Here is a 144,179-nt window from a genome sequence, read left to right as displayed (position 1 = left end):
GTAGCAAAATTAGGGGGGTCGGCTTATATACGGGTCGGCTTATACATGAGTAAGTCGAAAGTAAGTACGGTAAGTAGAAAAATTGACTTTCCGCCCCAGTCAGCTCACTGACAACCTCAGGTGCTTGGAACTCCATCTTGACAGGACGTGTAGTTTTCAAAGGAAAAGATAGAAAAAGCATTCCAGCTCCTTAAAATATAAAGTCTTTATTGATCCATTAAAACAGTTGTTTCGGCATATCCTCAGAAGTGAATATAAACTAAGGGCACACAGAGGTACAGTGACGCGTTTCAATCACAAGGATCTTTGTCACAGCTGATCAACCTCTAATCAATAGCTAGTCTTGTAGATTCTATAGACCAATGAAAAAATTTAGCTCAATCATGTGATTAAATAGCCAGATCCTTAAAGAATCGGACTAAAGAAACAAATACCGTATATACTCTGGTATAAGCCGAGATTTTCAGCCCATGTTTTTAGGCTTAAAGGGCCCCTCTCGGTTTATACTCGAGTCATTGTCCCAGGGGGTAGGCGGGGAGGGGGAGCGCAGGAGTCGGCGGCTGTCAGATCATACCCCCTCCTGGCGTGGTCTCTGCACTTCCCTGCTTCTCAGATAGTCTCCGGCACCGCAGCTCTTCCTGTGTTCAGCGGTCACCTGGTACCGCTTGTTACGTGTTACAGAACCACTCAGCACCCAGAAAATGTTGTGCAGTTATATGTATGTATAATAGGTTCCATGTGAGATGCATGTCCCTAATGCATCAGTTCATAGGCTGCGCCCCTGAGCAGAGGGCACACGATATTCTCCTTTTGTCCGCCCTCCCCCCACCTTTGTAATTCCCACAGTAAACATCGGCAGGCTCCGGCCACCTGCGGCTTTTGTAATGTATGTCTGGCCTGCCGCTTTTCTATTGGCCGGTCCTCTGTATCTGTGTGATATATTCTGTGTCCTGTGAGTAAAGTGTTGTCAGACTGGAAATACATGGAGAAGCAGTGATCTTTTATATGCGCCGATGTAACCAAGGAATTCCAGCCAGCGTCATTCATTCAGACTCCAGCCAACGCAGAGCGGACCTCCCAAAACACGGGATGGTACTGAAAGAGGTACCCCAGCTTGGTAGACCTCATTACACCGCCTATCTAGGGGGCCCAAACTCCGTCCGAGTGTTGCCTAGCTAGGGGGCCAAACTCCGTCCAAGTGTCACCTAGCTAGGGGGTCCACACTCCGTCTAAGTGTCACCTAGCAAGGGGGCCCACACTCCATCTGAGTGTCACCTAGCTAGGGGGCCCACACTCCGTCCGAGTGTGCGCCCCCTTTAGTTCTCCGGCTGTGATCGAGGGGTATAGGGCATCGTAGGAACCCCCCACGGCTACTGCTAGTTGTTGTTGATAGGTTCAGGGGTCTGCAATCCGATAGCTGCCAACTTCTCTGGTTTTCTGGACTTAGCTAGCATTTCTGTTTTTGCCTCCTACGGTGACTCATTCATAACAGAATCACCAGCCATACCGCAGATCCTAGGGTACTCAATAGCAGGAAAGAATTGTAAAAAAAAAAAAAAAAGTGTGTATATTTTTTCCTCTATATTTCTGAGGCCGTAGGGGGAATTTTTTTTTTCTCTCAATGGAGATAAAGCAATTGTCTGATCGTGTGGAGCAGCTGGCTGCGGAAGTGCGGGGAATTTCCACCTACCTTGATCATTCACATGCTGCTGAACCAAAGATCCCTACTCCTGATGTGCTTTTTGGGGATCGGTGTAAATTTTTGAATTGCAAAAATAAATGTAAATTATTTTTTGCCTTGTGCTCTGGGGCAGTTTAGATTTCCCTTTCTGTCTTTAGGCTATTTAGTTCTCCGGCTGTGATGGAGGGGTCTAGGGCATCGTAGGAACCCCCCACGGCTACTGCTAGTTGTTGATAGGTTCAGAGGTCTGCAATCCGATAGCTGCCAACTTCTCTGGTTTTCTGGACTTAGCTAGTATTTCTGTTTTTGCCTCCTACGGTGACTCATTCATAACAGGGCCCACACTCCGTCCGAGTGTCGCCTAGCTAGGGGGCCTACACTCCGTCCGAGTGTCGCCTAGCTAGGAGGCCCACACTCCGTCCGAGTGTCGCCTGGCTAGAGGGCCCACACTCCGTCTGAGTGTCGCCTAGGTAGTGGGCCCACACTCGGTCTGAGTCTCGCTAGGGGGCCCACACTCTGAGTGTCGCCTAGCTAGGGGGCCCACACTCCTTCTGAGTGTCGCCTAGCTAGGGGGCCCACACTCCGTCCAAGTGTCACCTAGCTAGGGGGCCCACACTCCGTCCGAGTGTCACCTAGATAGGGGAGACACACTCCGTCCGAGTGTACCCTAGCCACACTCCGTCCGAGTGTCGCCTAGCTAGGGGGCCCACACTCCGTCCGAGTGTCGCATGGCTAGGGGGCCCACACTCCGTCCGAGTGTCGCTAGGGGGCACACACTCCGTCCGAGTGTCGCCTAGCTAAAGGGCCCACACTCTGTCCGATTGTCGCTAGGGGGCCCACACTCCCTCCGAGTGTCGCTAGGGGGCCCACACTCCGTCCGAGTGTCGCCTAGCTAGGGGGCCCATACTCCGAGTATCGCTAGGGGGCCCACACTCCGTCTGAGTGTCTGCTAGCTAGTGGGCCCACACTCCGTCTGAGGTTCGCCTAGCTAGGGGGCCCACACTCCGTCCGAGTGTCGCCTAGCTAGGGGGCTCACACTCCGTCCGAGTGTCGCCTAGCTAGGGGGCTCACACTCCGTTCGAGTGTCGCCTAGCTTGGGGACCCACACTCCGTCCGAGTGTCGCCTAGGAAGGGGCCACACACTCCCTTCGAGTGTCCTCTAGCCACACTCCGTCCGAGTGTCACCTATTTAGGGGACCCACACTCCGTCTGAGTGTCGCCAAGCTAGAGAGACGACACTCCATCTGAGTGTTGCTTAGCTAGGGGGACCACACTCCGTCCGAGTGTCGCCTAGCTAGGGGGCCCACACTCCGTCCGAGTGTCGCCTAGCTAGGTGGCCACACTCCGTCCAAGTGTCGCCTGGCCAGGGGGCCCAGACGCCATCCGAGTGTTGCTAGCAAGGGGGCCCACACTCCGAGTGACCCCTAGCCAGGGCGCCCACACTCCGTCAGAGTGTCGCCTAGCTAGGAGGCACACACTCAATCCTAGTGTCGCCTAGCTAGGGGGCCCACACTCCATTGAAGTGCCACCTGGCTAGGGGCCCACACTCCATCCGAGTGTCGCCTAGCTAGGGGGCCCACACTCCGTCCGACTGTCGCCTAGCAAGGAGGCCCACACTCCGTCCGAGAGTCGCCTAGCTAGGGGGCCCACACTCCGTCAGAGTGTCGCCTAGCAAGGGGGCCCACACTCCGTCAGAGTGTCGCCTAGCTAGGGGGCCCACACTCCGTCAGAGTGTCGCCTAGCTAGGGGGCCCACACTCCGTCCGAGTGTCGCCTAGCTAAGGGGCCCACACTCCGTCCGAGTGTCGCCTAGCTATGGGGCCCACACTCCGTCCGAGTGGCGCCTAGCTAAAGGGCCCACACTCCGTCCGAGTGTCGCCTAGCTAGGGGACCCACACTCCGTCTGAGTGTCGCCTAGCTAGGGGGCCCACACTCAGTCCGAGTGTCGCCTAGCTAGGGGCCCCACACTCAGTCCGAGTGTCGCCTAGCAAGGGGGCCCACACTCCGTCCGAGTGTCACCTAGTTAGAGGGCCCACACTCCGTCCGAGTGTCGCCTAGCTAGGGGGCCCACAGTCAGTTCGAGTGTCACCTAGTTAGGGGGCCCACACTCCGTCCGAGTGTCGCCTAGCTAGGGGGCCCACACTCCGTCAGAGTGTCGCCTAGCCACGAGGCACACACTCCGTCCGAGTGTCGCCTAGCTAAAGGGCCCACACTCCATCCGATTGTCGCTAGGGGGCCCTCACTCCGTCCGAGTGTCGCTAGGGGGCCCACACTCCGTCCGAGTGTTGCCTAGCTAGGGGGCCCACACTCCGTCCGAGTGTCGCCTAGCTAGGGGGCCCACACTGCGTCCGAGTGTCGCCTAGCTAGGGGGCCCACACTCCGTCCGAGTGTCGCCTAGCTAGGGGGCCCATACTCCGTCCGAGTGTCGCTAGGGGGCCCACACTCAGTCCGAGTGTCGCCTAGCTAGGGGGCCCACATTCCGTCCGAGTGACACCTAGCTAGGGGGCCCACACTCCGTCCGAGTGTCGCTAGGGGGCCCACACTCCGTTCGAGTGTCGTCTAGATAGGGGGCCCACACTGCGTCCGAGTGTCGCCTAGCTAGGGGGCCCACACTCCGTCCGAGTGTTGCCTAGCTAGGGGGCACACACTCCGCCCGAGTGTCGCCTAGCAAGGGGGCCCACACTCCGTCCGAGTGTCGCCTAGCAATGGGGTCCACACTCCGTCCGAGTGTCGCCTAGCAAGGGGACCCACACTCCGTCACAGTGTCGCTTAGCTAGGGGGCCCACACTCCGTCCGAGTGTCGCCTAGCTAGGGGGCCCACACTCCGTCCGAGTGTCGCCTAGCTAGAGAGCCGACATGCCGTCCGAGTGTCGCCTAGCGAGGGGGACCACACTCCGTCCGAATGTTGCCTAGCTAGGGGGCCCACACTTCGTCCAAGTGTCGCCTAGTTAGGGGGCCCAAACTCCGTCCGAATGTCGCCTAGCTAGGGGGCGCACACTCCGTCCGAGTGTCGCCTAGCTAGGGGGCCCACACTCCTTCCGAGTGTCGCCTAGCTAGAGGGCCCACAATCCGTCCGAATGTCGCCTAGCTAGGGGGCCCACAATCCGTCCGAGTGTCGCCTAGCTAGGGGGACCACACTCCGTCCGAGTGTCGCCTAGCTAGGGCGCCCACACTCTGTCCGAGTGTCGCCTAGCTAGGGGGCCACACTCCGTCTGAGTGTCGCCTAGCTAGGGGGCCCACACTCCGCCCGAGTGTCGCCTAGCTAGGGGGCCCACACTCCGTCAGAGTGTTGCCTAGCTAGGGGGCCCACACTCCCTCCGAGTGTCGCCTAGCTAGGGGGCCCACACTCCGTCCGAGTGTCGCTTAGCTAGGGGGCCCACACTCCGTCCGAGTGTGGCCTAGCTAGGGGGCCCACACTTCGTCCGAGTGTCGCCTAGCTAGGGGGCCCACACTCCGTCCGAGTGTCACCTAGCAATGGGGTCCACACTCAGTCTGAGTGTCGCCTAGCAATGGGGCCCACACTCCGTCCGAGTGTCGCCTAGCAATGGGGTCCACACTCAGTCCGAGTGTCGCCTAGCAAGGGGACCCACACTCCGTCAGAGTGTCGCTTAGCTAGGGGGCCCACACTCCCTCCGAGTGTCGCTAGGGGGCCCACACTCTGTCCGAGTGTCGCCTAGCTAGGGGGCCCACACTCCGCCCGAGTGTCGCCTAGCTAGGGGGCCACACTCCGTCCGAGTGTCGCCTAGCTAGGGGGACCACACTCCGTCAGAGTGTCGCCTAGTTAGGGGGCCCACACTCCCTCCGAGTGTCGCTAGGGGGCCCACACTCCGTCCGAGTGTCGCCTAGCTAGGGGGCCCACACTCCGCCCGAGTGTCGCCTAGCTAGGGGGCCACACTCCGTCCGAGTGTCGCCTAGCTAGGGGGACCACACTCTGTCAGAGTGTCGCCTAACTAGGGGGCCCACACTCCCTCCGAGTGTCGCATAGCTAGGGGGCCACACTCCGTCAGAGTGTCGCCGAGCTTGGGGACCCACACTCCATCCGAGTGTCGCCTAGCTAGGGGGCCCACACTCCGTCCGAGTGTCTCCTAGGTAGGAGGCCCACACACCGTCCGAGTATCGCCTAGCTAGGGGATCCACACTCCGAGTGTCACCTAGCTAGGGGGACCACACTCCGTCACAGTGTCGCCTAGCTAGGGGGCCCACACTCCCTCCGAGTGTCGCCTAGCTAGGGGGCCACACTCCATCAGAGTGTCGCCTAGCTTGGGGACCCACACTCCATCCGAGTGTCGCCTAGCTAGGGGGCCCACACTCCGTCCGAGTGTCTCCTAGGTAGGAGGCCCACACACCGTCCGAGTATCGCCTAGCTAGGGGATCCACACTCCGAGTCCCGCCTATCTAGGGGGCCCACACTCCGTCCGAGTGTCGCCTAGCTAGGGGGCCCACACTCCGTCCGAGTGTCGCCTAGCTAGGGGGCCCACACTCCGTCCGAGTGTCGACTAGCAATGGGGTCCACACTCAGTCCGAGTGTCGCCTAGCAAGGGGACCCACACTCCGTCAAAGTGTCGCTTAGCTAGGGGGCCCACACTCCGTCCGAGTGTCGCTAGGGGGCCCACACTCCGTCCTAGTGTCGCCTAGCTAGGGGGCCCACACTCCGCCCGAGTGTCGCCTAGCTAGGGGGCCACACTCCGTCCGAGTGTCGCCTAGCTAGGGCGCCCACGCTCCGTCCGAGTGTCGCCTAGCTAGAGAGCCGACACTCCATCCGAGTGTCGCCTAGCGAGGGGACCCACACTCCGTCCGACTGTCGCCTGGCTTGGGGGCCCACACTCCGTCAGAGTGCCGTCTAGCAAGGGGGCCCACACTCCCTAAGAGTGTCGCCTAGCTAGGGGGCCCACACTCCGTCCGAGTGTCGCTTAGCTAGGGGGCCCACACTCCCTCAGAGTGTCGCCTAGCTAGGGGGCCCACACTCCGTCAGAGTGTCGCCTAGCTAGGGGGCCCACACTCCGTCCGAATGTCGCTAGGGGTCCACACTCCGTCCGACTGTCGCCTAGCTAGGGGACCCACACTCCGTCAGAGTGTCGCCAAGCTAGGGGTCCCACACTCCGTCCGAGTGTCGCTAGGGGGCCCACACTCCATCTGAGTGTCGCCTAGCTAGGAGGCCCACACTCTGTACGATTGTCACCTAGCTAGGGGGCCCACACTCCGTCCGAGTGTCGCCTAGCTAGGGGGCCCACACTCCGTCAGAGTGTCGCCTAGCTAGGGGGCCCACACTACGTCCGAATGTCGCTAGGGGGCCCACACTCAGTCCGACTGTCGCCTAGCTAGGGGACCCACACTCCGTCAGAGTGTCGCCAAGCTAGGGGTCCCACACTCCGTCCGAGTGTCGCTAGGGGGGCCACACTCCGTCTGAGTGTCGCCTAGCTAGGGGGCCCACACTCCGTCCGAGTGTAGCCTTGCTAGGGGGCCCACACTCCGTCCGAGTGTCGCCGAGCTAGGGGGCCCACACTCCGTCCGAGTGTCGCCTAGCTAGGGGGCCCACACTCCGTCCGAGTGTCGCCTAGCTAGGGGGCCCACACTCCGTCCGAGTGTCGCCTAGCTATGGGGCCCACACTCCGTCCGAGTGTCGCCTAGCTATGGGGCCCACACTCAGTCCGAGTGTCGCATAGCTAGGGGGCCCACACTCCGTCCAAGTGTCGCCGAGCTAGGGGGCCCACACTCTGTCTCAGTGTCGCCTAGCTAGGGGGCCCACACTCCGTCCGAGTGTCGCCTAGCTAGGGGGCCCACACTCCGTCCGAGTGTCGCCTAGCTATAGGGCCCACACTCAGTCCGAGTGTCGCATAGCTAGGGGGCCCACATTCCGTCCGAGTGTCGCCTAGCTAGGGGGCCCACACTCCGTCCGAGTGTCGACTAGCTAGGGGGGCCACACTATGTCCGAGTGTCGCCTAGCTAGGGGGCCCACACTCCGTACGAGTGTCGCATAGCTAGGGTGCCCACATTCCGTCCGAGTCTCGCCTAGCTAGGGGGCCTACACTCCGTCAGAGTGTCGCCTAGCTAGGGGGCCCACACTCCGAGTGTCGCTATGGGGCCCACACTCCGTCCGAGTGTCGCCTAGCTAGGGGGCCCACACTCCGTCCGAGTGTCGCCTAGCTAGGGGGCCCACACTCCGTCCGAGTGTCGCCTAGCTAGGGGGCCCACACTCCGTCCGGGTGTCGCCTAGCTAGGGGGCCCACACTCCGTCCAAGTGTCGCCTAGCTATGGGGCCCACACTCCGTCCGAGTGTCGCTAGGGGGCCCACACTCCATCTGAGTGTCGCCTAGCTAGGAGGCCCACACTCTGTACGATTGTCACCTAGCTAGGGGGCCCACACTCCGTCCGAGTGTCGCCTAGCTAGGGGGCCCACACTCCGTCAGAGTGTCGCCTAGCTAGGGGGCCCACACTACGTCCGAATGTCGCTAGGGGGCCCACACTCAGTCCGACTGTCGCCTAGCTAGGGGACCCACACTCCGTCAGAGTGTCGCCAAGCTAGGGGTCCCACACTCCGTCCGAGTGTCGCTAGGGGGGCCACACTCCGTCTGAGTGTCGCCTAGCTAGGGGGCCCACACTCCGTCCGAGTGTAGCCTTGCTAGGGGGCCCACACTCCGTCCGAGTGTCGCCGAGCTAGGGGGCCCACACTCCGTCCGAGTGTCGCCTAGCTAGGGGGCCCACACTCCGTCCGAGTGTCGCCTAGCTATGGGGCCCACACTCCGTCCGAGTGTCGCCTAGCTATGGGGCCCACACTCAGTCCGAGTGTCGCATAGCTAGGGGGCCCACACTCCGTCCAAGTGTCGCCGAGCTAGGGGGCCCACACTCTGTCTCAGTGTCGCCTAGCTAGGGGGCCCACACTCCGTCCGAGTGTCGCCTAGCTAGGGGGCCCACACTCCGTCCGAGTGTCGCCTAGCTATAGGGCCCACACTCAGTCCGAGTGTCGCATAGCTAGGGGGCCCACATTCCGTCCGAGTGTCGCCTAGCTAGGGGGCCCACACTCCGTCCGAGTGTCGACTAGCTAGGGGGGCCACACTATGTCCGAGTGTCGCCTAGCTAGGGGGCCCACACTCCGTACGAGTGTCGCATAGCTAGGGTGCCCACATTCCGTCCGAGTCTCGCCTAGCTAGGGGGCCTACACTCCGTCAGAGTGTCGCCTAGCTAGGGGGCCCACACTCCGAGTGTCGCTATGGGGCCCACACTCCGTCCGAGTGTCGCCTAGCTAGGGGGCCCACACTCCGTCCGAGTGTCGCCTAGCTAGGGGGCCCACACTCCGTCCGAGTGTCGCCTAGCTAGGGGGCCCACACTCCGTCCGGGTGTCGCCTAGCTAGGGGGCCCACACTCCGTCCAAGTGTCGCCTAGCTATGGGGCCCACACTCAGTCCGAGTGTCGCATAGCTAGGGGGCCCACATTCCGTCCGAGTGTCGCCTAGTTAGGGGGCCCACACTCTGTCTGAGTGTCGCCTAGCTAGGGGGACCACACTCCGTCCGAGTGTCGACTAGCTAAGGGGCCCACACTCAGTCCGAGTGTCGCATAGCTAGGGGGCCCACATTCTGTCCGAGTGTCGCCTAGCTAGGGGGTCCACATTCCGTCTGAGTGTCGCCTAGCTAGGGGGCCCACACTCAGATCAAGTGTCGCCGAGCTAGGGGGCCCACACTCCGTCTGAGTGTCGCCTAGCTAGGGGGCCCACACTCCGGCCGAGTGTCGCCTAGCTATAGGGCCCACACTCAGTCCGAGTGTCGCATAGCTAGGGGGCCCACATTCCGTCCGAGTGTCGCCTAGCTAGGGGGCCCACACTCCGTCAGAGTTTCGCCTAGCTAGGGGGCCCACACTCCGTTCGAGTGTCGTCTAGTTAGGGGGCCCACACTCCGTCCGAGTGTCTCCTAGCTAGAAGGCCCAAACTCCGTCTGAGTGTCTACTAGAAAGGGGGCCCACACTCCGTCCGAGTGTCGCCTAGCAAGGGGGCCCACACTCCGTCAGAGTGTGGCCTACCTAGGGGGCCCACACTCCGTCCGAGTGTCGCCTAGTTGGGGGCCCACACTCCGTCCGAGTGTCGCCTATCAAGGAGGCCCACATTCCGTCCGAGTGTCGCCTAGCTAGGGGGCCCACACTCCGTCCGAGTGTCACCTAGTAAGGAGGCCCACACTCCGTCCGAGTGTCGCCTAGCAAGGGGGCCCACACTCCGTCAGAGTGGCGCCTAGCTAGGGGGCCCACACTCCTTCCGATTGTCGCCTAGCTAGGGGGCCCACACTCCGTCCGAGTGTCGCCTAGCTAGGGAGCCCACACTCCGTCCGAGTGTCGCCTAGCTTTGGGGCCCACACTCCGTCCGAGTGTCGCCTAGCTAGGGGGCCCACACTCCGTCAGAGTGTCACCTAGCTACGGGGCCCACACTCCGTCCGAGTGTCGCTAGGGGGCAAACACTCCGTCAGAGTGTCACCTAGCTACGGGGCCCACACTCCGTCCGAGTGTCGCTAGGGGGCAAACACTCCGTCCGAGTGTCGCCTAGCTAGGGGGCCCACACTAAGTCCGAGTGTCGCCTAGCTAGGGGTCCCACACTCCGTCCGAGTGTCGCCGAGCTAGGGGGCCCACACTCCGTCTGAGTGTCGCCGAGCTAGGGGGCCCACACTCCGTCTGAGTGTCGCCTAGCTAGGGGGCCCACACTCCGTCCGAGTGTCGCCTAGCTAGGGGGCCCACACTCCGTCCGAGTGTCGCCTAGCTATGGGGCCCACACTCCGTCCGAGTGTCGCCTAGCTATGGGGCCCACACTCAGTCCGAGTGTCGCATAGCTAGGGGGCCCACACTCCGTCCAAGTGTCGCCGAGCTAGGGGGCCCACACTCTGTCTCAGTGTCGCCTAGCTAGGGGGCCCACACTCCGTCCGAGTGTCGCCTAGCTAGGGGGCCCACACTCCGTCCGAGTGTCGCCTAGCTATAGGGCCCACACTCAGTCCGAGTGTCGCATAGCTAGGGGGCCCACATTCCGTCCGAGTGTCGCCTAGCTAGGGGGCCCACACTCCGTCCGAGTGTCGACTAGCTAGGGGGCCCACACTATGTCCGAGTGTCGCCTAGCTAGGGTGCCCACACTCCCTACGAGTGTCGCATAGCTAGGGTGCCCACATTCCGTCCGAGTCTCGCCTAGCGAGGGGGCCTACACTCCGTCAGAGTGTCGCCTAGCTAGGGGGCCCACACTCCGAGTGTCGCTATGGGTCCCACACTCCGTCCGAGTGTCGCCTAGCTAGGGGGCCCACACTCCGTCCGAGTGTCGCCTAGCTAGGGGGGCCACACTCCGTCCGAGTGTCGCCTAGCTAGGGGGCCCACACTCCGTCCGAGTGTCGCCTAGCTAGGGGGCCCACACTCCGTCCGAGTGTCGCCTAGCTATGGGGCCCACACTCAGTCCGAGTGTCGCATAGCTAGGGGGCCCACATTCCGTCCGAGTGTCGCCTAGCTAGGGGGCCCACACTCTGTCTGAGTGTCGCCTAGCTAGGGGGCCCACACTCCGTCCGAGTGTCGACTAGCTAAGGGGCCCACACTCAGTCCGAGTGTCGCCTAGCTAGGGGGCCCACACTCCGTATGAGTGTCGCCTAGCTAGGGGGCCCACATTCCGTCCGAGTGTCGCCTAGCGAGGGGGCCAACACTCCGTCAGAGTGTCGCCTAGCTAGGGGGCCCACACTCCGAGTGTCGCTATGGGGCCCACACTCCGTCCGAGTGTCGCCTAGCTAGGGGGCCCACACTCCGTCCGAGTGTCGCCTAGCTAGGGGGCCCACACTCCGTCCGAGTGTCGCATAGCTAGGGGGCCCACATTCCGTCCGAGTGTCGCCTAGCTAGGGGGCCCACACTCCGTCAGAGTTTAGCCTAGCTAGGGGGCCCACACTCCGTTCGAGTGTCGTCTAGTTAGGGGGCCCACACTCCGTCCGAGTGTCTCCTAGCTAGAAGGCCCAAACTCCGTCTGAGTGTCTACTAGAAAGGGGGCCCACACTCCGTCCGAGTGTCGCCTAGCAAGGGGGCCCACACTCCGTCAGAGTGTGGCCTCCCTAGGGGGCCCACACTCCGTCCGAGTGTCGCCTAGTTGGGGGCCCACACTCCGTCCGAGTGTCGCCTAGCAAGGAGGCCCACATTCCGTCCGAGTGTCGCCTAGCTAGGGGGCCCACACTCCGTCCGAGTGTCACCTAGTAAGGAGGCCCACACTCCGTCCGAGTGTCGCCTAGCAAGGGGGCCCACACTCCGTCAGAGTGTCGCCTAGCTAGGGGGCCCACACTCCATCCGAGTGTCGCCTAGCTAGGGGGCCCACACTCCGTCCGAGTGTCGCCTAGCTAGGGGGCCCACACTCCGTCCGAGTGTCGCCTAGCTTTGGGGCCCACACTCCGTCCGAGTGTCGCCTAGCTAGGGGGCCCACACTCCGTCAGAGTGTCACCTAGCTACGGGGCCCACACTCCGTCCGAGTGTCGCTAGGGGGCAAACACTCCGTCAGAGTGTCACCTAGCTACGGGGCCCACACTCCGTCCGAGTGTCGCTAGGGGGCAAACACTCCGTCCGAGTGTCGCCTAGCTAGGGGGCCCACACTCCGTCCGAGTGTCGCCTAGCTAGGGGTCCCACACTCCGTCCGAGTGTCGCCGAGCTAGGGGGTCCACACTCCGTCTGAGTGTCGCCGAGCTAGGGGGCCCACACTCCGTCTGAGTGTCGCCTAGCTAGGGGGCCCACACTCCGTCCGAGTGTCGCCTAGCTAGGGGGCCCACACTCCGTCCGAGTGTCGCCTAGCTATGGGGCCCACACTCCGTCCGAGTGTCGCCTAGCTATGGGGCCCACACTCCGTCCGAGTGTCGCTAGGGGGCCCACACTCCGTCCGAGTGTCGCTAGGTGGCCCACACTCCGTCCGAGTGTCGATTAGCTAGGGGGCCCACACTCCGTCCGAATGTCGCCTAGCAAGGGGGCCCACTCTCCGTCCGAGTGTCGCCTAGCAAGGGGGCCCACACTCCGTCAGAGTGTCGCCTTGCTAGGGGGCCCACACTCCGTCCGAGTGTCGCCTAGCTAGGGGGCCCACACTCCGTCCGAGTGTCCCTAGCAAGGGAGCCCACACTCCGTCAGAGTGTCACCTAGCTACGGGGCCCACACTCCGTCCGAGTGTCGCTAGGGGGCCCACACTCCGTCCGAGTGTCGCCTAGCTAGGGGGCCCACACTCCGTCCGAGTGTCGCCTAGCTAGGGGGCCCACACTGCGTCCGAGTGTCGCCTAGCTAGGGGGCCCACACTCCGTCCGAGTTTCGCTAGGGGGCCCACACTCCATTCGAGTGTCGTCTAGCTAGGGGGCCCACACTCCGTCCGAGTGTCGCCTAGCTAGGGGGCCCACACTCCGTCCGAGTGTCGCCTTGCTAGGGGGCCCACACTCCGTCCGAGTTTCGCCTAGCTAGGGGGCCCACACTCCGTGCGAATGTCGCCTAGCTAGGAGGCCCACACTGCGTCTGAGTGTTGCCTAGCTAGGGGGCCCACACTCCGTCCGAGTGTCGACTAGCTATGGGGCCCACACTCCTTCAGATTGTCGCCTAGCTATAGAGGGCCACACTCCGTCCGAGTGTCGCCTAGCTAGGGGGCCCACACTCCGTCCGAGTGTAGCCTAGCTAGGGGGCCCACACTCCGTCCGAGTGTCGCCTAGCTAGGGGGCCCACATTCCGTCCGAGTGTCACCTAGCTAGGGGGCCCACACTCCGTCCGAGTTTCGCTAGGGGGCCCACACTCCATTCGAGTGTCGTCTAGCTAGGGGGCCCACACTCCGTCCGAGTGTTGCCTAGCTAGGGGGCACACACTCCGTCCGAGTGTCTCCTAGCTAGATGGCCCACACTCCGCCCGAGTGTCGCCTAGCAAGGGGGCCCACACTCCGTCCGAGTGTCGCCTAGCAATGGGGTCCACACTCAGTCCGAGTGTCGCTTAGCAAGGGGACCCACACTCCGTCATTGTCGCTTAGCTAGGGGGCCCACACTCCGTCCGAGTGTCGCTAGGGGGCCCACACTCCGTCCGAGTGTCGCCTAACTAGGGGGCCCACACTCCGCCCGAGTGTCGCCTAGCTAGGGGGCCCACACTCCGTCCAAGTGTCGCCTAGCAAGGGGGCCCACACTTCGTCAGAGTGTCGCCTAGCTAGGGGGCCACACTCCGTCCGAGTGTCGCTAGGGGGCCCACACTCCGTCCGACTGTCGCCTAGCTAGGGGGCCCACACTCCGTCCGAGAGTCGCCTAGCTAGGGGGCCATATTCCGTCAGAGTGTCGCCTAGCGAGGGGGCCCACACTCCGTCCGAGTGTCGCTAGGGGGCCCACACTCCGTCTGAGTTTCGCGTAGATAGGGGGCCCACACTCTGTCCGAGTGTCGCCTAGCTAGGGGGCCCACACTCCGTCCGAGTGTCGCCTAGCTAGGGGGCCCACACTCCGTCCGAGTGTCGCCTAGCTAGAGAGCCGACATGCCGTCCGAGTGTCGCCTAGCGAGGGGGACCACACTCCGTCCGAATGTCGCCTAGCTAGGGGGCCCACACTTCGTCCAAGTGTCGCCTAGCTAGGGGGCCCAAACTCCGTCCGAATGTCGCCTAGCTAGGGGGCGCACACTCCGTCCGAGTGTCGCCTAGCTAGGGGACCCACACTCCTTCCGAGTGTCGCCTAGCTAGAGGGCCCACAATCCGTCCGAATGTCGCCTAACTAGGGGGCCCACAATCCGTCCGAGTGTCGCCTAGCTAGGGGGACCACACTCCGTCCGAGTGTCGCCTAGCTAGGGCGCCCACACTCTGTCCGAGTGTCGCCTAGCTAGGGGGCCACACTCCGTCCGAGTGTCGCCTAGCTGGGGGGCCCACACTCCGCCCGAGTGTCGCCTAGCTAGGGGGCCCACACTCCGTGCGAGTGTCGCCTAGCTAGGGGGCCCACAATGCGTCCGAGTGTTGCCTAGCTAGGGGGCCCACACTCTGTCAGAGTGTCGCCTAGCTAGAGGGCCCACACTCCGTCCAAGTGTCGCCTAGCTAGGGGGCCCACAGTCCGTCCGAGTGTCAATAGGGGGCCCACACTCCGTCCGAGTGTCGCCTAGCTAGGGGGCCCACACTCCGTCCGAGTGTCGCCTTGCTAGGGGGCCCACACTCCGTCCGAGTTTCGCCTAGCTAGGGGGCCCACACTCCGTGCGAATGTCGCCTAGCTAGGAGGCCCACACTGCGTCTGAGTGTTGCCTAGCTAGGGGGCCCACACTCCGTCCGAGTGTCGACTAGCTATGGGGCCCACACTCCTTCAGATTGTCGCCTAGCTATAGAGGGCCACACTCCGTCCGAGTGTCGCCTAGCTAGGGGGCCCACACTCCGTCCGAGTGTAGCCTAGCTAGGGGGCCCACACTCCGTCCGAGTGTCGCCTAGCTATAGGGCCCACACTCAGTCCGAGTGTCGCCTAGCTAGGGGGCCCATATTCCGTCCGAGTGTCGCCTAGCTAGGGGGCCCACACTCCTTCCAAGTGTCGCCTAGCTAGGGGGCCCACACTCCGTTCGAGTGTCGCCTAGCTAGGGGGCCCACACTTCGTCCGAGTGTCGCCTAGCAAGGAGGCCCACACTCCGTCCGAGTGTCACCTAGCTAGGGAGCCCACACTCCGTCCGAGTGTCGCCTAGCTAGGGGGCCCACACTCTGTCAGAGTGTCGCCTAGCTAGGGGGCCCACACTCCGTCCGAGTGTCGCCTAGTTATGGGGCCCACACACAGTCCGAGTGTCGCCTAGCTAGGGGGCCCACACTCCGTTCGAGTGTCGCCTAGCTAGGGGGCCCACACTTCGTCCGAGTGTCGCCTAGCAAGGAGGCCCACACTCCGTCCGAGTGTCGCCTAGCAAGGGGGCCCACACTCCGTCCGAGTGTCGCCTAGCTAGGGGGACCACACTCCGTCCGAATGTCGGCTAGCTAGGGGGCCCACACTCCATCGGAGTGTCGCCTAGCTAGGGGACCCACACTCCGTCAGAGTGTCGCCTAGCTAGGGGACCCACACTGCCTCCGAGTGTCGCCTAGCTAGGGGGCCCACACTTCGTCCGAGTGTCGCCTAGCAAGGAGGCCCACACTCCGTCCGAGTGTCACCTAGCTAGGGAGCCCACACTCCGTCCGAGTGTCGCCTAGCTAGGGGGCCCACACTCTGTCAGAGTGTCGCCTAGCTAGGGGGCCCACACTCCGTCCGAGTGTCGCCTAGTTATGGGGCCCACACACAGTCCGAGTGTCGCCTAGCTAGGGGGCCCACACTCCGTTCGAGTGTCGCCTAGCTAGGGGGCCCACACTTCGTCCGAGTGTCGCCTAGCAAGGAGGCCCACACTCCGTCCGAGTGTCGCCTAGCAAGGGGGCCCACACTCCGTCCGAGTGTCGCCTAGCTAGGGGGACCACACTCCGTCCGAATGTCGGCTAGCTAGGGGGCCCACACTCCATCGGAGTGTCGCCTAGCTAGGGGACCCACACTCCGTCAGAGTGTCGCCTAGCTAGGGGACCCACACTGCCTCCGAGTGTCGCCTAGCTAGGGGGCCCACACTCCGTCCGAGTGTCGCCTAGCAATGGGGTCCACACTCAGTCCGAGTGTCGCCTAGCAAGGGGACCCACACTCCGTCAGAGTGTCGCTTATCTAGGGGGCCCACACTTCGTCCGAGTGTCGCGAGGGGGCCCACACTCCGTCCGAATGTTGCCTAGCTAGGGGGCCCACACTCCGTCCGAATGTTGCCTAGCTAGGGGGCCCAAACTCCGCCCGAGTGTCGCCCAGCTAGGGGGCTCACACTCCGTCCGAGTGTCGCCTAGCTAGGGGGCACACACTCCGTCCGAGTGCGGCATAGCTAGGGGGCCCACACTCCGTCCGAGTGTCGCCTAGCTAGGGGGCCCACACTCCGTCCGAGTTTCGCCTAGCTAGGGGGCCCACACTCCGTGCGAATGTCGCCTAGCTAGGAGGCCCACACTGCGTCTGAGTGTTGCCTAGCTAGGGGGCCCACACTCCGTCCGAGTGTCGACTAGCTATGGGGCCCACACTCCTTCAGATTGTCGCCTAGCTATAGAGGGCCACACTCCGTCCGAGTGTCGCCTAGCTAGGGGGCCCACACTCCGTCCGAGTGTAGCCTAGCTAGGGGGCCCACACTCCGTCCGAGTGTCGCCTAGCTATAGGGCCCACACTCAGTCCGAGTGTCGCCTAGCTAGGGGGCCCATATTCCGTCCGAGTGTCACCTAGCTAGGGGGCCCACACTCCGTCCGAGTGTCGCCTAGCTATAGGGCCCACAGTCAGTCCGAGTGTCGCCTAGCTAGGGGGCCCACATTCCGTACGAGTGTCGCCTAGCTAGGGGGCCCACACTCCGTCCGAGTGTCGCCTAGCTAGGGGGCCCACACTCAGTCCGAGTGTCGCCTAGCTAGGGGGCCCACACTCCGTCCGAGTGTCGCCTAGTTAGGGAGCCCACATTCCGTCCGAGTGTCGCCTAGCTAGGGGACCCACACTCCGTCAGAGTGTCGCCTAGCTAGGGGGCCCACACTCCGTCCGAGTGTCGACAGGGGCCCCACACTCCGTCAGAGTGTCGCCTAGCTAGGGGGCCCACACTCCGTCAGAGTGTCGCCTAGCTAGGGGACCCACACTCCGTCCGAGTGTCGCCTAGCTAGGGGGCCCACACTCCGTCCGAGTGTCGCCTAGCTAGGGGGTCCACACTCCGTCTGAGTGTCGCCTAGCTAGGGGGCCCACACTCCGTCCGAGTGTCGCCTAGCTAGGGGGTCCACACTCCGTCTGAGTGTCGCCTAGCTAGGGGGCCCACACTCCGTCCGAGTGTCGCCTAGCTAGGGGGCCCACTTTCCATCCGAGTGTCGCCTAGCTAGGGGGCCCACACTCCGTCAGAGTGTCGCCTAGCTAGGGGGCGCACACTCCGTCCTAGTGTAGCTAGGGGGCCCAAACTCCGTCCGAGTGTCGCCTAGCTAGGGAACCCACATTCCGTCCGAGTGTCGCCTAGCTGAGGGGCCCACATTCCGTCCGAGTGCCGCCTAGCTAGGGGTCCCACACTCCGTCCGAGTGTCGCCTAGCTAGGGGGCCCACACTCCGTCCAAGTGTCGCCAAGCAAGGAGGCCCACACTCCGTCAGAGTGTCGCCTAGCAAGGGGTCCCACACTCTGTCAGAGTGTCGCCTAGCTAGGGGGCCCACACTCCGTCCGAGTGTCGCCTAGTTATGGGGCCCACACACAGTCCGAGTGTCGCCTAGCTAGGGGGCCCACACTCCGTCCGAGTGTCGCCTAGCCATGGGGCCCACACTCAGTCCGAGTGTCGCATAGCTAGTGGGTCCACATTCCGTCCGAGTGTCGCCTAGCTAGGGGGCCCACACTCTGTCTGAGTGTCGCCTAGCTAGGGGGCCCACACTCTGTCTGAGTGTCGCCTAGCTAGGGGGCGCACACTCCGTCCGAGTGTCGCCTAGCTAGGGAGTCCACACTCCATCCGAGTGTCACCTAGCTAGGGGGTCCACACTCCGTCCGAGTGTCGCCTAGCTAGGGGGCCCACACTCCGTCCGAGTGTCGCCTAGCTAGGGGGTCCACACTCCGTCTGAGTGTCGCCTAGCAAGGGGACCCACACTCCGTCAGAGTGTCGCTTAGCTAGGGGGCCCACACTCCGTCCGAGTGTCGCTTAGCTAGGGGGCCCACACTCCGTCCGAGTGTCACCTAGCAAGGGGGCCTACACTCCGTCCGAGTATCGCCTAGCAAAAGGGCCGACACTCCGTCAGAGTGTCGCCTTGCTAGGGGGCCCACGATCCGTCCGAGTGTCGCCTCGCTATGGGGCCCACACTCCATCCGAGTGTCGCTTAGCTAGGGGGCCCACACTCCGTCCGAGTGTCGCCTAGCTAGGGGGCCCACACTCCGTCCGAGTGTCGCCTAGCTAGGGGGCCCACACTCCGTCCGAGTGTCACCTAGCTAGGGAGCCCACACTCCGTCCGAGTGTCGCCTAGCTAGGGGGCCCACACTCTGTCTGAGTGTCGCCTAGCTAGGGGGCCCACACTCCGTCCGAGTGTCGCCTAGCTAGGGGGCCCACACTCCTTCCAAGTGTCGCCAAGCAAGGAGGCCCACACTCCGTCCGAGTGTCGCCTAGCTAGGGGGCCCACACTCCGTCAGAGTGTCGCCTAGCTAGGGGGCCCACACTCCGTCCGAGTGTCGCCTAGCTAGGGGGCCCACACTCCGTCCGAGTGTCGCTAGGGGGCCCACAGTCCGTTCGACTGTCGCCTAGCTAGGGGGCGCACACTCCGTCCGAGTGTCGCCTAGCTAGGGAGTCCACACTCCATCCGAGTGTCACCTAGCTAGGGGGTCCACACTCCGTCCGAGTGTCGCCTAGCTAGGGGGCCCACACTCCGTCCGAGTGTCGCCTAGCTAGGGGGTCCACACTCCGTCTGAGTGTCGCCTAGCAATGGGGTCCACACTCAGTCCGAGCGTCGCCTAGCAAGGGGACCCACACTCCGTCAGAGTGTCGCTTAGCTAGGGGGCCCACACTCCGTCCGAGTGTCGCTTAGCTAGGGGGCCCACACTCCGTCCGAGTGTCACCTAGCAAGGGGGCCTACACTCCGTCCGAGTATCGCCTAGCAAAAGGGCCGACACTCCGTCAGAGTGTCGCCTTGCTAGGGGGCCCACGATCCGTCCGAGTGTCGCCTCGCTATGGGGCCCACACTCCATCCGAGTGTCGCTTAGCTAGGGGGCCCACACTCCGTCCGAGTGTCGCCTAGCTAGGGGGCCCACACTCCGTCCGAGTGTCGCCTAGCTAGGGGGCCCACACTCCGTCCGAGTGTCACCTAGCTAGGGAGCCCACACTCCGTCTGAGTGTCGCCTAGCTAGGGGGCCCACACTCTGTCTGAGTGTCGCCTAGCTAGGGGGCCCACACTCCGTCCGAGTGTCGCCTAGCTAGGGGGCCCACACTCCTTCCAAGTGTCGCCTAGCTAGGGGGCCCACACTCCGTTCGAGTGTCGCCTAGCTAGGGGGCCCACACTTCGTCCGAGTGTCGCCTAGCAAGGAGGCCCACACTCCGTCCGAGTGTCACCTAGCTAGGGAGCCCACACTCCGTCCGAGTGTCGCCTAGCTAGGGGGCCCACACTCTGTCAGAGTGTCGCCTAGCTAGGGGGCCCACACTCCGTCCGAGTGTCGCCTAGTTATGGGTCCCACACACAGTCCGAGTGTCGCCTAGCTAGGGGGCCCACACTCCGTTCGAGTGTCGCCTAGCTAGGGGGCCCACACTTCGTCCGAGTGTCGCCTAGCAAGGAGGCCCACACTCCGTCCGAGTGTCGCCTAGCAAGGGGGCCCACACTCCGTCCGAGTGTCGCCTAGCTAGGGGGACCACACTCCGTCCGAATGTCGGCTAGCTAGGGGGCCCACACTCCATCGGAGTGTCGCCTAGCTAGGGGACCCACACTCCGTCAGAGTGTCGCCTAGCTAGGGGACCCACACTGCCTCCGAGTGTCGCCTAGCTAGGGGGCCCACACTCCGTCCGAGTGTCGCCTAGCAATGGGGTCCACACTCAGTCCGAGTGTCGCCTAGCAAGGGGACCCACACTCCGTCAGAGTGTCGCTTATCTAGGGGGCCCACACTTCGTCCGAGTGTCGCGAGGGGGCCCACACTCCGTCCGAATGTTGCCTAGCTAGGGGGCCCACACTCCGTCCGAATGTTGCCTAGCTAGGGGGCCCAAACTCCGCCCGAGTGTCGCCCAGCTAGGGGGCTCACACTCCGTCCGAGTGTCGCCTAGCTAGGGGGCACACACTCCGTCCGAGTGCGGCATAGCTAGGGGGCCCACACTCTGTCCGAGTGTCGCCTAGTTAGGGGGCCCACACTTCGTCTGAGTGTCGCCTAGCTAGGGGGCTCACACTCCGTCCGAGTGTCGCCTAGCTAGGGGGCTCACACTCCGCCCAAGTATCGCCTAGCTAGGGGGCCCACACTCCATCCGAGTGTCGCCTAGCTAGGGGGCCCACACTCCGTCCGAGTGTCGCATAGCTAGTGGCCCACACTCAGTCCGAGTGTCGCCTAGCTAGAGGGCTCACACTCCGTCTGAGTGTCGCCCAGCTAGGGAGCCCACACTCCGTCCGAGTGTCGCCTAGCTAGGGGGCCCACACTCCGTCCGAGTGTCGCCTAGCTATGGGGCCCACACTCAGTCCGAGTGTCGCATAGCTAGGGGGCCCACATTCCGTCCGAGTGTCCACACTTCGTCTGAGTGTCGCCTAGCTAGGGGGCCCACACTCCGTCCGAGTGTCGACTAGCTAGGGGGCCCACACTCATTCCGAGTGTCACCTAGCTAGGGGGCCCACACTCCGTACGAGTGTCGCCTAGCTAGGGGGCCCACATTCCGTCCGAGTGTCGCCTAGCGAGGGGGCCTACACTTCGTCACAGCGTCGCCTCGCTAGGGGGCCCACACTCCGAGTGTCGCTATGGGGCCCACACTCCGTCTGAGTGTCGCCTAGCTAGGGGGCCCACACTCCGTCCGAGTGTCGCCTAGCTAGGGGGCCCACACTCCGTCCGAGTGTCGCCTAGCTATGGGGCCCACACTCCGTCCGAGTGTCGCCTAGCTATGGGGCCCACACTCAGTCCGAGTGTCGCATAGCTAGGGGGCCCACATTCCGTCCGAGTGTCGCCTAGCTAGGGGGCCCACACTCCGTCCGAGTGTCGCCTAGCTAGGGGGCCCACACTCCGTCCGAGTGTCGCCTAGCTAGGGGGCCCACACTCCGTCTGAGTGTCGCCAAGCAAGGAGGCCCACACTCCGTCCGAGTGTGGCATAGCTAGGGGGCCCACACTCTGTCCGAGTGTCGCCTAGTTAGGGGGCCCACACTACGTCTGAGTGTCGCCTAGCTAGGGGGCTCACACTCCGCCCGAGTGTCGCCTAGCTAGGGGGCCCACACTCCATCCGAGTGTCGCCTAGCTAGGGGGCCCACACTCCGTCCGAGTGTCGCATAGCTAGGGGCCCACACTCCGTCCGAGTGTCACCTAGCTAGAGGGCTCACACTCCGTCTGAGTGTCGCCTAGCTAGGGGGCCCACACTCCGTCCGAGTGTTGCCTAGCTAGTGGGCCAACACTCCGTCCGAGTGTCACCTAGCTATGGGGCCCACACTCAGTCCGAGTGTCGCATTGCTAGGGGGCCCACACTCCGCCCGAGTGTCGCCTAGCTAGGGGGCCCACACTCCGCCCAAGTGTCGCCTAGCTAGGGGGCCCACACTCCATCCGAGTGTCGCCTAGCTAGGGGGCCCACACTCCGTCCGAGTGTCGCATAGCTAGGGGCCCACACTCCGTCCGAGTGTCACCTAGCTAGAGGGCTCACACTCCGTCTGAGTGTCGCCTAGCTATTGGGCCCACACTCCGTCCGAGTGTCGCCTAGCTAGGGGGCCCACACTCCGTCCGAGTGTCGCCTAGCCATGGGGCCCACACTCAGTCCGAGTGTCGCATAGCTAGGGGGCCCACATTCCGTCCGAGTGTCGCCTAGCTAGGGGGCCCACACTTCGTCTGAGTGTCGCCTAGCTAGAGGGCACACACTCCGTCCGAGTGTCGACTAGCTAGGGGGCCCACACTCATTCCGAGTGTCGCCTAGCTAGGGGGCCCACACTCCGTACGAGTGTCGCCTAGCTAGGGGGCCCACATTCTGTCCGAGTGTCGCCTAGCGAGGGGGCCTACACTCCGTCACAGTGTCGCCTAGCTATGGGGCCCACACTCCGAGTGTCGCTATGGGGCCCACACTCCGTCTAAGTGTCGCCTAGCTAGGGGGCCCACACTCCGTCCGAGTGTCGCCTAGCTAGGGGGCCCACACTCAGTCCGAGTGTCGCCTAGCTATGGGGCCCACACTCAGTCCGAGTGTCGCATAGCTAGGGGGCCCACATTCCGTCCGAGTGTCGCCTAGCTAGGGGGCCCACACTCCGTCTGAGTGTCGCCTAGCTAGGGGGCCCACACTCCGTCCGAGTGTCGCCAAGCTAGGGGGCCCACACTCCGTCTGAGTGTCGCCAAGCAAGGAGGCCCACACTCCGTCAGAGTGTCGCCTATCAAGGGGGCCCACACTCGTCCGAGTGTCGCTTAGCTAGGGGGACCACACTCCGTCCGATTGTCGCCTAGCTAGGGGGCCTACACTCCATCCGAGTGTCGCCTAGCTAGGGGGCCCCACTCCGTCCGAGTGTCGCCTAGCAATGGGGTCCACACTCAGTCCGAGTGTCGCTTAGCAAGGGGACCCACACTCCATCAGAGTGTCGCTTAGCTAGGGGGCCCACACTCCGTCCGAGTGTCGCGAGGGGGCCCACACTCCGTCCGAGTGTTGCCTAGCTAGGGGGCCCAAACTCCGCCCGAGTGTCGCCCAGCTAGGGGGCCCACACTCCGTCCGAGTGTCACCTAGCTAGGGGGCCCACACTCCGTCAGAGTGTCGCCTAGCTAGGGGTACCACACTCCGTCCGAGTGTCGCTAGGGGGCCCACAGTCCGTTCGACTGTCGCCTAGCTAGGGGGCGCACACTCCGTCCGAGTGTCGCCTAGCTAGGGAGTCCACACTCCATCCGAGTGTCACCTAGCTAGTGGGCCCACACTCCGTCCGAGTGTCGCCTAGCTAGGGGGCCCACACTCCGTCCGAGTGTCGCCTAGCTAGGGGGCCCACACTCCGTCTGAGAGTCGCCTAGCTAGGGGGCCCACACTCCGTCCGAGTGTCGCCTAGCTAGGGGCCCACACTCCGTCAGAGTGTCGCCTAGCTATGGGGCCCACACTCCGTCAGAGTGTCGCCTAGCTATGGGGCCCACACTCAGTCTGAGTGTCGCCTAGCTAGGGGGCCCACACTCCATCCGAGTGTCGCCTAGCTATGGGGCCCACACTCTGTCCGAGTGTCGCCTAGCTAGGGGGCCCACACTCCGTCCGAGTGTCGCTAGGGGGCCCACACTCCGTCCTAGTGTCACCTAGCTAGGGGGCCCACACTCCGTCCGAGTGTCGCCTAGCTAGGGGAACCACACTCTGTCCGAGTGTCGCTAGGGGGCCCACACTCCGTCCGAGTGTCGCCTAGCTAGGGGGCCCACACTCCGTCCAAGTGTCGCTTAGCTAGGGGGCCCACACTCCGTCCGAGTGTCGCCAAGCAAGGAGGCCCACACTCCGTCAGAGTGTCGCCTAGCAAGGGGGCCCACACTCCGTCAGAGTGTCGCCTAGCTATGGGGCCCACACTCAGTCCGAGTGTCGCCTAGCTAGGGGGCCCACACTCCGACTGAGTGTCGCCTAGCTAGGGGGCCCACACTCCGTCCGAGTGTCGCCTAGCAAGGGGGCCCACACTCCGTCCGAGTGTCGCCTAGCTAGGGGGCCCACACTCCGTCCGAATGTCGCCTAGCTAGTGGGCCCACACTCCGTCCGAGTGTCGCCTATCTAGGGGACCCACACTCCGTCTGAGTGTCGCCTAGCTAGGGGGCCCACACTCCGTCCGAGTGCCGCCTAGCTAGGGGGCCCACACTCCGCCCGAGTGTCGCCTAGCTAGGGGGCCCACACTCCGTCCGAGTGTCGCCTAGCTAGGGGGCCCACACTCCGTCCGAGTGTCGCCTAGCAAGGAGGCCCACACTCCGTCCGAGTGTCGCCTAGCAAGGGGGCCCACACTCCGTCCGAGTGTCGCCTATCTAGGGGACCCACACTCTGTCCGAATGTCGCCTAGCTAGGGGGCCCACACTCCGTCTGAGTGTCGCCTAGCTAGGGGGCCCACACTCCGTCCGAGTGTCGCCCAGCTAGGGGGCCCACACTCCGTCCGAGTGTCACCTAGCTAGGGGGCCCACACTCCGTCCGAGTGTCGCCTAGCTAGGGGGCCCACACTCCGTCCGAGTGTCGCCTAGCTAGGGGGCCCACACTCCGTCCGAGTGTCGCTAGGGGGCCCACAGTCCGTTCGACTGTCGCCTAGCTAGGGGGCGCACACTCCGTCCGAGTGTCGCCTAGCTAGGGAGTCCACACTCCATCCGAGTGTCACCTAGCTAGGGGGTCCACACTCCGTCCGAGTGTCGCCTAGCTAGGGGGCCCACACTCCGTCCGAGTGTCGCCTAGCTAGGGGGTCCACACTCCGTCTGAGTGTCGCCTAGCAATGGGGTCCACACTCAGTCCGAGCGTCGCCTAGCAAGGGGACCCACACTCCGTCAGAGTGTCGTTTAGCTAGGGGGCCCACACTCCGTCCGAGTGTCGCTTAGCTAGGGGGCCCACACTCCGTCCGAGTGTCACCTAGCAAGGGGGCCTACACTCCGTCCGAGAATCGCCTAGCAAAAGGGCCGACACTCCGTCAGAGTGTCGCCTTGCTAGGGGGCCCACGATCCGTCCGAGTGTCGCCTCGCTATGGGGCCCACACTCCATCCGAGTGTCGCTTAGCTAGGGGGCCCACACTCCGTCCGAGTGTCGCCTAGCTAGGGGGCCCACACTCCGTCCGAGTGTCGCCTAGCTAGGGGGCCCACACTCCGTCCGAGTGTCACCTAGCTAGGGAGCCCACACTCCGTCCGAGTGTCGCCTAGCTAGGGGGCCCACACTCTGTCTGAGTGTCGCCTAGCTAGGGGGCCCACACTCCGTCTGAGTGTCGCCTAGCTAGGGGGCCCACACTCCTTCCAAGTGTCGCCTAGCTAGGGGGCCCACACTCCGTTCGAGTGTCGCCTAGCTAGGGGGCCCACACTTCGTCCGAGTGTCGCCTAGCAAGGAGGCCCACACTCCGTCCGAGTGTCACCTAGCTAGGGAGCCCACACTCCGTCCGAGTGTCGCCTAGCTAGGGGGCCCACACTCTGTCAGAGTGTCGCCTAGCTAGGGGGCCCACACTCCGTCCGAGTGTCGCCTAGTTATGGGGCCCACACACAGTCCGAGTGTCGCCTAGCTAGGGGGCCCACACTCCGTTCGAGTGTCGCCTAGCTAGGGGGCCCACACTTCGTCCGAGTGTCGCCTAGCAAGGAGGCCCACACTCCGTCCGAGTGTCGCCTAGCAAGGGGGCCCACACTCCGTCCGAGTGTCGCCTAGCTAGGGGGACCACACTCCGTCCGAATGTCGGCTAGCTAGGGGGCCCACACTCCATCGGAGTGTCGCCTAGCTAGGGGACCCACACTGCGTCCGAGTGTCGCCTAGCTAGGGGGCCCACACTCCGTCCGAGTGTCGCCTAGCAATGGGGTCCACACTCAGTCCGAGTGTCGCCTAGCAAGGGGACCCACACTCCGTCAGAGTGTCGCTTATCTAGGGGGCCCACACTTCGTCCGAGTGTCGCGAGGGGGCCCACACTCCGTCCGAATGTTGCCTAGCTAGGGGGCCCACACTCCGTCCGAATGTTGCCTAGCTAGGGGGCCCAAACTCCGCCCGAGTTTCGCCCAGCTAGGGGGCTCACACTCCGTCCGAGTGTCGCCTAGCTAGGGGGCACACACTCCGTCCGAGTGCGGCATAGCTAGGGGGCCCACACTCTCTCCGAGTGTCGCCTAGTTAGGGGGCCCACACTTCGTCTGAGTGTCGCCTAGCTAGGGGGCTCACACTCCGTCCGAGTGTCGCCTAGCTAGGGGGCTCACACTCCGCCCAAGTATCGCCTAGCTAGGGGGCCCACACTCCATCCGAGTGTCGCCTAGCTAGGGGGCCCACACTCCGTCCGAGTGTCGCATAGCTAGTGGCCCACACTCAGTCCGAGTGTCGCCTAGCTAGAGGGCTCACACTCCGTCTGAGTGTCGCCCAGCTAGGGAGCCCACACTCCGTCCGAGTGTCGCCTAGCTAGGGGGCCCACACTCCGTCCGAGTGTCGCCTAGCTATGGGGCCCACACTCCGTCCGAGTGTCGCATAGCTAGGGGGCCCACATTCCGTCCGAGTGTCCACACTTCGTCTGAGTGTCGCCTAGCTAGGGGGCCCACACTCCGTCCGAGTGTCGACTAGCTAGGGGGCCCACACTCATTCCGAGTGTCACCTAGCTAGGGGGCCCACACTCCGTACGAGTGTCGCCTAGCTAGGGGGCCCACATTCCGTCCGAGTGTCGCCTAGCGAGGGGGCCTACACTTCGTCACAGCGTCGCCTCGCTAGGGGGCCCACACTCCGAGTGTCGCTATGGGGCCCACACTCCGTCTGAGTGTCGCCTAGCTAGGGGGCCCACACTCCGTCCGAGTGTCGCCTAGCTAGGGGGCCCACACTCCGTCCGAGTGTCGCCTAGCTATGGGGCCCACACTCCGTCCGAGTGTCGCCTAGCTATGGGGCCCACACTCAGTCCGAGTGTCGCATAGCTAGGGGGCCCACATTCCGTCCGAGTGTCGCCTAGCTAGGGGGCCCACACTCCGTCCGAGTGTCGCCTAGCTAGGGGGCCCACACTCCGTCCGAGTGTCGCCTAGCTAGGGGGCCCACACTCCGTCTGAGTGTCGCCAAGCAAGGAGGCCCACACTCCGTCTGAGTGTCGCCAAGCAAGGAGGCCCACACTCCGTCCGAGTGTGGCATAGCTAGGGGGCCCACACTCTGTCCGAGTGTCGCCTAGTTAGGGGGCCCACACTACGTCTGAGTGTCGCCTAGCTAGGGGGCTCACACTCCGCCCGAGTGTCGCCTAGCTAGGGGGCCCACACTCCATCCGAGTGTCGCCTAGCTAGGGGGACCACACTCCATCCGAGTGTCGCATAGCTAGGGGCCCACACTCCGTCCGAGTGTCACCTAGCTAGAGGGCTCACACTCCGTCTGAGTGTCGCCTAGCTAGGGGGCCCACACTCCGTCCGAGTGTTGCCTAGCTAGTGGGCCAACACTCCGTCCGAGTGTCACCTAGCTATGGGGCCCACACTCAGTCCGAGTGTCGCATAGCTAGGGGGCCCACACTCCGTCCGAGTGTCGCCTAGCTAGGGGGCCCACACTCCGCCCAAGTGTCGCCTAGCTAGGGGGCCCACACTCCATCCGAGTGTCGCCTAGCTAGGGGGCCCACACTCCGTCCGAGTGTCGCATAGCTAGGGGCCCACACTCCGTCCGAGTGTCACCTAGCTAGAGGGCTCACACTCCGTCTGAGTGTCGCCTAGCTATTGGGCCCACACTCCGTCCGAGTGTCGCCTAGCTAGGGGGCCCACACTCCGTCCGAGTGTCGCCTAGCCATGGGGCCCACACTCAGTCCGAGTGTCGCATAGCTAGGGGGCCCACATTCCGTCCGAGTGTCGCCTAGCTAGGGGGCCCACACTTCGTCTGAGTGTCGCCTAGCTAGAGGGACCACACTCCGTCCGATTGTCGCCTAGCTAGGGGGCCTACACTCCGTCCGAGTGTCGCCTAGCTAGGGGGCCCCACTCCGTCCGAGTGTCGCCTAGCAATGGGGTCCACACTCAGTCCGAGTGTCGCTTAGCAAGGGGACCCACACTCCATCAGAGTGTCGCTTAGCTAGGGGGCCCACACTCCGTCCGAGTGTCGCGAGGGGGCCCACACTCCGTCCGAGTGTTGCCTAGCTAGGGGGCCCAAACTCCGCCCGAGTGTCGCTCAGCTAGGGGGCCCACACTCCGTCCGAGTGTCACCTAGCTAGGGGGCCCACACTCCGTCAGAGTGTCGCCTAGCTAGGGGTACCACACTCCGTCCGAGTGTCGCTAGGGGGCCCACAGTCCGTTCGACTGTCGCCTAGCTAGGGGGCGCACACTCCGTCCGAGTGTCGCCTAGCTAGGGAGTCCACACTCCATCCGAGTGTCACCTAGCTAGGGGGCCCACACTCCGTCCGAGTGTCGCCTAGCTAGGGGGCCCACACTCCGTCCGAGTGTCGCCTAGCTAGGGGGCCCACACTCCGTCTGAGAGTCGCCTAGCTAGGGGGCCCACACTCCGTCCGAGTGTCGCCTAGCTAGGGGCCCACACTCCGTCAGAGTGTCGCCTAGCTATGGGGCCCACACTCCGTCAGAGTGTCGCCTAGCTATGGGGCCCACACTCAGTCTGAGTGTCGCCTAGCTAGGGGGCCCACACTCCATCCGAGTGTCGCCTAGCTAGGGGGCCCACACTCTGTCCGAGTGTCGCCTAGCTAGGGGGCCCACACTCCGTCCGAGTGTCGCTAGGGGGCCCACACTCCGTCCTAGTGTCACCTAGCTAGGGGGCCCACACTCCGTCCGAGTGTCGCCTAGCTAGGGGGACCACACTCTGTCCGAGTGTCGCTAGGGGGCCCACACTCCGTCCGAGTGTCGCCTAGCTAGGGGGCCCACACTCCGTCCAAGTGTCGCTTAGCTAGGGGGCCCACACTCCGTCCGAGTGTCGCCAAGCAAGGAGGCCCACACTCCGTCAGAGTGTTGCCTAGCAAGGGGGCCCACACTCCGTCAGAGTGTCGCCTAGCTATGGGGCCCACACTCAGTCCGAGTGTCGCCTAGCTAGGGGGCCCACACTCCGACTGAGTGTCGCCTAGCTAGGGGGCCCACACTCCGTCCGAGTGTCGCCTAGCAAGGGGGCCCACACTCCGTCCGAGTGTCGCCTAGCTAGGGGGCCCACACTCCGTCCGAATGTCGCCTAGCTAGTGGGCCCACACTCCGTCCGAGTGTCGCCTATCTAGGGGACCCACACTCCGTCTGAGTGTCGCCTAGCTAGGGGGCCCACACTCCGTCCGAGTGCCGCCTAGCTAGGGGGCCCACACTCTGCCCGAGTGTCGCCTAGCTAGGGGGCCCACACTCCGTCCGAGTGTCGCCTAGCTAGGGGGCCCACACTCCGTCCGAGTGTCGCCTAGCAAGGAGGCCCACACTCCGTCCGAGTGTCGCCTAGCAAGGGGGCCCACACTCCGTCCGAGTGTCGCCTATCTAGGGGACCCACACTCTGTCCGAATGTCGCCTAGCTAGGGGGCCCACACTCCGTCTGAGTGTCGCCTAGCTAGGGGGCCCACACTCCGTCCGAGTGTCGCCCAGCTAGGGGGCCCACACTCCGTCCGAGTGTCACCTAGCTAGGGGGCCCACACTCCGTCCGAGTGTCGCCTAGCTAGGGGGCCCACACTCCGTCCGAGTGTCGCCTAGCTAGGGGGTCCACACTCCGTCTGAGTGTCGCCTAGCTAGGGGGCCCACACTCCGTCAGAGTGTCGCCTAGCTAGGGGGCCCACACTCCGTCAGAGTGTCGCCTAGCTAGGGGGCCCACACTCCGTCCAAGTGTCGCTTAGCTAGGGGGCCCACACTCCGTCCAAGTGTCGCTTAGCTAGGGGGCCCACACTCCGTCCAAGTGTCGCCAAGCAAGGAGGCCCACACTCCGTCAGAGTGTCGCCTAGCAAGGGGGCCCACACTCCGTCAGAATGTCGCCTAGCTAGGGGGCCCACACTCCGTCCGAGTGTCGCCCAGCTAGGGGGCCCACACTCAGTCTGAGTGTGGCCTAGCTTGGGGGCCCACACTCCGTCCAAGTGTCGCCTAGCTAGGGGGCCCACACTCCGTCCGAGTGTCGCCTAGCTCGTGGGCCCACACTCCGTCCGAGTGTCGCCTAGCAAGGGGGCCCACACTCCGAGTGTCGCCTAGCCAGGGGGCCCACGCTCCGTCAGAGTGTCGCCTATCTAGGTGGCACATACTCCATCCGAGTGTCGCCTAGCTAGGTGGCACATACTCCATCCGAGTGTCACCTAGCTAGGAGGCCCACACTCCGTCCGAGTGTCGCCTTACTAGGGGGCCCACACTCCGTCCGAGTGTCGCTAGGGGGCCCACACTCCGTCCGAGTGTTGCTAGGGGGCCCACACTCCGTCCAAGTGTCGCCCAGCTAGGGTGCCCATACTCCGTCCGAGTGTCACCTGGTTAGGGGGCCCACACTCCATTCGAGTATCGCTAGGGGGCCCACACTCCATCCGAGTGTCTCCTAGCTAGGGGGCCCACATTCCGTCCGAGTGTGGCCTAGCTAAAGGGCCCATACTCCGTCCGAGTGTCGCCTAGATAGGGGGCCCACACTCCGTCCGAGTGTCGCCTAGCTAGGGGGCTCTCCCTCCATCCGTTTGTCACCTAGCTAGGGGGCCCACACTTCGTCCAAGTGTCGCCTAGCTAGTGGGCTCTCCCTCCATCCCCATCCGAGTGTCGCCTAGCTAGGAGGCCCACACTCCGTCCGAGTATCGCCTAGCTAGGGGACCCACACTCCGAGTGCCGCCTATCTAGGGGGCCCACACTCTGTCCGAGTGTCGCCTAGCTAGGGGGCCCACACTCCGTCCGAGTGTGGCCTAGCTAGGGGGCCCACACTCTGTCCAAGTGTCGCCTAGTTAGGGGGCCCACACTCCGTCTGAGTGTCGCCTAGCTAGGGGGCCCACACTCCGTCCGATTGTCGCCTAGCTAGGGGGCTCACACTCCGTCCGAGTGTCGCCTAGTTAGGGGGCTCACACTCCGCCCGAGTGTCGCCTAGCTAGGGGGTCCACACTCTGCCGAGTGTCGCCTAGCTAGGGGGCCCACACTCCGTCCGAGTGTCGCCTAGCTAGGGGGTCCACACTCTGTCTGAGTGTCGCCTAGCTAGGGGGCCCACACTCCGTCCGAGTGTCGCCTAGCTGGGGGGTCCACACTTTGTCCGAGTGTCGCCTAGCTAGGGGGCCCACACTCCGTCCGAGTGTCGCCTAGCTAGGGGGCCCACACTCCGTCCGAGTGTCGCCTAGCTTGGGGGCCCTCACTCCGTCCGAGTGTCGCTATGGGCGGTGCCAGAGCTACTCACAAAGCTCCTGGACTTACGGCATGTCTGTCTCGGTTATGGTGCCAAATTCCCTGCCTTGATTTCTGCTTTGTCCTGTTCCTTCGCCCTGCCCCGAAGGCGTCATATCCGGGCCTGAATCCCTCATCCTGTACCTGTCCCGTGCCTGACCCTGTCTGAATTCGCCCTGGCCTAGAGGCGGTGTATCCAGGCTTGAATCCTTGATCCTCTACCTATCCCGTACCTGACCATGTCTGATCTGTCTGCTATGTTGTGTTCCTGGAATCCCTCTGTGTTTGGAGCCCTGCATCCAGTGACTCTGAGACTCTTGTAACCGGTGTTCCTGCTGAGCATCTACTATGCTGTGCTCTGACTACCATGCGGTGCTAGCTCCATGCAGGCCCTGCAATCCTGCGGTGTTAGCACCATCACGCTTGAGTTCCTTCCTAGGTCCGATGCCCGGAGCCTGACGACCGCAGTCTGGAACCAGGCTGACCACTGCCTGGAGCCTGGAGCCGGATGACTGCAGTGGTGCCTGTAGGTCGTGTTGGATGTCCGGAACCAAACGACTCCCGTCTGATGTCTGCCGGTGACGCTGATGTCCTGCCTGCGTCTGGATGACCTCGTGTATCCTGATGACCTTGTGTGTCCTGATGACCTTGTGTGTCCTGGTTTTGTCTCTGTACTGTGACTTTACATTAAGTAAACTTTACTTTATTTATACCTGTAGTTGTGCGGTGTCATCAAGTCCTACGTCCTCTTTGTCCACATGCTCAGCTGCCACAGTATCCCGGTCGCTGCCCTTCCCTAGTTCGGGTAGGCCCGGGTCCCCCTCTGTGGTATAGAGGGTCCATATTGCGTCCACTGGGGATGCCCGCCCCTGGCCATCGGCGTGGAGGCGCCTGCCGGGCCGCGGCTGCGGCTGCAGTCGTGACATACCCCCTCCTGTATACCTCTGTATTATAATGTATATACTATTTAAATATATATATACTAGAAATAGGCCCAATGCTATTGCATCGGGAGTGTGGTGAAATGAACATCCGCCGGCGGGCGGCTCAGCCAATGAGCAGTGCATGGCCCTCTGCCCTCCCTATCCTGGTATGCATGGTCCTCTCACCCCCCTATCCTGGTATGCATGGTCCTCTCACCCCCCAATCCTGATATGCATGGTCCCCTCACCCCCTATCCTGATATGCATGGTCCCCTCACCCCCCCTTTCCTGGTATGCATGGCCCTCTCACCCCCCAATCCTGATATGCATGGTCCCCTCACCCCCTATCCTGGTATGCATGCTACCTCTCATCCCCCTATCCTGATATGTAGGGTCCTCTCACCCCTATTAAACTGCACACCTACAAAAACAAAAAAACATTTATACTCACCTTTCTTCCCTGTTCTCCAGCGCTGTCCCGTTCTGCTGGAGGCCGGGGGAGGAGCGCCGGAGAATGCGCATGCCCATACTGCGCTGTCCGGCGCCATATTGCTGAAGGCACACTGCAAATGTGTCTTCAGTAAAATGGCGCAGGATAGCGCTATGCACATGCGCGATTCCGATACCGCACTCCTGCCCCGGTCTCCGGTGAGAAGAGAAGCGCCGCGGCAACGCTCCTCCTGGTCAGGTAAGTATGTAAGTAATCCCCTGCCCCACTGGCTGAGCCAATAAGTAGCACCACTCATTGGCTGAGGCCAGGGGAGCGGCTTGGGGGATTCAAATCCAGCGCAGCAACGCTCATTGGCTCAGCCGACAGGGCATATGAATCCCGGCCGCCAGATCGGAGTACCCATAACTTGGGTGCAGTGGCATAACTACAAGGTTATGGGCCCCGATGCTAACTTTCAAACGGGCCCCCCCATGCCAAAATACATGCACATCTACACTTCGTACACCTCGTACATGCGTGGCTCCGCTCCGTACACATGGCTCCTCTCCCTCCACCTCATACACACGCGGCTCCGCTCCATCCACCTCGTACAAACGCGGCTCCGCTCCGTCCACCTCGTACACAAGCGGCTCCACTCCGTACACACGCTGCTTCTCTCCGTCCACCTCGTACACACGCGGCTTCACTTCGTACACACATGGCTCCACTCACCTCGTACACACACGGCTCCGCTCCGTCCACCTCGTACACACGCAGCTCTGCTCCGTACACACGCGGCTTCTCTCCGTAAACACATGGCTAAGCTCACCTTGTACACACACAGCTCCGCTCCGTACACACGCTGATCGCTCACCTTGTACAGACAGCTCCGCTCCGTACACCTCGCACACACACGGTTCCGCTCTGTACACCTTGTACACACACGGCTCCGCTTCCTACACCTCATACACACGTGACTGTGCTCCATACACTTTGTACACACGCGGTTCCGCTCCATACCGTACACCTTGTACACATACATTCTGCTACATCCACCCTGTAAACCCCTTCTGACCCCACACATAAACTTACCTTCATCCAGCACCATGACAACCAGCACAGCAGAGTCCTGCACACACCGAGGCCCCTGATTATGTTTCCCCTGACTCCTCCCCTCTTGTGACCTTATCACAGGTCCTGTGTGCACAGAACAGCCATCGCGTCAGGCCAATTGAAACCTGGCAGCCACGGAGCTGCACAGCCAATGAGCGGCTGCAGCTCCACGATCGGGCCCCTAAGCACTCCGAGCCCGTGGCAGCTGTGACCGCGGTAGATACGCCCCTGCTTGGGTGTTCCAATATGGCGGTCTGCTCTATCACAGCTTCCGGCCGCGGTGGATTGTGGGATAGCGACACAATCGCCGGAAGCTGTGACAGAGGCGATTTGCAATTATATAGTAGACTAGCTGAAGAGCCCAGCGCTGCCCGGGCATAGTAACTAACTGTGGTTAGTTATAACAAATTATAATTATCCTCCATCCCATAGTTCCGTTCCCATATACCCGTCATACATATCCTCCATCCCATAGTCCCATGCCCATATACCCATCACACATCCTCCGTCCCATAGTCCCATGCCCATATACCCATCATACATATCCTCCATCCCATAGTCCCGTGCTCATATACCCATCATATATATCTTCCATTCCATAGTCCCGTGCCCATATACCCATCACACATCCTCCATCCCATAGTCCCGTGCCCATATACCCATCATACATCCTCCATCCCATAGTCTCGTGCCCATATACCTGTCATACATATCCTCCATCCCATAGTCCAGTGCCCATATACTCATCACACATCCTCCATCCCATAGTCAACCATTATGACATCATAATGAGCGGCGGGGCTTGCAACCTATGATGACATCAGCGTCACCATGGCAACCATTATGACATCATAATGAGGGGCGGGCTTGATACACACACTTTTTCCCCATTATGTAGATAGGGGCTAAATTGATTGGTGAATTAGAATGCGCAGGGTTAAAATTTCACCTCACAACATAGCTTAGGACACTCTCGGGGTCCAGACGTGTGACTGTGCCAAATTTTGTGGCTGTAGCTGCGACGGTGCGGATGCCAATCCCGGACATACACACACACATACATACACACACACCTACATACACACATACACACTTGAGCTTTATATATTAGATATCACCTACTCTATACCCTGTGTAATACTCCTATGTGTATATATATATATATATATATATATATATACTGTATATACACCCCTGCTGTATACCCTGTGTGAACTATATACATCCTGCAGTATAACCCTATAATATGTGCATATATGTGCACCCCTGCTCCCTTCAGTGAACGATGGGTGTCAGCGACCCAGTAAAAGCCGTTTGCAGTCTCATGGGGACTAAAATGGCAGTTGTCGGCGGCTGATGAAAACGAGCGCCAGAAATCCACACTGCCCATCACTAGTTGTCCTATAATTCACAAGTCCCTGTCATGAAAACCATCTGCCCCAGAGAAGCTCTTGAGGACTTACCTTGCTTTCTCTCTTTCCTCTGTTACCTTAGCTGCTGTCCTGGTCACTTGATCTCGGTGTTCTGACTTCCTGTGATGTCACGTCACATTATCTCTGAGTTCCGGTCTCTGGAGTCTATTGTGACATCACAATCACGTGACATCATACCATGTGGTGTGCGGGGCCCCATCCAACAGCTGATGTGCAGTATGTACACCCCCTGCTCTATACCTGTGTAATATGTACAACCCTGCTCTATACCTGAGTAATATATACACACCCTGCTGTGTACCCCTATAATGTGTATATATACTGTACACCTCGTTATATACCTGGGTAACATATATACATTATAGGGGGTTGTAAGGTTTGCACTCAGCTACGTAGGAGGATACAGGAGGCACATTCTCTTCAACGTTCATGTGGGTTTATTTGCTTCATAAACCATGAAACCCACAACAGAAAGGTAAACAGTCCTAAACCCCTTTCTGACATCAGACGTACTATTCCGTCCACGGTACCCGGGCCCGTATGACCGGGGACGGGATAGTACGTCTAAGCGATCAGCGGCCCACCCGAGGGGGGGACGCTGCTGATCGCTGGCGGGGTGTCAGCTGATTATCACAGCTGACACCCGGCACTATGTGTCAGGGGGTGTCACGGACCGCCCCCGACACGTTAACCCCTGGCACACTGCGATCAAGCATGATCGCAGTGTACCGGGGATTAGGGAAGCATCGGCAGGGAGGGGGCTCCCTGCGTGCTTCCCTGGACCCTCGAAACAGCGCGATGTGATCGCGCTGTTCCGAGGCCTTCCTTCCTGCAGGCCCTCGGATCCAATATGGCTGAGGGAGCCTTCGGGGGCCTGCAGGTAGGCGTCTCAGCAGGCATTGAGCAAGCCTGTGCAGCGCCTGGCAGATCGCTGATCTGACAGAGTGCTGTCCAAACTGTCAGATCAGCGATCTGACACATTACAGTAATGTCACCCCCCGAGACAAAATAATTTATAAAAAATCACTAAATAAATTAAAAAATATATATATATTCCCTAATAAATTCAATTTTTGGAAATAAAAAAAACAAACAATTAAAGTACACATATTTAGTATCGCCGCGTCCGTAACGACCCGACCGATAAAACTGTCCCACTAGTTAACCCTTTTAGTGATCCCCTTCAAAAATAAAAAAACAAAGCAAAAAACAATGCTTTGTCATCATACCGCCGAACATAAAGTGCAATAACATGCAATCAAAAAGACGGATACAAATAACCATAGTATCGCTGAAAACGTCATCTTTTCCCGCAAAAAATGAGCCGCCATACAGCATCATCAGCGAAAAAATAAGTTATAGCTCTCAGAATAAAGCAATGCAAAAATAATTATTTTTTATATATAATTGCTTTCATTGCATAAAAGCGCCAAAACATAAAAAAGACATAAATGAAGTATCGCTGTAATCGTACTGACCCGAAGAATAAAACCGCCTTATCAATTTTACCACACATGGAGCCCTGTAAACGCACCCCCCAAAAGAAATTCATGACATGCTGGTTTTTGTTCATTCTGCATCCCAAAAATCGGAATAAAAAGCGATCAAAAAAGTCACATGCCTGAAAATGGTACCAATAAAAACGTCAACTCGTCCCGCAAAAAATAAGACCTCACATGACTCAGTGGATCAAAATATGGAAAAATTATAGCTCTCAAAATGTGGTGATGCAAAAACTATTTTTACAATAAAAAGCGTCTTTTAGAGTGTAAGAGCTGCCGAACATAAAACCCGCCATAAATAGTAAATCAAACCCCCCGTTATCACCCCCTTAGTTAGGGAAAAATAATAAAATAAAAAAAGCATTTATTTCAATTTTCCCATTAAGGTTAGGGCTAGGGTTAGGGCTGAGATTAGGGTTAGGGGTGTGTTGGGGTTAGGGTTGGAGTTAGAATTGGGGGGTTTCCACTGCTTAGGCACATCTCATGGCGTCTGATCTCAATTCCAGACAATTCTGCGTTGAAAAAGTCAAATGGTGCTGTAACGGGGTCTACCCAAGCTGGGGTACCTCTTTCAGTACCACCCCGTGTTTTCGGAGGTCCGCTCTGCGTTGGCTGGAGTCTGAATGAATGACGCTGGCTGGAATTCCTTGGTTACATGGGTGCATATAAAAGATCACTGCTTCTCCACGTATTTCCAGTCTGACAACACTTTACTCACAGGGCACAGAATATATATCACACAGATACAGAGGGCAGGCCAATAGAAAAGTGGCAGGCCAGACATGCATTACAAAAGCCGCAGGTGGCCGGAGCCTGCCGATGTTTACTGTGGGAATTACAAAGGTGGGGGGAGGGCGGACAAAAGGAGAATATCGTGTCCCCTCTGCCCAGGGGCGCAGCCTGTGGGCTGATGCATTAGGGACATGCATCTCACATAGAACCTATTATACATACCAAATAGATATAATATTGAAATTTACTTGGTGCTTCCAATAAATAATAGAAAAACCGAAAGAACAATGGAAGCTCAAATACCATATAAAAAGGATTTTTATTTAGTATATGCAACAATGGAAATTTTACATATTTTCATAATAAAGACAAATTTTATTTAATAAATGCAACAATGCCGATTAAAAGCGGATAACACCAATACAACAAAATTGCTGCACAAATATCCTATGGTATAGATGGATGATGCATTCCCTGCATAAATGTATGCCCAGAAAAAGTTGTGCTTAATAAAGAGTACAAAAAAGGTTATCTTACCAAAAACTGTCCAAAAGACTAGCCTACATGACCAAATCCTTATAAAATATGTATGTATATACAAAGGCTAGTACCAAGTATTAGAGAGAAGTCTCTTTTGATAGAGCAATGCAAGCATAACAATAATAAAGTGAATAAAGTGACTGTGCAAACAGAAGAACCAATTCCAGATAAACAAATCTACAAGCGGGACAAGTCCATGGTCCTTAAAGTATATAATTAAATTGCTATACTAGCATTGCCCAAGATGGAACAAATACCCGAGACAAACAAGTCTCATTACCATAAGAAAGTGCTACAAAAAAACACTGGTTATGCAAAAGGTGCCCATATAAGGAATCTGTTTCTATACCTGTTAGCAGCAATGACCCCAACGCACGTTTCGCACTTGGCTTTGTCTTTGTACATCTCCCCTGGACAAAGCCAAGTGCGAAACGTGCGTTGGGGTCATTGCTGCTAACAGGTATAGATACAGATTCCTTATATACTTTCTTATGGTAATGAGACTTGTTTGTCTCGGTTATTTGTTCCATCTTGGGCAATGCTAGTATAGCAATTTAATTATATACTTTAAGGACCATGGACTTGTCCCTCTTGTAGATTTGTTTATCTGGAATTGGTTCTTCTGTTTGCACAGTCACTTTATTCACTTTATTATTGTTATGCTTGCATTGCTCTATCAAAAGAGACTTCTCTCTAATACTTGGTACTAGCCTTTGTATATACATACATATTTTATAAGGATTTGGTCATGTAGGCTAGTCTTTTGGACAGTTTTTGATAAGATAACCTTTTTTGTACTCTGTATTAAGCACAACTTTTTCTGGGCATACATTTATGCAGGGAATGCATCATCCATCTATACCATAGGATATTTGTGCAGCAATTTTGTTGTATTGGTGTTACCCGCTTTTAATCGGCATTGTTGCATTTATTAAATAAAATTTGTCTTTTATTATGAAAATATGTAAAATTTGCATTGTTGCATATACTAAATAAAAATCCATTTTTTATGGTATTTGAGCTTCCATTGTTCTTTCGGTTTTCCTATTATACATACATATAACTGCACAACATATTCTGGGTGCTGCGTGGTTCTGTAACACGGCTCCCCTTTTCAGCGACGCGATCGGCATACACAGTCTGATCCTCAACGGAAAGGTTTGGGGATGACCGAAGTTTATGGGGTTGGTACAAGTTCCGTTTGTCGACTTAGTCCATCGGCGTTACCGATTTGTTTGCCGGGTCTGTGGTGGATGGTGAAGTCCAGAGGTTGTAGGGCTAAACTCCACCACAGCAATCTGGCATTGTCTCCGGAGACCCGATTAAGCCAGACTAGGGGATTATGGTCCGTTAGGAGGGAAAACTGTCGTCCATACAAATATGGTTGCAACTTCTTGAGTGCCCATACTACCGCCAGGCACTCCTTCTCGATAGCCGCATAGCTTACTTCACGGGGCAGTAGTTTCCGACTCAGGTAAGTTACCGGGTGTTCTTGGCCGTCCGGCCCGACTTGGCTCAGTACTGCCCCCAATCCAAACATAGAAGAGTCTGTGTGAATAAGGAAATGTTTCGTTGGATCGGGTGCGGCCAATACAGGGGTATTGGTGAGGGCGTCCTTTAGTTGGCGGAAGGCTTCCTCACACTCTGAGGTCCAGGTTACCTGGCGGGGTTGGTTCTTACGGGTCAGATCAGTGAGGGGTTTGGCTACGCTGCTGTAATTGGGAACGAATTTCCAGTAATACCCCGCTGTCCCTAGAAACGCCATGACCTAGGTTTTAGTGCGTTGGATGGGCCACTTGGCTATGGCCTCAATCTTGGCTGGTTCTGGTCGCTGTTTCCCACTTCCCACCCAATGCCCTAAATACTGAACCTCTGCTTTGCCCACGTGACAATTGTTTGGGTTCAGGGTGATTCCGGCCTGGTGGAACCTGTCCAATACTGTCTCTAGGTAATTTAGATGCTCTTCCCATGTCGCACTGTAGATGGCCTTCCCATGTCACACTGTAGATGGCGATGTCGTCCAGGTAGACACAAGCATAGTCCTGGAGACCATCCAGAAGCCGGTCAGCCAGCCTTTGGAAGGTCGCCGGAGCATTCTTCATCCCGAATGGCATAACTCGAAACTGGAATAAGCCGAACAGGGTGACAAATGCCGACTTGGGAATAGCGTCAGGACTAAGGGGAATCTGCTAGTAGCCTTTGCATAGATCGATGGTGGTCAAACACTTTGCCCCCGCCAGCCGGTCTAACAACTCATACACACGCGGCATGGGATATGCATCCGTCACTGTTTTCTCATTGAGCTTACGATAGTATACACAAAACCGTGTACTCCCATCTTTCTTGGGCACTAACACTACGGGGGATGCCCAGGGATATCTGACTCTTCAATGACCCCTAAACGCAACATCTCTTGTATCTCTTGTCGCATCCCCTCTCGTACAGACTCAGGGACGCGAAAGGGGTTTTGTCGCAGGGGGGTCTGATCCTGGGTCTCAACCTTGTGTTGTGCCAGGCGAGTGTACCCTGGTCTCTCTGAAAACATCCTCTGTCGCAGCCTCAACAACGCCTCCGCCTGCTGTCTCTCCCGGGGGCCTAGGTCTTCACCCAAGTGTACCTGTTCCCATGTTTTAGACTGAGTCCTTTCCCCTAAGACATCTGGCAAGGGAAGTCCGGCTAAATCCTCTGCTTCAGGTGCACAGATGGCCACTACCTCTTCAGGGCGTTCCCGGTAGGGCTTCAGCATATTCACGTGGAACATGCGGATAACCCTGGGGTCGTCACAATTGGCGACATTATAGGTTGTGTCGGCTATTTTCCCCACTACCTGGTAGGGCCCCTGCCATGCAGCTTGGAACTTGTTCTGCTTAGTGGGTTCAAACACCAGGACATTCTGTCCTATTTCCAAGGTGCGCTCTCTGGCCCTCCGATTGTACCATATGCGCTGGCGTCGCTGGGTCACCTGCAGGTTCTCACGTACAACCTGGGTCAGCTCCTGTAGGCGGTCCAGGAATTCCAGCACATAGGGTACAATAGGTAGCCCTTCTATGAGGCCCTCCCCTTCCCAGTGTTCCAGCACTAAGTCTAGGGGTCCCCTTACCCGTCTCCCGTATACCAGCTCGAACGGGGAGAACCCCGTGGATTCTTGGGGCACCTCCCGATAGGCAAACAGGAGGTGTGGCAAGAATTTCTCCCAGTCCCTGTAGGTCCTGGTAAAAGTCCCAATGAGCTGTTTTAATGTCCCGTTAAAGTGTTCACACAACCCACTGGTTTGCGGGTGGTACGGGGTGCTTCTAATGGACTTTACGCCGCACAGCTTCCACAGTTGGTTGGTCACCTCTGCTGTAAACTGGGTACCCTGGTCCGAGATAATCTCCCGGGGAAATCCAACTCGTGAGAAAACCTGGAGCAGGGCGGCTGCCACCGTCTCTGCCAGTATGTTAGGTAACGCAACCGCCTCTGGATACCGTGTGGCATAATCTACCACTGTCAATATATACCTTTTCCCTGACGGACTGGGTTTGGCTAACGGCCCTATCAGATCGACCGCTACTCGGCTAAATGGTTCCTCCACAATGGGGAGGGAGCGTAATTTGGCCTTGCATCGATCCCCCCTCTTGCCAATGCGCTGGCAACTGTCACAGTTCTGGCAGTACTGACGAACATCATAGGTTACCCCTGGCCAAAAGAAGCTTTGTGTCAAACGATGCCTGGTGCGACTGACGCAGAAGTGCCCGGCCAAGGGTATATCATGAGAGATTCGCAGTAACTCCTGCGTATACTTCTTGAGAACTACCAGCTGTCGTTTTATAGTGGGGCTCGTCCCTGTGTGGTGCTGCTCTGTGATCCGGTAGAGGAGTCCCTGCTTCCATACAAACTGTTCCCCTTCCAGTACCCCTCTCCCCTCCTGTGCCTTCCCACGATATCCCTCTAATTAAGGATCCTCAAGTAACTCCCTCTTAAATTCATCTGAGGTGGCCCAAGAAATGTGTCTGGATATGGGAATTCGTGTAGGGCTGGAATGTCTTACCTGGGCCTCTGAGTGTGATTCCACCTCCGCAGCTCGAGCTTGTCTCCGGGTGGTCTCAGGATATGTCTCAGCCAGAGGGGCCACCGAGAATGCAGACAACATGGGCCCCAAGTCATTTCCCAGCAAGACGTCTGCAGGCAAATCCTCCCTCAAGCCGACCTCCACAACGCCATCCCCGACTCCCCAGTTCAGGTGAATCCTGGCAGTGGGTAGTCGATGTATGGCTCCCCCTGCTACACAGACTGCCACTGTCCGGTCCGTCTTCTCTTGGTCCCGGACGAGATGAGGCTACACAAGGGTCAAAGTTGCCCCGGAATCTCTTAATCCCTGCATACGTTTCCCATTAACAGACACAAGCCTGACGATGCTGTTGTCGATTGTCTACCGGGGCTGCCTGCACGGGGTCTACTTCATGCAGCACTTCCTCCATCTCTTCCACCCCTTGGTTAGTCGTAGCCCCCAATGCCGGGTCAGCTTCGCCTTGGTAGCAGTGTACAGCAGCCCGGCTGAAGGTAGCTGTTCCCGCCTTTGGCCACTGGGTATGCTGAGTCCGGTTGGGGCATTGTCTTTGCAGGTGGCCCAGCTGACGACAGGTGTGGCATCGCGCCCCAGGGGGACTGTGGTAGGCCGGGTTTCTAGCTGGTCCCCCTACAATCTTCGGTGGTTTTGGGCCCTCCAGGTCCATGGGCGGGCCCCTAGTGACCACCTTTGATCCGGAGAACTGCGGCCTCCTGGCATCATGATGTTCATCGGCCAGACGAGCGGCTTCCTCAAGAGTCGTTGGCCGCCTGTCCCGAAGCCATTCCTGTGTCTCTGGGTTTAGTCCATTAAAGATTCGTTCTAACAGGAAGAGCTGGAGGACATCCTCCTTAGTGGTTGCTTGGCTCCCTTGTACCCACTGTAGCAGTGACCGCCGTAATTTACAGGCCCATTCAGCGTGGGTATCGGTTACGCGTTTTATAAGTCCGCGGAACTTTTGGCGCTAGGCCTCTTGTGTCAGCGCATACCGGGCCAAGATCACTTCTTTAATCCGCTCATAGTCCATACAGTCCTCATCAGGTACCGTGCGATAGGCGTCCGCTGCCCGGCCTGTCAGCTTGCTGGCCAGAATCTGAACCCATTCCTCCGGCTTCACTTGATGAAGGGCACACTGCCGCTCAAAGTCCTGCAGAAAGCCATCAATGTCTTCCTCTGCCTCCCCCAACTGTCGGAAGGCATTGTACTGGATCTTTTTGTGGCTTACCGTTGAAGATACCTGGTCGAAGGCCAGATCTCCCCCTGCTCGCTGATTCTCCTCTCTCCGCTCTGCCATCTCCATCTTGGCCAGCTCCACTTTGGTCCGCTCTGCCATCTCCATCTTGGCTAGCTCTATCCTGGTCCGCTCGGCCATCTTTTCCTTCAGATCAGTTCGCACATCAGCCATCACCTCTCGTATGATCTCTACCGCAGGGTTTGGGCCATAGAACGCCAATCTGCTCTTTACCTCCCTCTGGAATTCGGTCTCCTCCACGTTCACATTGGGGGGCGCTGCACTGTCGTGTTCCATGATGGCTGCTATCAAATCCGCTTTTGTTTTGTTGCTGGCGATCAACCCTCGGGCTTCCACCAGATCTTTTAATGTAGTCCTCTTTAACTTCTGGTAGTTGTTTTCCATTCATTCCTTTCCTCCTGTAGAAGGGGTATCATATCCCGCCGCTGCCACCAGTGTAACGGGGTCTACCAAGCTGAGGTACCTCTTTCAGTTCCACCCCGTGTTTTCGGAGGTCCGCTCTGCGTTGGCTGGGGTATGAATGAATGACGCTGGCTGGAATTCCTTGGTTACATGGGCGCATATGAAAGATCACTGCTTCTCCATGTATTTCCAGTCTGACAACACTTTACTCACAGGACACAGAATATATCACACAGACACAGAGGGCCAGCCAATAGAAAAGTGGCAGGCCAGACATACATTACAAAAGCCGCAGGTGGCCGGAGCCTGCCGATGTTTACTGTGGGAAATACAAAGGTGGGGGGAGGGCGGACAAAAGGAGAATATCGTGTCCCCTCTGCCCAGGGGCACAGCCTGTGAACTGATGCATTAGGGACATGCATCTCACATGGAACCTATTATACATACATATAACTGCACAACATATTCTGGGTGCCGAGTGGTTCTGTAACACGGCTCCCCTTTTCAGCGACGCGATTGGCATACACAGTCTGATCCTCAACGGATTGGTTTGGGGATGACCGAAGTTTATGTGGTTGGTACAAGTTCCGTTTGTCGACTTAGTCCATCGGCGTTACAGTTTTGTTTGCCGGGTCTGTGGTGGATGGTGAAGTCCAGAGGTTGTAGGGCTAAACTCCACCGCAGCAATCTGGCGTTGTCTCCGGAGACCCGATTAAGCCAGACTAGGGTATTATGGTCCGTTAGGAGGGAAAACTGTCGTCCATACAAATATGGTTGCAACTTCTTGATCGTAAAATATGACATAGAATATCAATATATGCAAAAAGACATCATACATTAAATATTGTGAGCAGACTATGTGAAACGAGGGTACATATATAGTTTAAGGTGACCTCAATACCCTAGAGCGTAGCATGGGTGGTCTGCCGTCACAACAGGTGCATGTGGGACAAAAGGGGTGCTGCTACTAGTCATGCCAGTCTCCTATGGATAAAGATAATCCCAAGAGTAACAAGCATAATGCTAAACCACAGTATTGAGAGCTCCCCAAGGTATAAACATAACAAAAGTATTTAAAGTCAGTAAACCTAGGATCATGTTACAAACTGAAGGAGCACTGGATTCTGAGGTGTGTTGTGGGACTCAAGTCCAATGGTTAGATGTAACAATACAGGGCAGGACAGTTGGAATACTTAAATCAGTAATAGTACATCATTAATAGGTAATTAGCCGTCATGCTTCCAGTCGTGGCAGGAGAAACAGACCCCTTGGTGGGTCTAGTTTCCAAAATGGGGTCACTTGTGGGGGGTTTCAACAGTTTAGGCACATCAGAGGCTTTCCAAGCGCAACATGACACCCGCAGACCATTCCATCAAAGTCTGCATTCCAAAATGACACTACTTCCCTTCAGAGCCCCGACATGTGCCAATACAGTAGTTTTCTCCCACATACGGGGTATCAGCGTACTCAGGACAAATTGCACAACAACTTTTGGGGTCCAATTTCTCCTGTTACCCATAGGAAAAACAGAAAAATTGGGGACTAAAAGATCATGTTTGTGGAAAAAATGTGATTTTTTTATTTTCATGCCCGGGCGTTATAAACTTCTGTGAAGCACTTGGGGGTTCAAAGTACTCACCACACATCTAGATAAGTTCCTTGGGGGGTCTAGTTTCCAAAATGGTGTCATTTGTGGAGGGTTTCCACTGTTTTGGTACATCAGGGGTTTTCCAATCGCAACATGGTGTCCAATGTCAATTCCAGCCAAAAATTCAAATGGCGCTGCTTCCCTTCCGAGCTCTACCATGCCTCCAAATAGTCGTTTACCCCCACATATGGGGTATCAGCGTACTCAGGACAAATTTCCCAATAAGTTTTGGGGTCCTGTTACCCCTGGGAAAATAAAAATTAGTGGTGAAAAGATCATTTTTGTGGAAAAAATTTGATTTTTTAATTGTACGGCTGTATGTTATAAACTTTTGTGAAGCCCTTGTGGGTTCAAAGTTCTCTCCACATATCTAGTTACGTTCCTTGGGGTCTAGTTTCCAAAATGGGGTCATTTGTGGGGGGTTTCCACTGTTTAGGCACATCAGGGGCTTTCCAAACGTGACATGGCGTCCGATCTGAATTTCAGCCAATTTTGCATTGAAAAAGTCAAACGGCAGAATAACTTTTGTGTCCAATTTCTCCTGTTACTCTTGGTAAAATAAAAAAAATTGGACTTGAAGTTTTTTTTTTGTGAAAAAAGTTAAATGTTCATTTTTTTTTTAAAACATTCAAAAAATTCCTGTGAAGCACCTGAAGGGTTAAATAAGTTGTCCACTACCATAACTTTTTTTCCCATAAATCTTGCTATTATGTGCCACTAAAAACATCCACTGTGTTTATTTTAGCAATATTACCTTTTATCATGCTCTAGCAGCACATCCTCAGTGCTGGCTCCAGCTCTCATGCGGTTAATCGACAACTTCCTTTCACCTGACTTTCTGTGCTCTAATACTACAAGTTCCATGATGCATTGCACTGCCCTGTAAGCCAGCACTTATCACACCCACTCCAAACCACACCCAAACCCCTCCCTCCTCTATCTTCAAGCTGAAGGATCTTATTGTAAGGGTATGTGCACACGTTGCGGATTCAGCTACAGATTTTTCCTCGCGGATTTTGCTGACTCCGCAGGTAAAGTGACCTGCATTTTACCTGCGCATTTTCTGCAGATTTTGTGCAGATTTCACCTGCGTTTTTACACCTGCAGATTCCTAAAATGGAAGAGGTGTAAAAACGCAGCGGAATACGCACAAATAATTGACATGCTGCGGAAATGAACCTGCAGCGTTTATGCTGTGGATTTTTCTGCAGCATGTGCACATTGTTTTTTGTTTTACATTGGATACAATGGTACTGTACACCGCAGGAGATTCTGCTGCGGATCCACAGTAGAATCCTCAACGTGTACTACGGATCCGCAGCGGATTTGGCCCTGTGGATCTGTAGCAGATTCTCCTGCGTTGTACAGTACCATTATTTTCAATGTACAACAAAAAACGCTGTGCACATGCTGCGGAAAATCCACAGCATAAACACTGCGGGTTCATTTCTGCAGCATGTCAATTCTTTGTGCGTATTCCGCTGCGTTTTTACACCTGCTCCATTATAGGAATCCGCAGGTGTAAAAACGCAGGTGAAATCCACACAAATACTGCAGAAAATCTGCAGGAAATCTGAACTAAATCCGCAGGTAAAATGAAGGTCATTTTACCTGCGGATTTAGCAAAATATGCAGCACCATCCGCAACGTGTGCACATACCCTAAGGCTATGTGTACACAGTGCGGAATCTGCTGAGGAATTTTCCGCACAGATTTTACTAAATCCGCAGGTAAAATGACCTGCATTTTACCTGCAGATTTAGTGCAGATGTACTGCGGATTTACTGCAGTTTTTGCGCGGTTTTCCCCTGCAGTTTTAGGCTGTGTGCACACTGTTACAGAACCACTCAGCACCCAGAATATGTTGTGCAGTTATATGTATATATAAGGCCGGTTTCACATTAGCGCTTTTTAAGCGCACGCACGGCCGGGGGTAGCTCCGCCCCCGAGCCGGCTCTCTGCCCAGCGTGCCCTCCCCTTGCTTATAGCGCCGCCTCCTAGCGGACAGCGGCGCCTGCGATCGGCGCACCCTATCTTTAGCATAGGGTGCGCAGATCGTGCGCAGGCCGTGCGCTAGTTGCGCTTTGACCTGCGCTGCGCACTTTTGACGGTGCGCCGTGCGCGCCAAAATTGAACTTTTCGGATTTTGGCGCGCACGGCGCACCGTCAGAAGTGTGCAGCGCAGGTCAAAGCGCAACTAGCGCACGGCCTGCGCACGATCTGCGCACCCTATGCTAAAGATAGGGTGCGCCGATCGCAGGCGCCGCTGTCCGCTAGGAGGCGGCGCTATAAGCAAGGGGAGGGCACGCCGGACAGAGAGCCGGCTCGGGGGCGGAGCTACCCCCGGCCGTGCGTGCGCTTAAAAAGCGCTAATGTGAAACCGGCCTAATAGGTTTCATGTGAGATGCATGTCCCTAATGTATCAGCAGTGTCTGCCCTCCCCCCACCTTTGTAATTCCCACAGTAAACCTCCGCAGGCTCCGGCCACCTGCGGCTTTTGTAATGCATGTCTGGCCTGACGCTTGTCTATTGGCCGGCCCTCTGTATCTGTGTGATATATTCTGTGTCCTGTGAGTAAAGTGTTGTCAGACTGGAAATACATGGAGAAGCAGTGATCTTTTATATGCGCCCATGCACTCAGAGGAATTCCAGCCAGCGTCATTCATTCAGACTCCAGCCAACGCAGAGTGGACCTCCGAAAACACGGGGTGGTACTGAAAGAGGTACCCCAGCTTGGTAGACCCCGTTACACTGGTGGCAGCCAGCGGGATTTGATACCCCTTCTACAGGAGGAAAGGAATGAATGGAAAATAAATACCAAAAGTTAAAGAGGACTAAATTAAAAGATCTGGTGGAAGCCTGAGGGTTGATCGCTAGCAACAAAACAAAAGCGGATTTGATAGCAGCCATCATGGAACACGACAGTGCAGCGCCCCCCAATGTGAACGTGGAGGAGACCGAATTCCAGAGGGAGGTAAAGAACAGACTGGCGTTCTATGGCCCAAACCCTGCAGTAGAGATCATACGAGAGGTGATGGCTGATGTGCGTACTGATCTGAAGGAAAAGATGGCCGAGCGGACCAGGATAGAGCTGGCCAAGATGGAGATGGCAGAGCTGAGAGAGGAGAGTCAGCGAGCAGGGGGAGCTCTGGCCTTTGACCAGGTACCTTCAACAGTAAGCCACAAAAAGATCCAGTACAATGCCTTCCGACAGTTGGGGGAGGCAGAGGAAGACATTGATGGCTTTCTGCAGGACTTTGAGCGGCAGTGTGCCCTTCATCAAGTAAAGCCGGAGGAACGGGTTCAGATTCTGGCCAGCAAGCTGACAGGCCAGGCAGCGGACGCCTATCGCACGGTACATGATGAGGGCTGTATGGACTATGAGCGGATCAAAGAAGTGATCTTGGCCCGGTATGCGCTGACACCAGAGGCCTACCGCCAAAAGTTCCGCGGACTTATAAAACTCGTATCCGATACCCACGCTGAATGGGCCTGTAAATTACGGCGGTCACTGCTACAGTGGGTACAAGGGAGCCAAGCAACCACTAAGGAGGACGTCCTCCAGCTCTTCCTGTTAGAACGATTCTTTAATGGACTAAACCCAGAGACACAGGAATGGCTTCGGGACAGGCGGCCAACGACTCTTTAGGAAGCCGCTCGTCTGGCCGATGAACATCATGATGCCAGGAGGCCGCAGTTCTCCGGATCAAAGGTGGTCACTAGGGGCCCGCCCATGGACCTGGAGGGCCCAAAACCACCAAAGATTGTAGGGGGATCAGCTAGAAACCCGGCCTACCACAGTCCCCCTGGGGCGCGATGCCACACCCGCCGTCAGCTGGGCCACCTGCAAAGACAATGCCCCAACCGGACTCAGCATACCCAGTGGCCAAAGGCGGGAACAGCTACCTTCAGCCGGGCTGCTGTACACTGCTACTAAGGCGATGCTGACCCGGCATTGGGGGCTACGACTAACCAAGGGGTGGAAGAGATGGAGGAAGTGCTGCATGAAGTAGACCCCGTGCAGGCAGCCCGGGCAGATAATCGACAACAGCATCGACAGGTCGTGTGGGTTAATGGGAAACGTATGCAGGGACTAAGAGATTCTGGGGCAACTTTGACCCTTGTGAAGCCTCATCTCGTGCGGGACCAAGAGAAGATGGACCGGACAGTGGCAGTCCGTGTAGCAGGGGGAGCCATACATCGACTACCCACTGCCAGGATTCACCTGAACTGGGGAGTTGGGGATGGCCTTGTTGAGGTCGGCTTGATGGAGGATTTGCCTGCAGACGTCTTGCTGGGAAATGACTTGGGGCCCATGTTGTCTGCATTCTCGGTGGCCCCTCAGGCTGAGACCTATCCTGTGACCACCCGGAGACAAGCTCGAGCTGCGGAGGCAGAATCACACTCAGAGGAGGCCCAGGTAAGACAACCCAGCCCTGCACGTAATCCCATAGCCAGACACATTTCTTGGGCCACCCCAGATGAATTTAAAAGGGAGTTACTTGAGGATCCTTCATTGGAGGGATATCGTGGGAAGGCACAGGAGGGGAGAGGAGTACTAGAAGGGGAACAGTTTGTATGGAAGCAGGGACTCCTCTACCGGATCACAGAGCAGCACCACACAGGGACGAGCCCCACTATAAAACAACAGCTGGTAGTTCCCAAGAAGTATAGGCAGGAGCTACTGCGAATCTCTCATGATATACCCTTGGCCGGGCACTTCTGCGTCAGTCGCACCAGGCATCGTTTGACACAAAGCTTCTTTTGGCCAGGGGTAACCTATGATGTTCGTCAGTACTGCCAGACCTGTGACAGTTGTCAGCGCATTGGCAAGAGGGGGGATCGATGCAAGACCAAATTACGCCCCCTCCCCATTGTGGAGGAACCATTTAGCCGAGTAGCGGTCGATCTGATAGGGCCGTTAGCCAAACCCAGTCCGTCCGGGAAACAGTATATATTGACAGTGGTAGATTATGCCACGCGGTATCCAGAGGCGGTTTCGTTACCTAACATACTGGCAGAGACGGTGGCGGCCGCCCTGCTCCAGGTTTTCTCACAGGTTGGATTTCCCCGGGAGATTATCTCGGACCAGGGTACCCAGTTTACAGCAGAGGTGACCAACCAACTGTGGAAGCTGTGCGGCGTAAAGTCCATTAGAAGCGCCCCGTACCACCCGCAAACCAATGGGTTGTGTGAACGCTTTAACGGGACATTAAAACAGCTCATTGGGACTTTTACCAGGACCTACAGGGACTGGGAGAAATTCTTGCCACACCTCCTGTTTACCTATCGGGAGGTGCCCCAAGAATCCACGGGGTTCTCCCCGTTCGAGCTGGTATACGGGAGACGGGTAAGGGGACCCCTAGACTTAGTGCTGGAACAATGGGAAGGGGAGTGCCTCATTGAAGGGGTACCTATTGTACCCTATGTGCTGGAATTCCAGGACCGCCTACAGGAGCTGACTCAGGCTATACGTGAGAACATGCAGGCGACCCAGCGGCGCCAGCGCATATGGTACGATCGGAGGGCCAGAGAGCGCACCTTGGAAATAGGACAGAAGGTCCTGGTGTTAGAGCCCACTAAGCAGAATAAGTTTCAAGCTGCATGGCAGGGGCCCTACCAGGTAGTGGGGAAAATAGCCGACACAACCTATAATGTCGCCGATTGTGACGACCCCAGGGTTATCCGCATGTTCCACGTGAATATGCTGAAGCCCTACCGGGAACGCCCTGAAGAGGTAGTGGCCATCTGTGCACCTGAAGCAGAGGATTTAGCAGGACTTCCCTTGCCGGATGTCTTAGGGGAAAGGACTCAGTCTAAAATATGGGACCAGGTACACTTGGGTGAAGACCTAGGTCCCCCGGGAGAGACAGCAGGCGGAGGCGTTAATGAGGCTGCCACAGAGGATGTTTTCAGAGAGACCGGGGTACACTCACCTGGCACAACACAAGGTTGAGACCCAGGATCAGACCCCCCTGCGACAAAACCCCTTCCGCGTCCCTGAGTCTGTACGAGAAGGGATGCGACAAGAGATACAAGAGATGTTGTGTTTAGGGGTCATTGAAGAGTCAGATAGTCCCTGGGCATCCCCCGTAGTGTTAGTGCCCAAGAAGGATGGGACTACACGGTTTTGTGCAGACTATCGTAAGCTCAATGAGAAAACAGTGACGGATGCATACCCCATGCCGCGTGTGGATGAGTTGTTAGACCGGCTGGCGGGGGCAAAGTGTTTGACCACCATCGATCTATGCAAAGGCTACTGGCAGATTCCCCTTAGTCCTGACGCTATACCCAAGTCGGCATTTGTCACCCTGTTCGGCTTATTCCAGTTTCGAGTTATGCCATTCGGGATGAAGAATGCCTCGGCGACCTTCCAAAGGCTGGCTGACCGGCTTCTGGATGGTCTCCAGGACTATGCTTGTGCCTACCTGGACGACATCGCCATCTACAGTGCGACATGGGAAGATCATCTAAATCACCTAGAAACAGTATTGGACAGGATCCACAAGGCCGGAATCACCCTGAACCCAAACAAGTGTCACGTGGGCAAAGCAGAGGTTCAGTATTTAGGGCATTGGGTGGGAAGTGGGAAACAGCGACCAGAACCAGCTAAGATTGAGGCCATAGCCAAATGGCCCATCCCACGCACTGAAATCCAGGTCATGGCGTTTCTAGGGACAGCGGGGTATTACAGGAAATTCGTTCCCAATTACAGCAGCGTAGCCAAGCCCCTCACTGATTTGACCCGTAAGAACCAACCCCGCAAGGTAACCTGGACCTTAGAGTGTGAGGAAGCCTTCCGCCAACTAAAGGACGCCCTCACCAATACCCCTGTATTGGCCGCACCCGATCCAACTACACGTTTCCTTGTTCATACAGACGCTTCTATGTTTGGATTGGGGGCAGTACTGAGCCAAGTCGGGCTGGACGGCCAAGAACACCCGGTAGCTTACCTGAGTCGGAAACTACTGCCCCGTGAAGTAAGCTATGCGGCCATCGAGAAGGAGTGCCTGGCGGTAGTATGGGCACTCAAGAAGTTGCAACCATATTTGTATGGACGACAGTTTTCCCTCCTAACGGACCATAATCCCCTAGTCTGGCTTAATCAGGTCTCTGGAGACAACGCCAGATTGCTGCGTTGGAGTTTAGCCCTACAACCTCTGGACTTCACCATCCACTACAGACCCGGCAAACAAAACGGTAATGCCGATGGACTAAATTGACAAACAGAACTTGTACCAACCCCATAAACTTCGGTCATCCCCAAACCGATCCGTTGAGGATCAGACTGTGTATGCCGATCGCGTCGCTGAAAAGGGGAGCCGTGTTACAGAACCACTCATCACCCAGAATATGTTGTGCAGTTATATGTATATATAATAGGTTCCATGTGAGATGCATGTCCCTAATGTATCAGCAGCGTCCGCCCTCCCCCCACCTTTGTAATTCCCACAGTAAACCTCCGGAGGCTCCGGCCACATGCGGCTTTTGTAATGCATGTCTGGCCTGACGCTTGTCTATTGGCCGGCCCTCTGTATCTGTGTGATATATTCTGTGTCCTGTGAGTAAAGTGTTGTCAGACTGGAAATACATGGAGAAGCAGTGATCTTTTATATGCGCCCATGCACTCAGAGGAATTCCAGCCAGCGTCATTCATTCAGACTCCAGCCAACGCAGAGCGGACCTCCGAAAACACGGGGTGGTACTGAAAGAGGTACCCCAGCTTGGTAGACCCCATTACACACACGATGCAGATTTGCAGCGGATCCGCAGCGGATTTTACCGCGCAGAAAGGTTGCATATCCGCATTGTGATGTACAGTAGCCTTAAAATCAATGGAAAAAAAAACCGCTGTGCAGACGCTGCGGATTTTTCCGCGCGGTTTTCCTGCGGTACAAAATCCGCAGCATGTTACTTTTGTGCGGTTTTCCATCTCCCCTGCCACCAAATCCGCAGGGGGAAAACCGCAGTGGAAAACCGCACAAAAACCACAGGAAAAATGGAAGAAATCTGCAGGAAAAATGCAGGTCATTTGACCTTCGGATTTCTTCCATTCTGCGCGGAAAAATCCGCAGGGCTAAAAAGTTCGTCTGCACTCAGCCTTACACCTGCTGATTTCTAGAATGGAGCAGGTGTAAAACTGCAGCAGATCCGCACAAAGGAAGTGACGTGCTGCAGATTTCAATCTGCAGCAAATCTGTGAGGAAAAAACCGCAGCATGTGCACTGCGGATTTTGATTTACATTGCCTTTAATGGTACTGTACATCACTTGCAGTTCTGCTGCAGATCCGCAGGGCAAAATCCGCTGCGGAACTGTGCACATACCCTAAAACACATTGCAAGCATCATGAGCACACACACACACACGAGCGTGCACAAACACATACAATGTTTTTTTAAAAAATAATGAATATGTACCCATGTACATACTTTTATAGTGCTGAAAGCTATAAGGCTACTTGCACACGTTGCAGATTTTTCCGCATATCTTTGGCAGATAACGCTGGTGCATTTTTTAACCCCTTTCTACCATTAGACGTACTATCCCGTCCATGTGCCCTGGGACTTAATTTCCAGGGACGGGATAGTACGTCTAATGAGATCAGCGGCGCCCACATGGTGAGCGCCGCTGATCACGGCCGGGTGTCAGCTGATTATCACAGCTGACACCCGGCACAATGTGTCAGGGGCGGTCACGGACCGCCCCCTACACGTTAACCCCTTGTAGACCGCGATCAAACACGATCGCGGTGTACCGTGGGTTAAAGGGAAGCATCGGCAGGGAGGGGGCTCCCTCCGTGCTTCCCTGAGCCCCCCACGGCAGCGCAATGTGCAGCGCTGCTGTGGGGGACTCCTTCCCTACAGGGTTGAGGCTAAGTCCAAGTCGGCTAAACTTAGGACCAGGTCCTTCTGTGCACTGGGATTTAGCTTTCTTACACAGTCGGCTATTTCCTAGTTGGCAGAGGGACCAGGTCCTTTAGGTGACTTGGATTTAGCCTGCTCTATATAAGAATGCTAAATCCCAGTAGACAGAAGGACACTTATTATTGTATATATAGATAGATAGGAATCCTGTCGTGTCATTTTTTTGCAGTAATACTGAGCCGCAGACTTGATCTGACATCTGGTTACACATTTATTTATATCTGACATTTATACTCTAGAATGTTCCCCTTAATTCCAGTTTGTACAGTATTTTGCGCCAATCTCATCCGCGTCCTGTTTTATTTACTGGTGAACAGTTTTGTAGATCACACAACCACAAATTTTTTTCCATGCATGCACCTAGTAGTGTTTTAACCCTCGTGCGATTTTCCGTTTTTTTTTTTTCCTTCCCTCCCATAACTTTTTTAATTTTCCATCCACATCACCGTTGGGATTTTTTTTTATTTTCGCGGGAAGCTCTTATTGATACCATTTTGGCGCGGATGCCATGTTTTGATCACCTCTCGTTTCATTCTATTGCAATGTTGCGGCGACCAAAAAAAATGTATTTATGGCTTTCGTTTTTTTCTCGTTATGCCGTTTACCGATCAGATTATTTTAGACTTTGATTAGCCAGACCTTTCTGAACACGTCAATTCCAAATTTGTGGGTTTTTTTAATGGAGCAAAAAATACGTAATTATGGCGTTTCAATTTTTTTTCTCGTTAAGGCCTGTTTCACACTTTAGCTGCTTGCCGTCAGTTGCAATCTGCCAAAGTGTGAAAAAACGGATCCGCTTCTTGGATGGATCTGCTGCAGCCGCTAAGTACTTGAAATTTAAAGGAACTGATAGAGAGAGAGAGAAAGAAAAAAAGCGTTACATTGTCCGTCTACTCCAGCCGGCGGAAGCTAAAATTCAAACGGAACTGTCAAAAAACGGATGTGACGGACAACCATCAGTCAAAATCCGCCGCTAATGTAAGTCTATGGGGGAACAAAACGGATCCACCAAAAAAATGGCGGATCCGTTTTTTTTATAAAAACGTCAGATTTTGACTGACGTCAAATAACTGAAGTGTGAAAAAGGCCTATGCCGTTTACCGATCGGATTATTTTAGATTTTGATTGATCAGACCTTTCTGAACACGTCAATTCCAAATTTGTGTATTTTTAAAATGGAGAAAAAGCGATTTTTTTGTCTTATATTTTTATGATATATGACATAACTGAATCATGCGTTGTGAAGGGGTTACTACTATAACTATTGGCCAAATGGACCAGGTCCTTCTGCCAACTTGGATTTAGCCTACTCTCTGTGAGAAAGCTAAATCCTAGTTGGCTAAAGGACCAGGTCCCTGTGAGTGTTTTAATAATAGACCTAGCAGGCTAAAGGACCAGGTCCTGTGAGTGTTTTAAAACTAGACCTAGGAGGCTAAAGGACCAGGTCCTTCTGCCAACTTGAATTTAGCCTGTTCTCTGTGAGAAAGCTAAATCCAAGTCGGCTAATGGACCATGTCCCTGTGAGTGTTTTAATATTAGATCTAGCAGATTAAAGGACCTGGTCCTTCTGCCAGCTTGGATTTAGCCTGCTCTCTGTGAGAAAGCTAAATGCTAGTTGACTAAAGGACCTGGTCCCTGTGAGGGTTTTAATATTAGATCTAGCAGGCTAAAGGACCAGGTCCTTCAGCCAACTTGGATTTAGCCTGCTCTCTGTGAGAAAGCTAAATCCCAGTTGGCTAAAGGACCATGTCCCTGTGAGTGTTTTAATACTAGACTTAGCAGGCTAAAGGACCAGGTCCTGTGAGTGTTTTAAAACTAGACCTAGGAGGCTAAAGGACCAGGTCCTTCTGCCAACTTGAATTTAGCCTGCTCTCTGTGAGAAAGCTAAATCCCAGTTGGCTAAAGGACCATGTCCCTGTGAGTGTTTTAATATTAGATGTAGCAGATTAAATGACCAGGTCCTTCAGCCAGCTTGGATTTAGCCTACTCTCTGTGAGAAAGCTAAATCCTAGTTGGCTAAAGGACCAGGTCCCTGTGAGTGTTTTAATACTAGACCTAGCAGGCTAAAGGACCAGGTCCTTCTGCCAGCTTGGATTTAGCCTGCTCTCTGTGAGAAAGCTAAATCCCAGTTGGTTAAAGGACCAGGTCCCTGTGAGTGTTTTAATACTAGACCTAGCAGGCTAAAGGACCAGGTCCTGTGAGTGTTTTAAAACTAAACCTAGGAGGCTAAAGGACCAGGTCCTTCTGCCAACTTGAATTTAGCCTGCTATCTGTGAGAAAGCTAAATCCCAGTCGCCTAAAAGACCAGGTCCTTCTGCCAACTTGAATTTAGCATGCTCTCTGTGAGAAAGCTAAATCCCAGCTGGCTAAAGGACCATGTCCCTGTGAGTGTTTTAATATTAGATCTAGCAGACTAAAGAACCAGGTCCTTCAGCCAACTTGGATTTAGCCTGCTGTCTGTGATAAAGCTAAATCCCAGTTGGCTAAAGGACCAGGTCCCTGTGAGTGTTTTAATACTAGACCTAGCAGGCTAAAGAACCTGGTCCTTCTGCCAGCTTGGATTTAGCCTGCTCTCTTTGAGAAAGCGAAATCCCAGTCACCTAAAGGAGCAGGCTAAAGGACCAGGTCCTGTGAGTGTTTTAAAACTAGACCTAGGAGGCTGAAGGACCAGGTCCTTCAGCCAACTTGGATTTAGCCTGCTTGCTGTGAGAAAGCGAAATCCCAGTTGGCTAAAGGACCAGGTCCTTCACGCAACTTGGATTTAGCCTGCTCTCTGAGAGAAAGCAAAATCCCAGTCACCTAAAGGACCAGGTCCTGTGAGTGTTTTAAAACTAGACCTAGGAGGCTAAAGGACCAGGTCCTTCTGCCAACTTGAATTTAGCATGCTCTCTGTGAGAAAGCTAAATCCCAGTTGCCTAAAGGACCATGTCCCTGTGAGTGTTTTAATATTAGATCTAGCAGACTAAAGGACCAGGTCCTTCTGCCAACTTGGATTTAGCCTGCTCTCTGTGAGAAAGCTAAATCCCAGTTGGCTAAAGGACCAGGTGCCTGTGAGTGTTTTAATACTAGACCTGGCAGGCTAAAGGACCAGGTCCTGTGAGTGTTTTAAAACTAGACCTATGAGGCTAAAGGACCAGGTCCTTCTGCCAACTTGAATTTAGCCTGCTCTCTGTGAGAAAGCTAAATCCCAGTTGGCTAAAGGACCATGTCCCTGTGAGTGTTTTAATATTAGATCTAGCAGATTAAAGGACCAGGTCCTTCAGCCAGCTTGGATTTAGCCTACTCTCTGTGAGAAAGCTAAATCCTAGTTGGCTAAAGGACCAGGTCCCTGTGAGTGTTTTAATACTAGACCTAGCAGGCTAAAGGACCAGGTCCTTCTGCCAGCTTGGATTTAGCCTGCTCTCTGTGAGAAAGCTAAAACCCAGTCACCTAAAGGACCAGGTCCTTCTGCCAACTTGGATTTAGCCTGCTCTCTGTGAGAAAGCTAAATCCCAGTTGGCTAAAGGACCAGGTGCCTGTGAGTGTTTTAATACTAGACCTGGCAGGCTAAAGGACCAGGTCCTGTGAGTGTTTTAAAACTAGACCTAGGAGGCTAAAGGACCAGGTCCTTCTGCCAACTTGAATTTAGCCTGCTCTCTGTGAGAAAGCTAAATCCCAGTTGGCTAAAGGACCATGTCCCTGTGAGTGTTTTAATATTAGATCTAGCAGATTAAAGGACCAGGTCCTTCAGCCAGCTTGGATTTAGCCTACTCTCTGTGAGAAAGCTAAATCCTAGTTGGCTAAAGGACCAGGTCCCTGTGAGTGTTTTAATACTAGACCTAGCAGGCTAAGGACCAGGTCCTTCTGCCAACTTGAATTTAGCCTGCTCTCTGTGAGAAAGCTAAATCCCAGTTGGCTAAAGGACCAGGTCCCTGTGAGTGTTTTAATATTAGATCTAGCAGATTAAAGGACCAGGTCCTTCAGCCAGCTTGGATTTAGCCTACTCTTTGTGAGAAAGCTAAATCCTTGTTGGCTAAAGGACCAGGTCCCTGTGAGTGTTTTAATACTAGACCTAGCAGGCTAAAGGACCAGGTCCTTCTGCCAGCTTCGATTTAGCCTGCTCTCTGTGAGAAAGCTAAATCCTTGTTGGCTAAAGGACCAGGTCCCTGTGAGTGTTTTAATACTAGACCTAGCAGGCTAAAGAACCTGGTCCTTCTGCCAGCTTGGATTTAGCCTGCTCTCTTTGAGAAAGCGAAATCCCAGTCACCTAAAGGAGCAGGCTAAAGGACCAGGTCCTGTGAGTGTTTTAAAACTAGACCTAGGAGGCTGAAGGACCAGGTCCTTCTGCCAACTTGAATTTAGAATGCTCTCTGTGAGAAAGCTAAATCCCAGTTGGCTAAAGGACCATGTCCCTGTGAGTGTTTTAATATTAGATCTAGCAGATTAAAGGACCAGGTCCTTCAGCCAGCTTGGATTTAGCCTACTCTCTGTGAGAAAGCTAAATCCTAGTTGGCTAAAGGACCATGTCCCTGTGAGTGTTTTAATATTAGATCTAGCAGACTAAAGGACCAGGTCCTTCAGTCATCTTGGATTTAGCCTGCTCTTCTGTGAGAAAGCTAAATCCCAGTCGCCTAAAGGACCAGTTCCTTCTGCCAACTTGAATTTAGTCTGCTCTCTGTGAGAAAGCTAAATCCCAGTTGGCTACCAGGTCCCTGTGAGTATTTTAATATTAGATCGAGCAGGCTAAAGGACCAGGTCCTTTTGACAACTTAGATTTAGCGTGCTCTCTGTGAGAAAGCTAAATCTCAGTTGGCTAAAGGACCAGGTCCCTTGGGGTAGTATAACACTAGACTTAGTAAGCTAAAAGACCTGGTCCTTCTGCCCACTTGGAAATAGCCGACCCTCACTGAGAAAGCTAAATTCAAGTGGCCAGAGGGACCTCTGGTCCCTCTGCCCACTTGGAAATAGCCTGCTCAAACTGAGAAAGCTAAATACAAGTGGTTTAAATGATTAGGTCCTCTGCCCTCTTGGAAATAGCCGGTTCACACTGAGAAAGCTAAATCCCAGTGGGTTAAAGGGTCAGGTCCTTTGGAGTAGTTTAATACCAGACTTAGGTGGTGGCTTCCATGCCACCCTTAGTGTGTGTACGTCAGACATGGGTAGAGGTCATGTTTTATGATGTCTCTGTGGCCTCTATGTATTGGAACCGGGGATCATCTTGGGACATTGATGTGGATTACGCAAGACCTTGTGCATTAAATTGGACCTGCAGGTGTTTTTTTTTGGTAAATATATGGGTGAAAGATGGTGTCTGTTTTTATATTTAAAAACCTTGTTTTTTATCTGTGTGTTTATTTTTACTTACAGTGTTATTAATCGGGGGGGTTTCATAGACACCTCTCTTACTAACCCTAGGGTTGATGTAAGCTATGATTTTTTACAAATAACAGCTGGAATTATACTTATAGATTACCCCAATTGCCACTGCACAAAAGCAATCAGGAAGCGCTGAGGTAAAGCACAAGAATCAGCACTTCTAATAGATTATCCATTTATCGTGCAGCTTAGGACTAGTTTTATTAGTGTGGGAAGGGGGCCAATATCCATGGCCCGTCGCAAATTTTTAATATCACCCCTTAGCTGTCTGTTTTGCCTTAGTTGTTTATTAAAAATGGAGGGGACCCTAATTAATTTTTTTGGGGAGTCCATTCATTTTTTAATAACCAGCAAATAAAAAGCAGACAGCTGTTGACTGATTAATATGCTGAAATGGTTCATGTTTATTGGGCCATTCCCAGCTTAATGAGACCAGATCTCAGCCAATAGAGGTCAACATGGTCTCAAACTTTCGTGCTGCAAAATGGGGGTATCAAGGGGTAAAGCTGAAAAAAGGAACAAAATGGGGGTAAGCAGGACAATAGCCCTGAAAACAAATGTGGATATTGAGATTACTTAAGATAACAGAGAATAGAATTTTTTTATATAATTTAGAAAAAAAGAGGCGTAGGTCCAAATGTAGGAGAAGGTATAGTAGGTGGATAAGCTTGAGTTGGACGTGGCGATGAACGTGGAAGAGGCAGGGAATGAGGTATCCAACACAGTTATTGTGGTTTTTTTTTATTACTTTATCTTTTAGGGACAGCACTTAAAAGAACATAGTATAAAATAAAAAGGAACAATGTAGATACAGTAGTCGGATGTCCAAGTGGAGGAGGAGGTGGTGTAGGTGGACGAGCAGTAGGTGGACGAGCAGTAGGTGGACATTGCGGTGTAGGTGGAAGAGGCAGGGCAGATGGTATCCAACATTAGTTTTGTTGATTTTTTTTCTCTTCATTTTTGGTGAGGCCCTAAAATAAATTGAATGGCAAAGAGAGTATAACAATGTCTGGGTGCAAATGGTACATTTGTCTAGTCAACCAAAGGTACAGACAAGTCTTGTGTGCTCCACACCTGGTTTATTTTAGTGAATGCGAGAGTGCCCACGTTGGCTTTGGACGGGTGCATGCGCCTATGCGTGATTACATCCCCCGCTGTGATAAACACACGTTCCGACATTACACTTGCCATGGGGCTTGCCAGGACTTACAAGTAAAAAAAGGACAAGCCTAGGCCATGTGTCCAGTTTGGAAACCAACAAGTTAAATGGGCAGACCCATCACTTAGTACCTGCAGACATGTGGACATGGACAAGTACTCTTTCACCATGTTGATATAACGCTAGCACCTGGTTGTACGGACACCGTATGAGATGTGGTGGTGGGTGTTGTGGCGTGTAGAGTTGAGCGAAACAGGTTGAAAAAATTGAAAAGTCGCCGACTTTCGCCAAAGTCGGGTTTCATGAAACGAAACCCGACCTTAGCGTGAGGTTGGCCACGAGGTCAAAAGATGCTTGAGCGCCCTTTTTGCAGCCAATCAGGAAGAACGGACACTGTGGGCAACGTGATGACATAGGCAGCGGTCACCACCATCTTGGAGAAGGGCATGCAAGTGATTGGCTTGCTTTGTGGGGCATCACAGGGGGTATAAAAGGGCGGGGACGCCGACCGCCATGTTACTCATGCTGATCTCAGAATAGGGAGAGCTGCTGCTGATTCTGTAGGGAGAGTGTTAGGCAGGGAAGAAGATACCAAAAACTGATTCTGCTGCTAGCGATTTTGCCTGTACAACACACCAGTCACTGTGCAGTGCAAGGGGAGGCTATATTTTGGTGCATCAGCTCTGTTGGTTATTAGGCTGCCTTTTAAGGCTACCTGGTAGCTGTATTGCTGTGTGCCCACTGCTGAGCAAACTGCTTTTTTCAAAGCAATCCAGATTTTATTGTTTTGTCCTTGTGAGTTACTGAGCGTTCATTTTTCACACACCGTACAGTGGTGTACGCTCCTCTCTCAGTACCATGTAATGGCTGTTATCACGGCCACAGTGAAGCTATCTGTGTGTGACTCTGTAAGGATAAGTCGAGGAGTTGTTCCGTTCTTACAGACCTACACTGTAGGGAGATTCCAGTTCTGCCCAATTCTATATACACCTTGTAGTTTGTCATACACTAGGCAATTTCTGCTGGTCACATTGCCTGACTGAATCCCACAGTGTCCTGAAGTGTAGAGACATTCCAATTCTCCACAGTCCTCTATACACCCTTCTAACAGCATAGAGAATCTGCCTGTCATATTGCGGTGTTAAATAAACAGGGCCTGACTGAATCCCACAGTGTCCTGAAGTGTAGAGACATTCCAATTCTACACAGTCCTCTATAAACCTTTCTAACAGCATAGAGAATCTGCCTGTCATATTGCGGTGTTAAATAAACAGGGTCTGACTGAATCCTACAGTGTCCTGAAGTGTAGAGACATTCCAATTCTCCACAGTCCTCTATACACCCTTCTAACAGCATAGAGAATCTGCCTGTCATATTGCGGTGTTAAATAAACAGGGCCTGACTGAATCCTACAGTGTCCTGAAGTGTAGAGACATTCTAATTCTACACAGTCCTCTATACACCCTTCTAACAGCATAGTGAATCTGCCTGTCATATTGCGGTGTTAAATAAACAGGGCCTGACTGAATCCTACAGTGTCCTGAAGTGTAGAGACAATCCAATTCTCCCCAGTACTATATACACCTTGTACCTTGTTTTACAGTACCAGAGAGTTGGTGTAAATTTGGGTAAATTTTTCCAAAAAATGAGGAAGTGTGGTGGAAGAGTCCGTGAAAGTGGGCGGGGGTTGGCAGCTGGTAATGATGGTGTTGGTGTTGGTGGTAGATCTGCTGGTAGTGGCAAAAGCAAAATAGCACCTAATGCAGGAGGTGTTGAGCCTGCGTCATCGTCTGGCTCCACAAGGCCTTGAAGGCTCCCTTTTCTGGGAGTAGGTAAACCGCTTCTAAAGCCGGAGCTTCAAGAACAAGTTTTGTCTTACATTGCTGACTCAGCCTCCAGCTCTATCGCCTCCTCTTCTGAAGTTTTAAAAAATAAAAGCACTGAGTCGTCATTGGAGGCTCATGGTCATGAACCACACCATTCCTTGTGTCCTTCACCCCTACCAAAATTAATAAAAAAAAAAAAGCCATCCAGTCTGGCCTAAGCTGTTTCTAGTGGTTCAGCCGCTCGACCCTTATTCACATTCACGCCACTTGGCAAGTGAAAAGGTTTTAAATACTAGAGTAGGGACTGTCCCACAAGGGTTGCCGTGACGTGGCGGGATGGCTTGTACATTATTTTGATCAAAATTATGTTTACTAAATACCCTTATTATTATTATTACCTTTATGCATTATTTGCAGTATATTTTTCACTTTTTAGTTCAGGATATTTGTGTTTTTTGTTTTCCCTACCAAAATTGAAGGATGTGGTAGGCCACACTACAGATTACTCCATGGAGCTGTTTTCACATACCATGCCTGGGTTATCAAGTCAAATCGTGTATTACCCAGGCCAAGATGAATCTGACATGGAGTGCACTGATGCACAGCCACTGCTAGATTTTTCTGCTGGTACATTCACTCAGAGCACTACATTGTCCTCGCAGTGTACTGAGCCAGAATCTGACCCTGATGAAACTCAGTTGCCCCCTCCCGCATACTATACCACCATACACGGTGACACAGAGGAAGGTGAACATGACATTGAAGAGGAGGTGATGAATGACCCAGTTGTTGACCCAGATTGGCATCCATTGGGGGTAGAGTGTGCCGCTGCCAATAGCTCAGAAGAGGAGGAGGAGCATCCGCAGCGGGCATCGACATCGCAACAGTTGTTATCTGGCAGGCCCGGAGCAGTTCAATAACGGGTGACAAAAACCCAAAAAATTGCAGGACAGCTTGGCCAGACGGTCAAAAAAGCACAGAGTGCAAGGCCTCAAACTGTCTTCCCTAGTAGGAAGAGTGCAGTGTGGCACTTTTTTGAACAAAATCCTAATGATCAGGCAAAGGTAATCTGTAAGAAGTGCACAAAGACCTTTAGCCGAGGGAAAAATCTGAGAAATTTGAATACCAGTTGCATGCTAAGACATTTAACCACCATGCACTTGCAAGCGTGGATGGACTACCAAAACTCACGTACCACATGTGCTACTGCTCCCAAAGAAGGTAGTCAGCAAAGCAACATTGTTTCCCCCACTGTAAGTCCACCGGTTTGCACTCCACCAGCAGCAAATGTTGAGTTGTCGTCGCAAGGGCAAATCAGTCAGGGAATCACACTGTTATTGCAACGAAAGACTGAATCTAGGCCATCAGAAAGAACACCAACTCCATCACCATCATCAACCCTCTCTCAGTCCGCCATGTCCACCGCTACTTCCACCATATCCAGCTCTCAAGTCCAGCTCACCCTACCAGAGACTATGAGTAGGACAAAAAAGTACTCATCCTCTCATCCGCGTACACTGGCTTTGAACACCCACATTGCCAAACTAATCTCGTTAGAGATGATGCCCTATCGGTTGGTTGAAAGCGCAGCTTTCCGCGAACTAATGGCCTACGCAGTTCCACGCTATGAACTACCCAGTCGCCACTTCTTTTCTCGCAAAGCCATCCCAGCCCTCCACCTTCATGTGAAAGACTGCATTGTCCATGCACTCAAGCTGTCAGTGAGTGGAAAGGTGCACCTCACAATTGATGCATGGTCCAGTAGGCATGGCCAGGGCCGTTACGTGTCCATCACTGCGCACTGGGTTAATGTGGTGGATGCAGGGTCCACAGGGGACAGCGGTGGTGGCACAGTGCTGCCTAGCCCACGGTATAGGAAACGGCTGTAGGCGTTCGACCCTCCTCCTCCTCCTCCAGAAGCGAAAGCTGGTCCACAGAGCGCAGTCGCACGAGCACTGCATCCGCAGTTGACAGTGTGCAAACGAGGTGTCCCCCTATCGATCAGCTAGTGGAAAGCGTCAGCAGGCTGTGTTGCAGATGATGTGTTTGGGCGACAGACACACCGCAGAGGCACTGGCCGACTACTTTCAGCGACAAGCTGAGTCATGGCTGGGCAGTCTACATCTTGAGGCAGGCAAGGTAGTTAGTGATAACAGCCGGAATTTTGTGGCAGCCATAGCCCTTTCAAAACTCAGACACATACCTTGCTTGGCTCACACCTTGGACCTGGTGGTGCAGTGCTTCCTCACTAATTATCCGGATTTAACAGGCCTGCTCCTTAAGGTTCGAAGACTGTGCTCGCACATCCGCCGGTCGCCGGTACACTCCAGTCGTATGCAGAAGCTGCAGCGATTGCTCCACCTTCCCAAGCACCGCCTAATTATCGATGTTGCAACAAGGTGGAACTCCACCCTGCACATGGTTGAGCGGCTGTGCGAACAAAGGCAGGCCGTAATGCATTTGTTGGAGGATACACGAGCCGGCACTTTAAGGGCAGACATGGAGTTGACAGGTGTGCAGTGGTCGAAGCTGAAAGACCTCTGTAAAGTCCTTCAGTGTTTTGAGGAATGCACACGGCTGGTAAGCGCTGATGACGCCCTCATAAGCATGAGCATCCCACTTATGCGTCTGCTCATGCAAACTTTGACGCACATTAAGGAGCAGGCGTCTGCAGCCGAGGTTAATGAGGAGGAAGAGGAGGAGGGAAGCCTTGATGACAGTCAGCCATTGTCTGGTCAGGGGACTGTCGTGGACGAGGTGGAGGAAGAAGAGGAAGAGGAGGATGATGATGATGGGGATGATTATTTAGGGGAGGAGGATGCTTCTCGTGGGGCAAGAGAAAATGTTGGCTTTGCAAGGTCTGGTACAGGGTTTGTGCGTGACTGGAGGGATGTGGATTTGCCAGAAAGTGCTCCTCCACCCAGCACTCGCAGTGCATCATTGACACCGGGAACATTGGCCCACATGTCAGATTATGCCTTGCAGATCCTAAAAAAGGGACCCCCGCATTGCCAAAATGATGAACGATGATGACTGCTGGTTGGCCAGCATCCTGGATCCACGCTATAAAGGCAAATTCCAAAACATCATGCCACAGGAGAACCTTGACCTAATATTGGCTAACAAACAAGCTACTCTGGTAAACCGGTTGGTTGAGGCATTCCCAGCACACAGCAGCGGTGATGGTTCTCACACGAGCCGTAGGGGCCGGGGGAAACTTTGAAGCAGTGTTGGTGGTGGACACATCAGAAGTGGCATTGGAGACAGGGGTTTCATGACCATGTTGTGGACTGATTTTTCAAGTCCTTCTCACACGACTGGTAATACTGCATCGATTGAAAGTGACAGTAGACAGCACTTGTCAAGTATGGTTACAAACTACTTTTCCTCCCATATCGATGTTCTCCCTCACAGGTCATTCCCATTTGACTATTGGGCAGCTAAACTGGACACCTGGCCTGAATTGGCACAATATGCCATACAGGAGCTCACATGCCCAGCTGCAAGTCTGCTATCGGAAAGAGTCTTCAGTGCTGGTGGATCAATACTGACAGAAAAAAGGACCCGTCTGTCGACCCAAAATGTGGATGATCTAACCTTCATTAAAATGAACCATGCATGGGTTTCCAAGGATTTTGTCCCACCTTACCCTGATGACACATAGGTTGCCAGAAAAATTGTTTTCTTTGGTCCGCCTGTTCTTGGGACTTGACCAATTTCGCCTTTAGCAGCAGGTGAATGTCCCACATCAACATATGCCATTCTGTAAACCTCCCTAACTGGGCAGCCTCCTCCCCCCCAAAGGCCGGGGTCACCACCGAGCACACGCAACAGTGCGAGTGCCATTGCCCTGGACAGGTGGGTGGGCCGACTCGTGGGCGCGGGCACTGGCACAGGGTCCCTCAAGTGCAATCAAGTGTCTCTGACGGTGGTGGTGCACACCCGCCATCAGACACACCGCCGTACTATGAGGGGCCCAGTGCCAGTGCCGACGCCCACGAGTGGGCCCCCTTTGCTTGGGCAGGGCCCCAGCATTTGCAATGTTTACTTCTCCCTGCTCCTCCGCTGTGTAGTCTGGGCTGTCAAATCCATCACTGGGACTGGCACTTCAAATTTGGTGAACTGATAGAAGATGATGGTTAAGACGTAGCTATGCCCTGTCCCGCTGGCCGGGATCCAGCTTCAGATAATCAATGGCTTCCATTTCTTATGGACGTCGACTCACAATGAGATGCAGTGGTGGTTTCTCATCAACTTTAACAGTTTTCCTACCCACAGACGTGTGACATTCCAGCGCACATTTTTAAATGTGCCCTCCCTCTCATGCCAATCCAATTGAATCGCCTATGGCCTGTGGCTTCTGTGTTTTGCACTCCAAAGTTACGTGACAGATCATGATAGGCAGTGAGCACCATGTTTACATCTCTCCCTGTGATCAAAATTGGATGGATATGAGTAACAGCGATGGGATCAACGGTACTGTGATACAGCAACACTTTCTTCACAAAGAAAGGTTTTTGCTGTGTCCACACACTAATTAATTGAGGGTCAGCATCGCCTCTGAGAATTGTGACGGAAGTTGTTCCCGTGAATAGTAATTCGTAGATTTCTGCAATCACTAGACTTTAGGTAAATAATTGTATGCATCTAATTTCCTATTGCAGAGAGTCTGGACTGTCTTACTGAGACAGAAATATAAATGAAGATTTAAAAATAGCACCAAAAGTGTATCATGGTGTACGCTTGAAATACATTTCCTTTTTTCTAGTTTTTAGGTTGTTGTGTAATCCATGCAGAGAACATGGAGATTTTAAATGTTTAAACTATGCTCTATATACCTGCTATCCAGTGATAATGTACCCTATCTCAACTTTGTACAATCTGGTCTAATCCATACTGGGCCTGAGACCGTCTGAGCCTGCCTGCTGATCGATACACATAGGTTTTTAATGTGTAAACTATGCAACATATATACGTGTTATCCGGTGAAACTGTACCCTTTATCAACTTTCTCGAATCTTTTAGAATCCATACTGGGCCTGAGAACGGCTGCAGAGCTGTTAAGCAAGCTACAGCACCTGTGGTTTGGACACGTAATGTTTTGCATTTTTTCTGGAATGGCGGTTAGGCCGAAATCAGGAATTGCTGTTGACCTGCACTTTCTGGGAAATCATCGTTCACAGCGAATTATTGGAATCCCAGATCCCCATCACTAACGGTGTTCAGCGGGTTATCTGCACCTGTAAGCGACAAAAGATGGTCCTTTCAGTGTAGCGTGCATGTAGCCCCGGACATGGAAGGCCATGATAGCCCTGTTATTGCTCGATCACGCGTGCCAGAGCCTCGCGTATCCCTCTAGTTAGCTTTACGCGTACCGCGGGGGCAGGCCGGAGTCTCGTTCGTTAATGGAATAAAGCTGACAAATCGCTAGCACAATTACAAACGGACATACCACACCACACACACACAAATCGACAAAGCTTTCAATGTGTGCATCTTATTTTGAGGTGGCATGGTTGTGGTTTCCCGGGTGGAGTCCAATTAAGCCGCAGGCTCCACTCCTGGTGGTGCCCTTTTGGACATTCCTTTAATGTTCAGCTTTGCAATCATACTGCCCCCGGAAAGCAAACACTTTGGCTTCATGGACGCTGTTTGGTGGTTCATGGGAATAACGCCGCCCGATCGCCAGTTGCCATAATTTATTGGTGGGAAGTACGACGGTATATGACCGTGTTCGTTTTCAGATTTTGTTTTTTTGGGTTTGGTCTTTACATTTTTAGTCCAGACTTTCTTGACTTCATAAGGGCATGACAAGCCTTGATCTGTGTCTCCTCCACCTCCTCCTTTTACTCCTCCACCTCTTTTGTAAATGTAGTTGCCCTTTTCCATATGTTATTTTTGGCTTCTGAGCATTTTGTCAGCTTTGGGACACCTTTTAAGGTGTTTTGTAATTGTTTTCTATGTGTTAGTATGTGTTTGTGTTTGCCTGCCATTGTTTTCAGTGTGGTTCGACGAACTTGCCTCCTGTGCGACGAACCAAAACACTAGCGGGGTGGCTCAACACTACTCATGATATATAGACGTACATTGTTAATGTTTAAACTATGCTTTATATACCTGCTATCTGATGATACTGTACACTTTGTCTACTTTTTATATTCTTGTCTAATCCATACTGAGCCTGGGAGTGTCTCTGTGTGACTGATGGAATATATATGGAGATTAACAATTATCCTTTAACTGAATAGAGCTGTACGCTTCTGATACAGTACCATATATGTGATGTTATTTTGTGTCTATTTTGTGCTAAAGTTGGAAGTTTGGTGGAAGAGGCCGCGGACGTGGGCGTGGGGGGCCCAGCTGGTGCTGATGGTGGTGGTGCATCTGCTGGTAGTGGCAAAAGCACAATAGCAGCTAAGGTAGGAGGTGTTGAGCCTGTGTCATGGTCTGTCTACGGAACGCCTGGAAGGCTACCTTTTCTGGGACTAGGTTAACCGTTTTTAAAGCCGGAGCATGAGGAACTGGTTTGGACTTACATTGCCGAAACAGACTCCAGCAAATATGCCCTCCTCTTCTGAAGTTTCAAAAAATGCAAGCACTGAGTGGTCAAGTGCTGGCTCCTGGTCAGGAAGAACCCCTTTCCTTGTCTCCTGCACCCCCACCCAAAGTGAATGATGCAGCAGGCCACACTTCACATTAGTCCATGTAGCTCTTTCTATCATACCATGCATGGGTTATCAAGTCAAATCGTGAATTCCCCAGTCCAAGATGAATCTGACATGGAGTGTGGGTGGCCAGGCAGGGCAGTGGGGTTAATCGGTACCGGGACGGTGTCTCCCTGGGATGTGTCACAGTGGTGGTGACCCGTTCTGTGGCCCTGGGCGTCCATGCAAAGGGGTGAATTTTGTTTATAGGTAAATGATACGTGACGTCACCTGTGGTTTCTGAGTAGATTGACCAGCGCTGCAGTGGCGCTTCTCTGGGACAGAAGTTGTGGTGCAGCTAAGATGTAGAAGCCCTGCACAGGTATTGCCATTGTCGCAGGGCACATGAAAGAGTTGGTAGATGGTGTGCAGTGCAGGATGTAGAAGAGCCGTGCGCCAGGCGCAGGAGAAAGAGGACAGACACAGTCATGCAGTTCCTTTACCTGTACTTGGTAAGTGCCGTCCAGGACCCAGAGTACAGATGGAGAAGGAGTTGGTCAGCCTGGAAGCCAATTTGGAATTCTCTCTCTGCAGATAGGTAGTGTGGCCTCCATTCTAGCGCTTATCTGAGGTACTCGCAGTGCTGAGTTCAATGAAGTTCCCCCTGTTGACTCTCTCTTGGAACTTTCTCGTATGGCAGGCAGCCGTAGCCTTTTCCTTCTGGCTCCCACACATCGCTGCTGGGGCCTCTGAGCCTTAGTTGGGTACAGAACATTTACAGCTGCTACTTCCTCTGGTTTCTGCTGCAGGAACGTCAGAGTCCCTACAAACTCGGAGACCGGAATCCGGACCATGCGCTCAAGCTAGGAGTGAGCCTTAACTCTGCTCATCCTCCAGCTCCCCTTCTCACGTCCACACACTTCCCCTTCCCTTCACAGACTGCCCTAACTTCCCTCCTCCCGACCACAGAGAGCAGCTCCTCAGCAGTCAGGTTCAGAGGTCTCCCTGCTGGCCTGGAGTGGGAAATGTGTTGTGTGTTGGCTTAACTGCTAGAGAGATCCTTCGTTGCTCCCAAGCATGCCATCACACTCCCTAGGAGGAAGGTAATGCCACTGTGGCGACCATACTCCTGGGGGCGCCACAAGTGCACTGAGGCCCAGCCACTGCTAGATGATTCTGCTGGTACATTGACCCAGACCACTACATTCCCCTCGCACTCTACACAGCCTCAATGTGACCCAGATGAAACTCAGGTTACCCTTCCCATATACTGTACCACCTTACACGGTGACAAAAAGGAAGGTGCAGCTGAAAGTGCAGGTTCGGCCCACCCGCCGTCAGACACACCGCCGTACTATGAGGGGCCATGTGCCAGTGCCGTCGCCAACGAGTGGGGCCCCCCCTGCTTGCTCTGGATCACAGCACTTGCAAAGTTGAAATAGTTACCACGCCCTGCTCCACCGCCATGACGTCTTCCGCGTTTCCTGACAGTGATATTCTGATCAGAGAGCGCAATGACAGCACGTCTGTACGCCCAGACTAGTACAGGGATTCCCTAGCGAGGAGACTTATTTAATTGTTTTCAATGTTGGGACAGCAATTTTTGGGGAGCACTATACTCTGGAGAATGATATATGGGGCCCAACATACACTGGAGCATTCCAAAGGTGGACATCAGACACTGGAGCAGCATTTACAGGGCCCATATACACTAGATCAGTAGAAATGGGGCCCATTATATATAGAGCATTATTTGGGCCCATAAGACAGTGCAGCTTCATCCATGGGGACCAACATATACTGTAGCATTATGTGGAGCTCATCATATACTGTTTCAAACATTATATGGGACCAATGATTCTGTATGGTGAAATATATGGGCTTCATTACTCTGTATAGCACACTATGCGGTGGCCATAATACTGTATGGAGTAATATACTGTCCGTTTTTGGAGCTATTAAAAATGGATATCAGTCATGAGATGTAAAAAGTGAAGAAGTATTTTTCATTGTACTATACCGCTATTTCTCTGCCGTATCGGAGCATCATGAGTTGTGGTTTGTGTTAAAGGGGCGCTCTTTGGCCCAGGGAACATGAAAACCTGGAGCCAGCCCTACCCCCCCCCACAAATTTAGCCAAATAACCCCCATTTTTCAGTGCGTAACTAGTATTATGAAGTAAATTATGGTTGAAAAGCTTCAGTAATAAGATTTGATGTTTTTGGCATTCAAAAAGGCACTGTAGGTGTTTCCTGGCCTCCACTCCCTGCCGACTTTGCTTCCCCATTGACTTGCATTGGGTTTCGTGTTTCAGTCGGCCTTCGACTTTTCACAAAAATCGGCCAATTTCGTTCGACCTGCCTTTTGCGAAAGTCGGGTTTCATGACCCAAAAAAAGGCAAAGTCGCTCAACTCTAGTGGCGTGCTGATGAATTTTTTTTCATATTTCAGCCATGCTAACCCTCTCTTCCAAGGTGGCAACTTCTTCCTCCTCATATGCCATGTGTTTCATCTGTCAGGTGGGAACGCCGTCAGTAGTGCCTCTACCAGCGTGTGCTTTCATTCACACATTTTGCCATCCCGCTCCATTGTTGGAAGTAATGATGGTAGTTTGTCTTTGCAGCAGGGATCCAGCAGGGTGGCAACCCAGTAATCAGGAGGGGTACGATCGGGCAACTCTGCGGTCATTGCACAGCAGCATGTATTGGCTCATTTGTGCCAGGGTGCCCAGAGGCAAAGACAAGCAGTAACTCTGTGGGAGGTGTTTGGTCTGTGTCCTATATCCTCCATGCCATGCTCCAGTGATGCTCATGAGTGACTTTGAGGGCCACCCTGTTGTGTTCACTACATGATGAAGTGGTGTTGTTCCGCAGAGCGACTCACCCGTGCGTGCTGCAGTTGAAACTCCATTATTGCTTGCTTCTGCTCGCAGTGTCTACAGCGTATTCAACTCTTGACTTTCACCTTGTTGATACGTCGCATATGTGGCGCTGAGCAAGAAGGCAGAAGTGACGCTGCAGGGCAGACAGGCGAGCAGCTGCAGGATGTAAATGGCATAAGTTTGCACATACCTACAATTTCTGCAGCATCTCTAACATATGGGTAATTTTTAATAAAGATTTGCACCACTAAATTTTACACATGTGGCAGGCAAGGGATGTACATCAAACAGGCGAGGCCTAGAGCTGCTATCAGATTTCGCACATTATCACACACCACCAGGCCAAGACTTATGTTCAGCGGCCCCAACCATTCATCGGTCTCTTGTTTAATCACTGTCCACAGCTCCTGCGCAGTAACGCCCTGCCCGTGCTTACTGTTACACGTATCGGTAGTTATCTGTACCTTGCCACTGAAGGCGTTGCTCAGTGCACACCTGATTTTGGCTGCAAAATGTGTGTGCTGGACAGGGATGGCCCCGCATGAAAAACTAGTGGTGGATGGGAACCATGTACTGCACAACAGCCACCACCATCACTTTTTTAACACTGTTATTCTCCAATGGATGCAGCGTTTCAAAAGCCATGAATTTGTAAATGCTGTTATTCAGGACCAGGGCCAGTGGGGGGGTGATGTATTTACTCTTTCTCTATAGGGTTTGGGTGATGGAGAGCTGAACACTTCCATGGGACGGGGTGGAGATGCTCGGTGACACTGCTGGTGGTGGTGCTGTTGTAAGGACGAAGACCAAGCTGTGGGTACCTGTACAGAGCCTGGTCCGGAACTGTTGAGGCTGCCTCCCATGTTGCATGGGGCAGTGATGAGGAGCCGGACCAACCTCATGATCCAGGGTGGCGGGGTAAGATAAAAGGAAAAGCACGGGCTGCAGCAGTCAGTTTGGCGATAACCAGCAGCAGCACACAGCTGAGAGAGCAACGAGCTCCATCCACCGAGCATCGGCGCTGCAGCAGGCTGCGTTCGCTGTCTGCAGCGGGATCGCGGGAGATAAAGGTGCCTTGCGCCCCATGACAGAAACCGAGAAAGGTGCTGTGAAGAAACCAGAGTATATCTTAATTGCCCAGATGGCTATGTTTCTGCAGGCCTGGAGGAATTGACTTTGTCTGTATACCGTATTTTCCGCTTTGTAAGACGCACTTTTTTTCCCCAAAATTTGGGGGGAAAACAGGGGTGCGTCTTACAAAGCGGACATGCCTTACCTAGGCTGTGATCGGGGCGTCCGGCGGTTGCTGGCCGCTGCTGCGGGTGTGTCCGGTGCCGCGTTGTGTGCCCGTCGATGCCCGGGGCTCTGCCAACATTGTGCGACAGGCCAGAGCCCCGGCATTTCCTCAGTTCCCTGTGTGCCGGTAAAAAGATGGCCGCCGGCGCGTGCGCAGATGGGATCTCGGGACCCAGTTCTCGAGAGATGAGATTTGAAATCTCATCTCTCGAGAGGTGGGTCCCGAGATCCCATCTGCGCACGCGCCGGCGGCCATTTTCCCTGGGTTCCCTGTGTGCGCGCGGTGGTGCCTGCAAAAAAATGGCCGCCGCGCGTGCGCAGATGGGATCTCGGGACCCAGCTCTCGAGAGATGAGATTTCAGATCTCATCTCTCGAGAACTGGTCCCGAGATCCCATCTGCGCATGCGCCGGCGGCCATTTTTTTTTTTACCGGCACTTCAGCGCACATATACAGGGAACCAAGGAAATGCTGGGGCTCTGGTCTGTCAAACAATGTCGGCAGAGCCCCGGGCATCGATGGGCACAAAACTCCGCACCGGAGCACCCGCAGCACCGGCCTCCAACCGCCGGACAAGTGGAGAAACCTGACACCAGCACAAGACTCTGCAGCAGCAACAGCACACATCGGAGCCCCCCCTCATCCCTGAATGCGGCCTGCAGCATCACTCCACGCCTGCCTCCTCCAGCAGTGAGCCTGGGACCCCTCTACACCGCAGCCACCAACCCCGGTAAGCAATAAGATGCAAGGATTATAAGAGGCACCACCATTTTATTAAAAAATATTTTTTTCTTATTTTTCTCCTCAAAAATTGTGGTGCGTCTTATAATCCGGAGCGTCTTATAAAGCGAAAAATACTGTATTTGGCTTGTGGATTTAAGTGTGGATTCTGGTGGGTCAAGAAGACCGACTTGCACAATGATATACCATGTAACATAGTGTGTACTTATCTGATGTTTGTTTATATTCAGGAATCAGTTTGTTGACTTTGAATGTAGATAGGGAAAGGATGTGAGGGTGTATTGAAGGACACTGGGTAATTCTAAAAATAGCTTACCTGCCGGAGGTATAAAAAGACCCTGAGACAGAGAGACGGGGTCTCATCTCATCACAAACAGCCACCAGCCGGACATTCTGCTAAACACTCAACGGACAAGAAACTCTTCAGGATTCCAGCTGAGGGTATGTCAGACCCGGCTGAAAGAACACAGGACTGCTTTCGGTTATCTCCCTACACCTGTTGTGACCTACTTTCTGTGCTATCACAGGTGGAATAGCAACCCTGAGAGCTCTGACATAACATCTACTAGCATCCCGGTGAGTAAGTGGAAGGGTGAGACCTTGTAATATGCACCATCTTGGGGAAAGTGCTGGAATTGTTCTGTTTACTAGTGGGTGTTGTGGTTCAATAAAGCTTGGCCACACTATTTAACCCTAACCCTGCGTTGTCGGTGTAGTGTTCTTCCCACAAACAGAGAAGGGGTTCAGTGGTATGAGCCCTGGTCCATGCAGTCTTGCTAATGACAGCCGGGCCAGTGGACAAGAGCACCCACTAACCCCGTTTCTCCACAGGTGCTGTGCTCTCCGTGACTGTGAATACCGCACACAGCAGAGAAAGCTGAGCACCGGACATACGCTTGCGGCCTTCCCTGCCAATCGTTGCACTGCTATTTACGCGTCACTCTGGGAGTGCTGCATGTGTTTATGGACTAGACTAGAGGCTCAGCAGAAGTTACCGGAGACCGACCGCTGCCGCCAGAAGATGGACCATCGTTTAAAGGACCCCCTGGACTATGGAGTTTTGGAGATGTAAGATGGGGAAATTGTGGACTGAGGAAATTACATGTTGGCCATCTACATGGATTTGTTGTACAACCCTGGATTTATGGAATAAAAAGAGTTGCAGCGGTAACCTGCCTAGGTGATTATTACAACCCACAACATAAGCTCTTCACAGGGTTGATTTGTTCTCACTTCTCAATATTGTGCTAACCCAGTTTTTGTTAATCATGAGCTATTACTCTTTTACAGAACCATTTTCGTTTTCCATATTACAGAATTGTATCTTTATAAATGTCTCACTGATGGGCCGTATGGCATCCGATGTTTTCTGCTCAGACCCATCTGAGTTCAGTCACATTGCGAGTCCAGATGAGAAAACCCCACAGATCTGCCCGGCCTGATAGACTAACATTGCTCCGAGTGCAGGCCAATATGCAGAGGATTGCACTCATCTGATTATTATGCCAACATGAGTGAGACACAAAATGTGAACAGTCACATATTAAACAGAACAGTACTGGCAGTAAAATAAGACAAGGGAAGCAGAACTATCTTTTCAACTCTGCAAGCTTATATCTGGTAACCACCTCTTTCAATCTCTGCTCTGAATCAACTCCTCCATTCAATGTCAGCAAGCAGTTAATCCTGAATGCTCTATATGTCTTTTCAACTCTGCAAGCTTATATCTGGTATATATTTATTTCAACTTACTCTGCTTGTCCCCTTTTGCTCTGAGGTCAAGAAACTTTTCAAAAGTGGTTTATGATGCATGTAGGCCTGGACATTGGTTTATATCAAGGAGTAAGGTTATTACACATCTATATTTGTAGTTATGAATTGGTGAAGGATATTTATTTATGAGACTTCATTGATAACACTGGTCAACAGCATTTTTGGTGCCAAAGATATTTCATCGAATTTAGGGTATTTTTGGGGTGCTGATTCTGAATATGTCATCAGTTTTGCCAGATTGGCTCAAGTTTTTGAGATTTTTGGTATCTTATTTATAGCACTTGTTGGTAAATGCGACGCATCATCTCATTAATTTCTTTGGATTAGTACTTGAACTGAGCAGTTCTCAATATAGTTTTGTGTTAATTAGTGTTCTAAAAGTTTGTTCATAGCTTGATTTTTGCACTAACTTTATGTTGTTGTCTGTTTTCCAGTGAAAAGCATGAACTCATCAAGAAGAAGTTGTCTTAACGATCCAGACTCATTCTGTTACATTTGTGGTGAATACACACTGCCAAAACATAGAAGAAACATAACAGACTTCGTAAAAAAAGTGTATTTTGCCTATTTTGGGGTTATGCTTGGGGACCAAGACAAGTTTTGGGCACCACACATAGTGTGCAAAGCATGTATCGAATTATTACGAAAATGGAGCAAAGGACAAAGAAAAAGCTTCAAATTTGGTGTTCCAATGGTGTGGAGAGAGCCAAAAAATCATCATGATGACTGTTATTTATGGTAAACACAGGTACAGGCACATCTTCACAATGAGGGACAGGCCTTCTTGCAGATTCCATGTTACTCCCATTTTCGTTTCTTATGCTTATTGAATCCTTGCACTTGCACTGCACAGAAATAACAGTCATCATGATGATTTTTTGGCTCTCTCCACACCATTGGAACACCAAATTTGAAGCTTTTTCTTTGTCCTTTGCTCCATTTTCGTAATAATTCGATACATGCTTTGCACACTATGTGTGGTGCCCAAAACTTGTCTTGGTCCCCAAGCATAACCCCAAAATAGGCAAAATACACTTTTTTTACGAAGTGTGTTATGTTTCTTCTATGTTTTGGCAGTGTATATTCACCACAAATGTAACAGAATGAGTCTGGATCGTTAAGACAACTTCTTCATGATGAGTTCATGCTTTTCACTGGAAAACAGACAACAACATAAAGTTAGTGCAAAAATCAAGCTATGAACAAACTTTTAGAACACTAATTAACACAAAACTATATTGAGAACTGCTCAGTTCAAGTACTAATCCAAAGAAATTAATGAGATGATGCGTCGCATTTACCAACAAGTGCTATAAATAAGATACCAAAAATCTCAAAAACTTGAGCCAATCTGGCAAAACTGATGACATATTCAGAATCAGCACCCCAAAAATACCCCAAATTCATTAAAATATTTTGGACACCAGAAAAAAAATTTTTTTTCGTTGACCTGTGTAACTTTTGACAGATAGATAGATATATATATATATATATATATATCTATTCTTCTCTTTCATTATAGAAGAATCTTGCTTATCCTTGATTTTTTTTTACCTTAATGGTCTCCCCTCCTTTTTTTTGGTTCTTATGTTTGTGGTCTAGAGGCTCCTTTCCCCTTGACCATGTGGAATTTTGTTCTGGACATTGGTTTGTCTGATAATTACCTTTATTGTGCCCTACTGTCTTAGTTTGATTGATTAACGAGAAGAGAGAAAAAAAATTCTAAGCCTTAGATTCCTATATATTCAGACCTAGCTTGGGGGAGCATTTATGCAGGAGGTATTTATGCACACTTTATCGAAGTACAGTTTATCAAAGTACTGGCAGTTATAACATGGCAGTTGGGCAGGAGACAGGTAAGACATTTATATACATCTACTCCCTGTACATTTGGAGTACAACAAATATTTACCATATGCATTTGTGTAATTTATATCCTGGCCGCTGCATTCACACACATCCACCACCCTGGCATTAACTCTCTACACTCCATCCATATCAGCCCCTCACTCCTTTCCTCTCCTATGTATAGCACTCAAACTCTTTTCACATTGTTAAATTGCACATATCCATTCAGTCCCACAATTCAACATAAGAGACGCTCCCACAAATCACTCAACCATCTGCTCACTCTTTCTATCCTCCTCCTAGTCGCAGGAGACATTGCTCCCAACCCTGGTCCCCCATGTTATAGAAAGTCAAATCCCCCAACTGCTACACTCAGAAACCCCTCTAATCTTATTAATATTCCCTGAATGCCTTCTGTCTCTCTTATCTGTGCCCTTTGGAATTCTCGCTCAGTGTGTAATAAACTCTCCTTCATCCATGACTTCTTCCTTTCTAATTCTCTTAACCTCCTGGCTCTTACTGAAACCTGGATCCAGCAGTCAGACACTACCGCTGCTGCTGCTCTTTCATATGGGGGATTACACTTCTCTCATACCCCAAGATCAGACAAAAGAGCAGGTGGAGGCGTTGGTCTACTTCTATCACCAAAATGTACCTTTCAGAACCCTCAAGTATCCTCACGTCTTCCCTTCTTTTGAGGTCCATGCTGTCAGACTCTACACCCCCTTCTCCATGCGAGTGGCGGTAGTGTATCGTCCGCCCGGCCCCTCCCATCAGTTCCTGGATCATTTTGCCACTTGGCTTCCACATTTTCTCTCCTGTGACATCCCTACCCTCATCATGGGCGATTTCAACATCCCCATTGCTCTTCCCCTCTCCCCATCTGCTACTCACCTTTTATCTCTAACCTCCTCGTTTGGCCTTTCACAGCTTACTAATTCTCCAACGCATGAAGATGGAAACTCCCTCGACTTGGTCTTCTCTTGGCTTTGTGCAGTGGATGATTTCACAAACTCCCCTCTCCCGCTTTCTGACCTCAACCTTCTTTCATTCTCTATCAAGAACTGCCAGGCTGCTCAGGTCACCCCCACTGTCCATATTTATAGAAACATACAAGCCATTAACACCCAGAAACTTACAATGAACTTACAGTCTTCATTGGCCCCTATCTCCTCCCTCTCATGTCCTGATTCTGCATTGAAGCATTACAATGAAACACTTGAAACCGCCCTGGATGATTTTGCACCTCCTATACATAGAACACGACAAAGACAGCGACAACCCTGGCACACCCTGCAAACACGTTTCCTGCAGCGGTGCTCCAGGTGTGCTGAACGTCTATGGAGAAAATCCAAACTATACGAAGATTTCATCCATTATAAGTTCATGCTTAGAACATACAACACTGCCCTTCACCTCTCCAAACAAACCTATTTCAACACCCTGATCACCTCACTGTCCAATAACCTGAAACGTCTCTGACACTTTTCATTCCCTGCTCAACCCAAGAGTACAGACCCCAACCACGGAGCTTCGAGCTGACGATCTGGCCAATTACTTCAAAGAAAAAATTGATCATATCCGACAGGAAATTATCTCCCAATCACCTCATACCATGCACAAAATTATCTCCCAATCACCTCATACCATGCACTGTCCTCCCTCCCTGCATCTAGCTCACTCTCTGAGTTTGAACCAGTCACAAAAGAAGCAAGCAGGCTCCTTGCATCTTCTCGCCCAACCACTTGCACCAGTGACCCATTTCCGTCACATCTCCTCCAGTCCCTTACCCCTGCTGTCACCTCTCACCTAACTAAAATATTTAACCTCTCTCTCTTCTGGTATCTTTCCCTCCTCATTTAAGCATGCCATCATACATCCACTACTTATAAAACCATCCCTCAACCAAAACTGTGCCGCAAAGTATAGACCTGTCTCTAATCTTCCCTTCATCTCTAAACTCCTGGAACGCCTGGTCCACTCCCGTCTAATCCGCTATCTCTCTTCTCGACCCTCTCCAATCCGGTTTCCACTCTCTACACTCTACTGAAACTGCCCTCACTGAAGTCTCTAATGATCTACTAACAGCTAAATCTAACGGTCACTACTCCATGCTAATTCTCTTGGATCTCTGCAGCATTCGACACGGTGGATCATCAGCTCCGCCTCACTATGCTCCGTTCCATTGGCCTCAAGGACAGCGTTCTCTCCTGGTTCTCCTATCTCTCTGACAGCTCCTTTACTGTATCTTTTGCCGGTTCCTCCTCCTCTCACCTTCCCCTTACTGTTGGGGTCCTCAAGGATCGGTTCTAGGCCCCCTCCTCTTCTCCTTGTACACTGCCCCTATTAGTCAAACAATCAGTAGATTTGGTTTCCAGTACCATCTCTATGCTGATGACACCCAATTATACGCTTCTTCTCCTGACATCACACCAGCCTTTCTAGAAAACACCGGCGATTGTCTAAACACTGTGTCTAACATCATGTCCTCACTATATCTGAAACTGAACCTGTCAAAGACTGAACTCCTTGTGTTTCCTCCCTCTACTAATGCACCTATACCCGACACTGCCATTTCTGTGTGTGGTTCCACTATTACTCCCCAGCAACATGCCCGCTGCCTTGGGGTCATACTTGACTCCGAGCTTTCCTTTGCCCCCCACATCCAATCACTGGCTCGCTCTTGTTATCTACATCTCAAAAACATTTCTAGAATTCGACCTTTTCTTACTTTTGACTCTGCAAAAACTCTTACTGTTTCTCTTATTCATTCTCGTCTGGACTATTGTAAGTCTCTTCTAATCAGTTTCCCTCTTACTAAACTTTCCCCCCTCCAATCTGTCTTGAATGCTGCAGCCAGGATCATATTCCTTGCCAATCGTTAACCCGATGCCTCTACCTTGTGCTAGTCCTTACACTGGCTACCCATCCACTCCAGAATCCAGTACAAACTTATTACCCTCACCCACAAAGCACTCCATAGCTCAGCACCACCCTACATCTCCTCCCTTGTTTCACTCTGCCACCCTACCCATGCCCTCCGTTCTGCTGATGACCTGAGGTTAGCATCCTCGATAATCAGAACCTCCCACTCTCGTCTCCAAGACTTTACACGTGCTGCGCCAATTCTTTGGAATGCACTTCCCTGATCAATATGTTTAGTCCCCAATCCCCACAATTTTAAGCGTGCGCCGAAAATGCATTTATTCAGACTTGCCTACAGCCTCAACACATTAACCTAATCTATCCCTGTGTGGCACAGTCAAAAGTTTTACCATAACCAGGTTCCCCGCATCATGTTCCCATATGCTTTATGTATCCATTAACCCTCTGTGTCCATACTGTTACACACTTAACATTATGGCTGGTCCAAACAATCAGGGCAACTGTTACCACCCACCTTTCGTGTCTCCCCTTTTTCCCCTCAGATTGTAAGCTTGCGAGCAGGGCCCTCATTCCGCTTGGTATCTGTTATGATCTATGTGATTATTGTTATGCTGTAATGTCTATCGTCTGTACAAGTCCCCTCTGAAATGTAAAGTGCTGCGGAATATGTCAGCGCTATAGAAATAAAATGTATTATTATTAACTATCAATATGGGAGAGTGATAAACAGTAGTGGCCATAAATATTGGAGCAGTTCATAGATAAGGAGTGTGAGGTTTTAGGGTCTGTGCACACGCTGCAGATTTCCTGCGGATCCACAAGTGATTTACAGTACAATGTTATTCTATGGAGAAAAAACCCGCTGTGCACATGCTGCAGAAAAATCTGCGCGGAACCGCAGCATGTCAATTCTGTGTGTGGATTATGCAGCGTTTTTACACCCATTCCATTATAGGAATCCGCAAGTGAAAAAACGCAGGCCAAATCCACACTAAATCGGCATAAAAACGTGAGGATTTTGACCTGCGGATTCTGCCAAAAGATGCAGCTTCTGCGTGGAAAATTCCGCACAGCAGTCCGCAACGTGTGCACATCCCCTTATTGTCCTGTGATTTTAGGTCTGATCCAGGGCTGTGAAGTCTCCAGGAGGTCTGAGCAGCACATTCCTTCATTGATGTAGCAAGACATAAATCCATGCGACACATTCATTCCAGCTCTGTCAGAGGTCGTCAGAATTTTGTAAACCATTAGTATCCAAAAAATAAAACGTGAATATTGCCTAACATTACAAAGATATTTTTTCTTCTGGAAACTCTGCCATAGCCTGTCCCATCAGTGGTGACAGCAGCAGTCAAACCCTCAGATAAACGCAGCTTATGTATTTTTAAGATAAAACAATTGTGGACTAAAAAAAAAAACAACATACAGCTGGTCCGCTGTATGGGCTCCATGGAAGTGCAGGTCTGGTCTACTGGTGAGGACTTCCCTGCAGATATTTCCCCCAATAAACCGCAATGTGTGGACACAGCCCGAAACAGATCCAAATGCAGTTACCGTAATTTTTGGAGAAAAATAAGAAAAACATTTTTTAATAAAACGGTGGTGCTTCTTATAATCCATGCATCTTATTGCTTACCCGGGGGTCGTGGCTGTGGTGAAGCGGTGTCCCAGGGTCACTGCTGGAGGAGGCAAGAGTGAGGTGATTCTGCAGGTCGCAGGCAGGGATGAGTAGGTGCACTGATGTGCAGCACGCTGGTGCGGGAGGTCTCTCGCGGTTGCTGGCCGCTGCTGCTGGTCTCTCTGATGCCCAGCGGCGGTGCTGCGTGGGTCTGCCGACATTTTGCGACATGCCAGAGCCCCAATACTTCCACGTTTCCTTGCGCGTGTGCAGTGGACTCCGATAATTTGTCCACCCACACAGCACCGCTAAGCACTGGAGACACCCGCATCAGCGGCCAGCACCCGCCGGGCACCCGGACACACCCCCCCCTCATCCCAGCTTTCGGCCTACACCCACAGTATCAGTAAGGCATGTACGCTTTATAAGACGCACCTGAATTTTCCCAACTTTGAAGGAAAAAAAGTGCGTCTTACAAAGCGAAAAATACGAAAATCCACAAATGTCACACTGAGCTTTATCATTCTAGAAATGAAAATTCAACTCATATCTGTCAAACTATTTTATTACAAGTCAAATAGAACTAAAATATATAAATGTATGTATACATACAAATGAATGATAATGAGTTTTCGAAATCAAAACAATGATTCATTAAAGATTAATGAAAAAAAAAAAAAAAACATTTTGTACCAAAGTCCCCGGCGCTTCAGCTGCAAAAATAGGGATTTTTGTGTACTCACCGAAAAATCCGTTTCTCCTAGCCAATCATTGGGGGGACACAGACAGTGGGTGTTATGCTGCTTGCGACTAGGAGGACACTAAGTAAACCAGAACAAAAGTTAACTTCTCCCCTGCAGTATACACCCTCTCGCTGGATGAGATTTCTCCAGTTCAGTGAAAAAAGCAGTAGGAGCATAAACAGTGAACAATATCCATAACTATGTCAAAACCTAAGAATGCTACAGTGAGCCAATAGGCTAAACAGGGTGGGTTGTTATGAACGGGTAGCCGAGGAGGAAATTAAAAACAACAAAGCCAAGTCTCAGAAAACCAAAGAGGTTGGTAACCATGCAGACTGCAGACCCCTGATCCTAACACGCAACTAGCAGCAGTCGTGGAGCGTTCCCACGGTGGTCCTAGACGCCTCGTCACAACCGGAGAACTAAATAAGCCTAAAGCAGGAAAAGAGGAAAACTAACTGCCCCAGAGCAGACCCCAAAGGAGAGACAGCCCCCACATGTATTGACGATGAAACACAAACAAAGGCAGGAAAATAGGCTGAGCAAACGATGGGGCCAAACTAACTTGAAAGGACAGGAAAGACACTGTCTGCAGTCTGCCAAAAAACCCTAAAAAAATGTCCAACACAACTGATAGCAAAATTAACCCTGAAGTCACTAGACTTCTCCCACTATATCAGCACTCTGAAATATTCTGAGACAGAGCAAAAGAGGCCAATCTAATAAGGGACAAAAAAAAGGCAATTTGGCAAATAAGAGTGGAAATTCAGCACAGCCCAGCCGGGCTGGCTGACCACACAAAAAACTGAAAAGACCAACAAGAGCAAGTGTGAACATTAGCAAAAAACAAACTTATCTGAGAAGACTGGAACAGAGCTGAGTCCTAGACCTGAGAAGCAGACTGAATCACCAGCAACAGGATAGGGCGTCGGCTGTCTTATATCCAGTCTGATATTCCAGAGATCCAATCACTATCTTCCTCACCAGGTGGCAGATCACTACCACTCAAACCAACCTCACCACCTCCCGTCACCACCAGAGGGAGAACGGAAGGGGAACTCTCAACTGGTGGAGCAGAAAATGAGCTCATAACAGTGGGTGCTGTGTCCCAAATGATTGGTTCAGAGAAATGGATTTTACGGTGATTACACAAAAATCCCTATTTCTCCTACGCCTCATTGGGGACACAGACAGTGGGACGTCCTAAAGCAGTCCCTGGGTGGGGAGAATACATCTGCTAATACCCCATGTACCACGTCAACACTGTGGTACTGCCGATTGCAGGATGCGTCTGCCGAGAGCTGCATCTGCAGAGGCCTGAGAATGAATTTGGTAATGTTTTGTAAAAGTATGCAGACTGGACCAAGTCGCAGCCTTGCAGACCTGTTCTGCCGAGGCCTGGTGCCGAATGGCCCAAGAGGCGCCCACTGAGCGGGTAGAGTGTACCTTATTCCCTGCTGGGACAGGCGCATTCCTGACGGTAGGATTCCTGAATTGCCAAGCGAATCCACCTGGCTAGCATTGCTTTTGAAGCGGCTAGACCCTTCCTATACCCCTCTGGAAGTATGAACAGGGCATCTGACTTGCGGAATGGAGCTGTCCGCGAGATGTACTGTCTCAGAGCCCTAACCCCATCCAGGGTGTGGAGGGCCTTCTCAATGCGATGGACTGGTGCCGGACAAAAGGAAGGCAAAACAATTTCCTCATTGAGATGGAAAGAGGAGACGACTTTGGGCAGGAAGGACGGGGACGTCCTGATGAAAATTCAGGAACGGAGGACGGCAGGACAGGGCCGCCAATGCCGAAACTCATCTAATTGACGTAATTGCCACTAGAAAAACCACCTTCCAAGAGAGAACGGTAAGTGGCACATCCTGCAGCGGTTTGAAAGGAGCCTCCTGTAAGAACCAGGTTAAGGTCCCATGATTACAATGGCCTTCTATAAGGAGGCCCCACATGGGAAACTCCCTGAATGAATGTCTTGACCTGAAGTTTGGTGGCAATTTTGCGTTGGAATAGCACTGACAAGGCCGAAATTTGGCCTTTGAGCGAGCTAAGCGCGAGGCCTGACTTTAATACGGATTGAAGGAATTCCAATATGGCCGGAATGGAAAACACCAGAGGGGGATCGACCATGATCCTTGCACCACGAAAAGAAGGTTTTCCAGGTGCAGTTATAGATGCGCATGGACACAGGCTTCCTAGCACTAATCATGGTGGAAATCACGTCATGAGAGAACCCAAAAGTTTCACCATAACCAGGTTCCCCGCATCATGTTCCCACATGCTTTATGCATCCGTTAGCCCTCTGTGTCTGTACTGTTAGACACTTAACATTATGGCTGGTTCATACAATCAAGGCAACTGTTACCACCCACCTTTCGTGTCTACCTCTTTCCTCATAGACTGTAAGCTTGCGAGCAGGGCCCTCATTCCTCTTGGTATTTGTTATAATCTATGTGATTATTGTTATGCTGTAATGGTCTATTGTCTGTACAAAGCCCCTCTGAAATGTAAAGTGCTGCGGAATATGTAAGCACTATAGAAATAAAATTTATTATTATAACACAGCCTGTGCTAAAATCCAGGATTCAACGGCCACGCCGTCAAAGACAGAGCCCCGTAGTCCTGATGGTAAATCAGGCCCTGTGAAAGTAGATCCATGCGATCTGGAAGTCGCCAGGGGACGTCGGCGACTAGTTGTATTAGTTCTGCGTACAATGCTCGGCGCGGCCAAGATCACTGGTACTCCCTCCATTCTGATCTTCTTGATGACCCTCGGAAGCAAGGGAAGAGGGGGAAAGATGTACGGGAGCCGGAACCGGTACCACGGCAGAACTAGGGCATCTGCTCTGATGGCGCATGGATCGCGCAATGAATAAAGGAACCTTGTTGTTTAGTCTTGAGGTCATGAGATCCACATCCGGAGTCCCCCAACGATGACAAAGCTGCTGAAAGACTTCCGGATGAAGAGATCACTCTCCCGAGGCAAGGCCTTGGTGACTGAGAAAATCTGCCGCCCAATTCTTTACGCACGGGATGTTGATTGCTGAGATGGGCGAATGGTTGGTCTCGGCCCAATGGAGGATGTGACTCACTTCGTGCATGGCCATCCTGCTCAGAGTACTTCCCTGGCGGTTGATATACGCTACAGTCTTGGCGTTGTCAGATTGGATCCTGATGGGGTGACCTGCGAGGAGATGGTGGAAACTCCATAGAGCTAATCTGATCGCTCGTATCTCCAAAATGTCGATGGGGAGACGTGACTCTCGAGTTGACCAATGACCCTGTGCCGTGTGGTGGCGAAAGACCGCACCCCAGCCTAGAAGACTTACGTCGGTGGTTACTACCAACCATCTTGCTGGGAGAAAAGACCTCCCTTGATTCAGGGAGGACTTCAGTGTCCACCACTTGAGGGCTTATGTGACCCGCAGGGACAGAAAGAAGGAACCGACGGTCTAGGGAGAACAGGTTCTTGTCCCAAGCTAACAGCAACGCATGTTGTAAGGGACGGAGATGTAACTGTGCGAATGGGACTGCTTCAATCGCTGCCACCATCTTTCCGAGAACTCTCATGCTGAAACGAATGGTGTGAGAAGTCGGTCGGGAAAAAGTCCGCGCTGTCTGTTGTAAGGCTTGGGTCTTTTCTGGAGGGAGAATGACCAACCCGCGGGAAGTGTTCAAGATCATTCCTAAAAAGGTAATCTGTTCAGCCGGTTTTGGGAAAGACTTTTTGAAGTTTATCTGCCATCCCAGGCGAGAAAGTGTATTTACTGTTACATCCACGGATTCCTTGCAGGCTGGAAGGGACGGACCCTTGATGAGCAGGTCGTCCAGGTACGGTAAAACCACCACTCCCCGAGAGTGGAGTATGGCCATGACAGCCGTCATGACCTTGGTAGTGACCCTGGAGGCGGTGGCGAGTCCGAAGGGCAAGGCAACGAACTGGAAGTGTTCCTCGTGAATTGCAAAATGCAGGAAATGCTGGTGGGACGGGCAGATCGGAATGGGAAGGTAAGCGTCCTTGATGTCGATGGATGCTAGGAACTCTCCTTTTTCCATGGAAGCGACAACTGATCGGAGAGATTCCATTCGGAATCTCCGTACCTTGACAAACTGACTTGACTTAACAGTTTGAGATCCAGAATGGGCTGCATCGTCCCGTCCTTCTTTGGAACCACAAAAAGGTTTGAATAAAAACCCCTGAACCTTTCGTGCTGAGGGACCAGAATGATGATTCCGTTCCTTTGCAGAGTCTGAACAGCCCGAAGGAATGCTCTTGTCTTTTTCTTGGGGGGGGGGAAGAAGAAAATGCTATCTTGTATCCGGAGGCCACCAGCTCCCTAACCCACTTGTTGTTGACAACCGCGAGCCAGGTGTGACTGAAGGAAAGTAGACGACCGCCTACTTTGTCGGTGTCCGCCGGATACCGCAACAAGTCATTGCGTAGAAGATCTACGCGATCTGGCTCCTCTAGATCCAGATGCCCTAGGCCTGGGCTTCCAAGAGCGGTTAGGTCTGAGATCCTCTGTCTCCTCGCAGGGACCGACCTGAACCGGAAGAGAAGGTAGAAGAGGATCGAAAACGCGTCGGCTGTTGGTTCCGAAACGGCCGAACAGCCTTTTGTTGAGGAAGAAATTTACTTTTTCCCCCGGTAGTATCAGAAATGAGCTGGTCCAGTTTCTCTCCAAAAAGACAACCAGTTTGATAGGGCAGAGAAGTAAATGATCTTTTAGATGTGGCATCTGCCCGCCAGTCGCTGAGCCACAGGGCTCTTCTAATGGAGATCGCATTAGCGGCAGTTTGAGCAGCGCCATTGGCAGCATCTAAAGAAGAGTCCACTACAAAGTCCGCTACGTGAATTATCTGCCTGGCGACACTGGTTGCCTCCGGAGGAAGATTGGTGCCCTGGAAGGCTGTAATTAAGACTTATGCCCAAGCGGCCATTGCCTTAGTGACCCAAGTCGCCGCGAAAGATGGAAAAAGCACCACTCCTGAAGGTTCAAAAACTGAGCGGGCAAGGTAGTCAATTTGACGATCGGAGGGCTTTCTGACTGAGGAGCCCTCAGAAACGGTCTGGAACAAAAGGGCATTTTGCCTCAGTAGACTTTTGCCCTGTGAATCGCTTATGTGGCCGATCCCTGTTTCTGGACAATGTCCTTAAACTCCGGATGGCTGGTAAATAACCTGCATACACGTTTGGTTCTCAAATGAGATAGCATGTGCTGGAGCGGGAATATTTTCCTCATCCAACTCCAGAATCCTGTTGACTGATTCTATAAGAGAATCAAGCGACTCTTGGTCATTTGGGGTATTCTGAGGGGCTGACGTGTCAGATTCGAATTCAGAGTCGTGCTCGCTGCGAACATTAGGAGAGGGAGAGACAGAACTCGCCGATGCTGAAGCGTGAGCGTGACTAGGGGACGCGTCATGGGTCCGCTTTCTAGAGACCTGACCATCCCTTGAACGAGTACGGCCCCTGCTGGTGGACAGTTCCAGGCCGTTGCCAGAGCCCTCCTCGGGAGGTAAAGACGCTTTCTGACTTAAATAGGTCTCCCGGAGTGAGTCTATAGCCTGGGTCAGTGACTCCACCGACCGTGACAGGGACGCAGCCCACTCAGGGGGATTAAACGCAGGAAGTCCATCAGCAGCGGTGGCGGCGAGGGGCGTTTGAGCGCAAGCTGGGTCACAGCCCGTGCATAAGGGATTAGTCTGGGCACTGGGCAAGGCAGTCTTGCAAGTGGTACACAAGGTAAAAAAAGCGGTGTGCTTCTTAGCAGCCCGTTTAGCCTCCTTAGATTGAGACATAGCGCTCCTGAAAGGGTTAAAAGCAGAGTCTGGTCTACAGCTGCAGGGAATGTGCCGGGAACGGGTTAAATTTTGTTCTGAGGGCAGATGCAGCTTACCCCGATCCTATGCTGTGTCCCCGGGAGGAATAGCGGTGGCCCTGTGGTGTCACCCGATATCCAGCAGAGTCCGCGCCTCACAGTCCGAGTCCAGAGAAGGCTGAAGTAAATGACATGGCCCCCAAGACTAGGATTGCGCGTCTCGTAAGGGACGAGAGGCGCCAAGGAGGGGGGGACGGCGGCGCTAATCAAAACTGCGGCCTAGTAGGCCGGAAAAGCCGGGTACTACATTTTTGGCCTACCCATGGTAAGCGCGGAGTTGGGGGGGGGGGCGCCAGTGCACCTCCGCTGAGACAAAGTCAGCACCTCTCCCGGGAAACAGGACCCGACCCCATACCTCTATTCCAGTGCTCAGGCCGGCCGCGCTGTCTGGGGCCATCCATGCAGGTCTTCTCATCCTCCTGGGCTGATGTAGCAGAGCTGGAGGCGTTCTTAAAGGGGTATGCTCAATCGATCCTCCCTACGGGCAGGGGGATGGAGAGCTATGGGGTTGATTCAGGGCATTCGGAAGCGCTGTTCCTGTCTTTTCCATTGCACTCCATGCTTCGTCTGTTGCGCTCCAGAGCCCTCCTCGTGCCCTCGTACCCATGGATTACCGGGACAGTAAAGGAACCATCGCCAGAGGAATCAGCCCTGTTCGTCGCAGGAAAGTGTATACTCCGCGTGCTTGCCTGTTGTTGGCTCGGGGGAGAGCGGGCCGTAGAAAGGAACAGTCGCCCCCTTCACTCCGTTAATTAAAAAATAAAAAGTTACAGGAAAATCAAAAAGGAAAATAAAAACGGTGGGGTCTGAAGCCAGATCCAAGTGCCTCCTACAGACACTAAGCAAGAACTGGAGGAATCTCATCCAGCGAGAGGGTGTATACTGCAGGGGAGGAGTTAACTTTTTTTCTGGTTTAATTAGTGTCCTCCTAGTAGCAAGCAGCATAACACCCACTGTCTGTGTCCCCCAATGAGGCGTAGGAGAAATTGTATTGCGGTACTTAACACAAAATTCATTTCTCATTGAATACACTATAGGACACGAGCGAGGGTAAAGGGAATGGGATCTAGGTGGGCCCTGTGCCATAGATAACACGTCCTAGGATGACCCAAAAAAAAAAAAAAAAGCATAGAACAAAGCCCCCCAAAAAAGACATAGAGAAGCATCAAAGTACAGACAGTATGTAAGGCAAATATGGTAAAGGTGAGAACTAAATATTGGACAAAGGAAATAAAAAGGTGGTAGACCCCCACAGGACCAACCCTAGCAAGCCGTCGGAAGAGGGGAGGGTAATTTCAGAGATCTTAGACTCATCTATTGGACATCGGAGGGGCGCTGGGTCACACCTATTTTGGCAGAACATGGATGGTGGAGGCAGCAGCACTCCACTTGGTGGAGAGATGACAAATGATGAATTGGCATCCAAAGAGGTCACTACTGTGGAGGGCACGGTGAAAGAAGATGGAGGAAACCTACAACACCTAGAAGAAGAAAAAGACATTTACGTAAGAAAAATCCTGCCTAAGTTGTACAAAAAGACATGGCCGCCCCTCCCAATATTCACACCGTGATCTAATGCCCATCAGTTAAAATGTACAACCTGAACATGAGGTTATTACTTTACATTCTGATCAGACTGTATGAAGCCCACTACCACGTCACAGCGACCAAAATAGGGGGGCCCTAGCCTTAAAGGTGCAGCGCCGGGGGAAAACCTTGGTGGCAGCGCACTTCCTTCCCTAGGCAGACCCCCGAGCACGCAGTCCCATGCAACCTACACCCACTTCCCCAGGAAGACTCCTAGCATGAAGCCCCATGCAAGCAACATTACCCCCTTCTCCCCAGGCAGACCCCCCCTTCAGCATGCACACGCAGCCCCATGCAAGCATCACCCCCTTCTCCACAGGCAGTCCCCCCTCCAGCATGCACACGCAGCCCCATGCAAGCAACATCACCCCCTTCTCCCCAGGCAGACCCCCTCCCCTTCAGCATGCACACGCATCCCCAAGCAAGCATCACCCCCTTTTCCACAGGCAGTCCCCCCTCCAGCATGCACACGCAGCCCCATGCAAGCAACATCACCCCCTTCTCCCCAGGCAGACCCCCCCCCTTCAGCATGCACACGCAGCCCCAAGCAAGCATCACCCCCTTTTCCACAGGCAGTCCCCCCTCCAGCATGCACATGCAGCCCCATGCAAGCAACATTACCCTCTTCTACCCAGGCAGACCCCCCTCCAGCATGCACATGCAGCCCCATGCACACATCACCCCCTTCTCCCCAGGCAGACCCCCCCTCAAGCATGCACATGCAGCCCCATGCAAGCAACATCACCCCCTTCTCCCCAGGCAGACCCCCCTCAAGCATGCACATGCAGCCCCATGCAAGCAACATCACCCCTTTCTCCCCAGGCAGACCAACCAGCATGCACATGCAGCCCCATGCAAGCAACATCACCCCCTTCTCCCCAAGCAGACCCCCCTCCAGCATGCACATGCAGCCCCATGCAAGCATCACCCCTTTCTCCCCAGGCAGACCCCCAGCATGCACGTGCAGCCCCATGCAAACATCACCCCCTTCTCCCTAAGCATACCCCCCTCCAGCATGCACATGCAGCCCCTTGCAAGCAACATCACCATCTTCTCCCCAGGCAGACCCCCATCCAGCATGCACATGCAGCCCCATGCAAGCATCACCCCGTTCTCCCCAGGCAGACTCCCCTCCAGCATGCACATGCAGCCCCATACAAGCAACATCACCCCCTTCTCCCAGGCAGACCCCCTCCAGCATGCAGCCCCATGCAAGCATCATCACCCCTTTCTCCCCAGGCAGACCCCCCCCCCACATGCACATGCAGCCCCATGCAAGCAACATCACCCCTTTCTCCCCAGGCAGACCCCCCCCCACATGCATATACATCCCCATGCAAGCAACATCACCCCCTTCTGCCCAGGCAGACCCCCCTCCAGCATGCACATGCAGCCTCATGCAAGCAACATCACCCCCTTCTCCCCAAGCAGACCCCCCTCCAGCATGCACATGCAACCCCATGCAAGCATCACCCCTTTCTCCCCAGGCAGACCCCCCAGCATGCACATGCAGCCCCATGCAAACATCATCCCCTTCTCCCTAAGCATACCCCCCTCCAGCATGCACATGCAGCCCCATGCAAACAACATCACTATCTTCTCCCTAAGCATACCCCCCTCCAGCATGCACATGCAGCCCCATGCAAGCAACATCACCATCTTCTCCCTAAGCATACCCCCCTCCAGCATGCACATGCAGCCCCATGCAAGCAACATCACCATCTTCTCCCCAGGCAGACCCCCCTCCAGCATGCACATGCAGCCCCATGCAAGCATCACCCCGTTCTCCCCAGGCAGACTCCCCTCCAGCATGCACATGCAGCCCCATGCAAGCAACATCACCCCCTTCTCCCAGGCAGACCCCCTCCAGCATGCAGCCCCATGCAAGCATCATCACCCATTGTCCCCAGGCAGCCCGCCCTCCAGCATGCACATACAGCCCCATGCAAGCAACATCACCCCATTCTCCCCAGGCAGACCCCCCCTCCAGCAAGCACAAGCAGCCCCATGCAAGCAACATCACCGCCTTCTCCCCAGGCAGACCCCCCCCCTCCAGCATGCACATGCAGCTCCATGCAAGCAACATCACCCCCTTCTCCCAGGCAGACCCCCTCCAGCATGCAGCCCCATGCAAGCATCATCACCCATTGTCCCCAGGCAGCCCGCCCTCCAGCATGCACATACAGCCCCATGCAAGCAACATCACCGCCTTCTCCCCAGGCAGACCCCCCCTCCAGCAAGCACAAGCAGCCCCATGCAAGCAACATCACCGCCTTCTCCCCAGGCAGACCCCCCCTCCAGCATGCACATGCAGCTCCATGCAAGCAACATCACCCCCTTCTGCCCAGGCAGACTCCCAGCTCGTGCATGAACATCCACTTACCTGATCTGTGACCCCAAAACACTCCAAATCCGCACAAAATGCTCCAATTCCCGCCATGACCCCCCACAGCTTCTTCCTGTCTGCTCTGCTCTATGGAGGAGGCGCCGCCCCTTCTGGTCAGTGGTCACATGGGCATGACGTCAGCAGAGGTCCTTTAGCCGACTTGGATTTAGCCTCTACCTTCACTGGACTGAATGACGCTCCGCCTTTTCCGGTGACATCATTCCCTCTAAAAGTCAACTCCGTTCTAGTCGCTACCCTGCGCACACACCAGCTCATGCGGTGACAGCTCACACGTGACCCACAGCCTGGCCCCGCCCACTGTCACTGCTCCCGTGGTGATGACGTCATCACAGGTCCTGTAGCCATCCCGGTGCGTGGTATGTGGAGGGCAGGCATGGCACAGGAGATCGGGAGAGCGCTCACCACAGTGAGGGAGCAGGTGCAGCGTGCGGCAGCCCGGAGAGCCGAGGTGAGCGTTACAGCACCCGCAGCACTTTACAGCCGCTGCTTCCTGGGGCATGCTGGGAGTTGTAGTTTCTTAAGCTGTAGGTTACAGGTTACAACAGAACAGGTAATAGTAAGGCTGAGTTCACACGTGGCATTTTTTTCGCGTTTCCGCGGCGGTTTTAACCGCGCGATTTTGCCGCGAAAACGCGAAAAATAAGCATCCCATGCATTCCTATGGGATACCGCAATGCTGTGCTAATGCTGCGGTTTTTACCGCGGCGGAATCGCTTCGCGGTAAAAACCGCAGCATGCTCATTAATTTGCGGAATCGTGGCGATCCCGCACCCATAGGAATGCATTGTTCCGCTTACTTCCCGCATGTGGCTGTGCACACCATGCGGAAAGTAAGCAGAACATTTGCGGATGGTACCCACGGTCCGGAGGAGAGGAGACTGTCCTCCGGGCTTTGGGTACCATATCCCTGTAAAAAATAGAATTTAAAATAAAAAATATTGTTATTCTCACCCTCCGACGTCCCGCGCAGTCTTCCTGCTTCTCTTCATGCTCTCGTTCCCAGTAGTCCTTTGCGAAAATGCCCACGATGGCGTCCGTTCTCGCGGGATCGCGAAGTCTCGCGGTCATTCGCGCGACGTCATCGCGAATTACCGCGAGACGTCGCGATCCCGCGAGAACTGACGTCATCGCGGGCATTTTCGCAAAGGATTACTGGGAACGCCTGCGCGGGACGTCGGAAGGTAAGAATAACACTATTTTTTTTTTTACATTCTATCTTTTACTATTGATGCTGCATAGGCGGCCTCAGTAGTAAAAAGTTGCTCACGCTTGTCAAACACTATGTTTGACGAGTGTGACCAACCTGTCAATCAGTTCTCCAAGCGATGCTACAGATCGCTTGGAGAACGCTAGCATTCTGCGAGCTAATTACGCTTACAAAATGCTAGTTTTTCCGCGGGAAAATCGCGGGAATTTAAAATGCGATTTTCCCGCGGACTGGAATTCCGGAATTCTCGCGGTAATTTCCGCGAGAGTTCCGGTACGTGTGCACTTAAGCTAAGTGCACACGTACCGGAACTCTCGCGGAAATTACCGCGAGAATTCCGTAATTCCATTCCGCGGGAAAATCGCATTTTAAATTCCCGCGATTTTCCCGCGGAAAAACTAGCATTTTGCAAGCGTATTTAGCTTGCAAAATGCTAGCGTTTTCCAAGCGATCTGTAGCATCGCGTAGAGAACTGATTGACAGGTTGGTCACACTCGTCAAACATAGTGTTTGACAAGCGTGAGCAACTTTTTACTACTGAGGCCGCCTATGCAGCATTAGTAGTAAAAGATAAAATGTAAAAAAAAATAAAAAATGGTGCTATTCTCACCTTCCGACGTCCAGCGCAGCCGTTCCCAGTAATCCTTTGCGAAAATGCCCGCGATGACGTACGTTCTCGCGGGATCACGAAGTCTCGCGGTAATTCGCTATGATGTCACGCGAATGACCGCAAGACTTCGCGATCCCGCGAGAACGGACGTCATCGCGGGCATTTTCGCAAAGGATTACTGGGACCGGGAGCGTGGAGAGAGGCGGGAATACTGCGCGGGACGCCGGAAGGTAAGAATAACAATATTTTTTATTTTAAATTCTATTTTTTACAGGGATATGGTACCCAGAGCCTGGAGGAGAATCTCCTCTCTTCCGGACCGTGGGTAACATCCGCAAATGTTCTGCTTACTTTCCGCATGGTGTGCACAGCCACATGCGGGAAGTAAGCGGAACAATGCATTCCTATGGGTGCGGGATCGCCGCGATTCCGCAAAATTAATGAGCATTCTGCGGTTTTTACCGCGAAGCGATTCCGCCGCGGTAAAAACCGCAGCATTAGCACAGCATTGCGGAATCCCATAGGAATGCATGGGATGCTTATTTTTCGCGTTTTCGCGGCAAAATCGCGCGGTTAAAACCGCCGCGGAAACGTGAAAAAAGCGCCACGTGTGAACTCAGCCTAATGGAGACCACTCTGCTGACGGGTCACTGCACAGAGGAGGCACGTAGATGCACTGGGGGCTGTAATGAGGCTGTGTCTGCCCCCTGCTCTCTCACTGTTAGGGTACGCACACCCAGGGGTGCAACTAGAGACTGCCGGCCCCGGTGCAAGACTTGGAGCAGAGCTCCCACCCCATCCTGATTATAGATATACCCCTTTTTGCTATATATGTCCCCCATTCTTTAATGCACAGCAATAAAGGTGTACTCGCCTTACCTGCGCTCCCCCACCACACAGCATCCTCCTCTGAAGCCGGCAGCTGACTGCAGCGTGCGAGTGATGGCTGCTCATGACGTCACTGCCACGCGCCTCCATTCATGTGCGCATAAGTCGTCTCAGATGGCCCTGACAGCTCTCTGTGCCACAATACACCTCAGCTGAATGCGCCTCCATGACCGTGCGTCCAGTTGAAGTTTGTGCTGGTGTCGCAGGGCTCCTCGCCCGCACAAGCCCGGTTGTTACCTCTGCGACCGCGGTCTTTGCTCTCCTGCGCACAACCTCAAAGTCGACCTGTTACCACATCATTTTTTATTGTTTTATTTTGAATGTGGCAAAAGAGGGGTGATGTAAACTTTTTATAGTTTTTTAAAACCTTTCTTTCTGCTTCTCACATGCTTCAATAGTCCTTTTCGTTGACTTGAAGCTGCGTTCAGTCGATCGCTTGTGCTGCACATAGCAGGACTTCAACCCATATAGTGTTTATCTGTTTCTATGACTGTATCCTGTCCATGTGGACAATAATAAGTGTAGACAAACACTGCTCCCCTCCCTATGGCTGTGACCCTCCCCCAAGAAAACTACCAGGGCTTCATAAACACAGCAGTCATACCGAAAACCATATTTTTATTCGGTCGTCCATGACAGCACCGCCTGAGAGAGGGGATCCGCCGTCCAGGAACAGGAAATCCTACAGATACATAAGGGCGGCACCTCTCCCATGCATCAGTTGGTTTCCTGTTCCTGGAGGACAGGATTCCCTACAGATCATATCATCATGGATGAAGGAATCCCCAGGCCGGCTGTCCGACTCAGGTAGCGGGGGGGTCTCCTACCTTGGGCAGTGCGGAGTCCCCTGGAAGCGCCACGGTGGGCCCAGGTAGGTTTCCACGTCAGTGTGCGGAACAGGTGGGAGCGGGTCCGGCGGGTAAGTATGGATCCCCCCCCGGACCCCGGTCCTGCAGGTGCGGTCTCCCTTCAGTCCAGGTCGCAGTCGGGCGGCTGTGCCTCGGCGTGCAGGGGGTGCTGTGCGGGATCGGGCGCCGCCATGGCGCTGGTGGCCTGCGCGTCCCCGCACGTTCACTCACACCGGAAGTGACGCGGGGGGCGGGGCTGGTAGGGCCGGAAGTGGGATGCCGGCCGACTTTTCTCCCAGGTGCGTCGCGAGCGCCGACGTAGCGGCTGGGGCGGGGGGGGCTGCGCGCAGGGAGGAGTATCCATGGACGTCGGGAGGGGGAAGGGGGGGGGACAATTAGCCCCTGGCCATGACACCTGTGAACCCGGATTGCCGGGGGAAGATAAAAGGGCACAGAAGCACTGCAGAGCGGCTTCAGCTCAGGTGCAGAAATGCACGAGCCGGATGCTCCCGTGGCCCAGCTGGACCGAGAGCAGGAACGTACCTCAGAGAGGTCCCAAACCAGCTCCCAGCAAAAGAAAAAACGAACTGGACAATCCGGCCATAGAAGTTCCTCCAGGCCGAAGGATCCAGCTCACCCCCCCCCGGGATCCGGTACCTACGCCTTCTGCTCAGGGTAAGAGATCTTCGTGAATGTGCCCTGATGCAGTGTTCCCCTTATGTTTTTCCTCCTATAGGGGAAGAAATGCACTGACAAGGCACAAAACAGGGAGTGCGCCCTTTGCAAATGCCCCTTGCCGGATGCCTACCCTAAAAGGCTGTGCCAGTCATGTATACGGCAGACTGTAAAAAAAAAAAAAAAAAAAAAAAAGGGAGTAGTCCCAAAAAATTACCATGCATACTTCCTTACCTTGTCCCCCCTCCTGTAGGTGGCGGAAGAAACCCCTGACTTCGCTACAAGTCTAAGGCCTGTTTCACACTTCCGTTTTTTCAAATCCGTCAAAATCCGTTGTTTTCCGTAAAAAAACGGATCCGCCATTTTTTGCAGGATCCGTTTTTTTTTGGTCCCATAGACTTCCATTACGGTTACCGCGGATCCGTAAAAAAAACGGATCCGTTTTTTTAAAAACGGATCCATTTGCATCCGTTTCCGTCAAAAAAACGGAAACGGATCCGTTTGGCGGACACAAAAACGGAAGTGTGAAACAGGCCTCAGGGAAATTATCAGGATGGAAGTTAAAGCCCTAAAGTCCGTACCCCAGGGGGAGTCATCTAGGAAAAGAAAGAGAGCAAGTTTCTCAGGGTCAGGCTCTTCAGCTGACCCTAGAGGAAATGAAGACTCCTCAGAGCCCTCCGCGTCTGCGTCCTCTTCAGAGGAAGACGCCAGTCGTTTCTGCCTGGGTCTGGAACAAGTGGACAAACTAGTCAGGGGTACCATGGGGTAACAGACACAAAACCAGAACGGTCAGCGCAGGACCTAATGTTCGGGGGTTTAGATCCAGGAAACGTAAGTTGTTCCCATTAAATGACAAGGTCCAAAATTTGATCAATAGGGAATGGAGGAAAGCAGAAAGGAAAGGCTCCCTATCACCAGCTTTTAAACGGCGATATCCGTTTGAAGACCCCGTGGTGAACAAATTGGACAAAGCCCCAAAATTGGACGCAGCAGTGGCTAAGGCGTCCAAAAAATCCGCTATCCCCTTTGATGACATGGTCTCTTTAAAGAATCCACTAGATAAAAAGGCAGACTCCTACTTTAAAGGGACATGGAAAATGTCAGCTGGCGCCCTGAGACCGGCAGTAGCAGCTACCTGCACAGCCAGATCTATGATGGTCTGGCTGGACCAGCTGGAAACAAAGTTAGAGGATAGAGCCTCGAGGAAGTCTATCTTGAAAACCCTACCTACCATCCAGGATGTGGCAGCCTTTTTAGCCGACGCCTCGGCAGATTCCGCAAGGATGGCGGCCAAAGCCGCAGGGCTATCAAATGCAGCCCGACGGGCTATATGGCTGAAATGCAGGCCCGGGGACATCCAGGCCAGATCCTGGTTTTGCTCCATCCGGTGTGAGGGGGGGATATCTATTCGGACCAGTCCTAGATGAACTCCTGGAGAAAGCTGGCGACGATAAAAAGAAATTCCCTTCCCTGCCCACCCCTTCCCATAGGCGTCCCTTTGCTAGGAAGAGATTTTTCCATAGGAGATCATCCAGGGACCGGGGCAGATGGGAAGATAAAAAGAAAAGAGGTACCGGGTTTATGTTTGGAGGGGGACGCCAGGAAGTATCCTGTGAGACCAAGAAACCTCCCGAATGACTAGAGGCCCCAGTGGGAGGTAGACTATCGGCCTTCTACCAAGCCTGGTCGCAGATCTCAAACAGTGACTGGATCCGTGGGTTGGTAGCCTCAGGCCTAAGGGTACCGTTACACATAGCGATGCACCAGCGATCCCGACAATGATATGGATCGCTGGTGCATCGCTATGTGGTCGCTAGTGAGCTGCCACACAGGCAGATCTCACCAGCGACATCGCAGGGGTCGGGGGTCGCTACTTACCTGTCAGACGCGGCGATCCTGACGTCCTCCCGCCTGCGTCCACGCGTCGCTCGTCCTCACAGCATGAAGCGCCGCAGGAAGCTGACGACGAGAAATGATACAGGACCTTCTCGCGCGACCAGCGATAACCAGCGGGGAGCCGATCGGAGGTAAGTATCACATGTAGCTATATCGCTAGCAATATCGCTGCTACGTCACAAAATTGGTGACTTTACAGCGATATTGCTAGCGATATCGCAGTGTGTAACGGGGGCTTAAGGCTAGAATTTGCCTGTGCCCCCCGGAACAGTTATAGGGTCACCCCGCTCAGGTCTTCCCTGGCGGAACAGGCTGCCCTAGAGACTGAAATTCTTGACCTATGCCATAAGGGTGCACTGATAAAGGTACTGTACCAGAGGCGGAGAAGGGCGAAGGCTTTTACTCCCCCCTATTTTTGGTCCGTAAACCGGACAATTCTTACAGGACCATAATCAACCTGAGGGCACTCAACAGATACCTGGTCATTCGACCTTTCAAAATGGAAACGATCAATTCCACAATAAAATTACTGTTTGAGAATTGTTTTATGGTGGTGTTGGATTTAAAAAACGCTTATTACCATATACCCATCTATGCCTCTCATCAGCTTTTCCTTAGCGTGGCGGTTCATTTAGAGGGGTCGTTACAGCATTTTCAATATGTCGTCCTTCCCTTTGGTATAGCAGTCGCCCCCCGGGTGTTCACTGAGGTTATAGCGGAAGTTATGGCCCATCTGTGGGAAGTAGACATCCCAGTAATCCCCTACCTGGATGACTTCCTTATTGTAGGCAAAACAGCAGACCATTGTCTGGATCAATTGCAAAAAGCAAAGTCAACTCTGGAACGGTTAGGGTGGCTATTAAACATTATGAAGTCCGGTCTACAGCCCATGAAAGTCTAGCAGTTCTTGGGCTTAACCCTAGATTCGCAGAAACAGGAGTGTCGTCTTCCACCCGAAAAATTAGTTCGCCTACGTCAGCAGGTCCTGAACGCCTCCAATAGCCCTACCATGTCTCTGAGAAAGGCAATGTCCCTCCTGGGCTCTCTCTCATCCTGCATCCCCGCGGTCCGGTGGGCCCAGTTCCATATGTTAAGGGGAGAATATATGGCATATGAATATATACAAGAATCAAAAATTATACCACTATATGGATGTTTTGCTGAATATTAGAATCATGTAGCTTTAAGATATTTCTGGTTCTCTAAGACTTATTTCTGTATCCACCTAGTCTCATCGAAACTGGGTTAGGCTAGGCCAGAAACAATAATCAGTTGCATAATGATTATATAGTAGATATAGGACATATGAGATCAATAATAATTTGCTATTTGGGGTAGTTAGTAATTTGGAAAGAACCCATGATGTAATGCAATGAGACAGCTCGATTTTTGCTATAAAATGTTGTACACTTCTGGAAATAAATCAGAAATCATTTGAGAGACAATTGCTTGCATTTGTCCCGATTTCTCCGGCCGTAAGACCCCACATTCAATTTGGAAGGAGAACAATTAAGATGAGATGACGACACACGCATTCTGTGTGCAATATCAATATCACATATAAGGGTGCTACAGGGCGAGGTTTTACGCCATCAAAAGATCCTGGGCGGTTATCTAGAAGGCCAGTTGACTCTGTCCCAACATACATTGAAATCTCTGGAGTGGTGGTTAGACGAAAACAATCTAGCCAGAGGGGTGCCCTGGGAATATAAAGTAACCCGGGTAGTCACCACAGACGTAAGCCCTACGGGTTGGGGGGCCCACATGGGGGAAATCTTGATCCAGGACCTGTGGGAAAACCATCAGTTCGAAATGTCCTCCAATCTGAAAGCACTAACAGCCGTAGAGCAGGCAGTCAAAAACCTTTTTGTGTATCTACAGGGTCACCATGTTCGAATATTTTCTGACAATCAGGTCACCGTGGCTAACACCAACCACCAAGGTGGGACTCGTTCCAGGCCCCTGATGGAGGTAGCAGAGCGGCTGTTCCAATGGGGAGAGCAACATCTCCTGTCTTTAACAGTTCTGCACATAAAATGAAAAGAAAACACCACAGCAGTCTTCCTAAGCCGCAACATTCTAAAGCAAAAAAAAACAAGATCGCCTAGGAGACCAAAAGCTTCAAAACACAAATGCATCCAAAACGAACAGACGCTAAGTCTAAAATTGTAAATCTTTATTGCAAAAAATTGTTCATAAAAACAACAAGAAACATATAAAATGGAGGACACGACAAATAGGTCACCGCACCATAGGGTGAATATTAGAATCAGCAATGCATGTTAAATGGATATATCCATGGAGATATATTACAAATCAATCATATGCATAATACAAAACGGTCAAAAATGCGCCATAATTTAGGCCATAAAAATGTGTAAACTTGTGCCAATAATTGTTATGTGATTAATGCACATGTGTATAAGATAGATCAATAATAGACTCCATAGAAAAAGAGTAAAATGAATGTCTATCATATAACCAACCGGGGGTAACTAGTATCCAGAGCTACGTAAGAATAATTACATGCCAGTGCAGATAATAATAGCCTTGGAGTCTATTTAACTATATATCCTATTATTATCTGCACTGGCATGTAATTATTCTTGCGTAGCTCTGGATAATAGTTACCCCCGGTTGGTTATATGATAGACATTCATTTTACTCTTTTTCTATGGAGTCTATTATTGATCTATCTTATACACATGTGCATTAAACACATAACAATTATTGGCACAAGTTTACACATATTATTATGGCGCATTTTTGACCGTTTTGTATTATGCATATGATTGATTTGTAATATATCTCCATGGATATATCCATTTAACATGCATTGCTGATTCTACAATTCACCCTATGGTGCGGTGACCTATTTGTCATGTCCTCCATTTTATGTGTTTCTTGTTGTTTTTATGAACATTTTTTTGCAATAAAGATTTACAATTTTAGACTTGGCTTCTGTTCGTTTTGGATGCAACATTCTAAAGCAACGGGAATGGTCCTTAAAAACCTCCATCTTCGACCTGATCGTAGAAAAAATGGGGGAAGCCAGAAGTGGACCGCTTCGCCACCAGAGAGAACAGGAAGGTGCCTCCGTTCTGTTCTCTAAATCCCAGGGAGAACCCTCTGGCAGTAGATGCCCTTCTGATCAAATGGGACTTCGGGCTAGCATATGCCTTCCCTCCCCTGTCTCTACTACCCCTGGTGATGAGGAAAATCAGGAAGGACAAGGCGAGGATTATAGTGATCGCCCCGTTTTGGCCCAGGAGGGCATGCTTCTCATGCCTCAGGACCATGTCGGTGTCCGACCCTTGGGTCCTACCAAACATCCCAGACCTCCTATCCCAGGGCCCAGTTTAAAATCCTCAGGTAGCTGGCCTACATCTGACGGCGTGGATTTTGAACGGGCACTACTAAAGGAGAAAGGTTTCTCCCCAGCCCTAATTAACACCCTGCTCAAAAGCAGAAAGCCAATTACAACTAAAATCTACATCAGGATTTGGAAAAGATTCCTTCAGGGATCAGGGGTAGTAGCTGGGCAGTCCACTCCCATAGCACACATCTTAGAGTTCTTACAAAGAGGTCTGGACATGGGACTCTCCACCAGCACCCTTAAAGTACAGGTGTCGGCTCTAGGGGCACTTTTCAACTGCAATATCGCCAATAATTATTGGATCAATAGGTTTATTAAGGCAACAAGCAGGTCCAGACCAGTAGTAAAAATAAATTTATGCCGTGGGATCTAAACCTAGTCCTCGCGGCCATGACGGAGGCCCCATTTGAACCTATCTCATCAGCCTCCACAAAAAACCTGTCTCTTAAAGTAGCTCTTCTGGTAGCGTTGACATCAGCCCGTAGAGTAAGTGACATCCAGGCGGTATCTAGACTTCCTCCCTACATACAATTCAGGGACGACAGGGCAATTCTTACACCCGATCCTGCCTAAAGTAGCCCCCAGTTTCCATAGAACTCAGGAGATAGTCCTTCCATCCTTCCTCCCTAATCCCACGAACGATAAGGAAAGGAAACTAAACACACTAGACGTTAGGAGATGTCTCCTAGAGTACCTGGCGGTTACCGACCCCTGGAAAAAGGATAATGCCTTGTTTATCTCCTATCAGGGCACCAGAAAGGGCCTTAGGGCTTCAAAAAGCTCACTAGCGAGGTGGATTAGGGAGGCCATTTCATTAGCATACAGCTCAAAGGGCAAACTGGCTCCTGGCAAGCTGAGGGCACATTCCACCAGGGCCATGGCAACCTCGTGGGCATAGAGATCGGAGGTCTCGATCGACCAAATATGTAAGGCAGCTACCTGGTCCTCTCCGAGCACCTTTTATAACCATTATAGACTAGACCTGGGTGCTTCCTCAGACCTCTCCTTCGGTGTCAGGGTTCTGCAGGCTGTAGTCCCTCCTTAAAGTAATTATTACTCTCTGTAATTCTCTCAGGTGGTGCTGTCATGGACGACCGAATAAAGTCGTAGTTACTCACCGGTTAACGGTATTTTTCGGAGTCCATGACAGCACCCATATATTCCCTCCCTTTAGTTTAATTTGTGTGTGCACTTCTTCCTCTTATAATGTACACGGGTAATTAATAGTCGTGTAGAGTATTGTATATAAATTGTGCTATTAACTTCGGTGGTCCTCTTGTGCTCTGTAAACCAACTGATGCGTGGGAGAGGTGCCGCCCTTATGTATCTGTAGGATTTCCTGTTCCTGGAGGGCGGATACCCTCTCTCAGGTGGTGCTGTCACGGACTCCGAAAAATACCGTTAACCGGTGAGTAACTACGACTTTCACTGGTGTGACTGCTTTACAATATCTTCTCCATCAAATTCTCCAGTGTAACGTGTCCTTTTGTAATAAATGGTCGGTGAGTACTCCCTTGTTGCCCAGTGACACAGTAGGGGGCGACCTTGTCCTCCTCCATATTGGGCCTCTCTTGTGTTCTGTGCTGCGGGTATAATTGCTGCTGTCTGTCTTTTTAGAGCCTTCCTTCTGTCCAGCCCAGACTCGTGGCCGTCAGTAAAACGAAGCCAGCCGACATGGTGATCGAGGCTTACAGTCACGGCCAGCGGGTATTTGGAGAAAACTACGTAAGTCTTTAGATACAATCATTACTTTATAACCAACTTTAGGGAAACGTCAAAGATTTATGCCTGTGTGCTGTTGACCATCCTGATGTGTGCACCACCAGTATTAAAGAGGGTTCAAGTTTAACCCCACCCTTAAATTTATTAGCATCGTTCCCATCTGGATCTGCAGATCCATGGAGATCACCTTCTGTGGTCCTGGGTTGCTGGTGTCATGAAGCCTGGCTCAGAGTTACCCCTGGATCTGGGGATGTTGTCCTGCTGCAGGAGTGACCTCTAGATCTTCAATTAGGTGGCGTGCCCCCACTACATTGCCGTCCCTCACCCCAAAACAACTTTTTTATTAAACAGACATTTGACAGTAAAAGTAAAATTTGTCGTTACAGTAATTTTATTTTATTTATTGATTTTTTATTTTTTTTTTTTTTTTTTTTTTTTTAATTTTTTTTTTAGGTTCAGGAACTTGTTGAAAAGTCGTCAGACGCTAAGGTAAGATATTTCCATTTTGTTTTTACTATGACTAACAGAATCACAGAAAAACACAGTATAACAAAGGTATAAAAATACTCTGTTGTAAAAAAGTAACAGTAAATAGCAAGTACTAGTAAAAAGATGATAACAAAACAAAGTATTTGGTTGATACGTTTTTTGCAAAAAACGTATACTATGCCGCTGTACCAAATGTCAAGGTAACCCGTGTCAGAGCAGTCCCTAACCGATGTATATAAAACATGAACAAGTGTACAGTACCTATATGAGCAGGATTCAGAAAGGTAATGTCTGATGTGGCCACGCTGTGGAAGACTGCTTATATGTGCATGGTCCACAAGGGAGGGGTGGAGACCTCCCTAATCTTGCAAAAACAAGAAACCAATTAAATATATTTTTGGTGGTATGAACACTGTCCTACAGACTTGTTCATGGCCCATGTGTTTCTATTCAATAGGTTTCTTGTTTTTGCGAGGTTTCCACCCCTCCCTTGTGGTGGGCCATGCACATATAAGCCTTCTTCCATAACGTGTCCACATCGGACATTTCCTTTCTGAATCCTGCTCATATTGGTGCTATACACATGTTCAGGTTTTAAATAATCGTACATCGGTTAGGGACTGCTCTGATGGGGTTACCTTGACGTTTGGTGGAGCGGCTTAGTATACATTTTTTGCAAAAACCGTATGAACCTAGTGCCCTGTTTTGTTATCTTTTTACTAGCACTTGCTGTTTAATGTTACTTTTTTACAACAGAGTATTTTTATACGTGTGTTTTTCTGTGTTTCAGTCTTTTGGCGGTGTGAACACTGTCCTTCAGACTTGTTCGCTGTGTGCATGGCCCATGTGTTTCTATGACCTACAGAAAGTTCTTGTTTTATGTAAAGTTATGCCTGTTTTTAATATTCTTTGGTCCAAAGCGTTCTGGCACAAAAGCTTTGAAAAGTTGTAAAATTTTGGTGCAATTCGAAGCTGTGTCCAAATTTTGTGACTTTTCACACCAGTTTCTCCAAGCTCCAGCAAAATGCGGGCTATGGAGGTGGGACGCCACGGCTCGTCTAACTTCTGATTCATCATTCAAAAACCTGAGTGAGATTTCAGCGTGGTGCACGGAGGCACATGCCACTCGTCAGATGCACCTCTTCATGAATCGGGAGCAATGCCCCTCATCAAGACCACCAGTCATGATGAATGAGACCCATAGTCTTTTATAGGGCTTGTCCCCCGAAAAACAGAATAGATGTTAAATTTATGCCGTCGGAATGGGACGTCCAAATAAATCCACACCAACTCTGTAGCGCTGTACTCCGCTAGCTCTGTCACAGTCATAGATATCCATTAGAGAGGGTAGGCATGCAGGACCACCACACTATTCAGGTGTCCTCTCCTCATGGTCAGTGGGGTCCCAGTAATCACTTGTGCTGTAGATAGATGACAAATGTTGTTGTTGTGTTTTTTGTTTTTTTCATTTTAATTCTTCATTGTTTCAACATTTCTCCTTGCTGTTGGTCAATAGATGAATTTCTAAAGAACTCGAAAACATTTATTTATTAATTTTATTTTTTTGGCTATATCTGCAGCAAAAAATATCCTGGAGAGGATTACTTAAGGATTCCCTCCAACATTTATTTTTTAGCGTAAGAACGGAACAAATGCCTGATGCCGACCAATCTCGCGTGCCGTGCAGGACTAACCCTTAAAGACCATTTCTTTTTTTCCTGAGGAGTTGTTCTTCCATTGTAGATGGCATTAATGCCAGGATAGGTCGGGGTGCCATGCTTTCGGGATAGTGCATTATGTAATGTCTTCCTGATCTGTGTTCTAGATATTGTCTTCCTGCCCAGAGATTAAATGGCATTTTATTGGACACCTGCAGAAACACAGCATCAACAAGTTAATTGGTAAGTGACTTATAGGTGTGTACTGCGCTCTTGTATATGCTGCACCACATAAGGTACCAGGGCAGAGCCGCATGCACAGACACCCTGCCTTCAAGCTCCAGGAGAAACCATAGACCTCCATTATCTGAGGTGCCACAACTGTTCTCTGTGCTGTTGCCAGGCTCACGGTGATCTATAGTGTGATGTGGACCAATTATAATGCGGAGCCCATGGGTGTGAATGGGAGGACACGTTATGGAACATTTTTGCACATTGTGATTGTGCTTATTGTTCAGGCTTATTTCATTCATTTAGTTCAGATAAATGGGGTTTTAAAGAGCCGGTGTATGCAGAGATCTCAGACTCGGGCACTATCTCCAGGCTTTGACTACAACCTCTGGACTTCATAGACTTTCTACCCTGAAAATGCACAGTAATGTCACTGCACAAGAGTAATGGCAAATGCACACAAGGATGTGACAAGAAGAGGCATAATACACATAATGATGACATAGTACGGGGGACAATGGGCGCAGCGATGGCACACTACAGGGGACAATGGGCGCAGCGATGGCACACTACGGGGGACAGTGGGCGCAGCGATGTCACTGTACGGGGGACAGTGGGCGTAGCGATGGCACTGTACGGGGGACAGTGGGCGTAGCGATAGCACAGTACGGGGTATAGTGGGCACAGCGATGGCACTGTACGGGGGACAATGGGCGCAGCGATGTCACTGTGCGGAGGACAGTGGGCGCAGCGATGGCTCAGTACGGGGGACAATGGGCGCAGCGATGGCACTGTACGGGGAACTGTGGGCGCAGAGATGGCACTGTACGGGGGACAATGGGCGTAGCGATGGCACTGTACGGGGGACAGTGGGCGCAGCGATGTCACTGTACGGGGGACAGTGGGCGCAGCGATGTCACTGTACGGGGGACAGTGGGCGTAGCGATGGCACTGTACGGGGGATAGTGGGCGCAGCGATGTCACTGTACGGTGGACAATGGGCGCAGCGATGTCACTGTATGGGGGACAGTGGGCGCAGCGATGTCACTGTATGGGGGACAGTGGGCGCAGCGATGTCACTGTACGGGGGACAGTGGGCGCAGCGATGTCACTGTACGGGGGACAGTGGGCGTAGCGATGTCACTGTACGGGGGACAGTGGGCGTAGCGATGGCACTGTACGGGCTACAGTGGACTCAGCGATGTCACTGTATGGGGGATAGTGGGCATAGCGATGTCACTGTACGGGGGACAGTGGGCGTAGCGATGGCACTGTACGGGCTACAGTGGACTCAGCGATGTCACTGTATGGGGGATAGTGGGCATAGCGATGTCACTGTACGGGGACAGTGGACGCAGCGATGTCACTGTACAGGGGACAGTGGGCGCAGTGATGGCACAGTACGGGGGATAGTGGGCGTAGCAATGGCACAGTGCAGGGACAGTTAATACTGGTGTGATTGCAAACTCTTTACCCACATAGTAGAGCTCCTAGGTACATGGTATTTTTACAAATCCTATTCGGACATATGGGAAGAATATCTGGTAAATACTTAAAGGGTCATGACTTTCTATGGTAGGCACTATAGCAATGTTCCTGTATTCAATAAGTGGTGTAGAATATATTCTGGCTGCCTTACAGTGGGAGCACCTACACTATGTTGTCACTATAAGAAAAATCATTCCCTTCTGAATTTGAGAGCTTCTCTTGGTGACTGAGAAGAACATATTAAAAATCTGTACCCGTAGTCCCTGGAGATCATCGTTTCACCTTTCTTTCCCCCAGCTGTCCCAAACCTTCACATCTTGGAGACCATAGATTCTGTGAAACTTGCGGACAAAGTCAACTCGTCCTGGCAGAGAAAGGGATCGCCTGAGAAATTGAAGGTCATGGTTCAAGTCAACACCAGCAGTGAAGAAAGTAATGTGTTTTACAGGCTTCCGTCTGGATGAGCCATTTCACGTTATGGTGTTGCCCAGTTTGCTGCCCATCACATCCACGATCTGATACATGTTTTCTTCTAGGCAAACATGGCCTTCCTCCATCAGACACAGTTGAACTGGTAAAACATATCCGGGAGAAGTGCCCAGGTTTGGAGTTTGTGGGTCTGATGACCATTGGCAGCTTTGGCCATGATCTCACCCAGGGTCCTAACCCTGATTTTCAGGTAACAGGCTGGGAAACAATGGTTTAATAATTAAAGACAGATGTCTAAATTCCATGATTCATTAACTCATGCCTTACTAAAGCAGCATTGAGCTTATCCCAAGTCAGTTTTCCACAATTAAAAGACACTTTTGTTCTTGCTTTATGACTTTTAGAGTTCTGTGTGATGTTCCATTAGATCTCGTCACCGCAAGTGCTGCGGTAATTTTTATTGTGATTTTTGCAGCATCACCATAAGAGCTGCTAATTGACCTCCAAATATAGAGGCATACTTCTTCACAAAAATTGCTGACATGTCGCCATATGCTGTTACTTAAAACGTGTCTAAAAGAACTGGGGACCCCCCCGTCCTTCTCGTTATAGCGCTGCCCCATAGTAAGTGATGGAGCACAGTGATCACTTGCTGTGGCCGACCATAGGTTTGTGTCCACTGCTGAATACCTATAGCACGTGGCAGTCATTCCATCTGTGGCTGTCCATGTATGGTGGTCGGTCGGTTCGGTCACTCACTGTTAGCTGTTTGCTGTGACTGATGTAGATGAAGCCTGTAATGCTATGATCGCATCAGACAGAGGGGTTGATGAAAATGCCACTTTTGGTTATGTTCCCATCATGAGCTTTTGGGGAGTTTTTGATGTTGTAGATTTTCTGCACCTATTGAGTAAGTTACCTTACTTACATTTTTTCATAGTTTTTTAGTGTGCGGTTTTTACATGCTTTTGACGCTGCGGTTTTTGTCTCTTGTTGGTGTGTCATACCTTTACACCTACACACAATGGCTATTTTCTGTGGGGGTTTTTTCTTCCCCTTCTTCCAAGAGCCATAGCTTTTATTTTTCCATCAATATAACCTTTGTGACGAGCGTCAGCTTACACTGAGTCGTTTTTCTTTTTAGAGTGGACCCTCTGGACCGTGGCACCCACCCACCTAGGGCGAGCGAACCTAGTGAGAACCCACCTCCTGTACAGGGAGTGTCAGGGGCAAGACCAAGGGGGTGAGCCACCACGGCAGCTGGACCAGACGGCCGGCTCAGGGAGACACTATTGAGTGTCAGGCAACAGGACGAACAGGATACGAAACATAAAGCGAAGTCACAGGATTTCTTCAGCAAACGTGGTTACACACTTTAATCAGATACAAGGCAAAAACAGAGAATCAGATGCAGGGCACCAACGGTGAAACACGGCAAGGTGCGTGCAAGGGCACGCCAAATGTTCCAGACATAACACGGGCAGAAAACATACCGGAGTCCAGGGCAGGGTATGTGTTAGGGGTCACACCAGAGTTCCTAGGAGGGATGCGTGCTAGGACACGCTAGAGTCCAAGACAAGGTGCGTGCTCGGAGACACGCCAGAGTCCAAGGCAGAGTGCGGGCAAGAAGACACACCAGGGTCCAAAACAGGTGCGAAGGCATCGGACTCCGGAAGACTGGCAAGGACTGACAGGATCCAGACATCAGGATGCAGTCATTTGGTTCCAGACTCTGGCAGCGGTCGGCAGGCTTCGGGAATCCGGCAGACAAACCAAGAGACGAGGCAGGGTGCATGCTAGGAGCCACGCCAGGGTTCGAGGCAGGGTGCGTGCTAGGAGACGCGCCAGGATCAGGTTCAAGGACGGGGGCATGCCAGGGACAGGTACAAGGACGGAGGCCTGCGCGTGTAGAGGGACATGCCAGGGACAGGTTCAGAGCAGAGTCCTGCGCGTGCAAAGGAACACGGCAGGGTCAGGTTCAAGGACGAAGGCCTGCGCATGCCGAGGGGCATGCCAGGGACAGAGTTTTAAAAGCGCAGAGAGGCACGCCAGGGTCAGGGTTCAAGACAAGGTACAGACTAGGACCTGTGCGTGCTAGAGGGCACGACAGGGTACATGGCAAAACCTGCGCGTACTTTTATAGAAGCACGGGGAGGTATGCCAAGGGCAGGCGAGGACCTGTGCGTGCTATAGAGAGCACGTAGAGCACAGTGCAGAAACAGCGTGAAGTGCAAGGAAGCAGAGAGCACGGCTGGGGCACTGGCTAGCTGATCGGATGCAGCACTAACAGGCGGGCAAGACTCCAGCGAACCCAGCTGAGGCATAGCAGGCGAAACAGCTGTCACTGACCGAGCACGGCTGAGGCACAAGCAGGCAGGCACGGCTAGGGCGGGCACGGCTGAGGCACAAGCATGAGGCTAGGAAGGCCAGGGGCACACAAAGCAACGCAAGACAAGAAACAAGGCAGACCTAGGCAGGTACGGAACACGGAGTGGAAACTTAGGCAGAAACACAGAGTCAGATCAGAGTGAGAACAGAGCTAGCAGCGGAGCGTAGGCCAAAGCCCAGAGCCGGACCAAGGCAGGGCCTTGGGACTAGTCAGAGAACGTGCTAGAGAGCACCATAGATCAGAGAGCAGGAATGGTACGTGAGCCAAGTGGCACAACAGGGCACCATAGGTCAGAGCAAGGCAGAACAGGCAAGAACAGAAGAGGGAACACAAGACAGAGCAAAGCAAAGGCAAGACATGGCAGAAACGGCCAAGGAATAGAACACCAGAAGGACAACAAGTCCAAGCAGGACAAGGATGAACATAGCACAACGGACAAACATAAGACAAGGCACGGGACAAGAGACGGAGTACAAGCACAGAGCGTGTGCAGAGACGCACGACAGAGCAAAGTGCAGGGGCACAGAATACAGGAGCGACCCAGCAGGCCAAGCAACAATGCAGGGAAGCAACACGATACTCAGGCCCTGACCATAGGGAGGGGCGGTCTGATATAGCACCAGTACTTCCGGGTCAGGACCAGGGAGGGACTTTGGGTTCAGATCCTCCAGGATCATAGAGAGCATCACTAGAACAGCCTGGGTAGAACCATAGAGGAGGTCACATGATCAGGGGTTTCCAGGAGTACAGCGGATTGCAGAGTCAGACAGAGATGGATTGTTACCCTGCAACAGCGTGCAGCCATGAAGTAAGGCGCGCGTGCACACTGCTCCAGGCATCTTGCGGCATAACAGACATGGCGGACATGACAACCTTGCGGAGAAGGAGGGCTTGTTTTTTGAGGGTCAAGTTGTACTTGTGAATGACACCATTCATTTTGTTATGTGATGCACTGGAAAGAGGGAACAAAATTCCAAGTGCATTGAAATTGTGGACCAACTTCAGAATTGATTTTGGGATTTTTTTATTTGACCATATTCACTACATGGTAAAATTAATTCTCCGGGTGAGGATGAGTTCCCAGATACCAAAGGTATAGTTTTTGCAAAATTTGTATAAAAAACAAAACAAAACAAAAAAATAATAATGTCACTTTTTCGGACTATGGGGCTAGGTGATGGCTTATTTTTTGCGCCCTGAGCTGACTTTTTTACTGATACCAGTGTGGGGTAGATGCGATGTTGTAACAGCCAAAAAAATGAAATTCAGGCGTTTTGATTTTCTCTTTCTCATTACAATGATTACAGATCAGATTTATTTATATATATAAATGTGTTTTGTTTTTGTAATGGTTCAAATGGTTGTTGATGTGAACTTTTTTCGTTTTTTCCTCATCCGTTGGAAATTTGCCTTCCTGAAGTTTAGTGTCCTTGTGACCCCTCTACTACACATCTTATTAAAGGATACATGAAAACTTATTAATTTGTGATCACTATTACCCAAGTGACCCCCAACCCTTACATTTGATATGCGGTCTGGCCTGTTGGTTAATATTAGGTATAGCAGTGCCCCCCCTCTTGTTGGGTCCTGAAGCAATTGTGAAAGGTAATTGCCTCTCATAGTTGTCAAAAACCTATTACCTTTGCTGGAACTGCAGGTTTCGGTTCCCCAATGTATTTCAGGGTAGTTGAAGTCCCCCATAATAATGACTTCTCCTTGAGTCGCTGCTTCATCTATTTGCTTTATGAGGATATTCTCCGCTGCTTCCATTATTTTTGGAGACTTATAACAAACCCCTATCAGTAATTTACTATTTTTCCCCCTCCCCTTATCTCTACCCACAGGGACTCTACATTTTCATTAGATTAATATATATTATCACGCAGGATGGGTTTTAAGGATGATTTTGCATATAAACACACACCTCCCCCTCGCTTATTCATACGGTCATTTCTGAACAGACTATAGCCCTGTAAATTAACCGCCCAGTCATGGCTCTCATCCAGCCATGTCTCAGATATCGCCACCATGTCATAATTATGTTCCAACAAAATTAACTCCAATTCCTCCATTTTTTTTGGCGAAGCTTCTGGCATTAGTATACATTCACTTTATGTATCTCTCTGTACCTCTATTCTTTCTTGAATTATTAACTGTTCAAACCCATGCCACCCCCACCTGTCATGAACTCATTTTCTGCTCCACCAGTTGAGAGTTCCCCTTCCGTTCTCCCTCTGGTGGTGACAGGAGGTAGTGCTGTTGGTTTAAGTGGTAGTGATCTGCCACCTGATGAGGAAGATAACGATTGGATCTCTGGAGTATCAGACTGGATATAAGACAGCCGACGCCCTATTCGGGTGCTGGTGATTCAGTCTGCTTCTCAGGTCCTGGACTTCAGCTCTCTTCCAGTCTTCTCAAGTTAAGTTTGTTTTTTGCTAATGTTCACACTTGCTCTTGTTGGTCAAATCAGTTTTTTGTGTAATCAGCCTTCCCCTGCTGGGGCTATGCTGAAATTCCACTCCTATTAATCAGTTTTTGCCAATCTGCTTTTTGGCTCTTATTAGATTGGCCTCTTTTTTTGCTCTGTCTCAGAATATTTCAGAGTGCTGATATAGGTTTAGAAGTCTAGTGACTTCAGGGTTAATTTTGCTATCAGAAGTGTTGGCCAATATTTTTGTAGGTTTTTTTTGGCAGATTGCAGACAGTGTCTTTCCTTTTCTGTCCTTTTTAGTTAGCTGGGCCCCATCATTTGCTCAGCCTATTTTCCTGCCTTTGTTTGTATTTTCATCTTGTTCCACCGTCAATACATGTGGGGGGGGCTGTCTTTCCTTTGGGGTCTGCTCTGGGGCAGTTAGTTTTCCTCTTTTCCTGCTTTAGGCTTATGTAGTTCTCCGGTTGTGACGAGGCGTCTAGGACCAACGTAGGAACGCTCCACGACTGCTGCTAGTTGTGCGGGTAAGATCAGGAATCTGCAATCTGCATAGTTACCAACTTCTCTGGTTTTCTGAGACTTAGCTTGTTGTCTTTTTTTCCTCCTCGGTTTCCCATTCATAACAGAATCACCAGCCATATCGCAGATTCTAGGGTACTCAAAAGCAGGAAAGAATTGTTAGAGAAAAAAAAAAAGTGTCAGAATTTTTTTTTTTTTAATGTATTTTTTCCTCTTTCTCTCTCGGACCGTAGGAGGATTTTTTTCCGAATGGAGATTAAGCAACTGTCTGATCGTGTGGAGCAGCTTGCTGCTGAAGTACAGGGAATTTCCACCTACCTTATTCAGTCACATGCTGCTGAACCCAAGATTCCTACTCTTGATGTGTTTTCTGGGGATCGGTCTAAATTTCTGAATTTTAAGAATAATTGTAAATTATTTCTTGCTTTGAAGCCTAACTCATCAGGGAGCAGGTTAAAATTGTCATCTCCTTGCTGCGCGGCGATCCCCAAGATTGGGCTTTTTCTCTGACACCTGAAAATCCTATTCTGACTAATATGGATGCATTTTTTCAGGCCTTGGGGTTGTTGTATGATGAACCTAATGCCATTGATCAAGCTGAGAGAACCCTGTTGGCATTAAACCAGGGTCAGGATCCTGCAGAGTTGTACTGTCAAAAGTTCCCGAAAGTGGGCGGTCCTTACTACATGGAATGATAGTGCATTGGCAGCTCTCTTTCGGAAAGGTTTGTCAGAGACCGTAAAAGATGTTATCGTGGGATTTCCTGTTCCCTCTGGTCTGGATGGCTCTATGTCATTAGCCATTCAAGTTGATCGGCGTTTACAAGAACGTAAAACTACACGGGAGGCGCTGCCACCTTTTGAACAAATGTCTGAACCTATGCAATGTGATGGGGTTTTGTCTAGGGCGTAACGTCGACAGTTTATAAGGCGTAATAAGCTGTGTTTTTTCTGTGGGGATGCCTCTCATACTATTTCTGTCTGCCCTAAACGAGAGAAACGTTTTGCACACACATTTGCTGTGGGCAGTATACAACCTAAGTTCCTTTTGGCAATTACTCTGATCTGCTCCTTGTCCACATTTTCCACTAAGGCTTTTGTGGATTCAGGAGCAGCTCTGAATCTGATGGATTTGGACTTTGCTAAACGTTGTGGTTTGTCCATGACGCCTCTGCAGACGCCCATTCCTTTGAGGGGTATTGATGCCACTCCTTTGGCGGAGAATAAACCTCAGTTTTGGACCCAGGTGATAATGCGAGTTGCCCCAGACAACCAAGAAAATTGTAAATTTTTGGTGCTGCATAATTTGCATGATACTATTGTCCTGGGGTTCCCCTGGTTGCAAACTCATAACCCAGTTTTGGATTGGAAATCTGTGTCTGTGGTGAGTTGGGGTTGTCAGTGTGTTCTTAGGAACGCTCCTGTTTTCTCCACCTCTCCTCAGTCTCATGATATTCCTGATTATCTGGCTGATTTCTCTGATGTTTTTAGTGAGAGTAAGTCTGCGTCTTTGCCTCCTCATAGGAGTTATGACTGTGCAATTGAGTTGATGCCTATGTGTAAATTTCCCAAGGGTCGGCTTTTCAACTTATCTGTACCCGAACATGATGCTATGCGATCCTATATTAAGGAGTCGTTGGAGAAGGGTCATATTAGACCATCCTCGTCACCGTTAGGTGCTGGTTTTTTTTTTCGTGGCCAAGAAAGATGGTTCATTAAGACCGTGTATTGATTATCGTTCCCTTAACAAGATGACGGTTAAATATCAGTACCCGTTACCTCTGATGTCTGATTTATTCTCCAGAGTTGAGTGCCTGCTGGTTTACTAAGCTTGACCTCAGGGGGGCGTATAATCTTATTCGCATCAAGCACGGGGATGAATGGAAGATGGCGTTTAATACTCCGGAGGGACATTTTGAGTACCTGGTGATGCCTTTTGGGCTCTCTAATGCCCCTTCTGTCTTCCAATCCTTTATGAATGATATTTTCCGAGACTTTGTGGATAAGTTTTTGATCATCTATCTGGATGATATTTTGATCTTTTCTAGTGATTGGGATTCCCATGTGGAACATGTCCGGACTGTGTTCCGGATTTTGAGGGAGAATTCCCTGTTTGTTAAGGGATCAAAGTGCCTCTTTGGTGTACAGAGGATTTCATTTTTGGGATTTATCTTGTCTCCATCGACTATTGAAATGGACCCGGCCAAGGTACAGGCCATTTATGATTGGGTTCAGCCTACTTCTTTGAAGGCTCTCCAGAAGTTTTTGAGTTTTTGTAATTTCTATCGTAAATTTATAGGTAATTTTTCTAGTATTGTCAAACCACTGACTGATCTGACCAAGAAGGGAGCTGATGTGCTGAATTGGTCTCCTGAGGCTGTCTCAGCATTTCAGGAGCTTAAGCGGAGATTTACTTCAGCTCCAGTTTTACGGCAACCTGATGTCTCACTTCCATTTCAAGTGGAGGTGGATGCTTCTGAGATTGGTGCAGGAGCTGTGTTGTCCCAAAAAGACCCTGTGACTTCTAAGATGAATCCCTGTGCCTTCTTTTCTCAAAAGTTCTCCCCATCTGAACGCAACTATGACGTGGGGAATCGGGAATTGTTGGCCATGAAATGGGCATTTGAGGAGTGGAGACATTGGTTGGAGGGAGCTAGACATCAATTTGTGGTCCTCACCGATCACAAGAATCTGATTTATCTGGAGTCGGCCAAACGCTTGCATCCTAGACAGGTTAGATGGGCCTTGTTTTTCACGCGGTTTAATTTTGTGGTCTCTTTTCTTCCGGGCACTAAGAATGTTAAGGCAGACGCGCTTTCTAGGAATTTCTTTGCTGATTCTCTTAATGTGACCGAGCCTACTACTATCCTAGGTGAGGGGGTAGTTCTTTCTGCCATTTCGCCCGATTTGAGACGTGCCCTGGAGGAATTTCAGGAGGATAAACCTGAGCGTTGCCCTATGGGAAGATTGTATGTTCCTGACCAGTGGAGAAAGAGAGTGATGTCTGAAGTCCATTGCTCCGCATTGGCTGGCCATCCGGGTATTTTTGGTACCAGAGATTTGGTGAGTCGGTCGTTTTGGTGGCCTGCCTTATCTCGTGATGTCAGGAATTTTGTACAGTCCTGTGGGACTTGTTCTCGGTCTAAACCCTGTTCTCGTTCTAGTGGGTTGCTGATGCCCCTGCCGGTGCCCAAGAGGCCATGGACCCATATCTCAATGGATTTTATTTCTGATCTTCCTGTCTCTCAGAGAATGACTGTTATCTGGGTGATTTGTGATAGATTTTCGAAGATGGTCCATCTTGTACCACTCCCAAAGTTGCAATCTTCCGCTGAGTTGGTGCCCTTGTTTTTACAACAGGTGGTTCGGTTACACGGGATTCCTGAGAACATTGTGTCCGATAGAGGGGTCCAGTTTCCAGATTCTGGAAAGCCTTTTGTTCCAATCTGGGAATTCAGTTATCCTTCTCCTCCTCGTTTCATCCCCAGACCAATGGGCAGACTAAGAGAACAAACCAGACCCTGGAGTCTTATTTAAGATGTTTTATATCTGCTGATCAAGATGATTGGGTCTCATTTTTGCCCTTGGCCGAATTTGCGCTGAACAATAGGGCTAGTTCTGCCACTCTGATGTCACCCTCTTTCTGTAATTTTGGGTTTCATCCTCGATTCTCTTCAGGGCAAGTGGAATCTTCGTCCTGCCCAGGTGTGGACACTGTGGTTGTGAGAATGCAGCAGATATGGGACCAAGTGGTGGATAAGTTTATGCTCTCTCAGGAAAAGGCCCAGCGTTTTTCCAACCGGCGTAGGACCATTGGTCCCCGGTTTAAAGTGGGTGATATGGTTTGGTTGTCATCTAAGAATATTCCTATGAAGGTTGCATCTCCAAAATTTAAGCCAAGATTTATTGGACCTTATAAGATTTTAGAGATTCTTAATCCTGTTTCTTTTCGATTGGCTCTTCCAGTTACGTTCAAAATCCATAACGTATTTCACAAGTGACTGTTGAAGAGGTTTGTTGAGCCAGTAGTTCCTGTGGCGGCACCTCCTGATCCTGTATTGGTTAAAGGCAATGTGGAATATGAGGTATAGAAAATATTGGATTCTCGTTTGCTTAGACGGAGACTCCAGTATTTGGTCAAATGGAAGTGTTATGGCCAGGAGGATAATTCTTGGGTCTCTGCCTCTGATATTCATGCCAATGAATTGGTTCGTGCTTTTCACCGGGCCCATCCTGATCGGCCTGGTGGCATGGATGAGGGTTCGGTGACCCCTCCTCAAGGGGGGGGGGTGCTGTCATGAACTCATTTTCTGCTCCACCAGTTGAGAGTTCCCCTTCCGTTCTCCCTCTGGTGGTGACAGGAGGTAGTGCTGTTGGTTTAAGTGGTAGTGATCTGCCACCTGATGAGGAAGATAACGATTGGATCTCTGGAGTATCAGACTGGATATAAGACAGCCGACGCCCTATCCGGGTGCTGGTGATTCAGTCTGCTTCTCAGGTCCTGGACTTCAGCTCTCTTCCAGTCTTCTCAAGTTAAGTTTGTTTTTTGCTAATGTTCACACTTGCTCTTGTTGGTCAAATCAGTTTTTTGTGTAATCAGCCTTCCCCTGCTGAGGCTATGCTGAAATTCCACTCCTATTTATCAGTTTTTGCCAATCTCCTTTTTGTCTCTTATTAGATTGGCCTCTTTTTTTGCTCTGTCTCAGAATATTTCAAGGTGCTGATATAGGTTTAGAAGTCTAGTGACTTCAGGGTTAATTTTGCTATCAGAAGTGTTGGCCAATATTTTTGTAGGTTTTTTTTGGCAGATTGCAGACAGTGTCTTTCCTTTTCTGTCCTTTTTAGTTAGCCGGGCCCCATCGTTTGCTCAGCCTATTTTCCTGCCTTTGTTTGTATTTTCATCTTGTTTCACCGTCAATACATGTGGGAGGGCTGTCTTTCCTTTGGGGTCTGCTCTGGGGCAGTTAGTTTTCCTCTTTTCCTGCTTTAGGCTTATGTAGTTCTCCGGTTGTGACGAGGCGTCTAGGACCAACGTAGGAACGCTCCACGACTGCTGCTAGTTGTGCGGGTAAGATCAGGGATCTGCAATCTGCATAGTTACCAACTTCTCTGGTTTTCTGAGACTTAGCTTGTTGTCTTTTTTTCCTCCTCGGTTTCCCATTCATAACACCCACTCCCAATTTCATTATTTGTGCCCAGGTCTCTATCTGCACTGTCTTCCCCTCCTATAAAAGGAATACTCTCCCCCCCCCCCCCTTCCCTAGTTTAAACACTCCTCCAACCTTCTAGCCATTTTCTCCCCAAGCACAGCTGCACCCTCCCCATTGAGGTGCAGCCCGTCCCTAGTGTAGAACCTGTAGCCAACTGAGAAGTCGGCCCATTTCTCCAGGAATCCTTCCTACACCAATTCCTGAGCCACTTATTAACCTCCCTAATCTCCCGTTGCCTCTCTGGCGTGGCAAGTGGTACAGGAAGTATTTCCAAAAATACCACCTTGGAGGTCCTTGCTTTAAGCTTGCAGCCTAATTTCCTGAAATCATCTTTAAGGACCTTCCATCTACCTCTAACTTTGTCATTTGTGCTAATGTGCACCATGACCACTGGATCCTCATCAGCCCCTCCCAGTAATCTGTCAACCCGATCAGCGATGTGTCGGACTCGAGCGCCAGGTAGGCAGCACACCGTTCGAAGATCCCTGTCTTTGTGACAGATTGCCCTATCTGTTCCCCTAATAATTGAGTCTCCCACTATCAGAACCTGTCTGGCCTGCCCTGCTCTCTTATTTCCCCCCTTACTGGAGCAGACACTCCTCTGGCTTTCAGAGGACATGCCTTGCTGCAGCAGTGCTACTCCTGCACTAACACTCCCCTCATCTGCCAACTTAGCAAACTTATTGGAGTGTGCCAGATCAGGACTAGCCTCCCTGGTGCTCTTCCCTCTACCCCGCCTTCTAACTGTTACCCAGCTAGCTGCTTCATTGTCCTGCAGCTCCAACCTAGCACCCCCCCATCTATCTCATTGAGCGTCTGCTCAGTGAGCAGAAGACTCCTTTCCATATTGTCTATGGATCTCAGTGTTGCCAGCTGCACATTTATATCCAGTTTCTCGGCTTCCAAATGCACAACGTGCTCACATCTCGCACAGCAGTATGCACCCTCGACTGGCTGTTCAAGGATTGCATACATGCGGCAAGACATACACTGGATGGCATTAGCAATAGTGGAGCACATCCTAATGGGGATTGCACCAGACAGAAAAGATAAGCAAAAATAATTAAAAAGTATTAATAAAATATAACAGCAATTCAGTAATACCTCCCTTGGAAACTCCCTGAATCCAAAGTCACTGAATCACAAGTCACACACTTACCACAGTTCGCACTTACGCTCAGGTCACTCTCGGCTCGTTCACACTCTCTCAGGCAGAAGGTTTAAGAGATTTTTTTTCCCTTTTACCAGCAAATCACCCTGCTGTTCAATGCACTTCCAAAAGTATGAGTGCAATCTGATAAAAAAAAGTCAGATGGCAGTTGGACCAATCTTAGGGCAGTGCACATCTGCGATTATTTTGTCATGTCGACTTGGCATGAGAAAACAGTCGCAGCATGCGGCAAGTGGCAGCGTTAATCAGATCGCACACACACCCATACAAGTCTGTTGATGCATGATATCACCCCATTCTCTGATGCGAGAGCAGCGGAGCACAGAGCGCTGACACCCGGCTCACAATCGCAGCAGGTCATAAACCGATGGTCAAGCTTTAGAGGCTTGTGACTGCTGATTAAATCATCCTCTATGTGCGGGGAAAGATGCGGACTCGGCGTGTTGTATTGATGTAGTCTTGTGCAATTTACATGCAGCAGAAACTCCCTGAAAACACACGTGCGTTTTTTACCTGCAGATTTTCTGCATCTAATATAAGTCTATGGGAAAAATCCGCACATAAAACTCGGCATACTCGCAAGAGAAATTGACATGCTGCAGATCTGAAATGTGCACCGCAGGTCAATTTATACTGAGTTTAAAAAAAAAAAAAAAGCACGGAGGGCACGCGATTCTGTAAATCCCATCCACTCTGTTGGAACTGAGAGACTAATCACTAGTGGAAAAAAAAATAGGGTAAGCTATTTTTTACCCAAAACGAAGCGAACCAAACAATCTATTATAAAATTGCATAATTTTATTAGGTACTCAAAAAATCAAATACAAGACTACATATCCATATTGTCATAACATACCCCAAGGGAGTAACTGCATGGATGAAAATAATAAGAGAAAACCAATCACGATTATATAACAATCTAACCAATAATATAAATATATATCAGATCACATATACATACACATGGAGCTATTGGTATTAGATTTCCCACACCACCATTAAAGAAAGGCTCAATCAAAATAACCTTAGGCTGTACCGCTGTGGATTACCCCATATACATGAGCTAATAAAGTGCCTGTGCTTAATATCTCTGTAATGGGGTCTTCTGTTCTGTAATGCCTCTTTACATTACCACCCCGTTTCTCAGGAGGTTCACTCTGCTTTTGCTCACTTCTGAATGAAGGGTGCTGGCTCGAAAGGCTTTGTAACATGGGAACATATAAAAGATCACTGCTACTCCATGTATTTCCAGTATGACAACATTTTACTCATCGGTCTCAGAATATATATACATACAGAGGGCAGGACAATCAATGTGTGTCGTGCCAGTAGATAACAGGCTCCAGTTAAGACGCCAGACATACATTACAATAGCCGTGGGATTTACAAAGGTGGGGGGAGATCAGAAGTGGGATATCTTTTTTACCTCTGCCCAGGGGTCGCAGCCGGTCAGTTGCTGCATTAAGGGCATACATCTCCTATTCGGTGTGCTGGGGAGTTCTGTAACAATCTCTAGAACAGGTAATGAACCCCAGAATTAATTACTGCCAAACCTATAGTAGAACTATACTTGAGCCAAGCTGCGGCGGTGATCCCATGCAGGATTCTGGTCCGGTTTTTGTCCGATGGGTGTCGCGGTCCGGTCCGGCGCCTCCCTTCTTCTAACGGTGACTTCCTCTTCTTTCCTTCCCGTCGTGGCTCCTGCGCAGGCGCACTGCTCTGCCCTGTTGAGGGCAGAGCAGTGTCCTGCAGTGCGCAGGCATCGGTAGAAGTCTGGCGCCTGCACACTGCAGTATTCAACAGGGCAGAGCAGTGCGCCTGCGCCGGAGCCACTACAGGCAGCAAAGAAGAAAACGTCCCCGTTAGAAAATGGGAGGCGCCGGACCGGACCATGACACCCATTGGACCAAAACTGGACCCGGACTGCCCCTGGGTGAGTATAATATAACTCTTTTTTTCTTATCTTTCAGGTTACATCTTGGGCTTATCTACAGCATTACAGAATGCTGTAGATAAGCTCCTGATGGCGGTGCCGGCAGCTGATAGGCGAAAAATAGGGTGACAGATTCCCTTTAATAGATCTAACATTATCTAAATTATAAATTTAATATATATATATATATATATATATATATATATATACACAGTGGGGCAAAAAAGTATTTAGTCAGTCAGCAATAGTGCAAGTTCCACCACTTAAAAAGATGAGAGGCGTCTGTAATTTACATCATAGGTAGACCTCAACTATGGGAGACAAACTGAGAAAAAAAATCCAGAAAATCACATTGTCTGTTTTTTTTTCATTTTATTTGCATATTATGGTGGAAAATAAGTATTTGGTCATAAACAAAATTTCATCTCAATACTTTGTGATATATCCTTTGTTGGCAATGACAGAGGTCAAACGTTTTCTGTAAGTCTTCACAAGGTTGCCACACACTGTTGTTGGTATGTTGGCCCATTCCTCCATGCAGATCTCCTCTAGAGCAGTGATGTTTTTGGCTTTTCGCTTGGCAAGACGGACTTTCAACTCCCTCCAAAGGTTTTCTATAGGGTTGAGATCTGGAGACTGGCTAGGCCACTCCAGGACGTTGAAATGCTTCTTACGAAGCCACTCCTTCGTTGCCCTGGCAGTGTGCTTTGGATCATTGTCATGTTGAAAGACCCAGCCACGTTTCATCTTCAATGCCCTTGCTGATGGAAGGAGGTTTGCACTCAAAATCTCACGATACATGGCCCCATTCATTCTTTCATGTACCCGGATCAGTCGTCCTGGCCCCTTTGCAGAGAAACAGCCCCAAAGCATGATGTTTCCACCACCATGCTTTACAGTAGGTATGGTGTTTGATGGATGCAACTCAGTATTCTTTTTCCTCCAAACACGACAAGTTGTGTTTCTACCAAACCGTTCCAGTTTGGTTTCATCAGACCATAGGACATTCTCCCAAAACTCCTCTGGATCATCCAAATGCTCTCTAGCAAACTTCAGACGGGCCCGGACATGTACAGGCTTAAGCAGTGGGACACGTCTGGCACTGCAGGATCTGAGTCCATGGTGGCGTAGTGTGTTACTTATGGTAGGCCTTGTTACATTGGTCCCAGCTCTCTGCAGTTCATTCACTAGGTCCCCCCGAGTGGTTCTGGGATTTTTGCTCACCGTTCTTGTGATCATTCTGACCCCACGGGGTGGGATTTTGCGTGGAGCACCAGATCGAGGGAGATTATCAGTGGTCTTGTATGTCTTCCATTTTCTAATTATTGCTCCCACAGTTGATTTCTTCACTCCAAGCTGGTTGGCTATTGCAGATTCAGTCTTCCCAGCCTGGTGCAGGGCTACAATTTTGTTTCTGGTGTCCTTTGACAGCTCTTTGGTCTTCACCATAGTGGAGTTTGGAGTCAGACTGTTTGAGGGTGTGCACAGGTGTCTTTTTATACTGATAACAAGTTTAAACAGGTGCCATTACTACAGGTAATGAGTGGAGGAAAGAGGAGACTCTTAAAGAAGAAGTTACAGGTCTGTGAGAGCCAGAAATCTTGATTGCTTGTTTCTGACCAAATACTTATTTTCCACCATAATATGCAAATAAAATGAAAAAAAAACAGACAATGTGATTTTCTGGATTTTTTTTTCTCAGTTTATCTCCCATAGTTGAGGTCTACCTATGATGTAAATTACAGACGCCTCTCATCTTTTTAAGTGGTGGAACTTACACTATTGCTGACTGACTAAATACTTTTTTGCCCCACTGTGTGTATGTGTATATATATATATATATATATATATATATATATATATATATGTACACAGCATTGGTGTAAATGTCATTGAATTTATCTGTTGGGTTCATTGGACAGAAATGGGCCTGTGGTGCGGGGGCTGCATGGTGGATTCTGTGGGCATTTTCCTTCTTCTCGTTAAGCAGTTGTTCTTCTCCCTCCTCATATATAGCTGCTGCTGAAACAGCGTGAAGAAGTGTGTGAGAAGCTGGGGCTATCGCCTGACGCGGTGGAGCTCAGCATGGGGATGTCATCAGACTTTGAACATGCAGTGAGTACACATTATACCGGTATAGTTATATATTGTAGTGTTGGACTAGGGTGCCAAGGGCCCACCAATAAGATCAAATCCAGGGCCCCTTATTAAAGCTACATGCAAATATAACTTTATTCCCAGTCACAAAATTCCATATCAATAAACTGGGTTGATTGTTACATTCATAAGATGTTGCCTTTGTCCGGTGAATCAGGTACATTGTGCCAAGTACTGCTCATATAAGTGGGTGGTGACCCACTCCTGCACAGCGGCCCACCAGAGGATTCTCCTGTTCTCCTGTGGGCCAGTCCAAGCCTGAGCTCAGATGAATAAAACACTTATTGACAAATCAGAGGGCGAAGTCCCAGGGCCCGGTGTGATGCTAAATCAGTGTCGGGTCTCCTCAACCACTACCTACCACTTACAGTTAGGTCCATATATATTTGGACAGAGACAACATGTTTCTAATTTTGGTTCTAGACATTACCACAATGAATTTTAAACAAAACAATTCAGATGCAGTTGAAGTTCAGACTTTCAGCTTTCATTTGAGGGTATCCACATTAAAATTGGATGAAGGGTTTAGGAGTTTCAGCTCCTTAACATGTGCCACCCTGTTTTTAAAGGGACCAAAAGTAATTGGACAGATTAAGTAATTGTAAATAAAATGTTCATTTCTAGTACTTGGTTGAAAACCCTTTGTTGGCAATGACTGCCTGAAGTCTAGAACTCATGGACATCACCAGACGCTGTGTTTCCTCCTTTTTGATGCTCTGCCAGGCCTTCACTGCGGTGGTTTTTAGTTGCTGTTTGTTTGTGGGCCTTTCTGTCTGAAGTTTAGTCCTTAACATGTGAAATGCATGCTCAATAGGGTTGAGATCAGGTGACTGAATTGGTCATTCAAGAATATTCCACTTCTTTGCTTTAATAAACTCCTGGGTTGCTTTGGCTTTATGTTTTGGGTCATTGTCCATCTGTAGTATGAAACGACGACCAATCAGTTTGGCTGCATTTGGCTGGATCTGAGCACACAGTATGGCTCTGAATACCTCAGAATTCATTCGGCTGCTTCTGTCCTGTGTCACATCATCAATAAACACTAGTGACCCAGTGCCACTGGCAGCCATGCATGCCCAAGCCATCACACTGCCTTCGCCGTGTTTTACAGTTGATGTGGTATGCTTTGGATCATGAGCTGTACAGTACCATGCCTTCGCCATACTTTTCTCTTTCCATCATTCTGGTAGAGGTTGATCTTGGTTTCATCTGTCCAAAGAATGTTCTTCCAGAACTGTGCTGGCCTTTTTAGATGTTTTTTAGCAAAGTCCAGTCTAGCCTTTTTATTATTCTTGATGCTTGTGAGTGGCTTGCACCGTGCAGTGAGCTGTTATGAATGGGTCACCGAGGAGGAGAGTAGGTCCAGGCTAAGCCACAGAAAACCAGAGAGGTTGGTACCTAAGCGGATTGCAGACCCCTGATCCTATCCACACAACTAGCAGTAGCCGTGGAGCGTACCTACGATGATCCTAGATGCCTCGGCACAGCCGGAGTGCTAACAGCCTAAAGCAAGAAAGGAGAAATCTAAACTGCCCCAGAGCAGACCCCAAAGGAATAGATAGCCCCCAAACATATATTGTCGGTGAGACAAGATGAAAACACAAACACAGGCAGAAAAATAGACTGAGCAAATGATGGGGCCCACACTGACTAGGCAGGAAAGGAAAGACACTGTCTGCAATCACGCAAAAAACCCTGCAAAAAGTCCAACACGTCTGATGCAAAAAACACTGAAGTCACATTACTTCGCCTCCCACTATATCAGCACTCTGGTCTCTTTTGCTCTGCTTTCAGAATATACCAATTTAACAGGGGATAAAACAAACTGGCACAAGCAGTCACATATGGGCGGTGAATCAGCACAGCGCCAGCCGGAGCTGGCTGACCCGCACCAAAAAGAGAGAGTCAAAACCAGATCAAATGCAAACAGAATAGCAAATAAACCACTTAGCTGAACATGCAGGGACAGAGCTGGAGAAATCAGACTTCAGGAGGAACAGGAAGCAAATCACCAGCAGGGATAGAGGGAGCCGGCTGTCTTAAATCCCAATCTGAAACCCCAGATCTCCAATCGTCATCATCACTATCTGGCAGGGGCGGATACAGACTGTAGTGGGCACCTGTGCAAGAAAGTTTTCTCCCCCAAAGGACAACAAAGTTATTTATTTGTTGTTACCTAATATTGAGGCTATGCAGGGCTGGATATAATATCTGTAGGTTGCTGCTGGGCTGTATTTATTATTTGCCAGTTGCAGCCTCCAAATTATATATACAGGCCAGCACAGCCTCCAAATAACATATATAGCCCACTAGCCCAGCATTGCCTCTAGTTGTTAATATATACAGCCCAGCACAGCCTCTAAATAAAATATGGTATACAGCCCAGCACAGCATTCAAATAACATATACAGTCCAGCATAGCCTCCAGTTAATATATACAGTCCAGCAACAGCCTTAAGGTAATATATACAGCGCCCAGCACAGCCTCCAGGTAATATATACAGCCCAGCACAGCCTCCAGTTAATATATACAGCCCAGCACAGCCTCCAGGTAATATATACAGCCCAGCATAGCCTCTAAATAACATATATAGCCCAAGACAGCCTCCAGGTAATATATATAGGCACCCCCGTTTCCCTTTGTTTCATAATGCTCTCCCCCATATGCGGTCTACTTTTGGCATAGTGCTTCTCACCCTATGTGACCCCCCCAGTTTATGCTGCATCTCCCCATGTGCTCCCCCCAGTTTATGCTGCTTCTCCCCCTATGCGGGCCGCCTGATTCATGTTTCTTCTCCTCCCATGAGCCTCCCCATTCATGAGCAGTCATGCTTCTCCCCAGGGGCCCCCCCATTCATGAACAGCCAAGGCCATGCTTCTCCCCAGGCCAGGGGCCCCCCAATTCATGAGCAGCCAGGTCATGCTTCTCCCCAGGCCAGGAGCCCCCCCATTCATGAGCAGCCAGGCCATGCTTCAAGTTCTCCCCAGGCCAGGGGGCCCCCATTCATGAGCAGCCAGGCCATGTTTCTCCCCAGGGCAGGGGCCCCCCATTTATGAGCAGCAAGGCCATGCTACACGTTCTCCCCAGGCCAGGGGCCCCCACATTCATGAGCATCCAGGCCATGCTTCCCTTCTCCTCAGGCCAGGGGCTCCCCATTCATGAGCAGCCAGGCCATGCTTCAGTTCTCCCTCAGGACAGAACCCCCCAAAAATCATGCCTGCCATGCTTCAGTTCTCCCCCAGGAGCCCCCCAAAATCATGCGTGCCTCGGTCCCAGTCCCTCAGTCCTGCTCAGCTCTGGTACTCTTACCTGGAGCAGGCAGGGCAGGCCAGACCAAGAGGATCCGTCCACTGTCCACACTTTCCTGAGCTGCAGCATTTAGTTATGAGCCACGGCACACAGTGACTTCACAGACACACACTGACGCTGGCGCTGCGGCTGCAGCCACCATCCAGCCGGCGCCACACGCACAGTGAGTGACGGTCAGTCTCTCTCCTCCTCTCCTCCCCCACAGTGGCAGCACAGCACTGATGCTGATCTCACCTCAGGGCTGGCTCCTCTGCACCGGCGCTCGCACTCTCAGGACCCGCTCCCGCGCGCCTCCCGCAGCGCTGCTCTCCTCCTTGCGCCTCGGCTCCGCGGCGCTCCACATGGTAAATTTTGAATAGGTAAATAATTTGCATACCTTCCAACTTTTGAAGAAGGGAAAGAGGGACAAAGGCTGCAGCGCAAGTTTTAGGCCATGCCCCCGCCACACCCATTTCGTAACTAGTCACACTCATGTCCACGCCCAGCCGCACCCATTTAGCACTGCTGATCACACTGATTGCTATTAGGGGCATAGTGGCTGCCATTATGGGCACAGTGGCTGGTACTGTGGGCACACTGAATGGTACTAAGTAAAAGAAAGAAAACAAAGAGAGAGGAGAAAGAAAGAGGGGAAAGAACAGAGAAAGAAAGAGGGGAAAGAAAGAACAGAGAAAAAAGAAAGAGAAAGAAAGAACACAGAGAAAGAAAGTGGGGACAGAAAAAAAAGAACATAGAGAGAGCGAAAGAAAGAGGGTAAAGAAAGAATAGAGAGAAAGAGAAAAACTAAGAGAAAAAAAAAAAAGAACAGAGAAAGAAAGAAAGGGGAAAGAAAGATCAGAGCGATAGAGAAAAAGAAAGAGGAGAAGAAAGAACAGAGAGAAAGAAAGAGGGGAAAGAAAAAACAGAAAGAACAGAGAAAGAAAGAGGGGAAAGAAAGAACAGAACAGAGAGAAAGGAAAAAAAGAAAGATTAGCGAAAGAAAAAGAGAGGGAAAGACAGAAAAGAGAATGAGAAAGAACAGAAAAAGAAACAGAGAGAGAGAGAGAGAAAGATTCTATAAAGATACTATAGCCGCCCGGTTCTCATTGAAATGCCCACCTGAGCCTCCCGGTGCATGACATATCATGATCCGCTCACATGGCCGGCATCCCTGATTCCAAGGCGATCCTGCTGTCCGTGCTGTCGTAGGAGGATATGGTGATGTATCTGAAGCATTCCTGGTTCTGTCACAATCTCCTCATGAAATTACCGTACCTCATTTCCGGCCAGCTTCCAGCACATCACTTCCGGTGGAACGTCATGTGCGAGTTTTAAAGTGCTCCTCGGGGCTCTGCGGTGTACTCCTGTGTCCGTGGGAAAAGCCCACTTTGTATGCCTGGTACACACTTGGCTCCACTCCGTACTTTCCAGTACACATATGGCTCCACTCCGTACACACACGGCTCCGCATACCCCATACACACGCGGCTCCGCTCTGTAAACCAAGTACACACATGACTCCGCTCCGTACACCTCGTACACGCGCGGCTCCGCTCCGTTCACCTCGTACACGTGCGGCTCCGCTCCGTACGGCCCATACACATGCGGCTCCGCTCTGTACGCCCCATACACGCGCTGCTCCACTCTGTACACCTCGTACACATGCGGCTCCGCTCCGTACACATCGTACACATGTGACTCCGCTCCGTACACATCGTACACATGCGGCTCCGCTCCGTACACATGCGGCTCCGCTCCGTACACCTCGTACACATGCGGCTCCGCTCCGTACACCTCGTACACATGCGGCTCCGCTCCGTACACCTCGTACACATGCGGCTCCGCTCCGTACACCTCGTACACATGCGGCTCCGCTCCGTACACCTCGTACACACGCGGCTCAGCTCCGTACACCTCGTACACACGCGGCTCCGCTCCGTACACCTCGTACACACGCGGCTCCGCTCCGTACACCTCGTACACACGCGGCTCCGCTCCGTACACCTGGTACACACGCGGCTCCGCTCCGTACACCTCGTACACTCGCAGCTCCGCTCCGTACACCTCGTACACACGCGGCTCCGCTCCGTACACCTCTTACACACACAGCTCCGCTTTGTACACCTCGTACACACACCGCTCCGTATACCTCGTACACGCACAGCTCCGCTCTGTACACCTCGTACACGCACAGCTCCGCTCTGTACACCTCGTACACGCACAGCTCCGCTCTGTACACCTCGTACACGCACAGCTCCGCTCTGTACACCTCGTACACGCACAGCTCCGCTCTGTACACCTCGTACACGCACAGCTCCGCTCTGTACACCTCGTACACGCACAGCTCCGCTCTGTACACCTCGTACACGCACAGCTCCGCTCTGTACACCTCGTACACGCACAGCTCCGCTCTGTACACCTCGTACACGCACAGCTCCGCTCTGTACACCTCGTACACGCACAGCTCCGCTCTGTACACCTCGTACACGCACAGCTCCGCTCTGTACACCTCGTACACGCACAGCTCCGCTCTGTACACCTCGTACACGCACAGCTCCGCTCTGTACACCTCGTACACGCACAGCTCCGCTCTGTACACCTCGTACACGCACAGCTCCGCTCTGTACACCTCGTACACGCACAGCTCCGCTCTGTACACCTCGTACACGCACAGCTCCGCTCCGTACACCTCGTACACGCACAGCTCCGCTCCGTACACCTCGTACACGCACAGCTCCGCTCCGTACACCTCGTACACGCACAGCTCCGCTCCGTACACCTCGTACACGCACAGCTCCGCTCCGTACACCTCGTACACGCACAGCTCCGCTCCGTACACCTCGTACACGCACAGCTCCGCTCCGTACACCTCGTACACGCACAGCTCCGCTCCGTACACCTCGTACACGCACAGCTCCGCTCCGTACACCTCGTACACGCACAGCTCCGCTCCGTACACCTCGTACACGCACAGCTCCGCTCTGTACACCTCGTACACGCACAGCTCCGCTCCGTACACCTCGTACACGCACAGCTCCGCTCTGTACAGCTCATACACACGCGGCTCTGCTCCGTACACCTCGTACACACGGCTCTGCTACATCCACACTGTAAAACCCTCCTGACCCCACACAGAAATTTTACCTCATCCAGCCCCAGCCAGCACCATGACAACCAGCACAGCAGGGTCCTACAGAGTGCAGACAGACACAGAGACAGACGCGGCCCCTGATCATGTGACCCCTGACTCCTCCCCTCTCACAGGTCCTGTGCGCACAGAACACACACAGCCGAGCCACATAGACACGGAGGCCCCTGATCATGTGACCCCCTGACTCCTCCCCTCTCACAGGTCCTTTGAGCACAGAACACACACAGCCCAGCCACATCATTGCAGGCTGCGGTGCATCTATCTGGGACGGTGAGCATGGCATTGGTGGATGGGGTGGCGTGGCGGCGGGGGTGTCAAAAACGGGACTGTCCTGCGGGAATCGGGACGGTTGGAACTTGGGAGCCATGAATTAGCCTTGCGGTGCTGGAGGCTAGAGGGGCCCCCTCTCCCCCGGGGCCCCCGTTCAATGCACGGGCGGTAGGTCCGCCCCTGCTATCAGGTGGCAAGCCTCTGTCAATCAGATCAGCTCTACTACCTCCAGTAACCACCAGAGGGAGCCCAGAAAGAGAACTCGCAACCCCTCTGTCGATCTGACCAGCTCCACTACCTTCAGTAATAACCAGAGGGAGGCCAGAAAGCGAATTCACAACAGTACCCCCCCCTTGAGGAGGGGTCACTGAACCCTCATCCACGCCACCAGGCCGATCAGGATGGGCCCGGTGAAAAGCACAAACCAATCTCTCGGCATGAATGTCAGAAGCAGAGACCCAAGAATTATCCTCCTGGCCATAACCCTTCCATTTGACCAAGTACTGGAGTCTCCGTCTAGCCAAACCAGAATCCAATATTTTCTCTACCTCATACTCCAAATTGCCTTTAACCAATACAGGGTCAGGAGAAGCTGCTATAGGAACTACTGGCTCCACAAACCTCTTCAACAAAGATTTATGAAACACGTTATGGCTCTTCACCGTAACTGGAAGAGCCAATCGGAAAGAAACGGGATTAAGGATCTCCAAAATCTTAAGGTCCAATGAATCTTGGCTTGAATTTTGGAGACGCAACCTTCATAGGAATATTCTTTGAAGACAACGAAACCATATCACCCACTTTAAACCGGGGATCAATGGCCGGTTGGAAAACCGTTGGGCAAAAATGAGACCCAGTCATCCTGATCAGAAGATATGAAACATCTCAAATAGGACTCCAAAGTCTGGTTTGTTCTCTCAGTCTGCCCATTGGTCTGAGGATGAAATGCATAGGAGAAAGATAACTGAATTCCCAGTTTGGAACAAAAAGCTCTCCAAAATCTGGAAACAAACTGGACTCCTCTCTCCAACACAATGTTCTCAGGAATCCCGTGCAACCGAACCACCTGTTGTAAAAACAAGGGCACCAACTCAGCAGAAGATGGCAACTTTGGGAGTGGTACAATATGGACCATTTTAGAAAATCTATCACAAATCACCCAGATAACAGTCATTCTATGAGAGACAGGAAGATCGGAAATAAAATCCATTTAGATATGGGTCCATGGCTTCCTGGGCACCGGCAGGGTGTTAGGAATGGCGGAACGCACTAAATAAAATAAATAATAAAGTGTGTTCGCCGCTCGGGGTCCACCGTGCAGAAGGTGTTATAACTGCTGCTGAGTAATGGCAGACGTGCGATATGGCGGTATAATGCGCACGGGTTCAACTTCACCCGAAGTGTGCAAAGCGGATTCTGTTAACTCACAGAGGCGCTGTAACATAAACATACAAAAGCTGAGCCTGTTAGTGTCACAGGCCTCAGGTAAATACACACACTGTACCTGGTCACAGGAGCAGGACCCAAGGCAGAGGAGCTGCATCTGTCTAGACCTACCGTGCGTGCGACGTCGCTACTGTGGACGCCAAGGTGGGCTGCAACTGCAGCGCGGCGTAGGACACTGCCGCTAGTCGACAAAGCAAAGAAGCAGGCGCAATGTCGGGCACTAGCCCTGTGGATGATGGTGTAGTGGCTTGAGGCTTGCCACGCGCTGGCGCTGACTCTAATCTAAGTCCCTGTACACATTCGTAATATCAGAGGGAGGGGATCTTAATGAGTCATTCGCAGGTTCATACATCCATCATCATTCACACAGTAGCAACTAGAGACTATACTAGCGCATGGCCGAACGGTCATGCGTGCTTTTTATAGCCGGGACCTTCCGGAAGCTTCCAGATCTCCAAGATGGACCAATGAGATCTGGAGCAGGACCTGGGCACATGACTCCCGATCACAACCTATCACAAATCACCCAAATAACAGTCATTCTCTGAGAGACAGGCATATCAGAGATGAAATCCATTGAAATATGGGTCCATGGCCTCCTGGGGACCGGCAAAGGCATCAACAACCCACTAGAGCGAGAACAAGGTTTAGACCGGGAGCAAGTCCCACAGGACTGCACAAAATTCCTGACATCACGAGATAAGGCAGGCCACCAAAAAGACCGACTCACCAAATCTCTGGTACCAAAAATACCTGGATGACCAGCCAACGCTGAACAATGAATTTCAGACATTACTCTTCCTCCACTGGTCAGGGACATACAATTTTCCCATAGGGCAACGTTCAGGTTTGTCCTCCTGAAATTTCTCCAGGGCACATCTCAAATCAGGTGAAATAGCGGAAAGAACTACACCCTCATTTAGAATGGTAGTAGGCTCGGTCACATCAAGAGAATCCGCAAAGAAACTCCTAGAAAGGGCATCCGCCTTAACATTCTTAGTGCCCGGAAGAAAAGAGACCACAAAATTAAAACGCGTGAAAAACAAGGCCCACCTAGCTTGTCTAGGATTCAAGCGTTTGGCTGATTCAAGATAAATCAAATTCTTGTGGTCAGTGAGGACCACAACTTGATGTCTAGCTCCCTCCAACCAATGTCTCCATTCTTCAAATGCCCATTTCATGGCCAACAATTCCCGATTCCCCACGTCATAGTTGCATTCAGATGGGGAGAATTTTCGAGAAAAGAAGGCACAGGGAGGGATTCATCTTAGAAGTCACCGGATCTTTTTGGGACAAAACGGCTCCTGCACCAATCTCAGAAGCATCTACCTCCACCTGAAATGGGAGTGAGACATCAGGTTGCCGTAGAACCGGAGCAGAAGTGAATCTCCGCTTAAGCTCCTGAAATGCCAAGACTGCCTCTGGACACCAATTCACCACATCAGCGCCCTTTTTGGTCAAATCAGTCAGTGGTTTAACAATACCAGAAAAATTACTTATAAATTTACGGTAGAAATTAGCAAAACCCAAAAACTTCTGGAGAGCCTTCAAAGAAGTGGGCTGAACCCAATCATAAATGGCCTGTATCTTTGTCGGGTCCTTTTCAATAGCAGACGTGGACAAAATGAATCCCAAAAATAAAATACTCTGTACACTAAAAAGGCACTTCGATCCCTTAACATACAGAGAATTTTCCCTCAAAATCCAGAACACAGTCCGGACATGTTCCACATGAGAATCCCAATAACTGGAAAAGATCAAAATATCATCAAGATAAATGATCAAAAACTTATCCACAAAGTCCAGGAAAATATCGTTCATAAAAGATTGGAAGACAGAAGGGGCATTAGTGAGCCGAAAAGGCATCACCAGGTACTCAAAATGTCCTTCCGGAGTATTAAACGCCGTCTTCCGTTCATCCCCGTGCTTGATGCGAATAAGATTATACCCCCCCCCCGAGGTCAAGCTTGGTAAACCAACAGGCACTTTTAACTCTGGAAAATAAATCAGAAATCAGGGGTAACGGGTACTGATATTTAACAGTGATTTTGTTAAGGGAACGATAGTCAATACATGGCCCTAATGAACCATCTTTCTTAGCCACAAGAAAAGGCCAGCATCTAAAGGTGAAGAGGATGGTCTAATATGACCCTTCTCCAACGACTCCTTGATATTGTTAGGAGTCGGATTTCTGCGTTTACTCAGCAGGGATCCAGATCCTCACATTCTGCACTCTCCTCCTATTTTTCCACTGCAGAGGAGATTGCCTTACAGCAAATCTGTCCTGAGGCTAAGTCCTTCTGTCCTCTTACTGGGCATGCTCATGGTACGATCTCCCATTGGAGATCGGGAGTCCTGCGCTCAGGTCCCGCTCCAGTTCCCATTGGTCCATCTCAGAGATCTGGAAGCGTGCAGAAGGTCCCGGCTACTATAAAAGGCGCGCATGGCTGTTCCGCCATGCGCTAGTATAGACTATACTTGCTATGTGCGAATGGTGACGGATGTATGACTCTGGTGACTGACTCATTTGAAACCCCTTCCCTCTGATATTACGCATGGTGATAGGGATTTAGTTTAGCTGTCAGCGCCAGTCAGTGGCAAGCCTTAAGCCACTGTGCTCACCGCACCGCTACGCTAGCGTCCGACATCGCGCTTGCTATCTGGCTTTGTCGTCGAGCGGCAGTGTCCTACGCCGCGCTGCAGTTGCAGGCCTTCGTGGCGTTCGCAGCAGCGACATCGCACACACAGTACGTCTAGAGGGACGCAGCTCCCCTGTCTTGGGTCCTGCTCCTGTGACCAGATACCGTGTGTGCGTTTACCTGAAGCCTGTGTCACTAACAGGTTCAGTGTTTTGTATGTTTTTGTTGCGGCACCTCTGTGTGTGAACAGAGCCCGCTCTGCACACTCCGGGTGAAGTTGAACCTGTGTGCATTATACCGCCATATTGCTCCTCTGTCATCACTCAGCAGCGGTTGTTACACCTACTGCACGGTGGACCCCGAGCGGCGAACGCACTTTATTATTTATTTTTATTTAGTGCGTTCCGCCATTCCTAACACTTGATATAAGATCTCATAGCATCATGTTCGGGTACCAATAAATTGAAAAGCCGACCCTTGGGAAATTTACACCCGGGCATTAACTCAATTGCACAGTCATAACTCCTATGAGGAGGCAAAGACGCAGACTTACTCTCACTAAATACATCAGAAAAATCAGCCAAATAGTCAGGAATATCATGAGACTGGGGAGAGGTGGAGAAAACAGGAGTGTCACTAAGAACACATTGACAAAACCAACTCACCACAGACACAGATTTCCAATCCAAAACAGGATTATGAGTTTCCAACCAAGGAAAACCCAGAACAATAGTATCATGCAAATTGTGCACACCAAAAATTTACAATTCTCTTGGTGGTCCGGGGCGACCCGCATTATCACCTGGGTCCAAAACTGGGGTTTATTCTCCGCCAAAGGAGTAGCATCAATACCCCTCAAAGGGATAGGAGTCCGCAGGGGTATCATGGGAAAATCACAACGTTTAGCAAAGTCCAAATCCATCAGATTCAAAGCTGCTCCTGAATCTACAAAAGCCTTAGCGGAAAATGTAGACAAGGAGCAGATCAGGTTAATCGCCAAAAGAAACTTAGGCTGTACACTGCCCACCGCAAATGTGTGAGCAAAACGCTTTTCTCGTTTAGGGCAGACAGAAATAGTATGAGAGGCGTCTCCACAGAAGCACAGCTTATTACGCTTTCTAAACGCCTGACGTTGCGCCCTAGACAAAACCCTATCACATTGCATGGGTTCAGACGTTCGTTTGAAAGGCGGCAATTCCTCTTGTGTAGTTTTACGTTCACGTAAACGCCGATCAACTTGAATGGCCAATGACATAGAATCATCTAGACCAGAGAGAACAGGAAATCCCACCATAACATCTTTTACGGTTTCTGCCAAACCCTTCCGAAAGAGAGCTACTAGGGCATCGTCATTCCATTTAGTAAGGACCGCCCACTTTCGGAATTTTTGACAATATAACTCTGCAGAATCCTGACCCTGGTTCAATGCCAATAGGGTTTTCTCAGCTTGATCAATAGCATTAGGTTCATCATACAACAAACCCAAGGCTTGAAAAATGCGTCCACATTAGCCAGAATAGGATCTCCGGATGTCAAAGAAAAGGCCCAATCCTGGGGATCACCGCTAAGCAGGGAAATGACAATTTTAACCTGCTGCACAGAGAGGTTAGGTTTCAAAGCAAAAAATAATTTACAATTACTCTTAAAATTCAAAAATTTAGAACGATCCCCAAAAAACACATCAGGAGTAGGGATTTTTGGTTCAACAGGAGCTGATTGAGCGAGATAGGCAGAAATTCCCCGCACTTCAGCAGCGAGCTGGTCAACACAATCAGACAATTGCTTAGTCTCCATTTAGAGGAAAAAAAAAAATCTCCTGCAGCCCCAGAAAAAAAAAAAGGAAAAAGTATATATATAAAAAAAATCCTGACATATATTTTTTTTTTTTTTTAAATTCTTTCCTTCTTTGGAGAACCCTAGAGTCTACAGTTAGGCTGGTGATTCTGTTATGAATTGGTCACCGAGGAGGAGAGCAGGTCCAGGCTAAGCCACAGAAAACCAGAGAAGTTTGTCCCTAAGCAGATTGCAGACCCCTGATCCTATCCACACAATTAGCAGTAGCCGTGGAGCGTACCTACAATGATCCTAGATGCCTCGGCACAGCCGGAGAGCTAACTAAGCCTAAAGCAAGAAAGGGGAAATCTAAACTGCCCCAGAGCAGACCCCAAAGGAATAGATAGCCCCCAAACATATATTGTCGGTGAGACAAGATGAAAACACAAACACAGGCAGGAAAATAGACTGAGCAAATGATGGGGCCCACACTGACTAGACAGGACAGGAAAGGAAAGACACTGTCTGCAATCACGCAAAAAAACCCTGCAAAAAGTCCAACACGTCTGATGCAAAAAACACTGAAGTCACACGACTTCACCTCCCACTATATCAGCACTCTGGTATATTCTGAAAGCAGAGCAAAAAAGAGACCAATCTAACAGGGGATAAAACAAACTGGCACAAGCAGTAACATATGGGCGGTGGTTCAGCACAGCCCCAGCCGCAGCTGGCTGACCCACACCAAAAAGACAAAACCAGATCAAATGCAAACAGAATAGCAAATAAACCACTTATCTGAACATGCAGGGACAGAGCTGGAGAAATCAGACATCAGGAGGAACAGGAAGCAAATCACCAGCAGGGATAGAGGGAGTCGGCTGTCTTTAAATCCCAATCTGAAACCCCAGATCTCCAATCGTCATCATCATTATCAGGTGGCAAGCCTCTGTCAATCAGATCTGCTCCATTACCTCCAGTAACCACCAGAGGGAGCCCAGAAAGAGAACTCGCAACCCCTCTGTCGATCTGACCAACTCCACTACCTTCAGTAATAACCAGAGGTGAATTCGCTTTCTAGACTCCAACAGTGAACCCTCTGTATTTACTTTCATGCAGTCTTCTCTTTATGGTAGATTTGGATATTGATACGCCTACCTCCTGAAGTGTTGTTCATTTGGTTGGCTGTTGTGAAGGGGTTTCTCTTCACCATGGAGATTATTCTGCGATCATCCACCACTGTTGTCTTCCGTGGGCGCCCAGGTCTTTTTGCATTGATGAGTTCACCAGTGCTTTCTTTCTTTCTCAGGATGTACCAAACTGTAGATTTTGCCACTCCTAATGTAGCAATTTCTCGGATGGGTTTTTTCTGTTTTTGCAGCTTAAGGATGGCTTGTTTCACCTGCATGGAGAGCTCCTTTGACCGCCTGTTTCCGTCACAGCAAAACCTTCCAAATGCAAGCACCACACCTCAAATCAACTCCAGGCCTTTTATCTGCTTAATTGAGAATGACATTATTTTTATTATTTATTTATATAGCGCCATTAATTCCATGGTGCTGTACATGGGATAACGAAGGGATTGCTCACACCTGTCCATGAAATAGCCCTGGAGTCAATTGTCCAATTACTTTTGGTCCCTTTAAAAACAGGGTGGCACATGTTAAGGAGCTGAAACTCCTAAACCCTTCATTCAATTTTAATGTGGATACCCTCAAATGAAAGCTGAAAGTCTGAACTTCAACTGCATCTGAAATGTTTTGTTTAAAATTCATTGTGGTAATGTCTAGAACCAAAATTAGAAAAATGTTGTCTCTGTCCAAATGTATAGGGACCTAACTGTACATCGTAATGGCGCCCTTTCTTCAGTAACGATGCAGTCACAAACCTTATATAGAGGAACCGGTCTTTCATGTTTCCAGTCTTTGACCATATATCTTTGTATTTCTCTACCCAGATTGAAGTGGGCTCCACCAATGTCCGTGTTGGTAGCACCATTTTCGGGGAGCGGGTTTATTCTAAACCAGTGAAAGGAGAAGCAAGTGTTGCTAACGCTTAAGAGAAAATGGAATGCCTGTCTGTAAGGAACAGTGAGAATCCGATGGCCCCAACTACCGGACATCTAATGTACAAAGAGCATTGCGACTGGTAGTGATGTGCTTTGTGAATGTTTATTACATAAGTCATTAAACACCATACATAGAAAATCTCATCATGGGTTTCTGGCATAGTGACTGCAGTGATTGACCTGGAGGAGTTAACACTTGACATTGTGGGATATGGTCTTCTTTCTCACGGGTGGAGCAGTATTTATGGAAAGTAGTGTAAATGAGCTCACTGAAGGGCAGGTCACTACATTTCGGCATCATCAGGTTGTAAGTAGTCCTCATTAGAGATGACCAAAAAGATTTGCAGGACTCTGGTCCAGAGGCCATGTTAAGTTACTGGACCTGAGGTCTGTAAGCCTCATCCTACATGCTGGAATCCCTGGTGTCTCTTCTGGTTAGTGGACCTGGGGTGACACACTCATGACATCCATCACACAGACTTTACTAATCAGAAAACTGAGGTTTAAAGGGCTCTGAACTAACAACCATGGACTACCGACATTGCTTCTGGACCAAGGTCCTGCATGTTGTTTTGCTCAACTCTACCATATACCTAGTCTTGCTGTTTCTGGGAAGCACAGCCTTGTTTTTAGGCACTTGGACACCGTTCTAAAGATTATTGCTGTTCTTAAAATATACATTCCCCCCTTAAATAGAATAATAAAAAATGATATATCAAAAAATGTGTCGATCTCTGGGAAAGCTACACTGAATGCGCCCATCATTTCCGCAGAGTTTGCCATCCCACTTTTGCCGACACTTGAAATCAAATTGCGGAGCAGGTGATGACTAGGTTAAGTCCAGTTTTTCATGACTTCTGAAAAGTGACAACAGCACATGAAGAATCTGTAATGTACTGATTAATCCTCCAACATCTATAGGATGTCACAGGCAATATTCCACAAGCATTTATAAAGCCGTCCTGACTGACACTAGTAACAATAGGGAAGTCCATTGTAGAACATTAGGACGTCACAAATGAGAATAACGTAAAAAACATGTCTGTTATTATAACTAATATATTTTAATTGTTCCATAGTATCTAAATAAAAAATATAGCCTAATTAAAGATCCATCATTTTGTGTCTACAGTTGCTATGCATACCTATGTATCTCCACGGTAACAGACTACAAACACCTATGTAGTCTGATCCTGCGGTCATGCTGCCTTTCATCCATTTCCTCCTATACATTAATATGACATTAGTGGGTTAGTATGAGGCTTGGTACACATGGAAATGACTGCAGGATCAGACTACACAGGAATGATCTGTAGTCTGTTACCATAGGGCTGCATTGGTCTCTCTCTAGGAACTGTAGACCTTAAATCATTTAACATTTTTACTCTATAATTCTTGCAAAATTGTTTTTCATTTTAGATGCATTGAAACATTTAAAAAAATATCTGCAAAGGCGTCGATCATCATTAAGGTATTTATGGGAAATGTATTTTAATTTACCGCACTAATATTCCTACGACGAGTCCTAGCGGTGTCAGCGAGTCAGACGCCAAGAACTGTCGACTTTGTCACAATCTCCTCCACTGCCTCAGTAAACGGACCAGATCACAAATGATAGATTAATTTATTTCTACGTCGGACAATTGTGCCCGATGTGTAGGCCGACTGTATGTAAAATGTGCAGGTGTTGTAATTCATCAATGTTGTCTCCTGGAATTGAGCAAATAATGCACACAAGTCTCTTCTTTATTAAAGTAATTGTCTATTCAAGAAGCTGCTAAGTTTTGTTTTTTTTTGTTCTATATTTTTTTTTTTAGTTAAATCACAGTGATTTACCAGATTTATTGCACTGGTACCACAGCAACCAGTTAGATGGGGAAGCTTGGAATTGGTATCTGGTTGCTATGGACTGCTCCACTTTTGGGGTGCGCCAGTTTTTGTAGATCCCCCCTTAGTGTTGGCAGTATAGTGATTAATGTGGCTATAATAAAAAATAACAAAAAGAATACTTTCCAATGGTCTTTTCTGGTGAGATCTTTGAGGAGGTTGGTGATATAATCCTTTTTTGTATCTAAATAGCGCCAATACTTTCTGCCACACTTTACAATTCAGAGGGGCAATGTACAAAAAATGTCATCTTACAGAGTCGCATAGAGTATAATTCATCAATTCAAGTAAGCGTGAGCGTCCTGTTCACAAGAGCCTACAATCTATGAAGAAATTGGGCTGACACAAAAGGTAAAACGTACCCGTAGTTTATAGTCCGGTCACCTTTATAATAAGGTTTTACATGTAGGGATTTATGAAGCTGTCATCAGCTAGTTTTTATGGTACAGAGTGCTTGGATAAAGCGTTACCGGAGCATGCCTGGGTGCTAACCGAGTGTCTTCAGCATGCTCAAAAATAAGAGTCCTCACGGCTGCTTGTCTCGTGGCTGATCGACAGACACAACACATGCTGGGATTACCTGTTTGTTAAGCAACCTCTGCATGTGTTACAGCTGTCGTACAGCCTCCAGACATGCAGCTGGTGGGGACTCTTATTTTTTGAGAACGCCGAAGACACTTGGTTAGCACATGAGCATAGTCAGATAACGCCTTATCCGAGCACGTTCATTCATCAGCATAAGCGTATAGAGTAAAAGACACCAGCAGTGCTGCCGCCTCAAAAATGTCCGAAGAGATGTCGGTGAAGCCGCTTTAGGAAAATGACCTCTGATGTTTTCCTGAAGTAGATTGCCTTTAAAAAAAAAAAAAAAACAGTGGGTGCGCCATCATCTACAGGGGGCTGCCTCGCTAAAACATTGTCCTTGATGCTTGCCATAGAAATATCGCAGTGATTTCCCATCCAGTGTAACTGGCAACCGCTTCCTCAACATATACATTGGGAGACAATATGGATGACGTCAACTGGGTCTTTGACATTTTTAAAGATTGTGCAACTTTTAACTCTACACATTAATCTTCAACTGTGCAAAAAAAAAAAACACAAAAAAATGAACCAAAAGGTTAGTGGCATGGGCTTTCGTGAAAGTGTGCGCTTTTTTTAAAAAAAAAAAAAAAAGAAGAAAAAATGAAAGTGATAAATTAGGCAAAAATGTCTGGTATTGATGAACAGAATAAAAGAAAACGTAAAATTATTTAAAAAAAAAAAAAAAAAAAAGCAAACGCAATGATGCATCGCCCGTTTATTGTAAGCGAATCTGTGCGCTCTCCTAACATTTCTATTTTATCAGTTTCTTATACTCCTCGTGAGATAACAATTCTAGAGCATCCTTCTTGGATCTCGGCGTTGCACCTTTCCTCAGTTATTCCACCTGGAATTTTATATATTGACCACTTTGCGCGACTGTGCACTGAGGTTGGTCCCCATACACATTGACTGTGTGGAGACAGACCCTGCTGATTAGGGAAAACAGTACGGGCTCGTGCACCCAGCCGTAGAATCGGACATGTGCTATCCTTCATTTTGACCGATTCATTCAAAGAAGACACGCACATGTCTGAGTGAGCCAAGAAAAAAAAACTCAACAAGCACGACTTTCCTCCAAAAATCGGACGGCACGAGGACATACAAGTCTGAGTCCATGGAAAACGGCTGACCGCACTTGGATGATATCACAGTGCTGTCCGATTTACGTGGTCACATTGAATGGAGAAGGTGGAGAACATTTTTTTTCCCTCCACCTCTGAGAAAATTGGTCCGATTATACTAATTACACTCTAATCAGCGTGGGGTCCGATTTTCTTGGATCGGTTGTGTGGCCCTTGCCTGACACCCTGTTGTTAATATATTCATACATTTCCTGGAGGACGAGGAATTAAGAGAACGTAGAGTTCTAAGAAAGATGATACAAGGAATCCAGGTAAACATACCTGGTGTTCTCTTTACAACCTGAAGGATGGAGCTGCGTAGCTGATGGAATGGTCAGGACAGCTGTAGGGTGCCAGGAGTCACCCCAAGACCACCATACCATTGTATTGGTATCAGCTGATCTGCGGCTCATAAACTTCTGCTGTGAGAGACAAGAAGGAGATGTCATTTTTATAATTTTTGCGCCCGCACTGGCTATTGTCTGCTGCAGAAGGGGATAGAATAGAGTCGCCGAGTGTTTTCTGTTTAGTCAAATAAGGTTTGTTTCCTCTTCAGAGAAGTCTAATATCCGGTATCTGCTGAAAGTCTAAAAGAAAATCCCATTTTATAGAGTTTAATATAATATGTCCTTCTTTATGTGATGTAGGAACAGCCTGCTATGTGTAATAGTCTGGGGCTCCCAGCATCTGTCTGACCCCTCTTATAAGTAATGAATGAGGCTTGGTTTTATAGAAGAAGGAACAGAATATTTATTGTCCATAGATTACATCCTTTCTTTTCTGGGCTTTATTCCCGGAGAGGTCATAACTCTCAATTAGTCGCACACCCACCGAGACGCTTTATTGCAGCTCTGTTGTATTCTCAAAGACTGCCAGTAGATGGTGCTGCTCATCCTAGCATCGCGCTCGTCACCTGACTGATCATAAACTGGCGCAATATAAAGATGGAACCAGGATCAGAGTCATACATGTCGGGTAGCCGTATCAGGTATTAGCACGTTGTCCAGAGTCAGTCTGACTTTTTAATTACATTAATCTTTCTCCTCACTGAATTCTTGTCATTTTCACCTTAACCACCGGAGCTTTTTTCGATTTTGCGTCTTCGTTTTTCGCTCCCCTTCCTTCCAGAGCCATAACTTTTTATTTTTCCAGCAATTTGGCCATGTGAGGGCTTATTTTTTGAGGGATGAGTTGTACTTTTGAACAACACCACTGGTTTTACCAGGCAGTGTCCTTGAAAATGGGAAAAAAATTCTAAGTGCCGTGAAATTGCAAAAAATAGTGCAATCCTACACTTGTTTTTTTATTGGCTTTTTTGCTAGGTTCACTAAATGCTAAAACTGACCTGCCATTATGATTCCCCAGGTCATTACAAGTTCATAGACACCAAACATGTCTAGGTTCTTTTTTTTTTTTATCTAAGTGGTGAAAAAAATTCTAATGTTTGCTAAAAAAAAAAAATGCACCTTTTTCCAAGACCCGTAGCGTCTCCATTTTTCGTGATCTCAGGTTGGTTGAGGGCTTATTTTTTGCTTGCCGAGCTGACGTTTTTAATGATACCATTTTGGTGCAGATACAATCTTTTGATCGCCCGTTATTGCATTTAAATGCAATGTTGAGGTGACAAAAAAAAACGTAATTCTGGCATTTCGATTTTTTTTTCTTGCTACGCCGTTTAGCGATCAGGTTAATCCTTTTTTTAATTGATCATGCGATTCTGAACCCGGCGACACCAGTTATGTGAATGTTTGATTTGATGTTTGTTTAATTTTGAAAGGGGAGTGATTTAAACTTTTCTATTTTTTTCTTTTTTTTCATATTTTTAAAAACTTTGTTGTAACTT

At 51.2% G+C, this 144,179-nt stretch overlaps 2 protein-coding genes across 4 annotated transcripts; one reads left to right on the top strand and one right to left on the bottom strand.

Moving 5' to 3' along the window:
* Positions 1-82,703: 82,703 nt before the first annotated feature.
* Positions 82,704-92,959, bottom strand: LOC141084344 (uncharacterized). The gene is made up of 2 exons (XM_073569030.1): positions 92,758-92,959; positions 82,704-90,268 (listed from the first exon to the last, which is right to left on the bottom strand). Exon 2 carries the CDS (start codon positions 86,989-86,991, stop codon positions 86,065-86,067), a length of 927 nt encoding a protein of 308 aa, XP_073425131.1. The 5' UTR covers positions 86,992-90,268; positions 92,758-92,959; the 3' UTR covers positions 82,704-86,064.
* A 34-nt stretch (positions 92,960-92,993) lies between these two features.
* PLPBP (pyridoxal phosphate binding protein) lies at positions 92,994-140,516 on the top strand. 3 transcript variants are annotated; one of them, XM_073569032.1, is made up of 8 exons: positions 92,994-93,130; positions 103,899-104,006; positions 104,457-104,492; positions 106,318-106,393; positions 108,167-108,301; positions 108,406-108,548; positions 123,967-124,065; positions 138,633-140,516. In XM_073569032.1, exons 2-8 carry the CDS (start codon positions 103,956-103,958, stop codon positions 138,732-138,734), a joined length of 642 nt encoding a protein of 213 aa, XP_073425133.1. In that variant the 5' UTR covers positions 92,994-93,130; positions 103,899-103,955; the 3' UTR covers positions 138,735-140,516. The 3 variants fall into 3 exon arrangements, with proteins under 3 accessions (XP_073425133.1, XP_073425132.1, XP_073425134.1); XM_073569031.1 differs by having other exon boundaries at positions 92,999-93,229; XM_073569033.1 differs by having other exon boundaries at positions 93,001-93,137.
* The last annotated feature ends 3,663 nt before the right edge of the window (positions 140,517-144,179 follow it).

Source organism: Dendrobates tinctorius, unplaced genomic scaffold (genome assembly GCF_039654945.1).
Source record: "Dendrobates tinctorius isolate UK_male_01 unplaced genomic scaffold, ASM3965494v1 ptg000022l, whole genome shotgun sequence".
Lineage (NCBI taxonomy): Eukaryota > Metazoa > Chordata > Amphibia > Anura > Dendrobatidae > Dendrobates > Dendrobates tinctorius.
Note: the sequence above shows the minus strand (reverse complement) of the source record. Positions and strands in the feature narration are given on the sequence as shown.

What these genes read in the sequence shown, in the direction of transcription:
- LOC141084344 (XM_073569030.1), bottom strand. Translation starts at nt 86,991, where the DNA reads ATGGAATCTCTCCGATCAGTTGTCGCTTCCATGGAAAAAGGAGAGTTC.
- PLPBP (XM_073569031.1), top strand. Translation starts at nt 93,140, where the DNA reads ATGTGGAGGGCAGGCATGGCACAGGAGATCGGGAGAGCGCTCACCACA. An exon ending in AAAAGTCGTCAGACGCTAAG is followed by an intron (nt 104,493 to 106,317) that starts GTAAGATATTTC and finishes TCTGTGTTCTAG; the next exon opens with ATATTGTCTTCCTGCCCAGA. An exon ending in CAACACCAGCAGTGAAGAAA is followed by an intron (nt 108,302 to 108,405) that starts GTAATGTGTTTT and finishes GTTTTCTTCTAG; the next exon opens with GCAAACATGGCCTTCCTCCA.